Source organism: Andrographis paniculata, unplaced genomic scaffold, assembly GCF_009805555.1.
Source record: "Andrographis paniculata isolate CXL003 unplaced genomic scaffold, ASM980555v1 Contig57END, whole genome shotgun sequence".
Classification (NCBI taxonomy): domain Eukaryota; kingdom Viridiplantae; phylum Streptophyta; class Magnoliopsida; order Lamiales; family Acanthaceae; genus Andrographis; species Andrographis paniculata.
Window position 1 is genome coordinate 2,360,467 of NW_026137592.1, and position 143,192 is coordinate 2,503,658.

General features: G+C 30.6%; 20 protein-coding genes, 1 non-coding gene and 1 pseudogene across 28 annotated transcripts in view; 13 read left to right on the forward strand and 9 right to left on the reverse strand.

The window, feature by feature from the left end:
• Positions 1 to 9,857: 9,857 nt before the first annotated feature.
• LOC127257474 (putative pentatricopeptide repeat-containing protein At1g19290) lies at positions 9,858 to 14,386 on the reverse strand. 2 transcript variants are annotated; one of them, XR_007839986.1, is made up of 4 exons: positions 11,670 to 14,386; positions 11,511 to 11,579; positions 10,633 to 10,722; positions 9,858 to 10,259 (listed from the first exon to the last, which is right to left on the reverse strand). XR_007839986.1 is itself a non-coding variant. In XM_051283918.1 (2 exons), the coding sequence occupies exons 1-2, from the start codon at positions 14,260 to 14,262 to the stop codon at positions 11,560 to 11,562; spliced, it is 2,613 nt and encodes an 870-aa protein (XP_051139875.1). In that variant the 5' UTR covers positions 14,263 to 14,386; the 3' UTR covers positions 10,730 to 11,559. The 2 variants fall into 2 exon arrangements, 1 of the variants encoding a protein (XP_051139875.1); XM_051283918.1 differs by lacking the exons at positions 9,858 to 10,259; positions 10,633 to 10,722 and having other exon boundaries at positions 10,730 to 11,579.
• An 11,101-nt stretch (positions 14,387 to 25,487) lies between these two features.
• Positions 25,488 to 28,609, forward strand: LOC127257463 (protein DETOXIFICATION 33). Of its 2 annotated transcripts, XM_051283896.1 has the most exons (10): positions 25,504 to 25,607; positions 25,748 to 26,093; positions 26,228 to 26,423; positions 26,531 to 26,876; positions 26,961 to 27,047; positions 27,298 to 27,354; positions 27,456 to 27,694; positions 27,789 to 27,907; positions 28,009 to 28,095; positions 28,173 to 28,609. In XM_051283896.1, exons 2-10 carry the CDS (start codon positions 25,830 to 25,832, stop codon positions 28,230 to 28,232), a joined length of 1,455 nt encoding a protein of 484 aa, XP_051139853.1. In that variant the 5' UTR covers positions 25,504 to 25,607; positions 25,748 to 25,829; the 3' UTR covers positions 28,233 to 28,609. The 2 variants fall into 2 exon arrangements, with proteins under 2 accessions (XP_051139852.1, XP_051139853.1); XM_051283895.1 differs by having other exon boundaries at positions 25,488 to 26,093.
• Positions 28,610 to 32,962: 4,353 nt separating this feature from the next.
• LOC127257511 (30S ribosomal protein S9, chloroplastic) lies at positions 32,963 to 34,855 on the forward strand. Its single transcript, XM_051283969.1, has 2 exons — positions 32,963 to 33,380; positions 34,424 to 34,855. The coding sequence occupies exons 1-2, from the start codon at positions 33,033 to 33,035 to the stop codon at positions 34,709 to 34,711; spliced, it is 636 nt and encodes a 211-aa protein (XP_051139926.1). The 5' UTR covers positions 32,963 to 33,032; the 3' UTR covers positions 34,712 to 34,855.
• Positions 34,856 to 35,408: 553 nt separating this feature from the next.
• Positions 35,409 to 35,603, forward strand: LOC127257561 (U2 spliceosomal RNA). The gene has a single exon (XR_007840009.1). It is a non-coding gene; the product is annotated as a U2 spliceosomal RNA (small nuclear RNA).
• Positions 35,604 to 36,357: 754 nt separating this feature from the next.
• Positions 36,358 to 53,059, forward strand: LOC127257049 (exocyst complex component SEC3A-like). Of its 3 annotated transcripts, XM_051283319.1 has the most exons (25): positions 36,358 to 36,845; positions 37,539 to 37,609; positions 38,239 to 38,319; positions 38,427 to 38,494; positions 38,606 to 38,708; positions 40,626 to 40,774; positions 41,686 to 41,803; positions 43,279 to 43,383; positions 43,631 to 43,732; positions 43,888 to 44,025; positions 45,134 to 45,262; positions 45,357 to 45,437; positions 45,539 to 45,613; positions 47,205 to 47,378; positions 47,453 to 47,573; positions 47,651 to 47,715; positions 47,821 to 47,991; positions 48,296 to 48,375; positions 49,680 to 49,761; positions 50,604 to 50,701; positions 50,818 to 50,926; positions 51,258 to 51,326; positions 51,966 to 52,031; positions 52,122 to 52,211; positions 52,714 to 53,059. In XM_051283319.1, the coding sequence occupies exons 1-25, from the start codon at positions 36,668 to 36,670 to the stop codon at positions 52,822 to 52,824; spliced, it is 2,634 nt and encodes an 877-aa protein (XP_051139276.1). In that variant the 5' UTR covers positions 36,358 to 36,667; the 3' UTR covers positions 52,825 to 53,059. The 3 variants fall into 3 exon arrangements, with proteins under 3 accessions (XP_051139276.1, XP_051139277.1, XP_051139278.1); XM_051283320.1 differs by lacking the exon at positions 37,539 to 37,609 and having other exon boundaries at positions 36,697 to 36,845; XM_051283321.1 differs by lacking the exons at positions 37,539 to 37,609; positions 38,239 to 38,319 and having other exon boundaries at positions 36,727 to 36,845.
• On the reverse strand, positions 52,520 to 57,285 carry LOC127257050 (uncharacterized). Of its 2 annotated transcripts, XM_051283322.1 has the most exons (7): positions 57,132 to 57,285; positions 56,986 to 57,052; positions 56,567 to 56,881; positions 55,517 to 55,857; positions 54,656 to 55,432; positions 54,437 to 54,513; positions 52,520 to 52,786 (listed from the first exon to the last, which is right to left on the reverse strand). In XM_051283322.1, the coding sequence occupies exons 1-5, from the start codon at positions 57,207 to 57,209 to the stop codon at positions 55,214 to 55,216; spliced, it is 1,020 nt and encodes a 339-aa protein (XP_051139279.1). In that variant the 5' UTR covers positions 57,210 to 57,285; the 3' UTR covers positions 52,520 to 52,786; positions 54,437 to 54,513; positions 54,656 to 55,213. The 2 variants fall into 2 exon arrangements, with proteins under 2 accessions (XP_051139279.1, XP_051139281.1); XM_051283324.1 differs by having other exon boundaries at positions 54,437 to 55,432.
• Positions 54,232 to 55,036, forward strand: LOC127257051 (pentatricopeptide repeat-containing protein DWY1, chloroplastic). Its single transcript, XM_051283325.1, has one exon. It carries the CDS (start codon positions 54,232 to 54,234, stop codon positions 54,925 to 54,927), a length of 696 nt encoding a protein of 231 aa, XP_051139282.1. The 3' UTR covers positions 54,928 to 55,036.
• A 6,077-nt stretch (positions 57,286 to 63,362) lies between the features above and the next one.
• Positions 63,363 to 64,912, forward strand: LOC127257381 (protein JINGUBANG-like). Its single transcript, XM_051283774.1, has one exon. The coding sequence runs from the start codon at positions 63,460 to 63,462 to the stop codon at positions 64,678 to 64,680; it is 1,221 nt and encodes a 406-aa protein (XP_051139731.1). The 5' UTR covers positions 63,363 to 63,459; the 3' UTR covers positions 64,681 to 64,912.
• Positions 64,913 to 66,715: 1,803 nt separating this feature from the next.
• Positions 66,716 to 67,914, forward strand: LOC127257234 (probable carbohydrate esterase At4g34215). The gene is made up of 2 exons (XM_051283620.1): positions 66,716 to 67,312; positions 67,513 to 67,914. Exons 1-2 carry the CDS (start codon positions 66,716 to 66,718, stop codon positions 67,912 to 67,914), a joined length of 999 nt encoding a protein of 332 aa, XP_051139577.1.
• Positions 67,915 to 69,672: 1,758 nt separating this feature from the next.
• Positions 69,673 to 70,974, reverse strand: LOC127257472 (transcription factor MYB44-like). The gene has a single exon (XM_051283915.1). The coding sequence runs from the start codon at positions 70,928 to 70,930 to the stop codon at positions 69,989 to 69,991; it is 942 nt and encodes a 313-aa protein (XP_051139872.1). The 5' UTR covers positions 70,931 to 70,974; the 3' UTR covers positions 69,673 to 69,988.
• Positions 70,975 to 74,836: 3,862 nt separating this feature from the next.
• On the reverse strand, positions 74,837 to 76,318 carry LOC127256847 (uncharacterized). The gene has a single exon (XM_051283065.1). It carries the CDS (start codon positions 76,223 to 76,225, stop codon positions 74,990 to 74,992), a length of 1,236 nt encoding a protein of 411 aa, XP_051139022.1. The 5' UTR covers positions 76,226 to 76,318; the 3' UTR covers positions 74,837 to 74,989.
• A 1,297-nt stretch (positions 76,319 to 77,615) lies between these two features.
• Positions 77,616 to 79,698, reverse strand: LOC127257429 (uncharacterized). Its single transcript, XM_051283848.1, has 2 exons — positions 78,934 to 79,698; positions 77,616 to 78,182 (listed from the first exon to the last, which is right to left on the reverse strand). Exons 1-2 carry the CDS (start codon positions 79,670 to 79,672, stop codon positions 77,698 to 77,700), a joined length of 1,224 nt encoding a protein of 407 aa, XP_051139805.1. The 5' UTR covers positions 79,673 to 79,698; the 3' UTR covers positions 77,616 to 77,697.
• A 1,082-nt stretch (positions 79,699 to 80,780) lies between these two features.
• On the forward strand, positions 80,781 to 83,744 carry LOC127257559 (uncharacterized). Its single transcript, XM_051284029.1, has 2 exons — positions 80,781 to 81,130; positions 83,117 to 83,744. Exons 1-2 carry the CDS (start codon positions 80,978 to 80,980, stop codon positions 83,480 to 83,482), a joined length of 519 nt encoding a protein of 172 aa, XP_051139986.1. The 5' UTR covers positions 80,781 to 80,977; the 3' UTR covers positions 83,483 to 83,744.
• Positions 83,745 to 85,509: 1,765 nt separating this feature from the next.
• Positions 85,510 to 88,060, forward strand: LOC127257311 (uncharacterized protein At4g06744-like). Its single transcript, XM_051283687.1, has 2 exons — positions 85,510 to 86,049; positions 87,257 to 88,060. Exons 1-2 carry the CDS (start codon positions 85,586 to 85,588, stop codon positions 87,957 to 87,959), a joined length of 1,167 nt encoding a protein of 388 aa, XP_051139644.1. The 5' UTR covers positions 85,510 to 85,585; the 3' UTR covers positions 87,960 to 88,060.
• A 2,307-nt stretch (positions 88,061 to 90,367) lies between these two features.
• LOC127256865 (low-temperature-induced cysteine proteinase-like) lies at positions 90,368 to 96,594 on the forward strand. The gene is made up of 4 exons (XM_051283086.1): positions 90,368 to 90,841; positions 94,784 to 95,169; positions 95,679 to 96,197; positions 96,333 to 96,594. The coding sequence occupies exons 1-4, from the start codon at positions 90,382 to 90,384 to the stop codon at positions 96,426 to 96,428; spliced, it is 1,461 nt and encodes a 486-aa protein (XP_051139043.1). The 5' UTR covers positions 90,368 to 90,381; the 3' UTR covers positions 96,429 to 96,594.
• A 1,591-nt stretch (positions 96,595 to 98,185) lies between these two features.
• Positions 98,186 to 102,412, forward strand: LOC127256877 (protein DCL homolog, chloroplastic). The gene is made up of 3 exons (XM_051283099.1): positions 98,186 to 98,564; positions 100,720 to 100,834; positions 102,073 to 102,412. Exons 1-3 carry the CDS (start codon positions 98,248 to 98,250, stop codon positions 102,241 to 102,243), a joined length of 603 nt encoding a protein of 200 aa, XP_051139056.1. The 5' UTR covers positions 98,186 to 98,247; the 3' UTR covers positions 102,244 to 102,412.
• An 823-nt stretch (positions 102,413 to 103,235) lies between these two features.
• On the reverse strand, positions 103,236 to 105,404 carry LOC127257341 (probable carbohydrate esterase At4g34215). Its single transcript, XM_051283719.1, has 2 exons — positions 104,650 to 105,404; positions 103,236 to 103,635 (listed from the first exon to the last, which is right to left on the reverse strand). The coding sequence occupies exons 1-2, from the start codon at positions 105,268 to 105,270 to the stop codon at positions 103,354 to 103,356; spliced, it is 903 nt and encodes a 300-aa protein (XP_051139676.1). The 5' UTR covers positions 105,271 to 105,404; the 3' UTR covers positions 103,236 to 103,353.
• Positions 105,405 to 114,692: 9,288 nt separating this feature from the next.
• Positions 114,693 to 117,059, forward strand: LOC127257296 (WUSCHEL-related homeobox 4). 2 transcript variants are annotated; one of them, XM_051283673.1, is made up of 3 exons: positions 114,693 to 114,994; positions 115,553 to 115,843; positions 116,729 to 117,059. In XM_051283673.1, exons 1-3 carry the CDS (start codon positions 114,776 to 114,778, stop codon positions 116,900 to 116,902), a joined length of 684 nt encoding a protein of 227 aa, XP_051139630.1. In that variant the 5' UTR covers positions 114,693 to 114,775; the 3' UTR covers positions 116,903 to 117,059. The 2 variants fall into 2 exon arrangements, with proteins under 2 accessions (XP_051139630.1, XP_051139629.1); XM_051283672.1 differs by having other exon boundaries at positions 114,694 to 114,994; positions 116,726 to 117,059.
• Positions 117,060 to 119,433: 2,374 nt separating this feature from the next.
• On the reverse strand, positions 119,434 to 123,175 carry LOC127257415 (cytochrome P450 76T24-like). The gene is made up of 2 exons (XM_051283821.1): positions 122,267 to 123,175; positions 119,434 to 120,195 (listed from the first exon to the last, which is right to left on the reverse strand). Exons 1-2 carry the CDS (start codon positions 123,173 to 123,175, stop codon positions 119,578 to 119,580), a joined length of 1,527 nt encoding a protein of 508 aa, XP_051139778.1. The 3' UTR covers positions 119,434 to 119,577.
• A 2,344-nt stretch (positions 123,176 to 125,519) lies between these two features.
• Positions 125,520 to 127,500, reverse strand: LOC127257235 (sugiol synthase-like; annotated as a pseudogene).
• A 1,461-nt stretch (positions 127,501 to 128,961) lies between these two features.
• On the reverse strand, positions 128,962 to 133,126 carry LOC127257425 (protein NRT1/ PTR FAMILY 4.5-like). Of its 2 annotated transcripts, XM_051283845.1 has the most exons (7): positions 133,058 to 133,126; positions 132,903 to 132,966; positions 132,756 to 132,794; positions 132,577 to 132,668; positions 130,353 to 130,793; positions 129,932 to 130,050; positions 128,962 to 129,861 (listed from the first exon to the last, which is right to left on the reverse strand). In XM_051283845.1, exons 1-7 carry the CDS (start codon positions 133,058 to 133,060, stop codon positions 128,994 to 128,996), a joined length of 1,626 nt encoding a protein of 541 aa, XP_051139802.1. In that variant the 5' UTR covers positions 133,061 to 133,126; the 3' UTR covers positions 128,962 to 128,993. The 2 variants fall into 2 exon arrangements, with proteins under 2 accessions (XP_051139802.1, XP_051139801.1); XM_051283844.1 differs by having other exon boundaries at positions 132,577 to 132,794.
• A 9,291-nt stretch (positions 133,127 to 142,417) lies between these two features.
• LOC127256843 (subtilisin-like protease SBT3) overlaps positions 142,418 to 143,192 on the forward strand; it is a 2,530-nt gene continuing 1,755 nt past the window's right edge. The window contains exon 1 of the mRNA XM_051283060.1: positions 142,418 to 143,192. This exon is cut by the window's right edge and continues 1,755 nt beyond it. Within this exon, the coding sequence (XP_051139017.1) occupies positions 142,531 to 143,192 (662 nt within the window). The 5' untranslated portion in view covers positions 142,418 to 142,530.

Sequence of the window (143,192 nt, forward strand, 5' to 3'; positions counted from 1 at the left end):
AATGCAGACTGGTTGCAGACAAAACTCAAATCGGAAGTCGGAGTTGATCACAGACAAAAGACATAGATAAATTACATGTTAAAATATTTTACGTGAAACTCATTAGACTGTATTCTTATTGATTATCAAAATAAGATCCTATATATAAGCACCATGAAACAAATTCGATAGACTTTAAACAAAACAACCCAATTTAGGGATAAAATCAAATTGTAATCTAAACCTATCAAATTTAAAATAAACCAATCAAAATTAGTCTAAACAAATACTTCCTCCGTCCCATATATTTTGAGCCTATTACAAATAGTATAATTAGTAGGTAATTATTAGTAAAAATAATTACTTCCTCCGTTCAAATTCTAATGTCCTAAGTGATATTTATACGCTTTTTTAAGTAATTAATTTTTTGTTGTAAATTGACAAATTTGTCCTTTGTGTATAGAAATAAAAAGGATAAATAAAATAAGGGTATAAAAATAAATTCAATGTATAAAACAGAGAAAAAGGACAATAATTTTTTGACTTTCCTATTAAAGACATTAGTTTGTGGACGAAGAGAGTATTATTTAGTAAAAATAATTGTAGATTAAGATAAGTAAATAGTTTAGTTAAGATTAAAAAAATATATAAAATTTAAAATAAAATGTGATTAAAGTGGATAATCATATTTTTTTTTTTAAAAAAAAAGAAAATGACAAGTTATGTGGGACGTACGAAAATAGAAAATAGAGACAAATTATGTGGGACGGGTGAATATTAAACTAAATCTAAATACAAATTCAAAATATCTCAACATTCCTCCTCAAACTCAAGTAGTGTGGTAGAAACTAACTTGATTTTGCTCGAAAAGAATATGTATCGAAAACGTGCGCAATCAAACACAAATAGGATTCTAATCGATATAAAACACAAATAGATTTCAGAGGCATACACAGACAAAACTCGGACTGTAATTTATTTGGAATGTTTATATAATTATAAGCTTATTGAATTTGATATATATTATTCTTCATGAATTAAATAAGGTAATTCAATTTCATAAAATAATTAATAGAGCATTATAGTTTAAATTATTCGGATAATTGGATAAAAGTCCCCATATGCATAATGAACTTTAGATTCAGTCCCTACATAAATTTGTTTGAACTGCAATCCCTACTTTACATATAATATTTGTTTTAACTCCCTGTTTCTTTTTTTTTACTTTCATCCCCTTCTTCCTCCGCCTAATTACCCTCACACGATTATTCGATTTCTCTCGCTTGATTTTTTGATAGTTTACCATGGTATCAATCAATATTGGCAACCACTTAAATCCTGCATACGCTTCTTTCTTCCATAGAGGCTAGCCGCCGGGAAGTCAAAATTAAGCGATGTCATCGGAACCAAGTAAGCACAACCTTATAGTTGTAGTGATAGATTTTTCCGATATAGAGTTAGAATCAGGAAATCAGACAAGAGCTATGGATGAAATCCTCAAATTTTGAAATAAGATGAGACTCAACGCAATTCCTAACCTTTTTTTTTCAGTTTTTTTTTTCAAAACTAAGACACAGATTGTTGGGATTGTGTCTGGGTTCATAATTTTTTGAGAAATTGGAGATTCGATCGAATATTAAATTGGGCAATGTGTTGATCAATATATACTCGAAATATGGCTGCATTTGTGCTGCTGAGAAGATGTTCGACGAAATGCCTGAACGAGATATAATAACACGGAACGCTATGATCTCCAGGCTTGCAACAAATGTTGCAGGAAAAAAAGGATGTCAATTTGTTTTTGAGGATGGAGGACTCGGGAATTCACCTCGATCGGGTGACGTTTACTTTTTCTCTCGTGGCATGTGTATATTTGGATATGGCGATTAAAGGATTGGATTTGGTGAGGACTTTGCGAGATGTGTATGGCGTTGTGCCCAGGATCGAGCATTTTGAATGCATTGTCAATTTTTTTAAGCCGGGTAGGGCTTGTCAGATAGGGAACAAAATTGATTCAAAGGATGCCATTGAGGTCGGAAGAGGCGGCGAGTTGGAGGGCATTGATGTGCGGGTGTTGTGGCGACAGGGAGGTGGTGGCGGAGCGGGTGTTGTGACATTGGAACGGAATAATGAGACGTATGTGTTATCTTCCTAATGTTTATGCAGCGGTGGGGAGACACGGTTAGGCGCAGAGAGTTTGAAAGGCGATGAGTTGGCAGAATGTTGAGAAGACATCGAGATGTAGCTTGACAGAGTTATTCATGATTTTGTTTCCAAGGAGAAGACTTATTGTAATGTGAATTGAAGAACTGCTGCTATGACTCGCAGCAAAAAAAATAGTCACGAAAATATGGACGTTGTGGTTGTCTCGGGCACGACAAAAGAAATTGTAAAGCAGCGGTACTGTAGGCCTTTAGAAGTGTAATTTTTGTTCTTAATCTAAACGTCCTTTTTGGTGTGTAATTACATTTGGCATAATTGATAAAAATGTAATGTGGAAGGTAAATATACAATAGCAAGATTCAAATTGTATAGAACTGTTGTTATAATTTGGATATTCTGATGGTATATGAACATGAACAACGGGTATGTGATAGTTCTCCTTTGTGTATGATAATTCAATGACACATGTTTCAAATAAATGAATAGAGACACACGAATTATCTGGGGGAGTATTTAGTTGATCTATCGAAGCACATCTGGTGGTAGCGTATTACTGTCCCAACAATATCAGTGTGGTCTTGATAATTAATAATCACAGTGATAAAGTACACGAACATACTGTGTTGATCATGTCACATCCGTTAGAAACATACAAATGAGGATTAAGTCTTAATCTGTTTCGGAATCTATGAAGGTTATATGCTAAATCCTTACATGCATTAAATGGAGCCATGAAGGTACACAATTCGAAAACCTTGCCATAAGATTACGTTGTTCAGTTACACGTTAGACTACATAAGGTACACAATTACTAGGATTTTGTACACCATGCGAGTTTGGGGTATGGCAGACCCGCTTGGAGCATTTGCCTATCCAGTTGAGTCATGCGCTATGCAAGTATGCTCCTCACCAAATACTGTTGTGTATGAAACAATGTGAATTAATCGTAATAAGTCTAATGAATTTCAATTTATAACATCAGTCATTTATACTAACAACCAACATAATTTAATTTACTTACTCATGACTTGTTTAGTCATTTACAAGTGAAGGTTGAAATATTATCATACAAATTAACTAATTATTTATGATTTGCTTAACCATTAATAGTAAATATGTATTTGTTTATCTGTCCATACACTTTGGAGTGTTACGAGAAATACTACCATGGTTGAATTCATTCATGGTTACTGTCATTTAGTGAATATTTTAAGCAAAAATGCATGTTCTCCCGTTATAGGTTACCAGAGCATATGTAATCGTAACTGAAGTATATTTGATTGTTATTGTAGGTACGTAATATCTTATATAGGGTACCTACACCGGTATGTAACCATGTGAGCCGAGTATAAACCTCAATATAAGAGATATAAATAATGATTTCATAGGCATTAGATTTGTAGTACCAGGTATCTTCAAATGTAGTTTATTTTAGTCAATCGCATGCATAGGGTCCAATGCACGAACTCGGTGAGAGTACTTCCTCTCTCTACCTTTGTAGACCAAAGATTGTTTTGTGTGCTACGGTGTGTATTACTGAGTAATAGGTCTAAATAACCAATCAATCCATGGGAATAGTGGTATATGAGTAACAATCAACATAACTTACCATAGTCACTCATTACTTGTTTAACAATCTATAGTAAATATGTGTTGATTACCGTTTCATATACTTCGGGCATTCATTTAAAGTATGCAGGTACACAATTACCCACCTATGTCATAATGTTATATTTTTTATTTACATGAAAGCAGAGCCCGGGTGCATAGTTTGATAAGAATTGGTTCATTAAAATCAATAGGGGGTACATCGGAGCCATGCTGAAGTACTTACCAGTTCAACCAAGTTATACTTTTTTGAAATGTTTCTGGCTAATTGATATTGAGTTTATAAGTGTGCAGTAGTTTGGATTATTATGTCATGGGTCAAAATATTTTAGACAAGATGTGTTTGTCCTATTACGCAAAAAACACTTGAAGTCCTAATAGTAGATTACGACTAGCGTGTTCACTTGAATATTGTTGTGTGTGCTACGATGTAGATTACTATGTAATGAGTCTAAAGATTTTCAATTCGTGACAGAAATTATGTATTCTAACAACTAATGTAAATTAACTTAGTCATTTATAACTTGTTTAGCCATCTACAAGTGAAGGTTAGAGTATAATTCTACATATATCATACTATATAATTAAGTCATTTTTTTTTACTTGTTTAGTCATCTATAGTAAATATGTTGTTTATCTCTTTATATAATTCAAAGTGTTAGGAAATACTATTACAATGAATTCATCCCTGATTACCGACAATAAGTGAATATTTTGAACCGAAAATGGTTGGTTACCTAAGCACAAGTTACCAGGGTATATATACCTGATATTGAAGCATGTGATACCAACTTTATCGGTACGTAAGATCTGCGCTAGGGCATTTCGGTATTTGATGCAGGTATGTTAGTATGTGCTCCGGATACAAACACCGACATTTAAGGTATAAATAATGGTTGCTTAGGTATTATCTGTGTAGTAGCAAGTATCCATGAATGTGTTTGATTGCAGTTGATCCTCTTATGGAAGGGCCAATTCACGAATTCGGTGTGAGTACTTGTTCTCCCAACCCCGATGGAAAAATTTGGGCATAGTATGTTTACATTCGACAGCACATGCCCACACTTTTCAATGGCAAGACAATAAAGCATGTACAAGTAACAACCAACATAGTTTAACTAAGTCCTTTATGACTTGTTCAGTCATCTACAGTAAATATGTATTGTTTATTCATTACGTAGATTTTTGGGATTCACGGGAATACTATAATGATACATTCATCCCTGATTACCGACAATAATTGAATGTTTCAAACAAAGAACGGTCGGTTTCTGAAACACAAGTTATCAGAGCATATATACTTGGTGGAAAGGTTTGGGCATGATACATTTACATTCAACAGCTTATGCCATATTTTTCAATAGCGTGATTACAAAGCATGTAACGTTATTCAATGGGTGTAATATAATTACTTTATGCGTCAATAGGACATAACCGGTTGGATCTGCTGGTATATTTTATTGTAGTAAGTGGTATGTAACTCTATTACACAAGTATATAATGAAATAGTAGAGGTTTGTAACTATATTCTGCAGGTATATTAATAATGTACTGAGGTATTTGATGATGCAACTCTGTAAGAACGAATGATAAATATAATATCATGTTATTTCCATGGTATTTGAATTCTATTATTGGGTAATCATTTGGAATCCTAATAGCTGATTAAAACCCGTTGTTGTTGCTAAGTATAACCATTACCTATATAGCACAACTAAACACCAAATTTCCACATCCCACACAACTACATTGCTATTATAAAGTTATATACGTTAATATTACATGTATATATTGTATTCTGCAAGCATGTTAGTAATGGAATGAGCTATCTGGTGATGCTAACATGTGGGAACAAATGGTAAAAATAATATCATGTTGTTTCCATAATGTCACCTCCGATGTTGAATGACATGGGCTCCAGGCTAAAGTTATTAATCAAGGCAAGCAGGCGGTGCCACTACAACCATATCTTTGGGCAGTCCAGAAAATGGCCGAATTGAGTCATTTTGATGGCTCTAATATGTTCATCCAATATGCATTTCTTCATTTTCTCCACCTCGTTATGAAAACATGGTACTGCAAATCGGATGATAACCTATTTGTATTTTCTCCCCGGTTTGTAAATAAATACCACCAGTTCACATTACTCAAACAATAAAAAAAAACTAAAATATGCAACTTCGAGTAACTAAACAAAATGTACATCTACAAAATTAACAAAAATCACAAATTAAATAAATAAAATAATCCAAAATTGGTGCCAAAATAAAACACTCAACTCGGTGTATCTGGGCAAATATATGAACGATTTCAAATCCGATTAACAAATAAAACTACATCGATCACTTAGGGCTTCTCAACACCAAACCAATGCATACAAACACGGGACTAAGACTTACACCTCAAATAATCGAACAAACTACGGTATAATATCAAGGTCAACAAATCCAAACTTCTCAACAGATCTTACTTCTTCGAGCTTGTCTTGAGGGATGGGAGCGGTCAGCTGGTTTCTTCACATTTTTGCACCGAATCGGTTGTTACTTAATTGCCGGAGGTTCGAGAGCATCGGTTTGCCTACAGATTGAAGAAAAAGGGTTTAAAATCGGTGTGAGGGGAGTTATGAGAGGTTTCATGCCTTTACCCTTATTAAATCGTGAATTAATTATTTTTTTTTAAATTCACAAAAAGAAAAGGTACGCGATTTCTAACTAGAAGTATATAAGATTACAATAGAGGTAGAGCGGGAAGTAATATAGGTATATATTACAAAATTTGAAGTATTGATCAACCTATTTCGAGTACATGTTGCGTATATAACGGTGATTGAGGGAAAAATACACATTGGGGAGTTATAACAAACCTAATTCATAAAGTAGGGACTGCAGACTAACTAATTTCTAATAGGGACTGAATTGCAAGTATATTTGTCTGACAGGGATTTTAATCAAAGTTTCCCTAAATTATTTCTTCGTATAATATAATCACATTCGATTTCGACTATATCTACACGTCACCATCTATTACCGTCGCCTTCATTTTATGTCCTGAATAGACCAATGAGTCTTTGAATATCTCTTAATTTAAGTACTAGATTTTATTTAAAAAATTTGTATTATTCGATATATATATTTAAATAATGTGTGAAAATAATTTATGAAAATTGAAAAATTGCATTACGTTGATCATCAAAATAAAAGATCAGCAACATAAACAGATTCAATAGACTCAAATTTAAATAAGATAGATAACATCTAAATCTACTAAATATAAAATATTTCAACATCCCCTCAAATTATTTGATAAGAAAGTTGCATACATATGCAAAAACGCAAATAAAAATAGCAAATAAAAATAACAGTTGCTTGCTTGCCGCTGCTCCACCTTCTCAAAGGCAGAAACAATTCTTTTAACTGAATTAGAGAGTCGAAAACAACTAGACTCTGAAGAAACATGACAGACGGATCGCATACGCAGATAGAACTCTAAGTCTAAATGCAGATGAAAACCAAGACTCTAAACATAAAAATAACGACAAAATCTCAACAATAAAAAAATTGAAGACCTCCGGTACATTTCAGGATGAATGTACCAGAGAAACGTGGATTGATATACCAAATGAAAATATTTTACGAAAATTGAGATTATCAAAATAAGAAATCTATTATATATATAGGCAACATAAAACACTCAATAGATTCAAATCTAAATAAAATAATAAACCTAAATTTAAATATAAAACTAAATATCTCAACAATTTGTACTTAAAACTATTAAGTTACATATTCATACTTATTTCTATACATTTGTTTGCCAAAGAAAATTTAAGTTGATGTCGATCCAAACGGTTTTAATAATTTATCATTTTCTTTTACAACAATAATATTTATTCTTTTGATTTTATTTTTTTAAAAAATATATTATTATGGAAATTATTTATGAAAATATACTATTTATATTATTTGAATGTCACATCCAATCTGTTATTCAAATTTAAAATTAAAATTAAAAAAATAGATATTATTATAATATTATCTAAATCAATTAATGCTCCAAATGGCAAGTGCAATTTCGAATTAGAATGCTTTTTATTTTTATTTTTATTTTTTGTAAAATCCACCAATTATGCATGCCCACATCTTATTTTATTTAATTTTATTTTTTGGTTAAAGTTTCTTTTTTATGATGATAAAAAGTAAAATAAAACGTGTTTCTTTATATGTTTGGCCCCACTCACGTGCAACTGTTTAATTTCATTGGGATTTGATGTTTATGAATAATATAGAAAAATAAATAAATAAATCAAACAGTTATTATTTGGAGTGAGTATTCGGATTTTCGGTTCGAATTTTGTCAAATTCAAAATTCGAACCAATCGAAAAATTCGAAATTTTTTAAAAAATCAATTCGAACCGAATCGAAATAATCGAAATTCGAAATCCGAAAATTCGTAATCCGAACTAAAAAAATCCGAACCAAACTTAAAAATTCGAAATTCTAAATATTTTTATTATTATTTTTTAAAATTTTAAATTTCTTTTATATTTTATTATTATTTTATACTATTAAATATATATAATATATTAAAATTAAATATATTAAAATATAATAAATAAATTTGAGTTTTTTATATTAAAATATAATATTTTCTAATAAAATATTAAATATGTATAATAAAAAAATATATTAAAATGTTATATTCCGGATTTCGGATTGGTTCAGATTTTAAGTATACCGATCCGATCCGTTTCGAAAATCCGAAATTTATTAAAAATTCAATCCGATTCAGTCCGAAAATCCGAACCAAATTTTAAATTTCGATTTGATTCGGATTAGATTTTCGGATTTCGGATATTTTGCTCACTCCTGATTATTATTAGTAAGACAAATGGGAAGTTGTTATGCAAACCATGGTCACTCAAATGATTCGATAAGAACAATAATCAACGACTTCTTATGGGGAAATAATAATAAATTATTACTACTAATTTTGTAATGATCATAGAATTCGAAAGATTCTTTTGACTTGGTTAATTAATTAATTATTATATTTACTTCAATGCTCTATTAAATAGTCCTTTTATTTTCTTTGGTTCACATTGCTTTCATTAACTTTGCCAAATGGTTCTTTTTCTTTATATCGTATTTATTTAAGGTTTGGATATGATTCTATATTGTTTGTCACTTATTTTATATCAAAATTATCAAACTAAATATTTATTTTTTATTTAATATATTGTATTACAAACGGACAAATGGAGTGTATTTTATTGAGGGTGTGTTTCTTCATGAGATTTTGGGGAAATTTGAGTTTGAGTTTGGTTTTTATTTGAATTTTTATGTTTCTTTTGGGTTTGGGTTTGGGTTGGATTGGAGTTTGAGAAGTTTTGATGTGTATTGATTTGATAGGTATGAATATAATAATATAAATGTATAGTAATTTGTATAATTGAATTATAAATTTATATTATATTTATATATATTTTTTAAAATTTTTATTTATTTTTATTATAAAAAATTTTACTCTCTACAAAATGATATATATATATTGTATATATTTTATTAAATTATAATTATTATAATTTTTTTTATATTTATAATTTTTTTAAGAAAAAAAAAATCTGTCTCCCAAACCCCTTCCAGCCCAAAAGTGAGCTCGAGAAACAGACCATGAGTATTTAAAATATACTGTTTAAATAAAGAATGATGGATAGGGAAACATTTTAAGTAGTGACATTCTAAAGTCTTCGTGCATATACATAGACTATATTATACATTACAAATATCTTCAAATTTATATAAATTTACATCAATATCATTATATTAATTAACATGTCAAGAATAAAATATTTTTTAAGTATATATATTTATGGTTGTATAAATACTTTTAAAACAGATTGATGCAATAACTTTTAAATGGTATGGTTTGATTTAGCCTCCCATCAATTCCTAAAACATCACATCCAAGCCAAAATTTCATAAACAAACACATGTTCTAGATAAAATATTTATAATAAATAAGAAATATTGAAGTTGATACATATATATATATATATATGATTGTATATAAGACCAAAACTATATATTTTCATAGTTTGTCAGGTAAATTAAGAACATGATGTGTGTATCACAAACTTACAAAGAAAACAACCAATTTACAAAAGATGGATGCTCTAAGAAAATTAATTTAACCAAGAACAGTGACCCCAAATATACAGATGCAAAAATAATGAAATACAAACTTCCAAACCAAGTACTATGAATTGCAAGATGCATACATTCTTGCACAACTTACATATAGTTATGCAAAGAGACAATTTTATTTCTCTCTTTGTAGGAACCATCATATGATCATTAGAAACCGCGAAAATTTTCTTACAAACACCAGGTAAAGACAATGTCAATCTGAACCTGGATTTGGATTCGAAGCCTAGATCATAATCAAATCTTCATTGATCCTTCAATTGATATTTGATGGAAATAAATCGACAATATGGGACGAGACTAATCTGCCAAATGTAAAGTAGATAAGAGATAACTTTCACAAAAGAAATAATTTGAATGTAAATAATGAGCTGTCAATTCAAACGCCATGAATCCCTCGAATACCAAAGAACAGCGGCGACCATAAGTAACGCATAATTTTGAGGTTTCAATTCTTAAACAGAGGTTGTAACAATTTTTTATGAGACTTAATTTACTTCAGAGATGTTAAAAATTGCAATATTGAAAGAGTTTTTGACACAATGTTAGGCAAGGATATTAAGTCATTACTGGCGGTTGCTGCGATTCAAAGTGAAGCAATCTCATACTATGAATTTGAAGTTACCCAAAACAATAAGAAAAGAACTAAAAAAGAAAATGACATTAAAGAAAACGAACCAGTGGTCTTCTAACAGCTCCCCAGCATCGTCCTGACATTCCTCGCGTATAATATGCACAGCTGGAGCTTTACTAACCAGGGAAACATCCCTGTCCATGGTAGGTTCAGATTTGGTTTCATACATTCGGTAGGTTTGATTAAGACATGAATGAGAAGCAATAAGAAGAACCAAAAGGAATAGATATTGGGAAAATTGAAAATAGATGAAAATTTGTAATAGTGAAGTTATGAAAGAGAAAAATTAAAAGAAGAGAGGAGAAATGCTAATATCGAAATTTGTAAATAGATAGGCTCTGATTATCAAACCATTTGGATAAAGAAGAAGCTAACGACTCCTATACACGAATAAGGTTTTTATTTTTCATGCAAATTTTATTAAACAAAGTTTTTGAACTATACAAAGCTAGGATGATTCCCAAACGAACAAAGAATTGTTAACCGACTGGATGCTGAATATCCTTAATCCTTACATCCAAAAATGTATTTAGAAACAAAGGAGTGAATGGCTCTAAACTCAAACTATTCTTACAAAGTTCTAATGTAAGATGTTCAGCATCGATCCGCTACATCGACTTTAGAATGTTATAAACTTGTGGCGCAATGGCCAAGTCGCCATGCTCAGGGATTTTACATGTGATTAAAACCACGTAAAGCATGGACCCGCACCATGCTTTACCCGCACCATTAACCAAAGACAACTCAATATTCACCTCAAATTTGATGCATACCCACAAAATCTCCTAAAAGAAAGAGATGTAACCGATAGCCAAACATATCATAATCTATTGAAATAATGTTTCTAAGAGTGAATAATTCAAGCTGGCAGGTTCACAATAATGGCGAACACCAAAAAGCACAAGCATGTCGACAAACAAACCTCCTTTTAGACCAAAGCAATTGGGCGTACGGTATCACACAAGCATTTGTCACACGCCAACAGCTTCAACTGCAAATTCACAAATCATTCATATGAGAGTTTACAAGAAGGAACATACAATTTGATGAAAACATAAGGTAACTTATGAATTGGTATTACCTTCAAATGGTCTGCAATCTCCAACTGAGCAAGTATTGTGGCCCGAATTGCACATTTCCTCGAAAAGTTTCTGGTATTCTTCTAGATTGCCTTTCCTAGAAAGACAGCTGAGAAAAGCACTATAGGTTCTGGCCGAAGGAACAATTCCTGTTTTCGTCATTCTTCCCATGAGTTTAAAGGCTTCATTAGTCCTATCACTCTTACAGCATCCTTCAATCAAAGAGTTATAAGTGATGACGTTTGGAACTAAATCTTTGGAATGAAGTTTATGGAAAAGCCTCAGCGCACGTTCAAGGTTTCCGGATTTGCATAATCCATCTATAAGAGCATTATATGTCACTATATTTGGAATAAGACCCTTCATCACCATCTCATCCCTCAAGAGAAATGCTTCATTAACAGCCCCAGAAATGGCGACACTATGGATGAGGGCAGTGTAGGTGAACTCATCTGCAATGAAGCCTCTTTCTGACAGATCATTTATAATCTGTCTCGCATCACTGGTCTTCCCACATTTGCATAATACGGCGATAAATACATTATACAAAACATTGTTGGGAATGATAGACCCCTGAGTACTTCCATTTATGGAATCAGCAATTTTCTGTGTCTCAGTGCTGACTGCATTGAAGTTAAAACAATCGTAAAACTGTTTAAGATTTGGGACAATATCGAAATCCACCATTTTCTGCAACAGCATTTTTGCGTCGTCATTTTGTCCAAGCCTGTTTAGTCCACTGACAATGGTGCTGCATATATACACATTCGGAGCTATTCCTTTCTCTCTCATTTCAAAATACGCATCGAATGCTTTCTTTAGGTTTCCTTCTTTGAACCAACCATTAATAAGAGCTCCAAATGTGACAATATTTGGAGTTAGTCCTTTTGTATGAACCTCCGAGAGCACAGCAGAAATATCGCATGATTTTTCTGCTCTAAATAGTCCACTTATAAGTGAATTATACACTTCAATGGAAGCAGGAAACCCTTTTGCATCCATGAAAGCTTTAATTTCAAAAACTCTTTGAACATCACCAGCTCTACAGTACCCATCAATCAAGATCTTGTTAGTCACTTCATCAGTTGAAACACCTAATTCTTTCATCTTGTCGACAATTTTATCCCCTTCAATCATGTTCCCCATTTTACAAAACCCGTCGAGCATCGTGTTAAATAGTATTGTACTTTTCGTGTAGCCTTTTGCTAAAACATGTTTCCACAACGTCTTGGCTTTGTCAAACCTTCCCTTACTAAATAGGCCGTGCAAAAGCGTACTGAATCCAATCTCATTCGGAACCAAACCTCTCTTGAGCATCGACTGCCAAAGGCACAAAGCTTCATCTATATCACCATACTCACATAAACCTTTTAAAAGTATATTATACGTAATATTTGTCCGGGGCACACCATCCCTGCTCATTCGACTGCATAGTTTCATTGCATCATCCAACAATCCTGTTTTGCAATAACCATCCAACAATGTATTGTAGCTGTAACCATCCGGCTTAAAACCCCCTTCAATCATTCCCATCATAACTTGCTCAGCCTCACACAGCATCCCGATTTTGCAATAACCATTAATCAAAGAATTGAAAAAAAATTCATTCATCCTGAACCCGGAATTCAACATCTCATGCTGATATTTCACTGCATCATCCATCCTTCCAGCGCGACAAAACCCATCAATCAACACGCCGAACACCTTCTCATCCAAAATTATTTTGTCCCCTTTCTCTTCCTTTATCTGTCTAAATACTCTTTCCGCTCGATCCATGTCCCCAATCTTACAATATCCCTTGATCAACAATGTCCAAGTTACCACATTTTTCGAAACTCCTTGTACCCTCATTAAATCCAAAATTCGATCTACACCTTCCATATCCTCCATCCTCACATAACCATTGATCAAACTATTATACCCCACGACATTCAACTCCAACCCCAATCCCTCCATCCCTTCCACAAACTCCACCGCTCTAGCAACTTTGCCATCCTTACAGTATGCATCAACCATTATTGCACAAGTATGCACATCAGGAGCAACCCCAATTCTGATCATCTGATCATACACACAACCAATCGTATGATAATCCTTAATCTTCACTAAACTACTCAACAAAGCATTACAAGAACGCAAGCTCGGCAATCGACCGCACTCGTGCATTTTGTCGAACACGTACAGGGCATTCTTCACCAAACCCCTTTCTATATAAGCCTTCAAAATTATGTCGAAGACAGTACTGGAAAACCTAAATTCTCTATAAACACTAACCAATTCATCGTAAATCGACGAGACTGGGAGGTGATTGCTCTCGGAGAGCTCCACGAGAGCGCGCACGTGCGACCTTGTTTCTTCGAACATACGAGCATTGGATAAAATGTGAATGAGCTTGATGTGCGATTTAAAACCCGGTCTGAAGTAGTTCTGCGTGGAAGCTAGGTCGAAGAAATGAATAGCGGAGTTGGGGTGGAGCTTGAGATGCTTGAGGACGGCGTCGAGAAGGGTGTCGGAGAAGGCGAAGCGGAGGCTCTTGAGAGCTTCGAAGCGGCGGAGGATTAGGAGGCGACTGATCTGGGCGGCGAGATTCAGCATATGGCCTCCCTGCGACGGAGGGCATTTGAGGCGGCGGCGGAATCAACGTTCACGGCGGAGACAGAATTGGCGCGGGCGACGGCGGGGACTATAGATTTTTACAAAATTTGTGTCAATAATTAGAAATTTTTGCGCTTTTTTTTTCAAAATTAAAAATGAATATTTTATATATATTTTATGATATTTAATACTTTTAATTATATATTTACTTTAATTATTCAATATTTTTAATAAAATAATTTATTATTAAAAAAATATAAATATACATTTGATTTTTTTTAAATAGATAATATATACATTATATTAATATATACATTTATATTATTTTTAATAATATTTATAGTGAGTTATTATATTAAAAAATATTTAGTGAATATGCACCTCATTAAAAAAACAAAAATCAGTCAAATTTGTTATAAAGTTTATATAAATTTATTGACTTTTTAAAAATTAAAATAATAAATAAATAAAGTCATTGTTAGTTTAATATTTTAATTTAAAATTTTTATTTTGATTGTAAATAATAAAAAATTATGTGAATTATATAAAAAATAATATTTTATATTGAATAATATTTATAAAAAGAGGATACCAAAATCCACAGAAAGCCTCGTGAGAAGCCCATAGAATGTAAAGGACAATCCAACCCACTGAAAGTCAGATTATTTTTTTCATGCAATTATTTCTCTTAAAATAAAAAAAAAAAAAAAAAAAAAAAAAAAAAAAAAATCTACAATTTGTAGTTTTTATTAAATTTCAATATTAATTTTGAGCATTCCGATTATATCAATTAATATTATTATTCTTTCTCTCTTGCACAACTCAATTTCTTAAAATCTACTTATAGATGTGACATAGACTTACATAATAAAAAATAATCTAAGAATAAATAAAAATCTTGTAGACTCCGACAATAACTAAAATATTTGAACATTCCTTCGAAGTAAAAGAGTGTCGTATAAACAATTTAAATTTGTAAAGAGGGATTGATAATTTGGTATACCGAAATTTTTAGTATACGTCAAAATATTCAATTTACATATTGTTACCGTACGAAAAAAATATTTGATACGGTATCATACCGTCTTGAAATTTTGATATTTTTGATATTTTTTTATACGGTATTTCGGTATTTCTTTCTCACCGATAATCTAAAGAGCCCATATTTAAGATGTATTTTGTTTGTTTTTTAAACATAAATTATTACTCTATTTGTCTCAAACACCTTCCAATATTTCTTTTTTTTTTGTCCAAAACTTACCGTAACATTTTCAAATTTAGAAATAATTAATTATATTTTTATATATAAATATACACTTCACTTTATTTCATCGCATAAGTCAAAAAAAAATAAAAATATATATTTTCCTCTCCAATCACATCATCTAATCTCCAAATTATTTTAAATTATTCTGCTTATTACTATCCATCTAAATTTCTGTGCCAAACTCATATATTGCAAAATATATGGAACGGAGAAAATACTATTTATCATGCATGTTAATAATAAAAATACACTGCTATATCACATAAAATACTACATCAAAAATACTATCTAAACCAAAATTCAAATGAAAACCTCGACTTCAAGTCAAAACAGAACAAATCCTTAATACTGCATCCGTCCCATTGAAAGATTATCATTTTTCATTTTCGTCCGTCCCAAAACAAGGTTACAATTTCTTAATTTAGTAATTGTATTATCTGCATAACATAATAAATATCCTTCAAACTTACACTATATTAAACAAATGTCATTACTTTTATATTACACAATACTAACAGGGGTATTTTCATTTTTTTCACTATAACCCATTATAAAAATCGATAACAATTTGTCTCAAAAAAACTATAAAATGAATTATTAATCAATTATTTATTTATTTATTTATTTTATTCAGAAAAAATAATTAAAATATTTTACGTTTTTTATTTGTATAAAACTTGCGTAATTTAGGTCTTTATTTAGAATTAAATATCAGTTTTGGTCAATGAGGGGGGTTTCGTACAAACTTTACAATAACATAAGGGGGTTTCACGCAATAAATAGAACACAAGGTGTTTTGTCCATTTTTACTAAAACACAATAGAGTTATATAATTTACCCTATTTTCAATATCAATTACTCACTCCGTCCCATAACAAAGTATACATTTTTTTCATTTTAATCCGTCTTATAACAAAGTATCTATTTCCTTTTTTAGTAACTGTACTATCTACTTAACATTACAAATACCCTTACAACTTACAATATATTACACAAATGTCATTACCTTTATACCACACCATACTAATAAGATTATTTTAGTCATTTCTACTTTATTTCTACTACATCTCAATATAATACTAATATTTTTAAAATTACGTGTAAAAAGCAAATGAATATCAAGTTATGGGACGGAGAGAGTATTATTATTCTCAAAATATTCCAAATCAAATCTAGAATAGAAACAAATGGTGTGTTTGTTTTTGGGAGTTTGAATTTTAAGTTGGGATTTGAATAGTAAAAATTTTGAATTTGAATAGTTGTATGATGTGATATAAATAGGTGATGATACGATGTTTTGAATGTAAAATTAATTTTAGTATAATATAAAAAATAAAAAATAGGTATTTGATTTGATGTTTTTAGAAGAAAATTTTTGGATGAACAGTGGGATTTTGTCCAAATCCATAAATATGAGAAAATCGTAAAAAAGTGAAACTCAGATGAATCTACAAATAATTTGCACAATTGCATTGCAGTAGTCCATCTTCCATTGAATTTAATAAATTTCCCAAACTGTTATGACCTAAGCTTTCACGTAATTATATAATATAATATGATTAATTAAGAATGAAAGAAAAAAGCACCAGAAATTCTAGATAGATATGTTAGGTAGAAATTAAATGAAGGGTAGATGAATTATCTAGATATTATTTTTTTTAATCTTCAATAATTTTTTTTTGTCGGATATCAGAATTGAAATTTTATATAAATGCTAGTTAGTAGATAGGATGGGCTAGGTGTTAGCATATATAAAAAAAATAAAAATAAAAATAAAAATAAATAAATAAATAAAATGACTTCGTTCACTTAAGGGTGTGTTCGTTTGATGGATTTGGATAAAATTCTACTATTCATCCAAAATTTTCTCCTCAAAAACATCAAATCAAACACCTATTTTTTATTTTTTATATTATACTAAAAATCGATTTTACATTCAAAACATCACATCATCACCTATTTATATCACATCATACAACTATTCAAATTCAAAAGTTTTACTATTCAAGTCCCAACTCAAAATCCAAACCCCCAAACAAACCTATTTAAGGTTTGAAATTGATTTTAAAAAAATACTTATTTATTTAAATTTATGTATAAATAGCATTTTGCCGTAATGTTTTGTGAAAATAAAAAATATATATTTATATATGCAAAAAAATTATAGAATAAATAATACTAATTTTGACTTGAAAAAATAAAAAAAAACAAATTATATGTTTTCATTTAAAATGTTGTTGTTAAATCATACTTATAAGATGTATTCTATATATAAATATATACTTTCTCCGTCTAACTTATATTGTCTTAAGTATATTTGCACAGTTTTTTAAGGTGATCGTCTTTTTATTATGAATTGACAAATTTGTCCTTAATTGTATGGTATAGATTAAAAGTAATAAATGAATTAAGGGTAAAAATATAAAATTCGTGTTTAAAAAAAAAATAGGACGATAGTTATTGGACATCCCAAATAAGAAAATAGGGCATTAGTTCATGGACGGCGGGAGTATCTTTTTAATGAAATTAATCATAATATATGTTGTAAAGACTATTATATATATTTATGTGCTTTGTTTATATTATACTAATACAAACATTGTGGTGTTAATTCTGTTCAATATATCGTCAATACGATACTGAATAAATGTATCCATATCACTAGTAATCTCTCTTGAAATTTAGGGTGTGTTTCTTTTGATGAATTTGGATAGTGTTTGATATGATATTTTGTGAGAAAAAAAAAAAATCGAAGAAAACACACAAAGTCCAAATAATAAAATTTGAAAAAAATTTGCTAGAGAAACATACCTTAATTGTTACAATAGTTCCAAATCTATAACTATTACTTTTAAATAGACAACATATTATAATTAGACTCAACATATAAGGTATATAAAAATGAAACAACTTTAAAATGTAAATTGATATTCCATCTGTCATGTAAATGTGTGCTCATTGGATTGGACACGGGTTTTAACAAAAGTGAGTAATATTTGTTATTTTTTCTCTTTTATAGTAAAAAATATACAAAAGTGTAATAATTTTTTAGTTAAAAAAAAACGAGAATATTTTTTTATGACAACCGAAAAAGAAAAGTGCATATAGGTTTGAATGACAATGAGTACATTAAGAATAATCATTTTAAATTTTAAACATATATTGTATTCTTTCAAAGTTATATGCTGAAAGTCTATATTTTATATGTTGTTAGCACAATATTAATTAATTTAAATCATCACCCCGTATTATTTAGGTAGGTCCTTGTATATATTGCGATGTATGCTCATAGAAATATATAATACTTATTCTGTCTGTTTTTTAAAGTCATATTTACCTTTTGTGTTATTGTAATTAATATTAAAAATATCATTATATTTATATATATATATTTTTGTACAAATGTTCTTATATTGGTATTAGAATATACTAATTGAAGTATTTTTGCAATTTTTTTTTAATTTGTATTACGTTTTGATATAATAATTAATATTTAAATATCAATACGCAAAAAATAAATGGAATCCTTAGAGCCGGACAGAGATAATATTATTTTCCTTAATTATATCACCATTCAAAATTGTAGTGTACCCTATGCAATATATATTCTCGTATGTTCCAATCTTAGAATAGATAAATAAATAGGGAAAATTCAGCACCGCAACATCCGTAATATATAGAAACAGTACAAAGTTTTATTATATACAATACATGTTGTTTATAATAATAGCAGGTGATGTTGCTTTATAATTATAGCGTGTTGTATAACGGTATGTGGTGTGCTGAAATTAATTAGTATTTGTGTTGTATAAAACTATAGCATGCGTTGTCAGTTCATGTGTTGTATGTTCATAATACAAGTGTGCGGTATAACAGTACATGGTGGTGTGCTGAAATCAAGTATTGATTATGCTGTATAAAACTATAGCATGTGTTGTTAGTTCATATGTTGTTGATAGTAATACCGTGTGCTGTTTAACAGTATAACGTGTGCTGCAGTATATTGTCCGGTGCTGAATTTTTAAAATTCAACAAAATTCAGCACGATAGCTGCCGCAAAATAAATAAATATGTATTTTTTATTTATTCGGAAATGAAATCTTACTCGAATTGTCCATATCCAATTTAATCACTCACTCTTTGACACTTCTTTTTTGTTTTTTTCTTTGGTATGAAATACTAACTAATATAGCATATGCAACATTCTGGCTTTTCTTAAAGTTGTTAGAACTAATAAAGAAACTGTTGAAATGACTGGTTGGTCATGGTAGAGTAGAAAGTATATATATACTTACAAAGTATATATATAATACTTACTGGTCGAAATAATTTATGTTCACTTTCTTTTTTAGATTATTGTAAAAAAGTATTTTTATTTTATTTTTAAGTAAATAATCATTATATTTTTGTATTTTTTTTATAATAAAAGAAAAAAATAATAATTATTACTTATTTTTATTAAAATTCGTTTCTGATCAGATGAACACACATTTGCATGACGGAGAGAGTATTATTAATGATAAATTATACTCCCTTCGTCCAAGCAAGAATTTTACATTTACTTTTAGCACGGAGTTTAAGAAATAATAGTATTTTAATTATAGTGGTAGGTAAAAATAGTGTAATGACATTTTTGCCCTTATTATTTTTTTTTTTTTTTTGTATAAAAGTAATTATGTGATGTAAAGTAGATGTATTTGCAGAAAAAAAATGAGGTATTTAATAAATGGTTACTTTGTAATTGAACATCCCAAAATAGAAATATGTATATTTTCTAGCTGGACGGAGAGAGTATAATATTTCTTTGTACTTTTGTAAAAATACGTAAAATATTTTGTATTTTTTTATTGCGTAATTTTTTTTTTTATATTTTCTCCGTCTTTTAACAATCTATTCATTTTTCTATTTTGGTATGTCACATAACAAAGTATTTATTTCATTTTTTTTTAGTAATTGTACTTTCCACTAACATTAAAAATACCCTTACAATTTACAATATATTACACAAATGTCATTATCTGTATATCATATAATACTAATAACGTTATTTTATTTTAGTATTTTTTACTTTATTCATACCACATTATAATATAGTACTAATATTTTTAAAACTTCGTTCAAAAAGCAAACCGTAGATAAAATAAGGGACAAAGGGAGTATGAAATTAAAGTATACATAAATTACTCTTTTCGCCCAAATCTAATGTTTAATCGTAAATGTACACTTAAATATGCGAAATTTATGTATAAAAATGATAAAATATTTTACATAGTATTTTTTAAAAAAGGAAATATATTAAATGAATAATATTAAATTTTTAAAAAGTACTATATCAGGGGTGTTAATTTTTATTTTTGGATAGTGTTGGTGTCAGGTTGAGTTATGGGTGTAACAAAAAAAAAAAAAACTATCAATCCGAAGCCGAAACCCTAGAGCCGAATACAACATGAATTTTTTCGGGTTGGATTCAGGTCAACTTGATTTAGTTACAAATTACCGAAAATCCGACATGAACCAGATTAAAAAATTTAAAAAATTTTAAATTTATCTAAAAATATATTTTTTTATTTTAACTTTTAATATTTATTATAGTATAAATATTAAAAATTAAAATAAAAAATAACTTTAGATCAACCTGAAATTTGAAACTCAACCTAATTTTATATTTCGAGTTATCAGGTCAACTTGAAATTCAACTCAAAGACAACACAAATTTTTTTCGCTTCGGATTCAAATTGGCCCATTTCTTTTACAAATCCAAAACATCTAAACCCGAATCTAAAAATTTTCGGATAAAACGAATTCGGTTTCTCGGATCGGACACCCCAAACTATATGTAAGTAAGCAAATCTTGTTAACAAAGTTGTCTATCTTCCCAACTACCCGACCCGTTACAATCATTAATTTTGTATGCTTTCGAAATTGCAATCAAATTTGACTGCTGCTCTGAAATACGTGACATCAGCCAATACCAATGGGGTATCTTTTCAAATTTTTTATTGGTGTGTGTGTTTTTTTTTTTTATTCAAATTTTTATTATTATCCATTTGATTCAAAATATTGCAATATTTAGGACAACTTCAACTCGTTACTTCAAAAATACATGGTTGTCATTTTATTTTGACTATAAATTTCAATTTTACTAAAAAAAAAATATATATTTTCTATATATTCTTTTTTATACTATATTATACAATTTTTTTATATTTATAAATTACATTTAATTTTAATTTTTTATTACTTTATATTTCTTTCGAAAATAAAATTATACTTCGTATATCACTATCTAAGAAATAAAATTATATTACTTTTTAAAAAATAAAATTATATCTTATGTTTAAAAAATAAAAATACACATTATCATTCCTAATATTCGATAATTTTGTCTTAAATAAAATATAGCAATTTCATATACTCATCTCGTCACATAACAAAGTATTAATTTTTTTCATTTTAGTCCGTCTCATAACAAAGTATTCATTTTCTTTTATAGTAATTGTACTATCTACCTAACATTACAAATACCCTTACAACTTACAATATATTACACAAATGTCATTACTTTTATATCACACAATACTAATAAGGTTATTTTAGTCATTTCTACTTTATTCCTACTACATTCCAATGTAATACCAATATTTTTAAAACTACTTGCAAAAAGTAAATAAATTTCTAGTTATGGGACATATGAAGTATAAAATATTACATTCATTCATTATTTCACTGAATAATAAAAATCAAAACCTACAAATGAAAATATAAACCTAACACACAAATTATTTATTTCATTTATTGAAACAGTTAGATATTTAAATATCTACAATCAAAATATTATTTAAATAAAAAATTCAAATCAATAACTTATTGAAATTAATTTCAAACAATAACCAAACATACCTTTATGTCCGATTTCTACTAATAAAAATATAGTTTATATATAATATCTTGAATTGAAAATGAATATTGACCTAAAACATAAAATATACTCTGTTCCTTGTCAATTTATCTTTTTTTATTTTTATTTTTGTTTATCCCATAACAAAGTATCAATTTTTTTAGTAATTGTATTATCTACTTAACATTACAAATATCCTTTCAATTTATAATATATTGCACAAATATCATTACATTTATATCATACAATACTAATAACGATAACTTAATCTTTTTATCTTTATTTTTACTATATCCTAATATAATACTAATATTTCTAAAAGATAAATAGATATGGAACGGAGAGAGTATATAATGCAATAAAAAAAATATATATATATATATTATTCGCATAATTTGAAAATAAATATCATTTCACTAATCAAACAACCAACGATCTGTCAATAAATAGATGTGGAGATGTTTAAATTTTGCCAAAGTGACTCAAAAACTAGTTGATATGGATTCTAGCATTATCTGAAAAATAAAAACAATAATAATAATGATATTTCTTTCACTAATGTAATTATTTTATTATTTCAATATATCCAACTCAATATTTTTATTTCATTTCATTATTAAAAGTATCTTTTACTTTAACAAAAAAAAATATTTTACATTTTACACAATATTATAAAAAAAAATAATTATAAAAATAAATTAAGAGCAAAACTATTTTTTTTTATATATTTCTATTATACTATTAACTATATAATACTAAGTATACTAAAATTTATGTAAAAAATTAAATAATTATATTTGCCTCGGACGGAGGAAAATAAAATAATAATAATAATAATAATAATAATAATAATAATAGGGGTTTGTAGCCAATCAAAATAAATTAGCATCTCGTTAATTTAAATTTAGTATCACGAGAGATCATTTCATATTATATCATACAATCCTATATGAAATTCAATATTTTTTAAAATGTGTGAGTATGTGACAGTATATAATTAGTGTGTTAGTCTAATACTCCCTCCGTCCCATATCTATATATTCATTTGTTTTTTGCATGGAGTTTTATAAATATTAATATTATATTTGTATAAAGTAGAAATAAATGTAAAAAGACTAAATTAACCCTATTAGTATTGTATGATATACAAGTAATAATATTTGTGTAATATATTGTAAATTAGAAGAGTATTTGTAATGTTAAATAGATAATATAATTTCTAAAAAAAAAATTGATACTTTGTTATCTAACGGACAAAATGGAAAAGTTGATAGATTATTAAGGGACAGATAAATTATGATTTTTTTTTGGCTTGCGGCCTACTCTGTAAGCTATTAAATTTGACCGTAAATTTATTGAAAACTTATTCGAAAAATAACTTTTGCAGATTTTTACATTCTTAAAATAATAATAATAATAATAAAATTAGTGACTGCCGCCTTAATTAAAACATCCTAAGCATTATTTAGTAAGTTAATTCCTATTCCAAATTCCAAACCTAATGAAATAAAGTTGAATTATTAAAATTATTGTGGCAAGCTAATCAATACAATATTGATTGGTCATAAATTCTTAAATTATTTATTAACTATATAATCGGCGTTAGAAATTTTATTTTATTACCATAACTAAAAAAAATTAGTGACATATATAGAAATAATTTATAATTACTTTTTTTTTATCAATAATATATAATACCACTTACTATGTTCATTAAATTTATATTTATTTTTTTTTATTTGTAGAAAAATAAGAGTGTAGTACTTTGTGTTAGTATTATATATTTTTACTAAAATATAAGAAGGTGTTATATAATTTATTATTTTTTTATAATAATAATAATAATAATTATTATTATTATTATTATTATTATTATTATTATTTTGCAATTACTTTGAGTCTAGAGTCTATATATAGATAACACCTTGACTAATTCCTTCCTTATCTCTTGAGTGTCAACGTGGTGAAAATATTTCCACATATTCAGCATGCGTTTATTTAATTTTACCATAATATTAGGCTGTTCTCTTGTACACATTTTAGATTATTTTTAATAATACTATTTTTATCTTTTTATAGAAAATAAAAATACAAAAAGAATAAATTCGTAATATTAGTTGTTGTTTTTTTCTACACTATTTATTCATATCAAATATTACACGTACGTAATAAAAATAAATTATAAAATCCAGCTAAAAAATACATCCTAATAATGTTTATTTGTTTCGTCTCGGATAAATTATTCATATTATCGTAGTAGATACGAAAATTTAAATAGAGCATAATTACTAAGTAATTAATAAATATACTTTGTAAAGATAATTATAAATTAAAATAACTAAATAATTTATTTAAAATTATAAAATTTAAAATGTGATTAAAATATATAATTATATTTAAAAGGAAAAAAAATAAATTATGTGAGATAGAGCTAAATAAAAAATACACAGTGGTTTAGTGAAGAGATATAAATAAAGAGATATTGAATACCTAATGTATGATTTTATATATTATAAATTTAATTAAATTAATTTATATATATTAAGTATGTATTAAATTAATAAATTTTACTAAATTATTTGTTACGAGACTAAAATAAAAATAATGTTATTTGTTATGGAACGAATAAAATATTTTTTTATAAAATTAATTTATGTTATTTATAAATAAATAAATAAATAATTTTGTTTATTTATATTATATATTTTATTAAAATATAATATTTAAAATATATATTATAGAAAATTTTAGTTATATATAGTAATTTTTCTTTATAAATAAAAAAATAATAAATATTACTATAATCTATTATTATAAAAGTAAAATGTCAAAACTTTTAACACACTTGCATCAACTAATAAAATATTATTATTTATTAATTTACTCCAAAACTTCAAACAATTCTTTTGAACATGAACGGAAATATAATTTATTATTAATATAACTTTAATTTATTATTAATAATTTATTAAAAAAAAATAAAAAAATAAAAAAATGGTTACTGGGACGGGAGGGAGAAGCAATTTACTCCATAGACTGATAGACATTTTCAATTATTATTATTATTTGCGACATCAAGGCCGCGGGCCCACAAGGGTGAACGAACGCCGCCGTGTCCCGGCCGGAGTGTGGGCGGGACCCTTGGATTCCGGCGGGTTCCGCCATGCACGAGCAGCTTCCGTACGGAACTTGAACACCATTGGTTACTTGCATTAATTCGCCTCCTTTCTCTGTCTCTCTCTCTCTAAGTATTTTCCTCATCAAACACACGATACTCATCGACAATTAATTTCTTTAAATTGGCTAACGAGTTTCCGCAGACCTCTCACCTGAACAGTTAGTTCCATTGATTTTCCAAGCTTCGTATCGATTTTCGTTTTCTGCCGGAGCTTTTCGGGAGGCATGGAAGGCGACGGCGCGACGGAGACTCTTCTGGGGAAGAGGGGTAGTGGTTCAGGGGGGATTAGAGAGCTGAGTTTCGTGAAGGAATTTGGCCAGGAATCGAAGTCGCTATGGGCGCTCTCCGGGCCGGCGATATTTACCTACATCTTTCAGTACTCGCTTGGTGCCTTGACGCAGACATTCGCCGGACAGATCGGGGCGTTGGAGCTGGCGGCTGTATCGGTGGAGAATTCCGTCATCGCCGGACTTGCGTTTGGGGTTATGGTAACTTCTAGCGCCGTCTCCTAATTTCTTCGCTTCGTATTTCCCCCCTATTGTCTCCCTATGGATTCACAACCTTCAATTGTTTTCCTGATTCGTCTGTGGAAAATACCTAATGGATTCGATTCCTGCTGCAGCTCGGAATGGGGAGTGCGTTGGAGACGCTGTGCGGGCAAGCCTTCGGCGCCGGACAGATCAGAATGTTGGGAGTGTATATGCAGAGGTCATGGATCATATTGCTGGTCACAGCCTGTGTGTTGCTGCCGATTTACATCTTCGCTCCTCCAATTCTCTCCTTCTTCGGCGAATCTGACGATATTTCTCGCGCTGCAGGTGATTGATTCACAGTTTTACTCCACAGCCATGGCCGCACACAAGCACAATTTAGAAGTAATCTTAGTTCACTGAGTATAGATTATCCGTGATTTGTGGTTCTCTAGGAAAATTTGCTCTGTGGATGATCCCGCAGCTGTTTGCATACGCTGTGAATTTTCCAATCCAGAAGTTCCTGCAGTCTCAGCGGAAGCTCATGGCCATGGCTTGGATATCCCTGGCAGTGCTGATTCTGCACATTATCATCAGCTGGTTGCTGATGTTCACCCTGGGATGGGGCCTTGTTGGAGCAGCTGTTAGTCTAAACACCTCATGGTGGCTCATTGTCACTCTCCAATTGGTTTACATCTTCTACACGAAATCAGATGGTGCTTGGAGTGGATTTTCATGGCTGGCATTTCGAGATTTGTATGGTTTTGTCAAGCTTTCATTGGCCTCTGCTGTAATGTTATGGTAAGATCTTTTCCTTCTTCTTGGTGTTGCTGACAATTTCCTTTCATGTTCTTCAATTTAACTCCGCGGAATTGTCGATTGCAGCTTGGAGTTTTGGTACTTGATGACATTAGTGGTCATAGCAGGTCGCCTGGATAACCCTGTTATTCCAGTTGATGCCATGTCGATATGGTACGCCATTTTTTGAATTATCTGTTTTGTCATTTATTGTCAAGAACAAATCATTTTCTGGGCATTGAAAACAACTGTCTTTGCAATCATTTTATGATCCATGGTGAAGCTGAAAGTGTGTTATAAGTGCTCACAAAAGTAATGTTGATAATAGAAAGTGTTGGAAATTCCCATTTCTTGTTACTAATTCAAGATCCAGAAAGTGATTTTCTTCATTTACAAATTGGGTTGAGACATATGCTCTTTGCAGCATGAACATCCAAGGATGGAGTGCAATGATTTCGATCGGATTTAATGCCGCCATTAGGTGAATTTTACAGCAATACTTCAATTCCCTTATAAATTTCTAACTTGATTCAGTGATGTTTTGTCTTTTTATGTTATTTTCATTTATTGTTTCGAATCCAGCGTGAGAGTGTCGAATGAACTCGGCGCCGGGAATGCAAGAGCCGCGAAATTCTCAGTGGTTGTGGTCTCCATCACAACCATAACAATTGGGATCATTCTCATGGCAGTAGTTCTAGCCACAAGAGAGGACTTCCCATGGCTGTTCACCAACAACGCAGCCGTGGCCAAAGAGACCACTAGAATGGCGATCCTACTCGCGCTCACTTGTCTATTAAACGGCCTCCAGCCGGTTTTATCAGGTAATTCATGCATGCATTCCTACAATGCTCGATTCATGCAAATAAAACTTTACACCAACGTATGTACTAACAAGATTTACATTCAATTCTTTAGGTGTCGCCGTTGGAGCCGGATGGCAATCCATCGTAGCCTACATAAACATCGGGTGCTATTACATTGTCGGAATCCCACTCGGCATTCTCTTAGGATTCACATTTAACTTCGGAGCAATGGTAAATTAGACTTTCCCCCAAACATAAAGTATCGACTTTTTATACCATATTGGTTTTCTTGCCACAATTCATTGTTTGTCTCACAAGTATCGACTTTTCAGGGAATCTGGGGTGGGATGATGGGAGGGATATGTCTACAGACGCTTATACTAATACTCATTACTTCAACTCGAAACTGGGACAAAGAAGTGAGTGATTAGATCGATGATTTTGAAAATTATGTTCAAGAATGAATGTTTATATATATATGGTTGTGATTTTGCAGGCCAGTGAAGCTGAAAGCAGAGTGATGAAATGGGGAGGAGCCACTGCAAATGACGGCTAGCTAATAAAAAAGTTTTGGGGCATTATTTGGTAAGAAAATATGTTTGATTTTGAGTCAAGAATATGCATAATTTGGATCGTGATTTGTGACTAGAGGAGTTCTTTCAATCATGACTTATCTTGTTTTATATTTGTCAGCAATATTTATATATGATTTTGTGGATGAAAGTGTGGGATCTTGTCTCGAGGGGGGCAGACACTGGTTGGGTGGGTAGGTGGCTGGGTAGGTGGGTTTAGTGTGTAATAGATTGGCAGGGCTCAAGAGCTCTGTGTGAGTGGTCAGTTATTGTCATCGTCAGCTTGCCATTCAATTTCGGTACTTTATCTTATCTTAATGCTTTGTTTACCCAATGAATTTTAAAGTTTTGGCATTGTTTTCTTCTAGGAAAAATATTTTACTTCCTTTCGTAAGAAAGAAATAAATATATTATTAGTGTTTTTTTTTTTTTTTTTTTTTTGTTACATTATATTTAACGTTATAAATATTTTTATATTTATATATTTTATTTGTATTATAAAAGATATATATATATATAATTCTTTTGTATAAACAAAGGTTTAGTCTCTCGGTGTCATGAATCACGTGATTGTTTGTGCCAGCTAACTGTTAATTTTTTTATTGTGCTTGGGCCAACCACTGTGATTTTGATACGATATTATATATATATATATATATATATATTTTATTATAATTATCAATTTTGATTTCATTAAAAAAATTTTTTATCAATTTTGCACTCGTTCAAATTAAAATTTTATCAATTTTGATCTCGTGATGATTGACAGAGACTGAACTAGTGGCTTGAACATGATCGTGTTAGATATTGAGAAAGGTGCTATGTTTTATGCCCCTGTTCACAATATCTTCTGAACACAATCATTTTGTGATCTCAACACAACAATCTTTCTGTTCATATTCACATCTTGTTCTTAACAAAGTATATTACTACCCATATAATAGTAATAATCATTTTTAAATATATAATTATATATATAGGGCAGTTTTAGTTAGTTGATTCAATTATTTATTTGTATAAAGTATTTGGTAAAATAATGGTTTGACATTAATTGTTTATACGTAAAATTACAACTAAAAACATTTATATGATATTTTTTTTAAGAAAAAATAATTTTATTCATTTTAATTTAAAATTTTTGAGAAATTTTGTTATTAATTATTGAAAATATAAAAATATTATAAAATATTTATTTTTATTTTTAAATTTGAGAAAATTATTTTTATTAAAAAATAATAATAAATTTTTATTAAAAAAATAAAATAATAAATCTTTCATATATATTTTTTTATTATATTAATTATTGTTTATTAATTTATTATATTTTATTTATTTTTAATGTAAATTTTATAATAAAAAATTAATAATATTTGTCTTTTCTATTTGATTTAATCTTAATAGATTTATATATTTTACAAATAAAATAATTTATACATAATTATTTTATATTTTAAAAATAAAATTATAATTAGTAAATAAAATATATTAAAAATAATTAATAAATACTACAATAAAAATATATTTATATGTATAAAATAAATAATTATTTTTAAAGGTAAATAAGTAATAAATAAAATTAGAATGAATAAACTTATTGTAAAATGCTGGGTAATTAGTTTTTTTATAAATCAGCTTTTTGAGTCAAAAAGCTCATCTAAAAAGCTAATTTATTATTAATTTTTTTACTGGTCAAACAACGGAAAAATATTTAATAAATTAAAAACTCTTTAAAAAACTATTTCCCAAACATTCTTATAATTTTTAAATATAGTAATATATATTATTTTTTAAATAATTTTTATTTTAATTAAAATATTTATAATCATTCATTAATAATATCATTTTTTTTATATTGGTTTCAAAACTTTCTAGTTAAAATATTATTCCACCATCCCACTTAATTTGTCCACTTTAGCTTAGACACAGAGTTTTAGATATTGTGTAATTAGTAAGTAATTAAAAAATATAATAGTAAAAATAATTATAATTTAAAAAATAATTATAGATTAAGATTAAGATAACTAGATAATTTAGTTAAAATAAAAAATATATATATATATAAAGTAAGAATTTTTCAATATGATTAAAGTGAATAATTTTTTTAAAAAAATGAAAAATTATGTGGGATGAACCAAAGTAGAAGGAGTTGGCAAATTATGTGGGACAAATGAAAATAGAAATAGTGATTATATCGGACGAACGAAAATATAAAGAGTGGACAAATTATGTGAGATGGAGGGAGTATAGTTTTATAAATAATACTTACTTATTTTTATTTTTGGACATTCAATTATAAAGTAAACATTTAATTAAATACCTCACCTTTTTTTCATAAATACCCTTAATTTACATTACATCATTACTTTTACATCAAAAAGTAAATGCAAAAATATCATTACACTATTTTTAACTACATAATATAATTAAAATACTATTATTTCTTAAATACCGCATCAAAAATAAATATTTACTTTGTATATGGACGGAAGAAGTATATATATTTTTAATATTTTAAATTATAAATTAAAATATTCTAAAAACTTATTATAAGTTTTGAAAATATATACCGTATTAAAAAATTATATTGATTTTATTATCTTTATACATTTCTTTTCAAGTATATCGTAAAATATTAAATTTTGATATTTTTATATATTTAAATAATAAAAAAAAATATTTTTGTGAAATTATAAGTATATATCATAGGATTTGAACAAAGAAGTCAATGTGATGATGAATATGACTTAACATATGGTCATATTAAAAATATGGTTATGAATATAAGTAAATATTATGTTTAGAATAAAGTCGTGAACAAAGCCGTAACATGCTTGTGCTGAGAACACAAGTACAAATTCATAACATAATAAATCAATTATATATCAATATTAAACAAAATTTATTATTGTTAGGTATTAAAATATTTTAGGGTTTATTGGGCTTATAGATGGACTTAAACACTTGGGCCACAGACAAATCCAAAAAAGGGGGTGGGCTTCTCACACGTTAATTAAGGAAATCAATCAACGAGTCGGTAGTCTGTCTGGTCGGTTGGTAGCATCAGAACAATCAGTAAAGATGGTTGCAATCGTAAGACGGTTCCTCAGGTGGTTGCAACTGCAAGACGGTTCCTCAAGGCGGTTGCAACCGACTGATAATCCGGCGCATATGATCTAATAACGGACTTGAAAGGTATATAATGGGCACGTCGCACCCTGCAACATTAATTTCAGAAAAAATTTGCGTGGGGATCATCATTTTTATCTTTCTTTGTTTTTATTTTAATCATATTCTGTACGGTATTTAAGAATTTACAATTCCAGATATTATTGTAGTCAAATTCGAAATTAGTTTTCGAATTTTACTTTTTATTGTTGAAAACAATATCAACAATTATATTTATATTTTTAATTATCATAATTTTCAACTATTTTGATATAATTTTTTTCGTAATTGTCTCTAAACATAAAAAATAGTGTTTGGATTTAACAATTCCAGATATTATTGTAGTCAAATTTTATTTTTTATTGTTGAAAACAACATCAACAATTATATTTATATTTTTAATTATCATAATTTTCAACTATTTTGATATAATTTTTTTTGTAATTGTCTCTAAACATACAAAATAGTGTTTGGATTTAATTAGGTTTGTTTAACAATTGATTGTTTAATTGGTTAAATATAATTTTAAAAATTTAAATTCGGAATTTAGACGGGTGATGAATCAAATTAGTTAGATTAATTTTGATGAAATAAATAAATATTTTGGATATGATACTTTTGCTAATATTTTGGGTATTTTGCATGTCCCCGACAAACGAACGACCAAATTAAACTCAGGTATATGATCTAATGATTATTTGGATAAAATCTTATTAGAGGGATACATTTATTATAATTTCAAACGAAAATTTGAAATTATAATAAATTACAATTGTTCTAAATAAAAGATTTTTAAAATTAGAATAAATTACAACCCGCGGTATAATAATTAACTTATAATTATGATCTTAATTAATCCCTTATCATTTTGGTTGGAAACAACTATATAAACAATTTTCCATTTATTTAAAACACACAAAAAATATTCAGTATACACTTTCGAGTAGCGCCGTAAGTTCCCACGTTATAAAATTTATTTATTTATTTATTTTTATATAAAATCGGTTTTATATAATGGAACATTATAAAGACTTCACATTCTAAATTCAAGCATAAACTCACACCATAGTCTATACTCTGTCGTTGTAATTTTAGCTTTTTAAATAAAATTTATATAAAAGTAATGAAACCCTAAATCCATTCAGTCTCTTATAATAAGTCTTGACACGATGAATATAACAATTTCCAACACAAAAAGCTTTTAGTAATTACTAATTAAATACTTATAAGATTATTTTGTAACATATATGCATTTATTATTACTACCTCAGTTCGATTTTATGGGTTATATTTTTTTTTTTGTGTTTATTTTAAAATATTAATTATTATATTAAAAATATAGTATAAATTAAAAAAATATAAAATATAATAAAAATTTCTATAAAATAATATTATACAAATAAAAAAAAAAAAATTATATAAATATAATGATAATTTTAATATTAATATACAAAAATAAATGAGATGGCGGTAGAAGGAGTATTTATTATTATTATTATTATTCTAAAAAAAACAAATGGGATGAGGGTATTTTTGGAATATTAAATTGCATTATCCTTTCTGCGATAGAAGCTGAAGCTCCTCCTGCTCGTCGTCCACCCGATAGCGGAACTTCATCGATGGCTATGGCGGCCTCCGTCGCTGCTCTCACCTCATCCCTATCTTCCCTCTCATTCTCCTCCCAAATTTCTCCGAAATCCGCCTTCCAATCTCTCTCGTTTTCCTTGCCCAAGCCAATTTCTATCAAATCCTCCGGTGTTAAGTACCCCACTCTCATTGTTTCCGCCGCCGCAGTAGCAGACCAAGACGTGGAAACTGTGGACTTGAAGAAGCTGGTGAAGTCTAGACTTATCGGTGGATTCGCCGCGCAGAATATAATCGGCACGGGCCGGAGGAAATGCGCCATTGCTAGGGTTGTTCTTCAGGAAGGTTCCGGTAAAATTATCATCAATTACCGAGATGCCAAGGTATTCTCCATTTCCTTTTCTTCAAAGCGTTCTAGCACTACTCTTCCGCACCTGTTAATCATGGATTTTGTGCTGATTTGCTACAACGAATTGGCATTTGACTATGCATCTACTATATTGTAATCTGTATTCCATTCCTATTGCTTACATCATTTCCGTTGCCTCGAAATTCGTCTTCTTCAATTGTGTGTAGAAGTAATGTTTGTTGCTTCAGAACTAAGAAGACATTTAGAATCTGAAAATGTTTACCTTAAACAGCTCACTGTGCAAAATGATATATGAAGAAGATGGTAACAAACTCATTGAAGATGATAACAAACTAAACTAATGTCGAGTAAATGTACCCTAAATAGTGCCCGCTAACGATCTTGTGGCACCGGTGGTGTGGTGCAGAGAACAGACAATGGATGAGAGTAATGGAGGAAGACAATGAAAATGGAGATGAGTTCAAATAGTGAGGTTTATAAATCAATTTGCCCGATGTGTTTGAGGGGTTTTTTGGAAGGGAGTAGCAGATGTAGGCAAGTTAGGGATGGCGATTCCATTGATTAGATATCTGCGATTTGGATGGAGTTTGTGAGTCGATTATTAGTTTACTCTTATCAATAATGTACATATTTCTTTTCGTGAAATCACCAAAAGATTTAGAGGTGCAAGCAAGTGAGGACAAAGTGCGGAAGCATAATATTTTGGTATATTTGATTGACATTTCTGATTTGATCAAAACTCTGATTTTACAAATTCGGAATAAGAAACACAATGTTGCTTCTAAGGATATATTTTACTTACTTGCATTTCTTTTTATGCTGCTAAAACCTACATTGAACTGATAGTAATAAATTAGCAAGATTCGAAAACCCGAAATGATAAGGGCAAGCAGAGCAACATTAGGACCCGAGATTGTTTATCTTATGTTTTCACATTTGAACATAATCTTTAGTCATCAGTGTCTTGATTTCCAGTTAGTACTTTTACAAATAAATTCTAAATCGAACATTGACTTTAGAATTATTACAAAAGAACAGCTATAATGATTCTTGCAGGAATATCTTCAAGGCAATCCATTGTGGCTGCAGTACGTAAAAACTCCGCTGATTACATTAGGCTACGAAAGTAGCTATGATGTATTTGTGAAAGCACACGGCGGGGGCCTAGCCGGGCAGGCTCAAGCGATTTCTCTGGGCATTGCTCGGGCGCTGCTGAAGGTGAGCGACAGCCACCGGTCACCTTTGAAGCAGGAAGGCCTCCTGACAAGGGACTCGAGGGTAGTCGAGAGGAAGAAGGCGGGGTTGAGGAAAGCGAGGAAGCGTCCTCAATATTCGAAGCGTTGAATGAAGGTTAGTAAGGCTTGTTTGTTTGTTTGTGTTGATATTTGAAATTGGGAAGAACAGTGTGGATTCTGTGATGAATTGTTGTGTAGTTTCTGTCTTCTGATTCAATACAATTGATGTGGAAAGCAGACCTGAATTTGAGAACCTGGTTGCAATTTTTATTGGAGAGTTGGATGTTTTCTTTTTTTTTTTTTTTTCTTTCTATTTTACAAGATTTTTAACTATTCATTTTTTTTAAAAAAATATTAAATTAAATAATTTATTTTTTTATATTATATTACAAATTAATTTTATATTCAAAATATTAAATAAATATATATTTATAATATCACATCTAACAACAACTATTAGATTTAAATATTTTACTATTAAAAAATTCAAATTTACAAACAATTTAAAAAAAAAATTATTTACAATATAGAAAATTGTATTAAAAATATAAAAAATAATATTTTATATTAAATATTAAAATTTAAAAATATATTGTGGGCGTTTAAAAAAGAATTATAGACAAACAAGCTCTTTCCCTTTATGTTTTTTTTTTTTTTTTAAAAAATTTATTTAGATGATAGGTTACTGATACGAACTCAAAAGTGAAGACAAAGGTGCGTGGATGTTTCTGTCCCACATCGGTTTGTGAACAGATAAAGGCAGTGCTGTGTACTATAAATTGGGCGACCCTTGCGTTGATTAACTCATACCTTTCTCGGCCTTTTGGCTAAGATCAAGTGTAGTATCTGTTCTTATCAGTTTAATATCTGATACGTGGGCCATCGGCCCACATGATATTAAATTTATTTTTTTAGGGGGAAAGCCCATTAAAGTAGCTTGCTACTTGGGCTTCGAGTGTCGTCCAAACGTTGCACTACAGTTTGGGCCAGGCACACCCCACCAAGTCTCAGTTTCATAATTATTATATTTTTTCATTTATAAGTTGCCCCACTTTAAAGACTCAACTGCTTGCCCCAATCGATCGATGCAGGCAGGCTTTTTTATTTTTTTAATGAATTTTTACATAATCAAACGAATAATAAAAATTATAATATTAATAATTTTATTTTTACTTATTATTTTCTAATTATTACTATAATAATAAAAAATAGAATCAATTTATATATTAGGAGTTATAGTTAAAATTATATAAATATAAGAATGGAGGAAGTAATTCTTTTTGTCTTCTATATATTAGAAAAAAAAGTACAAAATGATATATATTAAAAAATAAAATTATGATCATAAAAAAAGATGAGTAAAGATGTGAACAGCCGAAATAAATAGGATCTTGCTTTCGTCCCAAAATAGTTAAAACTTATTTTTTTATTTTCGTTTTTTTTTACAATTATTCTTAATTATTGCTTTTGAAAATTCTTTAAAAAAAAATAAAAAAAAATAATTTATACTTTATATTACATTCAATTAAATACTATTATTTTTTTTACTTTTGTGCCAAATAAAAAATAAATATTTATAAAAAGATTAATAAATAATAAATTTATGATAAAATCCCATAAAAGAGTAGTTTGTTTATCCTTTTTTTTTTAATAAAATTTTTAATATATATTTTTATTATTTTACATAAATTAAAATTTAATATAAAATATCATTTTATATTAACCATTCTATATCTTATGTTAAAAGAAACAATTTAGCAATGTGATCCACAGAGATAGCCAGCCACGTGTTCAGCACTATACATCCCTGGCCACGTCAGCCGTCTCCATCGACGACCACGAGAGGAGGCGCCACCACATATCATTGCTCGTACGCAGACGCAGTTCCACTAATCCTATCCCGGCGACTTCGCAACTGCACGCCGCTCCCTCCAATTCCGTTCCCAATCTCCACAGACCTGTTCAATTCGACCTCACAAACGGACCGCATTGCCGATTTCATCACTCTAACCTCATTGTTTTTGCAGAATTCCAATCCGCATAATTTTCGAGCTAGAGAACAACAATGGCGAAATCCAGCGCCGACGATGAGGAGCTACGCCGGGCGTGCCAGATGGCTATGGACAATCCCAAGCAGAAAATCGTGTTGTCTATGAGGGTGGCTAAGAGCCGCGGCATGTGGGGCAAATCCGGAAAATTGGGGCGGGGAGGAATGGCGAAGCCTCGTGTTCTCGCCATTTCAAGTATGTCAATATCCGATTTATTTTCTCACCACATGCATCCTTGGTTATGCTAATAAATGATGCTTTCATGTTCGATCGCATGATTTCCAAGGACCTAATTTAATACTATTATAAGTTCTGTAGCTACCTCGTGAGATTAATGTTTCGGAATTTGGGACTATGTCAATGTCTCTATTACTTTACAATGATGGATTGGTTACATTGTGAAATTCATATGCGTTTTCTCAAGTGATTGCAATCTGAATTTACTCGAGATGGCTCAAGTTATTCTTGTTGTTCGGAGTTTTGATTTGGCTTATTTGTTTTTTCTGCTTTCTTGATTTCACTAATTCTGTGGGAAGTAACGCAGATAATTTGTAGATGTATTGTTGAATATGATAGTACAAAGGATTGTCACACTTCTCCTTATTAGCCCGAACATCACAAGCTACGAAAAAACCTATGTAGGATTGCCTGTTGTCATCAGGACTTTATCATTATGAGTTATTTACGTAGCCCTCTTGAAACCAGGTGGTGATACCTGGCAGTAAATGACTTTCTTTGTTTTGACTTGAGTGCTGCCGAGAGTTTTAGGAAGTGACTTTCATATATGAATTGACTCTTAGCTACTTCATGTGTGTCTAGAATGAAACATGGTGTTGGTTTCATCAACCATCGATTATTTAGCTACTAACATCACATGATTGCTTACAGTTAAGGAAAAAGGCAATAGGGTTAAAGCTTTTCTCAGAGTCTTCAAATATTCCTCTGGTGGTGTTCTTGAAGTAAGTTCCAATGCAATGTTGTGGTTCTCTTTTGACCATGACTTTATGAACATATAGTTACCGAATTACCGAAAATTAATATAAAATATAGTGAAATTGCAAACATATTTAGAGGTTCTCAAAATTCTCCAAAATCCATGAGAACTTTGAATCTTTCTCAATAAGAGCATTTTATTATGTTAAAGGTTTGAAGAGTAAGTTTTACTACGTGACCCAATAAAAGGAAACCTTTTTATTCTCAAACTGAAGAGTATTACAAATGTGTTCCATACATACCCAAGAATATGTCCAACTCTTCTTATCTTCACATGACTGCTTGCCTTCTTCTCTTGCTGTCTTTGAAGCAACTTGTGAGTAGGTTGCCAAACACCTAGTGGCTTTTAGAACCAAGCAACTTATGAGCAGGCGAGCTTGCTATAATGTATGATGCAGCCATTTTTTTTGCTAATCATTCTTTCTTTGAAAAAAGAAGATTAGACAAACTTCCAGGCACTAGATTCAAAACAAAATGAAGTCATGACAATGAATTGTAGTGCAAAAAAATGTGTTATGCTACATATATTGTGATATTTTATGGTTTGATTGCAGTGTCTATACTTAAAGATAATTATCTGTTTCTTCTCTCGTAGCCTGCAAAAATATACAAGTTGAAGCATCTTTCAAAAATGGAAATTGCAACTAATGATCCTAGTGGATGTACATTTATGCTGGTAGTGCTCATTCTGGCTTTACATTTTTTATTCTCACTATATGTTAATACAGAATATACAATTTATATATGCATATGAGCTGATTGGTAATGATCTGATTCATGAAGGGTTTTGATAACCTTAGAAATCATACTGTTGCCCCACCTCAGTGGACAATGCGCAACGTCGATGACAGGTACACTTTAACCCCCCATATGTGAACCAGAGTTATTTTTTAACTAAACTCTTGTTCTACCTTCTTCCTTTTTTGTGTCTGTTTTGTGAAGATGATGATCTTATCTTGTAGGAATCGTGTTTTATTTTTCATCTTAAACATCTGCAAGGATATGTTGGATCAAATTCCTAAAGTTGTTGGAATTGATGTGGTGGAGATGGCTCTTTGGGCTAAGGTGAATGATCAGATGATCCAATTACCCTCATGCTTTATGCTTTGCATTCGGATAAAGTTGCATGGATGTACACAATTTTCTGGTTTTTATCAATAAATTCTTGTATTGATTCAATGATTATAATTATACAGAAGTTATTTAATTTAGTTATTTGTGCTGTTCTTTAGAACCTTGTCACATTAATAATGATAAAATATACTATTATTTACTAAGACATTTACCGTTATCTTTTCTTATTCTTTTTACTCAAATCATTTGGATTATGGAGTGTTTATATATATATATATTCATGAATTTTTTTTTAAGAAAAGATAGATTGGACATATTTGTATATATATATATGTCTGTGTGTGTGTTTTTATTTGTGTAAATATATATTGTATAATAATCTTCTGTTTGAATTTTATGCCCTTATTTATTTTGGACCGAGTAATATTAACCAATGTTTCCTGAATTAATATGATCCTTTTGTTTAGAAAGTTAGGGTGAATTTGGCTGCAAAATGGGAGGTGTAGTTGAAAGTTGAGTTATGATATAATATATATTTTATTAAAAAATATATTTTAAATATTTGAAAAGTTATATTTCAACAAAGTATATTCAATATAGAGTTTATTTTGTAGAAAATAAAGGGTTTGTTCATTTTGTGTTTTTTATGTATGTTTTTTTTTTCTTTTTTTTTTTAATTTTATTTATGTTAGGTACTATAGGTAATATAGAAAATAATATTTTATGTTGAATGATTGACTTTTTGTGAATTAATAAGTATATATATATTATATATATTGTGGTAATGTATGTATATTGTATTTTTTTATATTGTTTATGAGAAATCGGCCAACCTAGAAAAACTAAACAAACAAACCCAAAATTGTTATATATTACAATTAAATAAATAAAAGTATATATTTTAATACATAATTAATATGAATTAGTTTATAAAATACAGGGAAATTTAAGGGTGTTTATGTTTAGTGTTTTCAATCTAAGGTGTTTTTTGGTATTAGGTACAAGGAAGCGTGTCGGAAATATTAAATGAAGTTTAGTGTTGAATTTTTGACTTTCTTTTTTGATTTGTGTTGAGCTATTGACTTTGTTTTGTTTTGTGCGTGTATATATTGTAATTTTTTAGATAATGTTATTCGGGAAGCATGTTTGAATTTTTTATGCTTGGTGAACAGAGCTTTAATGTTTATAAATATCAGGTGCCTTTGTGGTGCTTTTGGATGAATGTGTGTTTTTTATGTTAGTACGAGGAATTGTATTGTTAATATAAAAAATAATATTTTTATTAAATTATTACTTTTTGTGAGTGGATATAGCATATATGTTTATATATTGTGTATAATTATGTATGTATAATTATGTATATATATTGTACTTTTTAATAATATTTATAGAGAATTGTGTCAATAAAAAATAGTTAGGTGAACACACTCATCTTTTATTTATTTTGGAGAGAGATAGAAATAGGAGAAAATTGGGTTCACCTTTAAAAAGAATTGGAGAAATAGTTGAGATGAAAAAAAGATGTCAACCTCCACTCAACTGTGAAACAAGCGGACCCATAATTATTTGTATCTTTGGGTTTGTTTGGTTTGTAGCCCAAGCCTGTCTTTTTTACCATGCAATCCGCATGGTTCTCAATAAAAAATAAAGTATTTTCTCTTACAAAATATCAAAGACTATTTAAACAGAAGTTCAAATCAAAAGCTCAAACCCAAACACAAACCAAACATAAATTTCTGTTGATATGAGTTTAGGTTTCTGTTTTTTTTATTAACTAACTCTGTTCTGAGTGAATCTTATCTACTTAATTGGTTAGTTGTTGATGATTCTATTTAATTTTTCCCTGTTTCTTAATATCTTCTGTGCTAATAATTGTTAACATTGATTTGTGTTTCATGTATTATGCAGGACAACACACAAGCAATTAGTAAACAGCAGGCAGATGTTCCATTTGGGCCTGATACAATTCCAGGGATGGAGGCTGAAGTGCAAGTGGCAGTTGAAAAGGATCTTGTGTCACAAGAAGAAGAAGAAGACATGGAGGCACTTCTAGGCACGTATGTATGCCAATTTTGAGTTGTGATTAGAAAGAAGATTTGACATTGAGTTATGAGTTATATGACATACAAGAGGAAATTGTAAACTTGAAACGTAGGTAAGTGCATCCTCTTCACAGAAGGCTGCTTAAAGATAATTCATTAGGTGAGGTTGATCTAGGTGGATAAGTTGGAGAGTGATTGAATATGGGCACTTAGAGGTAGAACTGCTGCCATCTATGTATGTGATAAGATAATACTGTTGCTCTTCAGATCTTGTCTACCATTTATATGATTCCTACAAGTCAGCATGCTTCAGTTTTCTCCATATTATGCTTAGGAACATGCTTAACTTATAATCATATACCCTAATAACCATAAATTAAGATCAAGACATGAGAGTTTCATTTAAGGAGGAGCTCAAATTTGAGTATGATGTTCCAGAACCAAGTAGCTGTCCTGAAAACCCTGATTTTAAGGACCCATTTAAATAACCATAATCAGTTTCTAAGTTAAGATTTAAATATTTCAAATAAATGATATTAGTTGCAGCATATTTTAGTATATTTTTCTATGAATTATTCCAAGGTTGTTATATCATACCCTAAAGCATAGCCATAATCAAAGAAAATTTAGACGTAAGCATTTGTTTTTGCTATGTTTCTCTCTTCAAGAATCGCAAAGCTATAGTGGATGTGAGATTCAACTCATTGCATTTGGATAAAGTAATCTTACATGTAATGGAGTTATAAGTAACACTTCAAGTTGGAATATCCTCCAGTTATATGCATGTAAATTCATCTGTCCTCTATTAATATTCTCTTCCTTATGTTGTGGCTATAAAGTATGAGGAAGTTTAAAATTTCCTAAATCACTACACATCCCACATTACTTGAATTTATAGCTGACTCATTAAGTTACACTGCATGCAGTTATGTCATGGGCATTGGTGAAGCGGAAGCCTTTTCTGAGCGTTTAAGGCGTGAGCTTCAAGCATTAGAAGCTGCAAATGTCCATTCAATATTGGAGAATGAGCCTTTGATACAGGAGGTACTAAGATTTCCATTTTTTTGGAAGATGAGTAGAGTAATTTTATGTATGCATAGATAGAATAATAGAATATGAAGGAATCGGAAAGAGAGGAAGCATCTACAGCCAAACAGAAAAATCAAAGATATATTTCCTACTACAGTGTTTGCACATATAGGTCTTTTGCTATTTTCATGTGCTTCATATATTGACCTTTTACCTTATTAGTTTACCCCTTAAAATATAAATAAATAAATGATGCGTATCCCTACAAACTTAGCTTCTAGGTGAGACGTCATTTACATCATCTAACATACTTGTCAAAAGAACTTAATAAGTCGCCAACGGTCTGTATATTTTGTTTCAACATTTTGCAGCACTAGGTGATGTCAGTCTTCTGAGAGTTACGGAACAACTATAAAGATTAAAGAGGCTTGTCTTTTTTGATAAGGTCTCCCTTTATATATTTCTTCAGTCATGTGAAGCAACGTATTTAAGGTGGACGTGAAAACTGCCTGAATAACCACTGATATGTATAATGGAGGCTCTGAGATAAAAAGATTAGTAGAACATAATAGAAAACTGCCTTATATTAAGTATTATTAGTTTGGTAATTATACATGAAGAATCGAATTTTACCATAAGTCTAAGATGGATCAATCAATGCAATCAAATCCTGATTCTTTTGATATAAATATATTTCCAGATATCCTAACATTCTAATTCTTTTCTTTTGAAGGACACAGGTTTTTAAGGACTTCCAAACAAATAAGTAAAATATACACTACCTTTTATGTTTATCATCATTGTGCTTATGTGGGACTGCATGAACTATAAATATAAAGAGAGACAATAGACAGTCCTTTGCAATAGAAACTAGCAATCAACTATCAAATGCACCAAAAAAAAAAAAAAAAATGAAAAAAAAAGAAGCAAATTGATAGATCTTGGAGAGCTACAAGTTTAGTGATTACATCAATTTTCCTTAAATTGTACAATATTTGGACTGACTCTGCTTTGAAAGAGGCGGACATATTGTTGGTCCAGACAATCTGTGAATGTGGATAGTTTGTGGTAGAAGAAATTCTTGGAGAAACTTATTATCCAAAGCTACTGCACCATGTTAGAGTTAGAGATGATGTGTTTTCATTAAATTATTTATCAAGTTAATTGTTGTATGGAATAGATGTAAACATAATATGAAATTAGTATGGTTCTAAAAGTGTTAAGTAGGAAACAATAGATGTGTTCAAGTCTATAATTTTGATTGATCACATTATGAAAAAGTTACATTTACGTCCTACTATTTTAACAAAATCTGTGGTGATGTAAAAACCCAAGGAAATTTATATGGAAATATTGAGGATGCATCCTGATAATGAGATGATCATTCAGGGGGTGATCCTAATTGACCAAGATTTGTTTCTTTCACCTTTAGAGCTTTGTTTGTAATCCTGTTTGGATTAAGCTACAGTTTTAGTTTCTTCCTTTTGCAGGTATTACAGGGAATTGAGATGGCTGCTAATTGTGTTGAAGACATGGATGAATGGTTAAGCATTTTTAATGTTAAACTGCGGCACATGAGAGAAGATATAGAGTCGGTACTGATTTTCTGAAATTTCTACTTTTCAAGGTGCATTGTGTGCTGGAGTGATTTTCCATATAAGCTCTTGTTTTTTTTTTTTTTTTTTACTTATACTTTCTGCATTCGTTTGCTTCCATTTTCTTGAATTATTGCTACATGAATTGAATATGTTCCATATATTTTTATATGATTGAAAGCATAATGTTGAGATTATGCTGGTGCTTTTGTTGCATCCTGTTGGTTTATTCTGTTTCCATATGCAGATTGAAACGGGGAACAATAAGTTGGAGACAGAGTCTGCAAACAACAAAGCATTAATTGAGGAACTTGACAAGCTTCTTGAGAAACTACGAATACCATCTGAGGTGTTTCCATATGGTTTTATGGGGGATTGTTCTGATAGACACTGCGTATATTTGTTTTCTGCAACATGGTCTTCAAAACTGGCATTTTAATCAAACAAAAGCCTCTATACTCACCATTTTGGGTTTTAAAATATATGTTTGATTCTTTAATGCAGTATATAGCGTGTTTGAGTGGGGGATCATTTGATGAGGGTAATATGCATGAGAATATTGACGCCTGTGAGTGGCTAGCCAGTGCTTTACGAGAACTTAAAGTGCCCAAGTTGGATCGGATCTATGCGAATATGAGATCCGTATGTATGCCATTCATTTGAATTTACTTTTGTTACTTTATTGCGGACATTTTATTATTGTTATTATGGATCTTATTCATATTGTAGGATGAGTTAAATTAACAATCTCTTTAAGCATATTGTGTACAATAGTTTCCTTTATTGACATGTCTTCAGATAGATGGTTATGTGTCGATCGATATCTCGAGGTTAGGAATTGTGAATTATTAGAATGCTTTGATTTGTTTACCAAGATGTTGGAAGTTAATTTTGTTTTGTTATGGTTTTTTTTTTTCATCCTATTTTCTTTTGCAGACCTATACATGTTGTCTTGGTGCTCCAAATGAATACACGATTATTTATCTTGGTCAAGTAGAGTCGTTAAGGAAAACTAATAATATAATTTAGGCCATATGTTTGTGGAAACCTGCTCTATATGACATGAATTTCCTATTCCTGTGGAATTCGATTGAAGTAGAACGGTTAATTATAAATAGGTAGACGCCCTAGACTTAATGGAAATGATTTCTTGGCGTGAATTCATGTGAACGTTAAAACTATGAAAATTGAAATCTTGAGCAAAATCCTATTTTCTTGAAACAAAGGTTACTAAGAGAGAGAGAGAGAGAGAGAAAGGTGTAGAAGAGACTCAGAGATGGGAACTAGTAGTGGAGGTATCTTTCCATTAAACATATGAAGGATAAGAATATCGATTCATACTATATGGACTGATCAAATGACCACATCTCTATCTTCTCTTTTCTTTTTTCTTTTTTGGCATAAAAAAGTGGAAAAAATGATGTGAAAAGAGTTGAATATTCATTTATTAAATATTTTGCTTGGTGTTTCATAGATCTTTCAAAGCATGGCTGATTGCATAAGAACAGATCTAGTCCTATTCCCTGTTAATGTGGAAAAAGAAAAAGAAAAAAAAATCATAGTAAGAGGCGAATTGTTGACTTTAAAAACTTCAAGGGTTCAAGTTCCTCTATGTCTAGGAAACTTATTACTGAGCGATACAGTTGTGACATGTCCAACAGCTGCAGACATGCATTTATTCTTCCTTTGTTCTTCAAGAGAAAAAGATTGAAAAGGCATTCAATTTCTCCCTATCTTGAAAATGATTCAGGTTACAGAGAAGCAATCTGAGCTCGATAGGCTGAAGTCCACTTTTGTTAGAAAAGCAACTGAGTTTCTTGGGAATTATTTTGCTAGTTTGGTGGATTTTATGTTAAATGATAAGAGCTATTTCTCTCAGGTATTGTGATTTTAAATGGTTTCCAGCAGATAGTATTCTCAGCTAAGGATATTGTACTATTTTATCTTGTTATTTGCTTGGAGTATTGTAACAGCGTGGACAATTGAAGAGGCCTGATCACGCAGACCTTCGTTACAAGTGCAGGATATATGCTCGTTTATTGCAACACTTGAAGGTAAAATGAAGAGTTGGCTTTATAACATGGCCGTTTGATATGATTGTCTGTTTTTTTTCCAGTACTTGAGATATGCTTCTCTCTTTTTATTTTACTTGCAGAATCTTGATAAGAATTGCTTGACCCCTTTAAGGAAGGCTTACTGCAGTTCTATGAATTTGCTTTTACGTCGGGAGGTAAGGGAATTGGTGTCATCCTGCAAAAACCCATTGCTAATTTCCCAGCTCATCGTTTTTTCTTTTTACCTAAAGAAGATAGATATTGTCTTCAAATTATGTTTGTTTTGGTGATAATACTGCTAGATGAAAATGATTGTGCCAATACGAACAAGTTTTGGGTTTCAAGAGTGAGATCAGAAATGCCAGTTTCAAACAAGTTTTGGCAAATGTAATGCTGAGGAAAAAACTTTTTGATCAGTATAGTGTGAAGAGTTCTTATAATGCATTACCCGGTTAATTTCCTTTTTTTTTTTTTTTGTATCCCTTAGACTGAGCACAAGTAATGTTGAATATGCCCCATAAATATTTATTATGAAAACTTGTTGAAAGGTAATGTTATTACTTCAAAATTTATTTTCATACTAACAAATTTGTAGTAAGTAGGTTGCGTAGAAAAATATTAGTGGTAGAGGGATCACTTATATGAGAAGAAACATGATAATTTTTTGGAAGGGAAAATATACTTAGATTAGAAACTAGAATTATCGAATTTAGATCCCAGGAAATGGATAAAATTTATGGGGCTGCAGAAACACGATAATAAATAGAATGATAGAAACTTATTTTCGTAAGAACGAAGGAATCATCTGGTGGATAATTATTTCCTCCCCCCCAATTACAAATGGTATTAGCGTCGTCCATTTACTTTTTATTGCAAGTGTATATGAATTATTTAACATAATGCTTCTTGTTATTATACTTCAGTTTTTAATTTAAGCATTGAAAAATGAATCGCAGATCTCTTTTAATGAGCACCTTAAAATATTAAATATTCTGAGTAACAAACAAAAAGAAAATGGATAATTGGATATAATGAATATGAAAAATAGTTTTATCCAATATTTAGAAGCTAAGCTAAATTATTCTGACTATCTAGACTTTTAAGACAACCATTTTATCTAGAGTGGAGTAACATAAATGACTGTTGACAAACTAGAATAAACTTGAAATCTTTGTAGCTATGTTTTACCCCTGAATAAATCAGAAAATATTTGAAAAAGTTAGTCAACAAGCCCATAAAATCTTTATGCAACTATCTTAGAAAGATACTCTTAAATCAACACAAGGAGAAATAAAAGGTACGATAATTGGATGGAGTAGAAGTGAGAAAACAATATTGATTTCACGAAATTTTCCCTTTATCCTGATATGAATGAATTGGAATTCTAAAGATTTCTAAACATTTTGTTTCGTTAAGTAATTTCATTTGCACAATCATGTGCTTTCCCTATGTCTTATGCTGCAAGAGTGACATCCTTAAGGCTCATTCAGCTTGATATTTGGTGTATAGAATGTGGGGTTGCTATGTTCGGAACATAATCATATATGTGTATATGTGTTGTAAATGAGATCATCTACTCATACACGCATATTATTTGTTGCACTCTGTATTCTAGATATGGTTGTTTTTTGTCTCTAAAGTGAACAGTTGGGTAATGTTCAATGCATGCAGGTTGGCGATTAATCTGTTTCATTAGTTTCATATGCTTTTATATACTATTAGTACATGACATTAAAACTCTTGAAAATTTATTTTCATTTCATGCAGGCTCGTGAGTTTGCAAATGAACTCCGTACTAGTACAAAAACACCTAGAAATCCAATCGTATGGTTTGATGGTTCTGCTGGATCTAGTCAGAAAGAAACCAATATAGATACTTCTGCTCTTTCTGAGGCATATGGACAAATGCTAACAGTCTTTATTCCGCTCCTTGTGGATGAGGTGAGATTAATTGGACATTTGAATCTTCTACATTAATATTTCTTTATACAAGCATTACTTTTCATGAACTGCAGAGTTCATTTTTTGCACACTTCATGTGCTTTGACGTTCCATCTCTTGATCCTTCTGGAGGCCTTCCTAGTGGAAACAAATCTGATGATGATGACGATTTAGGCATCATGAAAATTGATCAAGGTGATTGCTCTTCATAGTTTTACAACACTCCCTTTTGGCTGCTTGGATGACATTAATATGCTTCCTTGTAATGGTAGGTAAAGGAACTGGGGATCTGGCGGCATTGAATGATTCTCTTCAGGATTTACTTGATGGAATACAAGTATGTTGGATTCAAAACTTCCTGCTACTATTTATTTTTTGCAACTAGACATATATTGGTACTGATTTTTATTTTTTTTCCTTTTCATTCTCTTGCGGCTGTTAGGAAGATTTCTATTCTGTGGTTGATTGGGCCTGCAAGATTGACCCTCTGCGTTGTATATCAATGCATGGAATTACTGATCGATATATCTCTGGTCAAAAAGCTGATGCAGCAGGGTTTGTGCGTATTTTGCTTGATGACCTGGTTAACAGAGTTTCTTCGCAATTCGGTCGTGTAAGTTATAATACTCTAGGATGATAAAACTATTCTTAGTGAACATTAGGAAGTTTGGTTCCCTAGACAGATGGAATTGAATGTTGAAAAACTGCTTGGGTTGGTGAATTTTTTGCTGTATTAACTAAAATGAAATCTTACTAGTTCATAGTTGTTCAATTGAAAGAAAATTTGTAGAAAGTATGGTAATAAGTTTGCAGATGAAATTGACGTGATGTGCACATCTATGCAAGCATAAATTATTTCCTTATCTGTTGAGTGAGTATGCTATTCACATAAACTATTTAATCTAAATGTTATGCAGTTTGTTGATGAAGCTTGCCACCAAATTGTAAGAAATGAGCGGAACGTTCGGCAGGTGGGGGTCTTGGCTTATATCCCGAGGTAACAGGCTTGAAATGCTTATATTGTCTCTATAATATTGGCTATATCTTGTTTGGATGTACTGTCAACTTCAGTGAAAAATTAGTAATTATTTATCACTGTTTATTTGCTTAAAGTAAGAAATATCCGTCCCAGCATTAATACCAAGCAGAAAATGTTGTTTAAAGGTTCTTTGAATTTTGCATTTGCCTAGGTGATTGGTAATGTATATTTTGCCTGTCTTTTCGTTTGCTAAATATTGTGTGGTTGGTTAATGACTATTTCTGTTTTTCGTATCGTATAAGATGTAAAGCTTCTGTTGGAATGGATGAATGAACACTATCACATGCAAGGGGCTAGGAGTGTTCATCTTGCCTTAACCTTGTACAGAGAATTTTTTTTTTATTGACAGTTGAGATTCAACATGGGATCTCTGTGCTTTGCATATTAGAGTACTCACATATCACCTAATCAAATAGCTATACTCTATCAACCTCAATCATCTATTTCATGAGAAAATTAATTTGATTTCTTGTTTGTCTAGAGAGATTCTATGCATCTTGGGACATCACATTTGATATCATTCCCTTGATGTTACACCAAGCCACGCACATTGCTATACTCTCAGGATGTTTTTGGTTTTAGCCATGATGATGTTACTTTCTTTAAAATTGGAGATCATAGAATAACAAATCATGGTGATGCCACAAGTTCTTTCTGTGCAATTTGTAAAAAAATACGTGCTCCCTCATCTGGAGAGTATTTGCATTGAATTGCTTCTTACAATCTGCAAACCTTGTAGAATTGTGTTAGAAAGGTTTTCTATATTTCTAAGATTTACCATTGTAGCCAACTCTTTTGAGTAAGATATATAATTCAAAAGTTATTGAAAATATTTCTTATAAGAACCAAACTTAAATATGAGAAGTGGCGGAAGCTATACAAAGTTTTGAGAACTATTACCCCAAGTACTCCATCATTTCAATGCTTCTAAAAGATTTGAATCACGTCTCACACTCCTCACCATAGTTTTATGAGTTTATTCAGAATTTTGGAGTTAATCACTATGTACTAGTCTGTGGTAATGGATATAACAAAATAGGGATGGGTCAGTTAAGCTTGAGTTTTCAACCTAGAACGGCTGACTCTCTTGATTTCAGACTTATCATGTAAAGAAAAATTTTTAGAATGCAGCTCAGTTCACATATTGACTTTGTAAAGGCATCATGCTCATTTACTAATTAGTCTTATAAATGAACTGCAACTACTATTTACTTGGTGCTTTTTCTCTGTTATTGCACCTAATGAATTTACCTTCTGGATAGATTTGCTATTCTTGCAACCCGTATGGAGCAGTACATACAAGGGCAGTCGAGGGAATTGGTTGATCAGGCTTACACAAAATTAGTGAGTGAAAATTTAACACTTGAGCATGCTTGTATTGGTAAAACGTTTTTATCTGAACTTGATTTGATTGTTCTTCTCATTAATATTGCATTTTAACTATGTAAGCTGCATTATGATGTCATGTTTACTGTCCTGACTAAAAACCATGCTGAGTCTAGCTGTATATATATATATATATATATATATAGCAGTATCACATAAATGGCTTAGCATGATTAAAAAGACTAAAGTTCTTGAATGTCAATCCCTCCTTCAGATTCAGTGTTAGCTGGAAATTTTTTATTTGGTTACTGAAACTTATTGCATGGATAATGGCTCTGTAGAAAATCAGTTTGGGTTGTGATATAAATTATGGTATCAGTTTAGGTAACTTTTATCTAAATTTTTAATATAACTGTTGGATACACTCGCCTCTATGTGAAAAAACCGAACAGCTTTGTTCTCTTTGAATATATATATATATATTTTTCAGTAACCTTACTTTGTAATCTCACAGTTTTCAATGAAAGCATACCATTTTTCCATACAAATCACTGGATCTAACAGTTATTTTACAAAAAAACCAAAATACAGACACAAAAACAAACCCAAGGTTTGACTCAGTAATGGTTTCATGTATGATATGTGGTTTGATTTTGATGTGTTTGTGGATGTGCTAGCATCTACCTGCTTCTGGACCTCCAAAATGGCATGTTACCTAAATAATTATATATATATATATATGTGTGTGTGTGTGCATATATATTTATAAGATTGTTATTCATGGTTTATATATGGTTATATATACTTGGTAGTTGAGATGTGATGATATTTCTGAAAAACTTGAAACCCCAATATCGCAGGTGACTATAATGTTCATGACATTGGACAAAATCGCTCAAGGAGACATGAAATATGTCGATATTATGCTATTTGAAAATTATGCAGCATTTCAGAACAGGTATTACCACCTTTATATATATATAAAATGCTGGTATATGTTATATTTGGCTAATATTCATTTTAGTATCATCTGTTCTCCTAATTACTATATTCACAAGGTCGATTAATTTGCAGTCTATATGAACTGGCCAATGTTGTACCTACTCTAGCGAAATTTTATCATCAAGCAAGTGAAGCTTATGATCAAGCATGCACACGATATATAAATACAGTTATTTACTTTGTAAGTACCTATTTTCAGATTTTAGCTATGCTTCTTCAATCTTTTACATTACTATAAACAAAAAAATTAATAAATAAAATCCTATGCTATCAGCCCCTTCTTTGAAATTGCCCTGGATGCACAGATCTAACTGGAAATCTTTAAATATAAGTATGGGAATATATGATATATGTATTACTGTACACCACACTTCTCTCTATCAACCCCCCTTCAAGCCTATGACAAGAATAGGCTTGTCATAGTGATTTTTGAGGACACATCATTGCACCTTCAAAATGATCTATTTCTGACGTGTTAATTTTATTTTTTTTCCTTTTTTATTGACTTGCAGCAATTTGAACGGCTATTCCAGTTTGCTCGCAAGATAGAGGATTTGATGACCACCATGAATGCTGAAGAGGTTAGACACTAATGATATTGTATATACATCTTCATTCTTTTCCTAACTATGAGAAAGGAAGTCTAGAATAAAGTTTTATATGGGGGCTCTATGTATTTCAGCTGCTTGTCCGATGCATTCAATGTTTTTCTAGTATTGAAGTAAAGAGCATTTCCTAACAAGCACAATTTCCTCATAGATTTCCATGACAACCAAACAACACCCAAAAATCACATGAATGCTTTAGACTAATTTTCAAATCTTGTACCCATAATTATGATTTCATTCACCTCTCTGGTAATTCCTTGCCCTTCTTTTGACTGAGAGAACTCGAATTCCTGTATGAGTTTACAAAGGAATTGCCCTCACTATATTGGAAAGAGTATTCGAGCTACTAAGGTAAATTCTCTTATGCTGTTCCGAAACAGTGAACAAACAGAACCACAGGAACTGTAACAAAATATGTGAAAATGCAATTGTCAGAATAAGCTGCATTTAGAAATGTCAGTTTGATGTATACACCTTTATGCTTGTAAAACCTAAGCTGGATTACCATCTTGTTGTTTAACCGATTCCATGTTGATGTCTGATGTTTATTTTTCTCCCGAGATTTATGTTTAACTAACATGGAAGTAAGAATGTAGCATGGAAAATTTGCAGATCCCTTTCCAGATTGGAATGTCAAAATCAGATCTCCGGAAGGTTGTAAAATCAAGTTTATCTGGGGTATGACAAGTTACTGACTATGGGTAATTTGTATTTGCTTGAGTTCATTATTTTTGCTGAAAATAAATAAATAAATGTCGATGTTTGTAGGTTGACAAATCTATTACCTTGATGTACAAGAAAATCCAGAGAAATTTGACCTCCGAGGAACTGCTGCCTTCTCTATGGGACAAGTGCAAGGTAATCATTTAATCGTCAACATTATCTTGCACTCAAATAATTACTTACATACTACAGAGAATTAAGTGCTTAAGTGGGGTACATAAATTGAATATGTTAAGATGAACATCTTGGAAACAGGATCCAATTATATTGGTCCTAAACTCACCTCTGAACACACAAATAATTCCTTCGTAGACTAATTTCTAATGATCTTTCAAGTTCGAAGAAAATATATATATACCTTTTGAACTAATTCAATTCCTTATCATGGTGCGGCCTTAATCCATTAGTTTTCTTTGCATTAAGAAAAATAGTATCACTTCAGATGACAAAACACTTGGGACTATAGATAGGACATTGCAAGTAGTTTTGTTCCTCCATACATGCTACCTTGTGTTGTTTGAACTATATATATATATATATATAGAGAGAGAGAGAGAGAGAGGCTGTTGGTCTGGTGTCTTATACTCTCTTTCTCTCTTGTGTGCCTGAATATCTATCTCTGTCCTGATTTCGGCAGAAGGATTTTCTTGAAAAATATGACGTGTTTACTCAACTGGTAGCGAAAGTTTATCCAGCGGAGACCATCCCGGCTGTAACGGAAATGAGAGATATATTAGCTAAAATGTAGAGAGAGAGAGAGAGGACAGTGAAGCAAGCCATTCATCATCCATTCATGTTTAGTTTTTGGTCTGTTTTTTTTGAGGTGGTTGGTGCGACTCTATTACCATTCTCAATCCAATTTAATTTGTTCTTTTATCTTTAGGTCAGTGAAGAAGCCATTTTGATGGCATGAATGAATTTGCTTATATTTTGGATCATTGTTAAACTTACTGTTTAAGTTGAAAGCAAATTTGGGTCTGCTATCTTTACTGTTTAGGTTTTCTTCATCTATTTATTTTATTTTTAAGATGGGATTGGAATATTTGAGAGTATTTTGATAGATATTATATACTCATAATTCTAATCAATGTAATGCTTGCTTTGCTGTTAAATATAAGGTAAAATCACTCATGCAGAAGGAATTAAATATTCTTTATTGTGTTATTAGTATGACGAGCTTTGATTAATTTCTTCTTTAATCAATCAAAGTAATTATATTTCCAATGCAATAGACTCTTTGTGGAATAGTACTTTCTTTTAACGATTTCTTTCTATCTATTTACTATGCAATTTTTACATTAAGTAGAAATATATAATATTATTTCAAATTACTATGCAAACTACATATCAAATATAAATTTAATCGTTCAAAAAAAATAAATGATCATATAAACAAATAATAAAAACAATTTTTTAGAGAAAAGAAAAAATAAAGAAGATATTTAGCTTGAAATTGGAACACTTCAATTTCAATGGGTCTAGATATATTATTTGATAAAAAAAAAAATGTGTTTGTATTTTTTACAAAAAGAACACAATTCTCATCTCCTCATTTTTCTTGGAAAAATATTACAAATTTTAATCATAATTTAAATTTCTTTTTTAAATAAAATTAAATAAATATTATAATTTATAATTATTTATATTATACTGCAATTATTTTTACTAATATAATTTTTTTAATAATTTTACTAGTGACTGAGTATATAAGAATTAATAAGTGTCTTTACTTTATATTTTTAGTTTAAAATGCTTTTCTACACTAAGTATAAGCAAAATGTTAAAACTCTTATTTGGTGAACACACCAAACATATTTTTATAGTGAATATAATATTTTCTCAATAACTTGACAATTTATCAATTTTTCTATTTTAGTCCCATAAAAAATATTTATTTATTATTATTTTTAGTAACTTTATACCATCGCCTAACAAATTAAGGATTTCCCAATGGTTCAAAATCAATTATAAATTAACTAATTAATTAAGTCTGTTTTATTTATTCACAACAAAACAACAGTTTTATAATGGTGCCTCCTGGGATATTTTTATTTTATCCACTGCCTCCCTAGATAAGGTAGGTAGGGGTAGGGTATCCACACCACATAGCCCATCCCACAATACTTACTTCTCTCTCTTTCTCACATTAGCAACAATGGCCATGGCACCTCCTACTTCATCTAATTTCTTCCCCCATCTAATAATGCCCTCATCTCTTCTTCCTCCCACCCCCAACCTCCTCTTACCCCCCACCCCCACCCCTACCCGGGCTTCCAAATCCCCTCATCATCAAACCACAACACACCACAACACACATTCTACACATCCAATAAATCAATCGAATACAAGAACAAACATACCTGAAACAGGTTGCAAAAAAATGCCCTGTGAGCCGATCCCCGAATCCCTGCCAAGAACTCAACTTACAGAGCAGCAGCTGAAACCAAAACAGGACATGATGAAGAACAAGAAGAAGGCAATTAACAACAAGAGAGTAGCCGACGAGAAGAAACCTACGAGCATGGCGTATCAGAAGCTTAGGTCATTGAGCAAAGAGGCCAAGGAAGCTGGATATGTACCTGATACGCGCTACGTGCTCCATGATCTCGACCAGGAGGCCAAAGAGAAAGCCCTGCTTTATCACAGCGAGAGATTAGCTATAGCTTACGGCCTCATCAGCACACCTCCAGGCACCACATTGCGCGTCATAAAGAACCTCAGAATCTGCGGGGACTGCCACAATTTCATCAAGATCTTATCCAGCTTTGAGAAACGAGAATTCATCGTAAGAGATAATAAGAGATTCCATCATTTCAAGGATGGCAAGTGCTCCTGTAGAGACTTTTGGTAGAGAATTGTTACTTACTCTAACTTACCAGTGGCGTTGTGGCAAGAAATGTAAATCCTACTGTGGAAATATTGATTCGCATATGTATAAAACTGAGCCATATTCTGTCTAAGTCAAAAACACCAAAAGCAACAGCTGATCAAGAAAATTGATGTATTTTGCCATAACACCAGTTGTTTTTCCCTGATTAAAGAATATTTTTTAAAATGAAAGAATTCGGGGGTTCTCAAGAAATATGATCACTACAATGCCTTGCTAGATGTATGTATCAGAATTATGTATATATGTGTCAATAGTTCTCGGAAACAGGCCTGGATGGAAAAAGCCTCAGTAAAAATGTTAGTAAGGACCAGAGACAAACAACACCGAGGACGCGGAAAACCACGATCAAGGAAAGCAACGCTTGCCTCCTGTTCAAAACTGCATTTGTAACAGTAGCATTCCTCATCCCAAATAATAATGTCTCCATATAACTGGTAGCCCTTGTCAACTGATATATCCTGTAGATCTGAGGAGATATACCGATCTCTTAGAATGTACTGGCATTTAAAGGAGGAAAACACAAATATCAACTTAAAGTAGCTTCTATTACCTCAAACATGATCGGTACTAGAGGCCAGCAGGCTGATCCATTGTGTTCAACTATTCTCTCAAAAGCAAATTGTGCTAATATACCAAGCATGAAAGGACCCACTGCCACTAGTGATGATAATCCAACTGCTGGCCAAGTAACATAAAGAGCAAACAAGGGGAAGATGAACTTAATGCCTGTAGTGAAAAATGTAGATGCCAAATATCCCTGTAGGCCTGTGATAAGACTCCATCTCTTTTGGCTAAACTGGAGATATGGCTTTTGAACACGATCGGTCACATGCAGGAAAATAGTAAGCCCAACATAAAAGATGGCCTCAGTTGAAAAGGATGAAAGAATTTCTGCACCAACAGAAACCAGTGAAACTAAAGTTGTGATGTTTGATATCAGTAAAGAGATGATCTAGAGAACAAGACCCAATCATAAAATGTCCTTGTATATACAACATACTCCATAACACATAACAGAAATCAACTCAAACTAGTTTTGATTATTCTCCTAAATATATAGGATAAGGAAATAACAAAATTATAACAATAGCGATATAACTAATGAACAGAACATTAATGTAAGAGCTTGACAAGTTAAGAAAAAATACTAATCTTATTTCTTAAATTCTGTTAAAATAGAGTTCAATGTTCTTTTGGAGATTTTTCAAAACTTCTTAATTATGCAATGTTAAGATTCGCAATAAAAATCATTTACTCTCGTAAAACATAACATCCAACTACTATTTGAATAAAAAAAGCAAACACAAATGCAAACTAACTGCACCCTAAATGTGCACCAATTTTCATATCGTGCAGTGAATTTTCTCAATAAGTTTTCTATACCTAATGGTCCTGACATGTTTCCATAACTAATGGTTTAGGTATGATGTTTTGGGAGAAAACTAAAGTATATTTATACTCATAAAGAAACTAAAAAATCTCAAAGAAAGCAGAGCTCAAATGTCGCGCATCCAGATTTATTTAAAGAACACGAAGATATAGTATATCTTTTTTACCGTCAAGAAGATTTACAACCATTTAAAATATAGAAGAATCTTACCTGCAAAGGTCTCATTCCTGAAAGTTTCGTAGATAGCAGGAGCAACGAAGAATGGGGGACCAACCACAGCCGAAACAAGAGCAAGAGGTGCCAGTATCCAAAGTAGAGAGCCAGTATTTTCCTTGAACGGCGATGAAACAAGTTTATCTTCCTCGATCGACTCGTGACTCAATCCCCCGAAGGAAACAGAGCCCGATTTCCCACGATATGGTTCGTCGGACCGATTTCTCGCATCAACACGAAAATTCAATCGCCTTGATGAATTCAAGCTAGCAGGGCGTAACAAAATTCCACTCCTCAAAGATTGCGAAAGAGCTGGAAAATATATATATATATATATATATATAATTCGCATTAACTTAAAAAGGTGAAGATTATCCAAACAGCGAAATAAATGCGAGAGAAGGAAAGGAACTTACATTCGAGGTGAACTTGAAGTCTGGGAATCTGCTGGAACAAGGCGCAAGGATTTGGACGATGTTTGACCTAAAGACGAAAAACATTTCCATTAGTCAATCACACAGCAATTCAACAAGACAGTCGGAAATCTAGGAAGGAAAACTACCTGAAGAAATTGCAAGTTCCGTAAACGGGGAGGCGGAGACTGATTCAGAGCGAAAACAGTGGCGGATTGCAGCTCCATTTTCGCGGAGGTGGAGTGAGAGAGAGTGAGATAGCACAAATAGTTGGTTAGGGTTTTGAACGGTCCACTTAAACCCTTCCATTGCCGCCCTCCGCCCTCACTATTTCTTTAAATGCAATTAACCCTTATTCATTTATTGAAAATTAGCTAAAATAATTAATTGAAATTTTAAAAAATTATAATAATAAATAAATACTAATAAATAGATATATATATATATATATTTAAGGTGTGTTTGGTTGGGAGTATGGATTTTGAGTTGGAATTTGAACAGTAAAAATTTTGAATTTAAATAGTTGTATAATGTGATATAAATAGGCGTTGACGTGATGTTTTGAATGTAAAATTGATTTTTAGTATAATATAAAAAATAAAAAATAGGTGTTTGATTTGATGTTTTTGAAAAAAAAAATTGGATGAATAGTATAAATTCAATCCAATCCCCCAAACAAATTAATATTTCTTCTAACTTATTGTAATTTATTTTTCAAAATATCACAATTAATTAATATAATAAGCGTATTTATTAAAATTACGTTAAATTTAAATTAATACATATTTTATGAATAGAGTAAATTATTGAAGATTATTTTTAAATCTATGTAAACATACTAAATAATGCTCCGTTTATATAAATTGCACAAAATCTGAAATTGCGGTCAAATCCCTTATAGTTGTAAAACTGTTTTAAACTCATTTAAAAAATTATGTGTCTAACCCTTGCGGTCCTTATTTAAGTATTTGTCCTTATGAATAAATTTTAAAATTTCAATTTCTAAACCCCTAATACCATTATATTCATTTTCCTTATATTTAGCCTAAAAAAAATAGTAAATATACTCAAAATAGTTATTTTTTTAGGTTTTAAAAGTTTATTTTAAGAAAAATAAATATATTTATAATTTTAGAGGTTTAGATATTAAAATTTTAAAATTTATTCGTAATTTGGACGCATTTAGATCGTTAAATAAAGACCGCCGAAAAAGTTAGACGTATAGTTTACGAAATCACGAGAAAATTTGACACAATTTTATAAATATAAGACATTTGGTGCAATTTCGTGAAACTACCGATGAATTTTGTGTAATTTAGTTTTTTAAATACAAAATTTAAATCAAATACAAACTCAAAGAAACAGAAACCCTGAGCAAAAACATTTTGAACATTATTGTCAGTTCCACTGCAATATTGCATATTTATTACTCTCTCCATCAGTATGTCACTTTTTTTTCTTTTTAAATATTACACACTTTAATCTCATTTTAAATTTTTTAATTTTATTTTTAATTAAATTAATTAGTTATTTTTATAATTATTTATATTAATACATTCTTAATTATCTACAAATTACACCCCTCTTAAAATACCGTGTCTACAGTGTATAGTACGGAGGGAGTAGTTTTTTATTTTTATATTTTAAAAAGTTAATATATATTTTTAATAAAATAATAACATCTTCTACACTTTGTTAAAAATAAAGATCATTTGTGTAGGCCCCATAATGTTGGGCCTGAATTGTTTGTTAACAGGCCTCGCCAATTTGGCTATTAACGTATTGTACAACATATATTTAATTTTGTATTATTTAAAATCGATAACAGTCGAGCTAAAAAATATATATTTATTTTTTTGCGCAAAATTTAAAAAATAATAAGTGTAAAGATAATTTAGCTCTTTGTTTTTTTGTTTTTTTTTTTTTTTATGTAAAAGCAATAATACGATGGTAAAGTAGAATTATTGCAAATATTTTTAAAATAATTACTTTGTAATTTAACAATTTAAAATAAAAATATGTACATTTTGTGTGTGGACGGAGATAGTACTAATTTTTTTTAAGAAGAAAGTTTCACTCAAAAATCATTAACATTATACCACTCTCATGTTTATATGTTATATCCAAATATTTATGGTGTGCTTCTTTCGATGTATTTGAAAAAAAAATAATTTGAATTTGATATGAAATTTGAGTTTGATATGAAAATAATGTTTAATGGGATATTTTGTGAAAAAGAAAATATATATATTTTTTAAAACGCAGAGTTTAAATAGTAAAATTTGGAAAAATTATGCTAAACAAACATACCCTTCATATCCATGGGCTAATTTTTTTTTTTTTCATTTTCATAAATAATGCAATAAATTCAAAATATTTTAAAACCCTACTCATTAATTAATTACCATATTGGATCACAAACTCCTCTTTCATTTCATCTATGTGAATTTTACACTAGTTCATTCAAAGTTTTTTTTTTTTTTTTCTATTATTATTATTTTGAATTAATTTTTTAATATTCACCATAGAATTTTTTTCTAGTTCATTATTAACAAATAGTAACGAATTTGTCATTAATTTTTTCACTTATCCTATTATTTTATTATTAACTATTCAATAAATTTCCTATAATATACTCATTTTACTTTTTTACCGTAAAATATTATTACTCATTCCGTAGTTTGATTATATACTCAAATATTTGCACACGAATTTCAATAAAAGTGTCTAATAATTATTATTTTTTATTGTAAAAAAAAAAAACAAATGTACTGTTTTGCTAAAAAAATAAGAGTATTTTTTTATGATAGTCTAAAAAAGTTAAACATAAGTTTAGATGATAAAAAAGCAATTTCTTAATCTACATTATGGCAGACGGAAATAATATATTTAAAATTAAAAAATGAAAAAATAAATAAAAATCACACCCCAAGTAAGTTTGAGGATTCCAATTAGAGCTGTTAAACAAGCCGAGTCATTCGTGAACTCGGCTCAGTTAAAACTCGTTCGTGAACGTTAACGAGTTGAGCCAAACGAATCTGAGCTTTGTTCACGAACGTTCGTTAAAATAATATATTTATTATAAAAATTATATATACATATAAAATTATAATTTATAAATAAATAAAATATCAATTTAAAATAAATAAATAAAATAATTTTAAAATTACTTTTCAATTTATATATAAATTTAAAAAGTGAGACAAACGAGTTTGAACGAACTCGAACGAGTTTAATCAAGTCTAAACAAATTGAACACGAGCTCAAACAATAACGAGCCGAGCTCAAACACTACGAACAAGCTTAAAAACTTGATGAACGAACATGACCCTTATTCGCAAATATTAACAAACGAATACCAATACTTAAAATTCGATTCGAGTCAACTCGTGAACGGCTCTAATTCCAATATACTTTTGGACTTTCAAGATTTGTTTGGCTGGGAGCACTAATAAAAGCCTAGCCGTTGGATGCAGTTTGAAGCTACGACAATGATCTTCAGGTGTGTTTGTTCGGGGGTTTGTATTTTAAGTTAGGATTTAAATAGTAAAAATTTTGAATTTGAATAGTTGTATGATATGATATGATATAAACAGGTGTTGATTTGATATTTTGAATGTAAAATTAATTTTTAATTTAATATAAAAAATAAAAAATAAGTGTTTAATTTGATATTTAAAAAAAAAAAAAAAAAAAAAAAAGATGAAAAGTAGATTTAAAATCCAAATCTCCCAAACAATCAGGTACCTGTAACACTAACACACACAACGGATGAACCCACTAATAAATTAATAAAAATAAAAATAAAAATAAAATAAGGGACAAAAATATGTATGCAAAACTGCAGAAGCAATAACCGTGAAACCAATTTAGCTCAAAATGGAAGAAGACGACAGTTGTCAGGTCCAGTGGGCCCTACTACTAGCAGTGATGAGGGGCCCATGGAAGCTATGGGTAGGGGTCTATAAATAGATACATGTACATAAATAGAAAGCCTTTTGTAAAAATAATTTTCCTAGATTTTACAGACGGTTCATTTGTTGACAGCGAATAGAGATTTGAGAGTGTCTGAATCAACGAGATTTGGTTGTACCTTAAACTTTTTTCTCACATGGCTCCACGAACCTTTTCCACGTGCCTGCATTTCACTACACTAAACACAACATTTATTTATTTTGATTGGAATGTATTTATATCTATTTTTGGAATTAGGTCAGGTGCTGATTATAGTTACTTTGTTCGATTAATTTTTAATTTTATTGTCATAATTAATTGTAAAAATCAGCAAATTTTAAATTACAAGAAAACAAAGTCTAAACACTATCGATCTTTTAAAATTTTTTAGGGAAAATAATGTGACTTATTTTATTATAATCAAAATAAGAAGTTTTACAAAATTAACTCTATAAACTCAAATATAAGTAATCTAATTTATAAATAAGATCAAATCTAAATACAAATCTACTAAATTTAAAACCGAATATATAAATTATCTTAACATCCCCTCAAACTCAAGTGGTATAACAAAAATCAACTTGAGTTTGATAAAAAAGTTGAATATAGACGCCAAAAAAAAAAAAAAAACGCAAATAAAAATAACAATTGACTTTACATCGGAGCCGAAAACGAGATGATTCCACCGGAGGCGAAAACGAGATGACTCCACCAGAGCCGAAAACCACATGACTCCACCGGAGCCGAAAACGAGATGACTCAACCGGAGTCGAAAACGAGATGACTCCACCGGAGAAAAAAAAAGACATGATTCCATTGGAGCCGAAAACGACATGACTCAACGGAGCAAAAAACAACATGATTCCATTGCAGCTGAAAACAACATGACTCTACCGGAGTAAAAAATGAGATGACTCTCCATCTGAGCAAGAAACATTTGACTCTCCACCGGAGCAAAAAAGGACATGACTCCACTGGAGTCGAAAACAAATAAATTGCAAACACCAAACAGATCGCAGACAAGCAACAAACAAATTACAGATCGCAGACAGGTTTCATATCGTATGCAGGCAATAGGCAAACAATGGACAAATGGCAAATCGCAGACATGTTTCATATCGCACGCAAACAACAGGCAGACTTCATATCGTACAAAGACAACAGACAAACTTCATATCGCATGCATACAACAAAAAAGAAGCAGACAAATAACAGATTACAGACAGGTTTCAGATAGTACCGCAGACAACAGATATTATGAATACACATGTTAATTTATCTTGATCAATACAAAATTCAAGGGACATTATTATATGCTCTTAGTTCATAGATTATATTTTTATAATATAAATATATATGATATTGTTATATCGACAACATTGTATTGATTAATACTTTTTTGTTTCAATTAAAAATACTATTTTTATCTGTTTGTCACATTCAAGTATCAATTTTTTTAATATCATAATAAAATTAATCACACTAATATTGGTAAGAACTTAATTTTAACATAAATTATAAATATATTATTATATAGATATATATATAAGTTACCAAAAAAAAGTATATATATATATCTAAATTATTTTATATATTTTTATTAATCAATAAAATACAACAATTTGAAGGTAGATTTACGACCTTGAAGTCATGGGTTCAAACTTTCGACGCCTCTAAGTCATATGTGATATATGATTCGCCTAATGTGACTTATTTGTAGGCCCTAATTTGCAGAGTATTAGATTCGGCCGGAGTTTACCGGTACACATTTTCAGATAGCGACTGCGGATTCTCACGTTATATAAAGAAAAAATAATAATTATAAAATACAATAATTTGTTTGGGGATTGAATTTTAAATCCACTGTTCATCCTATTTTTCCCCAAAACATCAAATCAAAGGTTTATTTTTCATTTTTTATATTATACTAAAAATTTATTTTACATTCAAAACATCACGTCAACACCTATTTATATTATATCATACAACTATTCAAATTTAAAATTTTTACCATTCAAATTCCAATTCAAAATTCAAAGCCCGAAACAAACACACCCTTAATCTACTTCAAAAACTAAAATATATATTTTGTTCCGGAACAGGAGTGGAGAGATCATAATTTTCCATAAATTCACAAAATTTGTACAATAATAATAATAATAAAAGATTAAAATAGTAGTACCAAAAAAAACGAAGCCTAACCAACTAAACACCGCTGATTGTATGAATAGGAGCTGAATGTGGAGAGCATCGAATCCACACCCCCAAACCATCCAAAAAATAAAAAATAAAATAAATAAATCTATAGTTCCATTCGTCGTCTTCTTCCTCTTCCTCCTCCTCCGCCATTAAAATCACTCCGACAAACCCTCCCCTCCACGCTTTCCCTCTCCTTTACCCGCTCTCCTCCATCTCCAATCCAATCCAATCACAACAACAACAACAACCAGCAGCAGGCCGACTCCGACGACCGACGCCCGCCTGAGATTCCATAATTCCGTCCGTCCGTACATCACGGCAGCCATGGATCCCAGCCTCTCCTCCTCCAGCTACGCCTCCGACGACGACTTCAACAACAGCTTCTCCGGCTACGAGCCCAACCGCCTCAGCACCGACAGCTCCCCAATGATGATGTCCCCCTGGAACCAGCCCGTCCCCTTCCTCCCCGACTCCTCCGCCGCCGCCTCCTCCGGCGACATCTTCCATAGCCGCCCCCAGAACAGCCTCATCGGCTCCATCGTCCGCGAAGAAGGCCACATCTACTCCCTCGCCGCCAAAGACGACCTCCTCTACACCGGCTCCGACAGCAAGAACATCCGCGTCTGGAAAAAGCTCGACGAATTCTCCGCCTTCAAGTCCAACAGCGGCCTCGTCAAGGCCATCATCATCTCCGGCGACAAGATCTTCACCGGCCACCAGGACGGCAAGATCCGCGTCTGGAAGGTCAGCTCCAAGGACCCCTCCGTCCACAAACGCTCCAGCACCATGCCCCTCTTCTTCGACATTTTTAAAGCTTCCATGAAACCCAGCAACTACATCGAGGTCAAGCGCAACCGCACCGCCGTCTGGATCAAGCACGCCGACGCCATTTCCTGCCTCAGCATCAACCAGGAGAAAGGATTGCTGTACTCAGCCTCATGGGACAAGACGTTCAAGGTTTGGCGGACGGAGACGTCGAAATGCATCGAATCGGTGAAGGCCCACGACGACGCCGTCAATTCGGTGGTCGCCGGCGGCGGGTCGGCGACGGTGTACACGGCGTCGGCGGACGGGACGGTGAAGGCGTGGACGAGGGAGCAGAAGGGGAAGGCGGTGAAGCACACGCTCCTGCAGACGCTGCTCAGCCAGGAAGCCGCCGTGACGGCGCTGGTGATCAACGCCGCCGGGACGGTGGTGTACTCCGGGTCTTCTGACGGCGTCGTGAACTTCTGGGAGGTGGAGAATCAGCTGGCGCACGGCGGCGTTCTCAAGGGCCACAAGCTGGCCGTGCTCTGCCTGGCGGCGGCCGGCGGCTTGGTGTTCAGCGGCTCGGCTGATAAGACGATCTGTGTGTGGAGGAGGGACGGCTCGGCGCACAACTGCATCTCGGTGCTGACGGGGCACACCGGACCGGTGAAGTGCCTGGCGGTGGAGAAGGACAAGGACGGCGGCGGCGAGGAAAGCAAGAAGTGGGTTCTATACAGCGGGAGTCTCGACAAGTCGGTCAAGGTGTGGAGCGTTTCCGAAATGGCATCTGACCTGTAATTATATTATATATATATATAGATATATAGTAGTTATTGCAGAGCCGCCGCGCCGCCGCCGCCGTCCGCCGGCGATGGATGGAAGAAGACATGACTAGTCTGGAGTTGTGGTCCCGGGACCTTTTGGAGAAATCCTGGATCACGATAAATATATGTTCTTGGCTCTGGTTAGCTAGTTAGTATACATGTTTAAGTTTTATAGTAGTATATGATATGATATTGATCTGTGTAGACAAGGGCTTCTTTTGGTTTATAGTTTTGTGTATTTTATGTTTTGAGTTTATTGTATATGGGACTGCAAAATTTGTGTAAATTATACTTTCTCCGTCCAATTACTACTGTTATAAAGTATATTTGCACGGTTTTTTAGGTGATCGTCTTTTTGTTATGAATAAACAAATTTGTCTTAGATAAAAATATAAATTTTATATTTAAAAAAATATATATAAAAATAATTATTAAACATCCCAAATAAAAAAATATAATATTAGTCAGTGAATTGAGGGAGTATAATACTCAGTTATTATAATGTAAAGAATCTACATTGTTCATGTAATGGGGCACAGGGAACTTTAAGCACGTACGTTTGATTGAAGATAGAATTTAAAAGAATTTAATCTCCAGGCTCTTCTTTTGGTGGTTCAAATTATTAACAATTGCCAATTTTATTTTATTTTATTTTTTCCTCTAGTTTGCCATAGGTGCTAGTAAACCTTCTAGGTTTATAAACTAAAATATAAACATGATGTTTCGATTTAGAAATACAAAATGAGACTTGTTGTTAAAACTATATGCAATGCGGAGATATTGGGTGTTTTTACTCGTGAGATTTGACTTTCAATTTTACTATCTTAATTTTTTTTTTTTCATTCCAAAAATATTAATTGAATTACCTATTTTTTATTTATTATATTACACTAAATTAATTTTTACATTCAAAATATTACACAATACATATTTATATCGTATCAAACTTGCAATTTAAAATTTTTACTATTTAAAACTAAAGTTTACAATCAAAATCTTACTAGTAAACACACCCATTGATTTCGAACAAAATTTTTCTCTTCAATATTACAATTTAATTTGGAGTTTGAATTTGAGATGACTAATTTTGGAAGATTGAGCTAATTTGGGGGATTGTAGATTGTACAATGTGAGGCTGAAATTCTCATGATTCAAAAACATATATATATATATATATAATTTTGATGAACATATGGTGTGTATAATATATATTCTATACTATTATTTATTCAATTAAACACAAACAATTGTATCGATTGAAAAGGTGTGTATTGAATTGTATTAAAATTTGCGAATGTTGTTATTGTAACTTTAGTAATTATTGGTGTTTGAGTTGTTTCTATAGATTTGTATAAATACTAGTTTATTTATAATCAAATACCAAATTCTTTCGTCCCGCAAGGATGGCTCGGTGGTGTTGGAGTGTATTTGTGATCGAGAAGTCATAGGTTTATACTCCGTCTGATTGTAAATGTCTCATTTACCTTTATATTTAATATTAAAAATATACAAAATAATCTTTGCATTAGTATAATTTGCAGATTTTTTAACAGTAGTATTATAATAGGTTGCAGTGAAAAAGACAAAATTACTCCTATTAGTATTGTGTAATATAATGTAAGTTAAAAAGGTATTTATTATGTTAGGTATGTAGTATAATTAATGAAATTGTAACCATGTTTTGAGACGGACGAAAATGAAAAATGATAACCTTTCAATGGACGGAGGAAGTACTATTATTTTACATTGGCTCATCTTCTCTTCCCAAATTAAGTTAATGGCTATCAACTCTCACACCACAAACATGGCGGAATCATCGCCAGATCGAACATCCTTATATAGTAACACCACAAAAACATCTACATACATATATATATATATATATGTATGCCATAAAGGGAATACCCAAGTGCTTATTTCCTCTGTGTGTATGCACGTATAGATACACAAATACATACACATATACATACACGTATCTTGTGTATACACACAGAGACACAGCAGTAGCCATGGCTGCCCTTCTATGGCTGCTGCTGCCCTTAGCCTTCTCAATTATCGCCGCCGCGCCGCCGAACTCCGGCATCGCCTCGACGCCGAAAAGCATATTCCTGCTGGCGGGGCAGAGCAACATGGCCGGCCGGGGCGGCCTCCTGTTCGGCAAATGGGACGGTTACATCCCGCCGGAGTGCGCGCCGAATCCGCAGATCCGACGGCTCGGCGCCAGCCTGAAATGGGAAGAGGCCCACGAGCCTCTCCACATCGACATCGACGTCGAAAGAGTGTGCGGGATCGGGCCTGGGATGCCGTTTGCTAACTCGGTCCTGCGGCGGGACGAGGAGATCGGGGTGATCGGGTTGGTGCCGTGCGCGGTCGGAGGGTCGAACATCAGCCAGTGGAGTCGGGGGAACCCGCTTTACAATCAGCTGATCGCGCGCGCTCGCGCCGCCTTGCACGGAGGAGGCGGCGAAATTAAGGCCATGCTTTGGTACCAAGGGGAAGCCGATACCGTGTCGCTTACCGACGCTACCAGGTACATGACGATGGTCGAGAAGTTCTTTGCCAACGTGAGGACGGATTTGAAGATGCCGATGCTTCCGATTTTTCAGGTACATCGAGGTTTCGATTCAAAACAAGTCGAGCAAATCAAGTTAGCCATTCCCCAACCAGTCAGCCTATCTTGACAGCTCTGATCATAAAAAAATTCCTTTCCCGATAACATAAATCCCAAATACTTCATAAAAAAACGATCTTCTAACTTCAATACTACGAAAAAATAACTAACATTTTCATATGCAAACCGAGGCAGGTCGCGCTGGCATCGGGGATGAATTCGACTGGCCTCAATCTCATAAGAAAAGCTCAACTAGCCGTAAACCTACCAAATGTAGTAACCGTTGACGCCAGGGGGCTTCCCCTCCAAACCGACGGGCTACATCTTCATAGAGACGGCGATCTCCGGCTAGGCCAAATGCTGGCTGATGCCTATCTCCACTTCATCGGTCTTCCGATCCCCGGCAGGATGGCCGTCGAATTTGATACAATAGCTATGGCTCCGGCTTCGGCTTCAGCTTCGGCTCCAGCTGCGCCGATCACACTCTTGGCGGCTACGACCGACTCGACGCCGCCGGCGTGCAATAACCAGCAGAGATATATTCCACAATTTCTACTTGAATTGTTGTTGGGAAGGCTAATGTGCAACCAATATTGATTTTATTTAATATATAGATATATATATATGTATATGTAAGAGGTTTGGGACTCTTACGTTTTAATAATATATCGTGTATACAAAATCAAACAAACTTTAGTAACATTTTGTCCATTCAATTTTGCCACTCTTTTCTAAGGTTTATGTTTTTTTTTTTTTTTTTTTTTTAAAAAAAGAGTATATCAATACATAAATAAATTAATTACATTACTTTATTAAATTTTTTTTTTTCGAATATTAGACTATTTTCATCTTTAAAATATTGAAATAATCAATTGTGTTTATCAATATTTGTTTTTGATTACTTTTAATATAAAATACTCCCTCCGTCCCAGATACCATGTCTACATTGCCGTTTATGTCCATCCCACGTACTATGTCACTTTCATTTTTTGAAAAATGATTATACACTTTAATCTCATTTTAAATTTTTTTAATTTTATTGTTTTCTAATTTTAATTAAACTAATTAGTTATCTTTTAATCTTAATTTATAATTATTTATATTATAGGATAATTATTTTTTACTGATACATTCTTAGTTATCTACTAATTACACCCCTCCTAAAATACTACCGTATCTACAGTGTAGCAGACATGGTATTTGAGACGAAGGAGATAGTATTTTTCGGGACATCCTATTTTATTTTTATTATTTGTTTTTTTGGACTTTCTTAAAAAAATTAGGACGAGAAAGGTTTATATATTAGCTTAAATGAGCCAAGCCCATCGTAGCAAGTGTGCGCCGAGCCCACCTTAAACACCAGGTTCCAAGTGTGAAAAGTAGACCTGTCAAAACGGTTTAGTGGGACGGATTGACCCACAATCCACCATAATCGGCAAATAAGCGAGTTGTTTGCGGGCCAACCCGCAACGGAGTGGATCAAAATTTCATCAGCCCAACCCAACCCATCGGCGGGTGGCGAGCTAAGCGGGCTAGCCCACGGGCTTTTTAAAAATATTAAAAGAATATTAATATTATAAATATTTTCGTAACTAATATTTAAAAATAGCTAAAAATAGTTTTATTGTAGAATTTAGATAAATATTTTAAAATAAATAATAAATATAAAAATTCTCAATTCTAAATATTATTAATTGGTGTATTTAAAAAAATTAATAATAAGAAATACTTCATTTTAAAAATAAATCATAATTAATTTTATGAATTTGTAAAATTATAAAATAATAAAATGGAAGACGAACAAAACAAACGATGAAAAATCAAAACAAAAAATAATATCATGAATAACATAGTTAGAGAAGAAAAACAACGAGCTAATGATAATATAAATTTTATTTTATTCGCATAACTTATTTATAATGGTATGTTTGTAATTTATAAAAAAATAAAATATATTTTTATATTAATATTTAATTAGTTTTATTATAATTTTTTAATATAACACTACAAAATGGTAAAAAAATACATAAGTGAGTACTAATTATTATATTTACTTGACCGACAGCTAACGGGCCAACCAGACAGGCTCAATTCATTTTAAAGGTTTTAGTGAAAAGCATTAGAAGTTTATTATAGTATTTAAAATAAAATTCAAATAATGTTACACAATCTCAAAGTAATAATGATAGTTGAACAGTAGAAAATTCAAATAATTGTTTTTAATATAAATATGTTTTTTTTTCTTGCTGGAAAAATTAAAAATTATAAATAACTCCTTTTGAATTTTTTTGAAAATTTAATGTCCATTTAAAAGAAACATAGAGAAACATAAGCAATCCCACCCAAAAAAACCCAAAAAGGAAAATCCTAATTGATTTAAAAATGTCTTGTTTTTTTTTTTTTCTCCAAACACAAATCATAATTCCCAAAATCATATCCCCATCTCCCCTCCCCTGTACACTGTCACATCGAAAAATCTGCAAATTTCAACTCTAAGGGGATATGAATATTCGATGATAATATCCACCAATGATCGTCAAAAAGGTGTCTCCTTTCATGGCTGCCATTGAGGTCTGTAAATCAAAATTCATTTTCCCATCATCAATTCATCACCATCGTCATCGTCATCAACAATTTAAGCAAGCAGTGAAGTCAATATGATGATCGATTATCAATCGATCTTGCTTATCCCCATCCTCTTCACCACTGCATTCCTTATCGCTTCTTCCCTCTCCTGCCCGATTTGATCATTCTCCTCCATCAAATAATTCCTCACCTCCTTCTTCACCTCTTCCCTCACCATCTCCAGCATCACCGCCAGAAATTCCGGCTTGAAAAACTCCTGATTCTCCGCAACCGTGCCGCCAGAAAACAGCTGCGGCTGCGGCGCCGGCGCCGGAGGAAGATGATAATTAGGGTTTGCCTGATGCCCACGCTCCGGCGGTTCGAATTTCTTACCCGGGTCTGGGTTATTAGGGATTAGGTCCGATCCGGACCCGGGAAGAGAAAGGCTGAGCGACGTAACCGGCTCGGTTTGTAAACCGGGAGTTGAAAGCGAACCGGTTCTGGAAATGGGCATGGACCGGTAGAGAAGATGACCCGAATGACTCGAATCGCTCATATCCGATCCGGTCGGGCTGCCCGGATTCAAATAAAACCCTGAAACGGAAGCGTACTCCGCGCCACCGCCGGGGCCGACGCTGGCCGATCGTTTCAGCGGCGGCTGCGGCGGCGCGTCCGGATCGAAGTTCTTAAACTCCTCAGACATGGAGAGGCACTTGCGCTTGAGCGTTGAGTTCCAGTGGTTCTTAACTGCGTTATCCGTCCGTCCAGACAGAAGCCGCGCGATTGTCGCCCATTTGTTCCCCAGCCTGGCGTGCGCCTGGACGATCGTCTCATCTTCCTCCGCCGTGAACGCGCGGTGCTCCACCTCCGGCGACAGCTGGTTGCACCACCGGAGCCGGCAGGACTTCCCCGACCGGCCGGGGATCGCCTTGCTAATCAGCGACCAGTTCCTCGGTCCGTGCCTCTCCACCAATCTCCGCAGCGATTCGTCTTCCTCCGGACTCCACGGACCCTTGATCCGCTCCCTCTCCGCCGTCGCCGTCGCCATCGCCGCCGCGCCGATCGAGGGTTTTTTTTTTTTTTTGGCTTGCAGGAAAATGGCGGATTTATTTATATATCTATAGCAGAGAGTTTGGATAGGGATGACCGGCTGAGGCGGTGGGGGGTGACCGGCTGGGGAGGCAGTTACTGATAGATGCGTAGCTGGCAGGGGACACGCGTCGGTTGATGGTGGAAGTGAAGGGGGGCAGTTAGATAAATAGGGATTTTGGGGGGTGTCCCTTAATGAGGGATTAAAGTGCAAAAATGAAAATTAATTTGAAATAAGCGACCGTTTTGGAAGTTAATAGTTATAGAGAGGTGGGCGGAAAAGGAGGATTGACTTTTGACTAGGCGCAGGCTGGCGAGCATTAACGGAATTGGGGGAAGACGACAAAAGTATGGAAGGACGAACGGCAGATGACAGGCTGGACACTCTGACACTTCCTAACGGCCGTTGGATTCATGTCCACGTCTCACTCATGCAAATTTTGGGTTGGTTATTTGCCTGCCCGCCTGCCTGCCTGCCTTTCCCCGTTTTTATTTTTTTTTTTATTTATTTATTTACTTTTTCCATCTCGGCTATTATGTTTTTTAATACTAAAATTATGAATAGTATAATTAATAAATAATTAAAAATATATTATTCTCTTCAGTCCCAACAAAATATTCATTTGTTTTTTGTTCGTAATTTTAAAAATATTAATATTATATTAAGATATAATAAAAATAAAGTAAAAATAACTAAAATAACCTTGTTAGTATGTGTGATACAAAGGTAATGACATTTGTGTAATATATTGTAAATTGTAAGGGTATTTGTAATGCTAGGTAGATAGTACATTTAGTAAAAAGAAAAATGGATACTTTGTTATGGACGGACTAAAATGAAAAAATAGATACTTTGTTATGGGACGGAAGGAGTAATAAAAATAATTATGATATAACAAAAATAATTTTAAATTAATATTAAAATAATTTATTAATTTGATTAAAATTAGAAAATTTATAAATTAAGAAATTTAAAATAAAATTAAATGTATAGTTTTTTTCAAAAAATTAAAAAATAACTGAATAAATGGACTGACGAAAATATAAGTGGGACGGAGGAATTATTTATTTATTTATTGCAGTGGTAATTAATAGACACAACTCCGATAGTAAATCCAACGGAAATGGAGTAGTATTTAATATATACGGTTAAATAGTAACTGACTGCAGTAAATAAGGTCGCACTCACCCCAATAAAAAAATAGCAGTTCTAAGCGTTTTTCGAATTTTTTGAATTTTGAATTTTTTAAAAAAGTTTACATTAAATTTTATTGGAAAAAAAATTAATATAATTTTTAAAAAATATATATTTATTATATTCTAATTCAAAATATATTTTTGATATTTTTATGTGTTTTATTCAAAAATATCATTTTTTTTAGTAAAATAATCATACACTAAAAATAAAAGATCATTACCTTTTTATATAAATTACAAATACTCTCTCAGTCTCACATCTATTTATCCATTTATTTTTTGAACGGAGTTTTTGAAATATTAGTATTATATTGGAATATAGTAGAAACAAGGTAAAAAAACTAAGCTAACCTTATTAGTATTATATGATATAAAGGTAATGACATTTGTGTAATATATTATAAATTAGAATGACATTTATAATGTTATGTAAATAGTACAATTACTAAAAAAAGATACTTATTATAAGACAGACCAAAATAAAAAAATAAATATATTATTAAGGGACGAAGGGAGTGAGTATAAAGGACAAAAATGTCCCATTTCAAAAAGAACAAATGGAGTATGTATATTTGATTAATAACCTTAGAAATTTCAAAAGTATCTATATAAACTGTATCTGATTTGTTTAGTTAAAAATTTTGGAAATCTTTGGATAGGAATATATGACATTAATATATGTTCTATAAATATTTTTAATTAATAGAAAATAGTTTGATATAGTAATATTTTAAATAAATTGTAAATGTTAAATCATAAATAAGTTGAATTAAATATGAAAAATTAGATTCAATTCAACTTGTTAGGTAATCTATATGTAAGAGATTAACGGTCGATCGGAATAGCCTACAAATCTGGCGAACCATTTGTTACAAACCGCATGATCATTTTGGCATTATTAATTAGATTAGTTGTTAATATTTTTAACCTCGCTGTCAATGTGAATTTTTCGAAGATAATAAGTCCTCTTATTTTGTTGAATTTAAGATACTCCTATCGTGTAATGTATCTTTCATCTTTTTTAAATATTTTTTTTAATAACGTGAGAATTCGTAGCCGCTATTCGAAAGTGCACACCGGATAAACTTCGACCGAACCTAATATCCTACAAATTAGATCCGACAGATCTTTTTAAAGTATATTAAAAACAAGTGCAATGGTTCAGTAAAAAAAATGTTTCCATAATCTACGTGTCTCTTGACACATTCTACTTCATACATTAGAATATGAATTAATATATTTTTATTTTATTTTTTGCTTTTACAATTAATTTGTTGTTTTATTTAGATTTGCTCACTTTATTTTTTTAGTGACATAATTTTTTATATACTCTCTCAGTTGCAATTTAGTTGACATTTTTTTATAAGAAATTAACTATTTAAGAAAATAATATTTAATTAGTTAATAATAATGGTGAATTATAATAGTTATTTAATTGTCAAAATAAAATAAATATTGGATCAATTTTAGTTGTTCGGTAAAATTTCATCTTTATTAGAGCTGTTAGATTAATTTTACTGACATTATTCTCGCACAATTTAAATATTTTTTTTTTATTCATTTATCTAAATAAATAACCTGTAAATCATAAAACATTTTCTTTAAATAATAAAAATTCTTGAATAATAATTAACTATCCAATATTATTTTATTTAATTATTGTTTAACTTTTAAATTAAATTTTAAATAATAAATAACTGTTTATTTATATTATAAACATATTATTAAATCACAATAAAGAATTACATAATTAATAGTAAGTGTAAATTGTAAATATAAAAAATTATTTAAAATAATATATAAAATAGAATATTTAAGAAATATTTTTTTATAGAAAACTTTTAGAAAATAAAAAAAAAAATTGTGTTAGAAGTGAAAATACTATAAAAACTTAGGATGTATTTGTTCGCGGATTTTAGTTTTTGTGTTTGAATTTTTAAATAGTAAACAGTTGAATTTGAATAGTTGTTTGATTTGATATAATATAGGTTGATGTGATGTTTTGAATAGAAAATAAATTTGTAATACTACCTTCGTCCGACTCAAAGGATCCATTTACTTTTTCGTGTTGATCTTTAAATATTAATTATTATATGAAAATATAGTTACAAATCAAGGGAAGTAATAAAAATACTTCTATTAGTGTCTTATACTACTATTATAATGATATTTGTGTAAAAAACTATAAATATACAAACATATTTTTAATGTTAAATACAATGACAGATGAGAGTCTTAGAGCCGGGACAGAAGAATCATAATATAAAAAAATAATAAAATAATATTTTGATTTGATATTTTTTGAAAGAAAAAAAAAAATCTCAATAATAAAAATATGTGATAAAATTCACAAAAGAACACAACCTAAGGGTTTGTTTGTTCAGTGTTTTAATTTAAATTTTTTATGTGAGATATAAAAAATTATGTTGTAATATAAATATAATATTTTACATTTAATGTTGATTTTTTTGTAAAATGATCAAATATATATTAAAAACCGCATCGAAATTTTTTTGTAAGCAAACAAACCCTTAATTTTTTAGTTGAAACTTTAAATAAATAAAATTCATGAGTCGAAGCCCAATCCGAAAAGTGCAAAACTTAAAAACTTATTATTAGGGACGAGCTTCTTCATGTGCTATGCTAATTTGACCCGATCAATCGCGCTTTTGCCTTTGGTATTTATGGGACAAAGATTTTATATGCAAATCATATGTGAATAATGCATTTTCAGTATTCAATGTAACAAATTGACAAATTGTATGGACAAATCCCCAATTCCATTATAACTCCCAAAAACCAATCTTGATTCAATTTGCTTTCAAAAGTATACATCATTCTCGTCATCTTCATTTTCATCACCGTAATCTTGAACTTCATCAAGATCGCTATCCTCGCCCTCCCCTTCCGAGAATGTCGACGATACTCGAAACCCATTCAACCCGACGGCGCCAATCGAGCCCCCGTCGTCATCGGCAAAACTTTCCACCTCAAACTCACCGCCAAATTCACTAACACTAAATGCACCACCATATCCATATCCATAGCCATTGCCATTGCCATTTTCTTCTGCATCATCATCATCAAATTCCCTCCTCTTCAACTCCAAATCATCCTCTTTAATCTCCCCATTCTCGACTCCGGTCCACGGCACCCAAACGTCGGCGTGGCGGCCCAAAACCCCGTCGCGATCCCCGACCACCACCGTCCCCAAATTCGCCGACCGCGCCTTCCTTAACATCTCCAAAAAATCGGAATCATCGGACACCAGGACAATCCAATCCACGCCGCGGCTCATCGAATGAGCCATCTGCCTCTTCAGCGCCCAATCCGCCGCCTGCGGCTTGTCCTCCACCGTCTTCACGTAAACTCCGGCGCGCCGGAGTTCCTGCGCCAGCCCGTACCCGACTTTGGGGGTCAGCAATCTCCGGGCAGCCTCGTTGTACCTTTCGTTGCCGTCAATGTACCTTTCCTTAAAACGCTGTCGTTTCTTGCCCTTTAGGCTCCGCATCCTGCCCAGCTTCTTCTGCCGCTCCCGCTCGTGCAGCTGCCGGAAGTGCTTTTTCAGATCCACGTGGGTTTTGCACTTCCTGCCGCAGACGGAGCAGACGTACGGCGCCGGCGCCGGCGGCGCCAGGCCGCGGCGTTCGAGGGCGTCGAGATGGCGGCGCTCGCGGCGCTCCTCGACGACCCACTGGGGGAGGTGGACGAAGGCGTGGCGATTGGCGTAGGCTGAGATGTCGATGACGTCGCCGAAGCGCTGCGCCACCGATTTGAGGGCTTGCGCCGCCTCGTACGGCGGCCCGCGCGGCGGCTTGTTGTCGAGGTCCCACAGGACGACGACTTTCTTGGGCTTGGCGGCGTAGGAGCCTTCCTTGGTTCGGACCATGTCGATTTCCTGGTTCGAAACGCAGCAGCATCGTATGGCAATTAGGGGACGGTAGAAATTGAGATTGAAATTGAAATTGAGGTTGAAGGGGGGGAGTTTAGGGTTTACTGAAAATGGGGATTTGGGTTTGAAGGAGAGGAATTGGATGGGAGTGATGATGGTGGACATGGAGATTTAGGGATTGGGTTTGGAGGTTAAGAAGATTGGAGAAAGGGGGCTTGAATTGTTCTTCCATATCTTTTGAGGGTTTTGAGATATTAATTTTTAGACCTTCATGATAGTGTTGTGCTTTATCGGCAACTCCAGGATATTTTTACGGTCTTTTAATTCAAAATATATATATTTTTTTATCATTTACTATTCAAAATTATTCATTTTGTAAACATAATCAATAGATAAATATTTTTTAAATATTTTTCTTTTTTTAATTTTACAAAAATATTTTTTTGTTTATAAAATAAAAAATATTAAAATCATCTAAATCAATAAAATACTCATTTCTTAATATATTACTATGGAGTATTTTTTTTTTTTTTAAAAAAAACAAAAGAATATGTATACTCATCTTCTCTTAATGTGTTTATTGTTATGAGTAGGAAATTATATTTTTTACATTTTTTTTACCATAAAAAATTAAAAACAATAACAAAAAAAAAATACATTTTTTTATTAAAATTTAGGTCCATAAATATGAACACTTTTTTATTTTTTTTAAACTTAAGGAATATAATGATACAAACTTTAAAGATAATATATTCAATGTATTGATTCCGTTTAAATAGAAATTTTTTGAAGTCTTAAATGTTTAAAATTGTTAAAATAATACAAAATTATATTTAATGTAATATTTTGTAAAATAAAATATATTTAATGTGATATTTTTATAAAATCAAATAGTGTAAAATTTTACAAAATTACTATGTATTTATTTATTTTATTTTATCACGATCACAAATTAGTATTTATGAAAGTTTTAGGAAGAAAATAAAAATAAGATAAAAATATTAGACCTTGCTTATATAAATTTAAATCTTAAAATATTTATTGTACAATTCTCACAATTGTTTTTATAAAAATATACTCCATCCATCTCAAATACCTTGTCCGAACATTCTACAGTATTTTCTTTTTGTCTGCTTCAAATATCCGAAAATATTTCTAAAATAAAAAATAATTAAATATATTCAATTTCTACCTCACAAGTTATCTCATCTCATCACTCAAATAAGTATACACTTTTCTCTTTCATCATATCACTCATTTCTAAATTATCTTATTTAATATTATCCACATAAATTTATGTGTTGAAAACAAATCTTCCAACATGTTTGGAACAGAGATAATACTATATACTACCTCCGTCCGGCTCTAAGGGTTCAATTTATTTTTTGCGCGTTGATATTTGAATATTAATTTTTTTATCAAAATGTAATACAAATTAAGAAAAAATTCCAAAAATATTTTCATTAATGTCTTATAATACTAATAGAAAGACATTTGTAAAAAAATTATACAAATATAAGAATATTTTCAATGTTAAATATAATGAGGCATAAGGTAAATGTGACCCTTAGAAGCGGACGAATGAAATATATATTTAAAAAAACCTCATTAAAACTAATTAATCAAAAGTACTTTCTTCAAAACTCTTCAATTTTGGGGACATGAGATCTCCCCAAGCTCTCCAACACAATTTCGAACAGATCGCCATCCGACTCGTGGTCGAATTGCAGGTCTCTTAAGCTGCTCACGGTGTTGTTATTGCTTCTCGTCGCACTCCTTTGCAATTGCCACCTTGAGTCGATCCTTCCCAACGAAAAAAGGTCCTTGCTATCTTCATACGGCGAGTTATGGCCAATGAAGCAAGGATTCGGCGTCCTATATGAATTTGCCGGCGAGAATTCAAATGGACTTTGGCCAAGATTTACCAAAACTGTAGTATCAACATTGGCTGTTAGGATAGGGTAGAGTGGCCAAGCAAACTCCTCGGTCTTGCAATCGATTTCGTGGACTAGTTGAGAATTAAGCGTGAAGAGAACCTTCTTCTCCCTCGGATTGTATCCACACCCGACTACGCTATTCGGCATTCCCCATTCTTCGCGCGATCCGTCCGCTACTTTGGTTCCTAAGGATGGATAGAGGAAGACCGTTATTCATTTAGCATTGTGCTGACAATATACAAATTATTACAGACAGTTTGTTAAGTATAATACAAATACAATACAATATAGCATATAAATTACAATACAATGGATCCATACTTATTTTATAATAAAAATAAAAATTTATGTTTAAACTATTAAAAATGATCAAATTAATATTTTTAGGGTAAAATCATTTTTTTGTCACGTAATTTGACTCATTTATCATTTTAGTCTCGTAATTGGAGCATGTCGTAAACTAGTTTCTTAAGTGGAAATTTTTTGCATTTTTAACCTTCAGGCGCGGGAAATGTCTACGTGACACCCGCATGGCTCGCCGGAGGATACGTGTTCGCCAGATTAGCGACACGACGGACATGTAGAATTTAAAAAAAATAAAAAAAAAAAATTTAATTTATGTATTTTGTATTTGGTCCAATTGAAGTAAATAGCAGAAACATAAAAAGGATTAAAAAATTTCAAAAAAAAATATTCACGCCATCCATCGGATATCGCTGATCTGGCGGAACACAAGTCATCCGGCAAGTCACGCGGGTGTTACATAGGCATAAAAGTGCTAAATATTTTCACTTACGAAACTAAAATACGACAAGTCCAATTACATAACTAGAATAATAAAAAAGTCAAATTACGATATTAAAAATCAATTTACCCATATTAAAAAAATAAATAAATAAAATAAAAGAGAGAGAGAAAAGAGGGCAAGAAGCTGACCATCTAAATAAACAGAACCATTTGAAGTGAATCCAACAGATCTTCGATAACTCCCTGCCACTTGTAATCTCACATCCTCTTCTCCATTCACTGTCACTCCCAAACTCAAAACAATCTCTCCATTACCGCCTCTTCCATGGCTTCCCACCTTCACTCCTTCACCTAATTTTCCAATCTTAACTACCTCTAAATCTCCCCTCTTTCTTTCATACCCATCTTCTCCAAGCCCGCCTTTCTCCGCGCCCGATTGCGACATAACTGTGATTTCAAAATACGCCTCCGGCGGGAACGACGAGTTCCCCAAATCCGGCCCCGGCAGAGGCAGCGCCATCCTAACGGCCGCGATCTTTTTTGCGGTCGGGATTAGTCGAACACGCTGCATGAAGTCATCCGATCCTCGACGCACCTCCCGACCGAGCTCGACGACTCTAGGGGCGATCCCGCCGTCGCGACATGCGGCAAGAACGGACGTGGAGGATTTGGCGGGAGGCGCGACGAATGAGAATCTCGACCATCCATTTTCCGCGGCCTCCGTGACGAGGGATGGATGGTCGAGCCAACGGAACGGCGGCGGGTGGATTATTTGGTCGGCGATGAATCGTTGAATCACGGTGGTGACTCTGGCATCGGAAACATCGGGACTCTTAGGAAGAAACAGACGTTTGATGATTGTCAGAAGGACGACGAGAAGAATAGCGACGGAAATAGAGACGAGAGTTATATGTAACCAGTGGATCATTTGTTAGGATTCAAAGAAAAGATTTGGGGATTTTGAGGATGTTGTTGAAGAAGAGTTGAGGAATATGTAATGTAATGTAATCGTAGGCGTGGACTTGGGACTCATTCAAGAGTGACGACATGAAACAAGTAGTACATATTGACATTGCATTTTTTTATTTTATTCATCTCAACTATTTATATATATATATATTTTTATGTGTCACGACGATATATATATTTCTTATAGATTTTATTACAATTATTATAAATATTTTTAAATTTATATTGATTTATATCAATATCATTATATCAAATTAAAATACAGAAGCAAATAGAGTTTCTACACAAAAGTTATTATAACTATCATTTAAATACTATTTCTTTAGTCCGAGCTAATTATGTTATTTTGTTCTATCACAAAAATTAAAAAATAATAATATTTTCATGTAAAGGTATAGTAAGTAAAAGATAATGTGAGAATTATAGAAAATTTATTAAAAAATAATAAAAAAGTAATGTGAGAAGTAAAAAAAAAAAAGAAATTGAATATTATTGGTTAAAATAAATATGATAATATTATGGATGAATAAAATTATTCAACGGATAATTGAAAAAAAAAAAAAACTGACATAATTATAGCAAACATAGAAAATATTATTTTTAAATTTTTATGTAAAATATATATATGTTACACAGAGAGAAGTATATTTATATACATTTAAAATGATCTATTTTCATAAATAATTTGTGATAATTATGTATAAATATAAAATTTTATTTATTTTCTATAAAATAATATTTATTTTAAATATAATAGTTTTTAAAACATTCAAAATATAACTAAAATATATTCTAATTTTTTAGTATTTTGTTTGAAATATATATTTTTTATGTATGAGATTTGAATAATCTTATCAATAATAAAAATAGTAAAATAAATCTTTTTTCTTATGAAAAAAAAAAAAAGAAAAGGGTAACGTTTGGATAAGAGAAGTAGTATGTTTAAAAGAAAAAAAACAAAAAAAAGAATTGTCTGAAGTAGCAAACAATTGTTAGACCGTTCCTGGGGGCTCTGCAATACTTTCTGCAGGCAATGAAAATAAATTCTCAGCCCTAAAATTGTCTGAATCCAATCCAATAATTGTACATATTCAACCGGCCCAATTTCCAATTGCGTTAAAGCGGAAAAAACTTTTGAAAATCTATCAAGAATAGTTCCAGAATTTGCTGGAATCGTCTATCTGGGTTCCATCATATACATACAATCGGAATCGGGGGCAGAAGTGGCAGGCAGGAGGGAAAAAGGGAAACTCCGTTGAATGCCATGAGCCGCGGAGACGACGAGATGATGGACGCGGAGGGTTCAGCTCCGCCGCAGACGGCGGGGTCGAGTTCTGGCCCTGACGACGTCAGGAGTTTGCTCGAGAAGGCACGCCGACTCATTGATCAAGGGAGGCCATCTCAGGCTCTCCAAGCGGTACCCTTCTCTCCCAATTTTCTCTAATTCACTTGTTCGTGACGGTTGATTTCGATAATTGGATGAGTTGTATGTGCGATCAGTTTTTTACTATTGCCCCCTTGCCTTGTCCCGAGCATCATCTTTGATTTGCCTCTGGATTATCTGCCCTATGGATTGAAAATCGTTTTTCGTTTCCTATTTTGGCATTTAGGAGTTTTTGAGGTTGAATTTTGCATATCTGGATTGTTTGGATTGGTTTAGAGATTTTTAGATTCTATTGACTAGAGGTGTGGAATTTTTTTGACTGGTTTTGGTACTTTAGGATCAATGGTTTCTTTTATTTTAGTGAAATCAGTGTGTGTTTTCGGTGTTTCCTCATGTGTAATAACTATCTGTAATCATTCACAGATGGATTAGATTAAGTTATGAGCTCTTCATTGGGAGTTTTTGTGCAATTTTATGATTTTTCTGATTCTGTGTATGTTTCCTTAAAGAATGTTAGATGAATGTGGCTTTGGCAATGCAAAGTTGATGATTTTTTTGGAGTTTTTAAGTTAACTAGCAATTCAAATTAAGCATTTTTTTATTGTGTTTCTAGTGTAACAAATAGCATTAATTGTTCGAGTATAGATAGTGTTCGGAACTGTGATTATGCCTGAAATTTTGGAGTTTTTAAGTGAACTTTGAGTTACACGTGGCTTCTGTGGTTATATTGTGTTTCTAGTGTAACAAATAGCATTAATTGTTCAAATACAGATAGTGTTCGGGACTGATTATGTCTAAATTTCCGGAGTTTTTAAGTTAACTAGCAATTCATATTACACGTGGCTTTGGTGGTTTTGTTGTGTTTCTAGTGTAACAAATAGCATTAATTGTTTGAGCATAGATAGTTTTTGGAATTGATCATGTCTGAAATTTCGGAGATTTTAAGTTAACTAGAAAGTCGAATTACATGTGGCTTCTGCGGTTGTATTGTGTTTCTAGTTTAGCAAATAGCTTTAATTGTTCGAGTATAGGTAGTTTCAGAATTAATTGTGTCTGAATTTTTTTTGGAGCTTTTAACTAGCAACTCGAATTACACGTGGCTTCTGTGGTTTTGTTGTGTTTCTAGTGTAGCAAATAGCTTTAATTGTTTGAGCATAGATGGTGTTCAGAATTAATTCATCTGAATTTTTTTGGAGCTTTTAACTAGCAATTCAAATTACATGTGGCTTCCGCGGTTTTATCGTGTTTCTAGTGTAACAAACAGCCTTAATTGTTGAGTATAGATAGTGTTCGGAATTGAATATGTCTGAATAATGGAATAATCTAATTTAATGTTTATCCTAGCAGTGTTTTAAAATTTAAATGGCGCCCTTTACAACTTTGTATCCTATGTTAATGTCTGCGGCCATTGCTTAATGTGTTTTATTTGCATTCTAGTGGATGTACCTTTCCCCAGAGCCATTTTGATTGTTTACGTGAGTGTCATACTTGTCAAACATGACGGATATATGTGATCTGCTTCATTTTGTAGATTTCCTGATTAAAAGAAAAAAGAGAGAAGAGGGTTTCCAATTGTGGTGTGAATTTTAAATCCAATTAGATATCCATGGAAGAACATTGGATTTACATTTAGAGACTACTGGTTTTAAGTTAAATATCAGGAAGCTCCAAAAAATTGAGGTAGTAATGGAATTATGCTGTGTATAGACATCCATGTTAACGACTTTGTTCTCTTGACATTTAATGCGGAAACAACTTCCTCTAGAAATTGGAATTTAAAAAATTGTATTGTGTTGTTGTCAGAAGTTAACGAAAATCAACTTGAATGGATACAAATGCGCCTTAATGACAGCTTTGTTCTTTTTTTTTTTTTTTCGAGTCAATGTTTGTCCCGTCAATTAGCAGCAGTTCTATAATAACTTGGCAGTTCACCTTTGCTGATTCAGAACTTTATTTTTATCCTGGCAAAAAATCTTGCAAGAATTCATCAAATTAATATTAACACTTTACTATCAAAAGGTGATTATGGCAATGCAAATGCAAGGCGGGGATGAATCCGTGGTGCGGCGTCTGAGTTCTGCCGGCGAGAATTACAGAATAAGAGCTCAAGAATGTGCGGCTGCGGACGAGTTAGCTTCATTATTTGCAGAATGCGCGATTGCAGAGGTGAATCCTCAGCAACCTGGATTTTTGCAGCAAAAGAAAGACCAAAACTTAGCCCTACCAGATCCTGATGGGAATTCGATCCTCGCGGAGACCGGGAGGACGCAGATCATGCTCGATGCATTCTCGGATGGGAGCAGCTTTATCTGTTTACGGTGTGGAGGTCTTGTCAGCAACCATCGTAGGGATGAACATGAAAAGTTCTGGTGTTGTAAAATTTGAAGCCTGTTTGCATAGCCTTCGAAGTGGCTGAAATATGGATCGAGGATCGCTCTGAATCGAACATCGGCGGGCGATTAGAATGAATGTTTGGCTACCAACAGCAGGCATAGAATGATTAAGAATAATACCGATGGTGATGGGAACTGAACCAATTTTTTGGCTTCTTACAGCCTTGCCATTGCCTTGCCTTGTTGTATAAACGATGTTGTGCTTGTTACAGAATTTCATTCCGCCGCCGTATTGATGGTGAAATTTTCTTCGACATACAGGTTTGTTGTCTAAATTGTTTGGTAATTTTTAGTGTATCGACTTATGATAAAGTTGAGGAATGATTTAAGGCTACGTATAATACAAGGTAAAGTTGACCTATAATACAACATAGGTGGTTCTTGGTATACGTTTGTATGTCCTATAATATAAGGTAAAGTTGACCTTATAATACAATATAGGTGGTTTTTAGTATACCTTTGTATGATCTATAATACAAACTAAATCCAACAAAATAAAGTAAAATTAAAAAACAATAGACTTTTGAATTTGATGAGTTGGCTTGAGATCATATGTGAATTCTAAACGCTATAATTGCTAAAAACAAAACTTCGAAATATAAACAAAAAATGAAAAAAAAAAAAAAAAAAACGTTTAAAGGAAACTATGATCTCCATTTTTTTTGGATTTTTTTTTCTTATGTCCTTATTTTACCTCATGTTTTCATTCTTATCCGGCTCATATGTGCTGATTCCGAACGGTTGGATTCGATTACCTGATTACGAGGTAACTGTTGACTGTTATCTCTGAGACTGTTATCCCTGAATCTCCAATAACCTAAATTGGTTACTTCAAAGGATGCGCTTCTCCAGCTTTTGGATACCCCAACCATCCAATCGGTGTTTTCTGGCTCCGCAATCATTCGGTCCGAAACGAACGATCTATTGACCCATCGCCCCTAAATGCTAGCCTTGCTGAATTGCACTACCAGACTTTTCTATACCTAATTGGACTCTTCTGGCCCATTTTGTTTTAATAGGCCAGTTGGGCGAAACCTTAGACACTATTTTCGTAACTCAACAAATATATATTTTTTTTTATAAAATATTATATTAAATCATCATTCAGAAAAAAGAAAAACCAAAAAAACAGAGCTCCAAAATAACATCAACTATGTGCCATGATTGGTTCAAATACATGTATTCTTAAGTGCACTTATAAATGGTTTCATTAGTTCTACCCCACCAGTCCACCACACAATCACAAACTCAAATTACACTAAACACACCACCCATTACAACCAAAACGAGTCATTTCCTAGTCGGGTGGTGTAGGGGTTCGTAGTCGGGTGGTGTAGGGGTGAACTCGTAATTCAAATATTATGGGTTAAAATAATTATTCTTTTTGCATCTAATTTACTACAAATAAATTATATATAAATTTAATGGACAAAAAAAAAACTAAATATAATATAATTATAAGAGATGAAAAGAGTATTTAAATAAAATTCAAAAAAATAAATAAAAAATAAATAAAATTCAAATTCAAATACAAATCAAACATACCTAAACTTTTATAATATATACAACTCTCATAAAAAAAGAATTGTCTTATTTTCATTTTCTTCTTTTATTTAGTAATAATAGTCCCCACTTTACAACAACATTATTCCTATTTTTTCACAATCTCCAACCTACTCTTTAAAATTTTTTAAAAAACAAAGGTAATATAATTATTACTTAAAGTTAGTTTTTAAATTCTTTAAAAAAACAAGGATAAATTAGTCTTTTATATTTTATTTTATACTCATATTCAATTAAATATTATTATTCATTAATTGTCGTGCCAACTCTTCCGGAAATATCTTTTATGAAGGGAGGGGTATTAATTTCAATAAACACTTCAATTATTATTCAAAATTAAAATATAAAATCAAACCGCATTAATAAACCCAAATCTTGAAATAATAAAATAGGAAGAAAAAAACTTTCATTATTAAGCCACCATCCTACCTACCACACTCCATCCATAGTGTGAAAGTATGTGACCATATTTTAAACTACAAAAGGACTTATTCTAGATTCCTCAACTCAATGCTATTACACCTCACAAACCATGACCAAGAAACAATGTCCTATTCTAACCACCACTCAAATTCTGATACTGGCCGCCGCCGCCGCCGCCGCCGCCGCCATATCTCGGCCACTAGCACCACCTCCGGCGAGCGACGACCTCGTTTTCGCCGATCAACGGCTGGCGATAGTTTATCCGGTAATCCAACGGTTCAAGGCTCTCATAACCTCCGATCCCTTCAACGTCACCGCCTCATGGATCGGCTCGGACATTTGCAACTACAAAGGATTCTACTGCGAAAGCCCTCCCGACAACGGATCAGCTCTCGCCCTCGCATCCATCGATTTCAATGGCTTCCGCCTCTCGGCCCCGACTCTAGATGAATTTCTTGATCAACTCCCGGACATCGCCCTATTCCACGCCAATTCCAACGATTTCTCCGGGACAATCTCCCCCGACATAGCCAACTTGCCGTACCTCTACGAACTCGACATCAGCAACAACAGGTATATATGTCGGGTATGAATTATATTTAAAACTTATGAATCGAGTAAAATTTGGACTAATCGAGTTTTTTTTATACAATCAAATACTTCATCTGTACCAATTTTGTCAAAATATTTTCTTAGCATACTAAAGAAAAATAATACTCCATTCGTCCCAACTAAATTGTCCATTTTAGTTTAGGTACAAAATTTTAGGTATTGTGTAATTAGTAAGTAATTAAAAAATATATTAATAAAATAATTATAGATTAAGATTAAAATAACTAAATAGTTTAATTTTAAAAAAAATTATAAATTAAAAATTTTAAAATATAATTAAAAGTATAATTATATTTTTACAAAAATAACAAATTTAGTGAAATAGACAAAAATTAAAAAAATAAATAAATTAAGTGGGACGAAAAGAGTATTATATTAGCAAGTAAATTTGTGTAATATTGAAAAGTCTAAAATACCATTAGATTTAATGAAGAGGAATAGTGAAATATGAAATAATAGTGGTAAAAGTAAAGCTAAATTAATAATTGAGTAAGATAATAAAGACTATAAATGATAATAAATTGTTATGTGAGAAAATCTTATTGAAAAGTATGAATATTTAAATGGGATGGAAAGAGTGAAGTTATGTCTAAAGTTGAAAATAATACAAATTTCAATAACATTAATTATTTATTGATAGTATGTCATATTTAATTCATATGTTAGTTTTAATGTCATAAATATATATATATATATATATCTTCTTTCATTGTCAATTCAAAATATCCTTTTATCATTTTTCTTTGTTTACTTCAAAGTATTTATTTTGTTTTTTTTAAAAAAATAATTATATATTAATATCAAAATATCTTTTAATTTTTATTTAAATTACAAATATACTATTATATATACAATTATTTTATACATAAAATCATAATAAAAATATCAAAATTTTTTACACATTTTCACTGATTAAATAAAATACTACTATTATTTTTTAATTTACTACGTGATGCCCCTTTAATCACGGACAGAGGGAGAGAGTATATATTTGATTTAATGTCATAAAAAAAATTAATGAACAAAAATATCAATTTATGAAATTAGTTTGTTTAGCTATGTTTTTAAATAATTTTATATTTTGAAAATAATTAAAATATAAAAAAATAAAAAAGATGTATTTAACATAATATTTATATGTTCAACTAAATCAATAATTCTCCGTCAGGCTGTCGGGTCCATTCCCGCCGGCGATTCTCGCCATGGACGGCCTATCCTTCCTCGACCTACGCTTCAACGCCTTCTCCGGCTCCGTTCCTCCCGAGCTCTTCACCCGAGCCTCCCTCGACGCACTCTTCCTCAACAACAACCATTTCACGGCGGCGCTGCCCGACTGCTCCGGCGCCAGCGCCGGCGACAATCACATAATATACCTCACACTAGCCAACAACAAATTCTCCGGCGACATCCCCGGCGCCGCCCTGTCGCGCAACCTGTCGGAACTTCTGCTCCTCAACAACATGTTCAGCGGATGTCTGCCTCACGACATCGGAAAACTCGAAAGCGCGGTGGTCATCGACGCCGGAAACAACCGGCTGACGGGGCACCTGCCGTACAGCCTGGGGTGCCTGCGGCGGCTGGAGATTTTGAATTTGGCGGGGAATCTTCTGTACGGACGTGTCCCGGAGAGGGTTTGCCGGCTGGAGAATCTTGCGAACCTGTCGCTGTCGGATAATTATCTGACGGGATTCGGACAGGCGTGCTGGCGGCTGATCAAGAACGGCGTTCTGGATTTGACGGGGAATTGTGTTCCCGGATTGCCGTTGCAGAGGCCGGTGGATGAGTGCGTGGAGTTCTTCACGGATTTTCCGTTACGGCGCCGTTGTTGGAATATTCCGGCGCACGCATCATTTCCATGTTGGTTTCTGTAATTATTTCTGCTGTTGTTTGTTTACTGTTGATTTTTATATGAAGAAATTAAAGTGATGTTTTTATGTTAGAAAAAAGTTGCTGTCGGCAATAATAAAAGTGCGTTGGGTTTTTTTTTTTTATTTTTTATATACTATATTATATTTTTTAATTTTACTTTTTTTATTGAATTATAAGAATTTGAATATGATATTTTTAGAATTGCATTTTATACTTCTTGCTTTGTGTTTCATTTATTTCCTCCTCAATTTCATTTTTTTAAATTTCTTTCTTCTTCACACTTTTTGAAAATACTTAAATAAATGAGTTCTCTAAATTATTTTTTTGTTTCAAAATAGACTTTTCGGACTTCTACATACTTTTTTATTATGTTTGAAATAAATAATCGAATTTGGTGAAAAATTAACTATTTATCTATAATTTTTCTCTCGAAAATATTATATCAAACACTTATTTTTTATTTTCTATATTATACTAAAAATTAATTTTATATTCAAAATATCACATCAATATATATTTATATCATATAATACAATTATTTCAAATCAAAATTTAATTCAAAATTCAAACCCCAAACAAACGCACATTACAAAATTCATGTTTCTTTCCAATCTTTGGCGTTCAAACTCAATTTGGCTTCTAAGATACTACTCCCTCCGTCCCACATAGTTTGTCCCTATTTTTTATTTTCGTCCGTCCCACATAACTTGTCTTTTCTATTGTTGGAAATATAATTATGCACTTTAATCGCATTTTAAATTTTATAATTTTCTTAATTTTAATTAAACTATTTACTTATCTTAATCTTAATCTATAATTATTTTTACTAAATAATAATTATTTTTACTAATATACTTCTTAATTACTTACTAATTATATTTTACCTAAATTCTTGTATCTATAATAATAATCCTGACTGAGGGAGTATTTTGAATTTGAAGGGAGTTTATGCATCTGTTTATTGTTATTGTTAATATATTCTATAGATTATATAATTATTAATTTCTTAATCTAATTTGATGACTACCCACAGTACGTTTACTGCAAATAGTATTGCAATATCATTTTTAATAATACATAGAGTTTCTCCCAAAATTAAATACTACTGTAATTGTTAATTGAAAAATCTCATTACCCATAAACAACAATATTTGATCCAACTGTGCAGTCACATCAAGTTGTATTTATTTGTCTTTCATAAGATGGTGTTTTCTAAAGACAAAATGGACACTTTGAGTTTGTTCTATTATGATCAGAAGTGTATAGAAATACACCATTCCTTTTTTTGTACCAACGGAATTAATTGCATGTAAATTCCATGCTTGCTACGGCTGCCTTACTCAGCTCGAGATGGTTGGAAGGGTGAAGTAGTGCGGTGGTTTTGAAAGTGTGTGTAGTGAGAGAAAAAGTATAACAATCCTCTCAACTTCAACTCTTCCCATCTCTATGTATTGAGTGAGTGATATACACTACTATCTCGCCAGAGAGTTTGTCGATCGGAGGGAAATCGGAGTTCCGATTAGGGGAACATTCAGAATCTGAGCAACCCAACTATTTGTTAGTTGTCAGTACGCGTTTGTGACAACGTATGTCTATGGAGGGATTTTCCTAGGTAATCAGCATTGTAGTTTGAGTTGAAGGACTTTTGGGTTTTCTGTTCTTAATCAGCACTGATTAGTGAACCTCTCATCGATTGGAACCCGAATGTAGGTTGATTATAACCGAACCGGATTACCAAATATCTTGTCATTTATTGTTTTGATCACTTTATTTATTTCGTTAACAAGATGCCGTTATAACTGTGATATAACTACGTTTTGAAAATTGACCATTGAATAAGTGTCTGAAAGTATTTTTGGTACATCACTTGTTCTCCCAATACTAATATTTAACAATCTAATTTTTATTAGCAAATAAGAATTCACAATAAATTAAAATATCCAAAAACACGTGCGAATTCTGCCTAGATTCTCATTCTAATTTTGGGATTGCCTTGATATGTGCACACGTCGTGGGCACTAAATATTATCATGATTAACATATAAAATTCTCTTTTTAATTCGATCCGTTATATATTTATTTTTTAAAAATATAATTATACATCTCAATCATATTTTAAAAATTTATTATTTATAATTTTTGTATAATTTATATAAATTTTTTTTTGTATAAATATCGTTATATTAGTATTATAAATACACTAATAGAAATATTTTTGTCATTTTTTTTTAATTTGTACTTTAATATAATAATTAATATTTAAACATCAACCGCAAAAATTAAATATGATCCTTTGAATCTGACGAAGGTAATATATAATATTTTTCACTAATAACAAAATTCTGATAAAAAAAAAAAAAAAAACAGTCTTGTTGTCTATATAAAAAACTATAGTGTGTTAGTATTTCTTGCAGCAGCTCAAATATGGCTACAACAATTACGTCATATTTCCTCTTCCTCGTCCTTCTCCTCTATCCGTTCACCTTAAGGGCGCTCCCGTCGGACATATCCATCGGGTCCGACTGCGACAACGCTGTAATAACTTTGGCCATGTTCGAGGCGTGGATGGCCGAGCACGGCAAAGTGTACAATTCCGCGGAGGAGAAGGACAAGAGCTTCCGGATTTTTAAAGATAATTTATGCTACATTGAAGAGCGCAATGCGATCCTCGCATTGGGCTACAGGCTCGGGGTTAATAGTTTTGCGGATTTGACATATGATGAGTACCGGAAAATTTATTTAGGCGGAGATAGTAATCGGAGATTGGATGATCGGAGGGTCTTGAATAATAAGGTTCCGGATGTCGGCCACGGCGAGCTGCCGGAATCTGTCGACTGGAGACGGACAGGCGCCGTCGCGCCGGTCAAGAATCAAGGAGCATGTGGTAAGATTTTTATAAGTTTCATTAATTTTTTACATTTCGTATCTACTCATTCAATAAAAACACATAGTCTGTTCCTCCACAAATCCCCAAAAAATTTTATATTTTTTGGGAATGAGGGAGTATAATTTATTTCACATACATATAAATATATTTTCTATTGCAATAATTATAAATTATTTTAATATATTATTCATTAAATTATAATTATAATTTTATAAATTTAAATTAATTAATTTTTATATATAATTGATTTTATTTGTAAACTGTAATTATGTTTTTATTATTATTATAATTTTCTATTAAGTTATAATTTTATTTTTTATAAATTTAATTAATTAATTTTTATATATAGTTATTTTTATTTGTAAACTATAATTATGTTTTATTATTATTTTATTTTTATATTAAAATTAAATAAAATAGAATAAATTTATTAAAAATTATAAATATAATAAATTAATAAATTAATTAATAATTAATATAATAAATATATAATATATTTTTTTTATTATTTTATATATTACATCATTTTTAATAAAAAAATATTCATATTTCTTAATAAAAATATATACTATTATTTTTTTCACATCTAAATTTAATAAAAAAAATATTTTATAATACATTCGTAATTTCAAATAACTAATACTCCCTCCGTCCCGCATTGGATATATGGGTCACTGTAGACAAGAGAATTTATGATAAGTATAATTAGTAGATAATTAAAAATGTATTAGTGAAAATAATTATAAATTAAGATTAAGATAACTAATTACTTTAATTAAAAATTTTAAAAAAAATTAAATTAAAACGTTTAAAATAAGATTAAAGTGTGTAATCATTTTCCAAAAAAGGAAAGTGACATGGGATGTGGAACGGACAAAAACGACAATGTGGACATGGTATGTAGGACGAGGGGAGTAACAAAAATTTTAAAATTTTTAAAACTAAAAAGACACAATTAATAAAATTTAAAAGTTAAAATATAAATGTCTTCAACTGTCATTTTACATATAAACATCTAATATCAAACAATTTTTTACCAAACACTTTAATCCAAACAACTAATTGAATTAGCTAGTCAAACAAGGTAATTGAATCAACTAAACGCTAACAGCTAATTGAATCAGCTAACAGCTGATTGCCACACACCCTTAAAATTTAATTTATAATTTTTTAAATTTTAATTATATTAATAAGTTATTAATTTTAATTTATAATTATTTTTATTATATGATAATTATTTTTACTAATACTTTTTTAATTATATACTAATTATATTCCTCCTAAATTTCCGTGTCTACAGTAAAACAGACAAAATATCCGGAACAAATGGAGTATTATTTATACAATTTTCTATACATCACCAAAAAAATACTCCATCCGTCCAATTTGTCCACTATTTCCATATCCGTGCGTCTCATATCAATTGTTTATTTCTTTTTATTTTATGTAAATATAATTATACAATTAATCACATTTTAAAATTTATAATTTGTATTTTTTTATTTTAATTAAACTATTTAGTCATCTTAATCTTAATCTCAATATATAATTATTTTTATTATATCATAATTATTTTTACTATTATATTTTTTTAATTATTTACTAATTAAATAATACTTAAAACTCTTTGTCCCAACTAAAACGGACAAATTAACTGGGATGAAAAAAAAAATATATTTTTATACAATTTCACTAAACAAACACAATACTTTAGAGGAAACGTATTGGAACGTTGATTAGCATATATGTTAGTAATACATGCTTACAATTTATATAATATATATATATATATGTAAATATAAATTGTTAGCATATGTTGTCTCCATGATTTTAAAGGTGTGTTCGTTTGAATGTTTAAATTTTTTTGTTGAAATTTAAATAGTAAATTTTTAAAATTAGAACAATTGTTTCTATAACGTAATATAATGATGATGTGATATTTTTAATATAAAATTATTTTTTATTATAATATAAAAAATAAAAAAATAATATTTAATTTGATATTTTTAGAATTTCTTTTTTTAGTGAATAATAAAATTTTGGAAAAACTTGATAAAAGAATACACACTACGGATGCGTTTGACAATTAGTTGATAGCTTTTAGTTGTTAGCTGATTCAATTAGCTGGTTTGACTAGCTGATTCAATTACCGGTTTGTATTAAAGTGTTTGGTAAAACAACTGTTTAACATTAATTGTTTATACATAAAATAACTATTAAGGACATTGATACGATATTTTTTAATATATTTATTATGAGAATTTTTGTTATTAATTATTAAAAATTATAAAAATATTATAAAATATTTATTTTTATTTTATTATTTAGATATGAGAAAATTATTTTTACTAAAAAAATAATATTTTTTATTGAAATTATGTGAAATATAAAATAATAAATCTTTCGTATATATATTTTTATTATATTAATTATTATTTTAATATATATAAATAAATTAATAATCTTTGTTTTTTCGATTTGATTTAGTTTTTAAAAATTTATATATTTTACAAATAAAATAATTTATATCTAATAATTAATAATAGTAATTATTTTAAATTTATAAAAATAAAAATACAATTTAATAAATTAAATATATTAAAAATAATTAATAAATACTGCTATAAAAATATATTTATATGTAAAAAATAAATAATTAGATTTTTTTAAGGGTAAATAAGGAATAATCAAAATTAAAATGAAAAACTCTTAAAAAAGTTGTGTAGACAAGCTTTTTAAAAATTAGCTTTTTGTAAGTTCTTCAAAATACTGTTTCCCAAACACCCCCTACATGTATTGTGTTAATATATTTTATAATAAAATTTATTATAATATATATTATATGAATTACTGTAAATTCATATGTTGAAATAATAAGGGTGTGTTTGTTTGAGGGATTTGTTTGGATTTTCACTATTCATCCTATTTTTTTTCCCCAAAAAATATTAAATCAAACACATATTTTTTATTTTTTATATTATACTAAAAATCAATTTTACATTCAAAACATCACATCAACACCTATTTATATCACATCATACAACTATTCAAATTCAAAATTTTTACTATTCAAATCCCAACTCAAAATCCAAACCTCCAAACAAGCACAGACTAACACACTCCAAGGGTATGTTTATATATATTCTTCTTCAATTTTATCATTTCGACTATATATTTTTAAATTAAATATCGCAATTTAAGAAGATAATAATAGTAGAATATAATATCATTATAGGCATAAATATGCATGGCTGCCCATAAACCTGTCATAGTTTGCCAGATTTATGGGTAATTGGGTAAATCAATTATTGGACCCAATTGGCCAATTTAATGTCTATATTAATCAATTCAGATTTATTACATTATTTCCATTTAAATTAATTAAAAATGAACTTTTGAGTTCAGAGAAATATTCCATGCAATTAATTCCATAATGAACTTTTTTTTCTTTTTTTTTTTTAAATTTAAATAATAATTTGATTCTAATATTTGATGAGAACAATATATTTTTATAAAAAATTATAAAAATTAAATTAATTTATCATGCATTCTTATTTAATTTTATCAACTAACAAATAAAAATTAAATAATAATATGTAGTAAACATAATACTCAGGAGCTAGTCAATTGTCCTAAAACATACTTCCCCGGTTCCACTCTAAAGATTTTTTTCGGAGTTTTGTAATAAATTTAAGAAATAATAGTATTTTATTAAAATCTGCAAAAGATTTTAACACATTTATCATTTGATTGTATCTATAAATTAATTGTATAAATAATGATATATTTGTAATTAATATATAATTACTTTTATTAAAATAAAAAATACTTTGGATTGAGATATATAAAAATAATAAAAATGATACTTTCAATTAAGACATATATAGTATATATAATCATAATTTATCATGTTATTAACAATTTGTTCGGTCACTAAAGGGAGTGGTTGGGCCTTTTCGGCAATATCTTCTACGGAAAGTGCGAACCAGATCCTCACGGGGAACATGGTTCGACTTTCCGAGCAACAGTTGCTAGACTGCGACGTCGCCGGCTTAAATCACGGCTGCGAAGGGGGCCGAGCCAGCCAAGCCTTCGACTTTATCGTTCAAAATGGGGGTGTCGTTGCCGAGGAAGATTATGGATATCTAGCCACAAGGGGACAATGTCGACTAACCACGAAACCCGACGCCCTCCGTGTAGTAAGTTTGGACTCGTACCATGATGTCCCGGCATTTAATGAGTCGGAACTGGCCCGAGCAGTCGCCCGTCAGCCGGTGAGCGTAGTAGTCTCATTTGGCTCAAGGGACTTCCAATTTTATAAATCGGTAAGTCTCAATTACGCGCTTCTATATTCCAATTTTTGCTTGAACGATTCTTTTAGAGCACGTGGGAGTGATTCTTGTTGAAACTTATTATAAATTACATCCTAAGTTTATGATATGTTGTGTTAAAATAATTGAGATAAAAAATAAAAATTAGTAAATTTAACTTGATTTCGTTAGCGCTGTTGGATTCAAATCTACACATGAATGAAAGGTTTTGTATTCTTCAAGCCTATGATGCAATCCCTTCCGAAAAAACCACTAGAGTTTCTAGTGCTACTCTATATCAAAAGTAATAGTTGTTAGATTTAGGTCTGAGATTACAACCCTAATATATATCATTTATTACTAATTGGTTTCATCAGTAAATTACCGAATTTTTGCACATAGGAGCGAGCACTTACTAAATATATTTAAACTTAATATATTTATAGATTACTTAATAGTATAAGTTTAATTTGAATTTTTAATCCAACAATTCTTACCACTAATTAACATTTGTGTAAGTTTAGGGCATATTCAACGGGGATTGCGGCGAGGATCTAGGACACGATGTTAATGCCGTCGGGTATGGTAGCGAAGACAACTCCGACTATTGGATTGTCCGAAACTCGTTTGGATTGGATTGGGGTGAGGATGGCTACATTAGGCTCAAGCGCAATGTCGAAAAGTCAGAAGGCCAATGTGGGATCGCGAAAACGGCATTTTACCCAAATGTTAATTTATTAGCGCCATTTTCTTCACCATCGCCATTGCCATCGCCATCACTGTCGCCAGAACCATTGCCGGTCCCTCCGCCATCTTCACCACCACCACCGCCACCGCCGCCTATTTTGCCGCCGCCACCACCACGACCATCCGGTTGCAATTGCCCCGCCGGAACCACGTGCTGTTGTGGCTACAAAGTTATCGGATTTTGCATGAGCTGGAATTGCTGCCCGTCGGAAGGCGCCGTATGCTGCGCCGATCGCGTCACTTGCTGCCCACCGGATTTTCCGGTGTGCAATGTCCGCGATCACACTTGCTCCATCGTAAGTACTCTTCTTACATCGTATTTTTTCTTTATTCTTTTTTTTTTTCTTATATTACGTTAATTATTCAAAGTAAACACACCTTAATGTGAATCCGATTGTTTGTAACATATGTTGTTGTTCGTAAAATTGTAGAGCCACAAGAGTCGGCTCGGTGTGAAGCCGATGAAACGCATCCCGGCCGGAATATTCGCCGCCCAAGAAGAGGGTGAAGTTTTAGCGGTAGCTTGAAGCCATCCCTAGTTTGCTACACTTGCCATTTCCTTTCTATCGAATAAAAATGTTGTAGTGATTATGTAATAAAGTCGAAGCTATGAATCATCTTTGTTTGGATGTTTATCTTTCGTTGAAGTTTCTTATAATTGAATGAAACGAAGGCTTCGTTATTTGGAAGGTCGATTTCAGTCTTCTACTTTTAACTTATCAAAAGATTATTTATAAAATATGTGTATATATATTTTCATTAAATACTGTCTCATAAATATAGTCTTAATTAGGTCGGACACGAGATTTATGAAATATTGATATTATATTGATAGTTGGTAAAAAGTATAGATAAATAATGACAATTGTGTAATAAAAATGAAAAAGTAGGAATAATTTTACGGTGATATGATTATTTATGGAAATAATACTATTGTTTTGAATAAAAAAAATAATAAACAAAACTATTGTATTGAAACGGAGTGAGAATTATCCAAACCACTGCAGAATACAACAAATTGAAATAGACCCAAAAAGAACTAAGCTTAGAAAAAGAATACTGCCCCAAGTTAATAGTACATGCCAAGTTTGAATTGTTTTATGTACTTATGGTGTGTTTGTTTGACAAATTTCTTTCAATTTTTATTATTTATCATTTTTTTTTAAAGTCAAATCAAATATATATTTTTTATTTTTATTTTTTTTATATTATACTAAAAATAAATTTTATATCCAAAATATACTATCAATATTGATATTGATAAACTTTAAATCTAATTTGCTATTTCACTGAGATTTTATGGGATTTCGTTGCCCAGTCAGAGAGTCGGGGTCAAGGGTGTGAAGCCCCCCTTGCTTGGCCAGAGTGGCCCCTGGCCGACAGTATGCAATATTGGGTTTTGGAGTTGGTATTGAGAGAGTCCGTCTGATATATAAAGAGACTTAAGGGTACAAAAACCTTGCCGTCATGAATAAATTTATTTTCCATCTCTACTTGTGAATGTAGCCAACAAGTTGATGCTAAACGACGTAAATGTGTATTGTTTTTATATTTTCTATTTGTCATTCGATCATTAACTCTAATATGTTAGAATACAATATTTATTTATATCACATCGTACCACTAGAATTTTTATTATTTAAATTTTAATTCAAAATTCAATTTTCGAACAAATACAGTTCATCAATAGGAGTATATATTATATTTTTTTATAATATTTATAAAAATAGTGTAAAACAAGAAAACATATTGACAAATGACATATTGAGGGAGGGAACAAACCAAAAATTTTATGTATTTATGATTCGTAATTTATATACTCCCTCTGTCCCATAATAAAGTATTCATTTTTCCATTTTAGTCCGTTCATGACAAAGAATCAATTGTTTTTTTTTTTTTTTTTTTTTTTTTTATAACTGTACTATCTACCTAACGTTACAAATACCCTTACAACTTACAATATATTACACAAATGCCATTACCTTTATATCACACATATTAATAAGGTTATTTTAGTTCGTTTCTACTTTATTTTTACTATATCCCAATATAATATTAATATTTCTAAAACTATATGCAAATGGATATTTAGTTCCGATACGAGAGGAGTATTAATTAGTATTCTTCTTTAATATAAATTGTTATATGCCTTGTTATTTTTAATTTTGAACTTATTTAAACGAGAATTAATGTAAAATTTATAAAATAATAATAGTTTATTTTGATTTTTATTATTCAAAACTATTTTGTCAAATAAACCATCAGACATTCATTAGTAGCTTTCATTGAATAGGTTTTGATGGTTAAGGCCGAGCCGCTAAACACACGGCCGCAAATTTTCACTCCATGGCCGCTCCACCGCTCCTCAGAGCTCTGCCTCTCCTCCGCCGCCGCCTCTTCTACCACCACAATTATTTACGTCTCACAAATGCCTCGGTAGTTCGTAGATCCTTTTGCGGCGCGGCCGCCGATTCAACTGCGGATGACCAGAAAACTCCATCTCCTGCTCAGAGTACATCCACAAAAACAAACGAAGACACGCCTTATTTTCGGAGATGGGAGGACAATCCAGATTTTCGGAAATGGAAGGACAAAGAAGCTGAGATACTTGAAGATATTGACCCGATTATTTGCCTTACGAAGGAAATTCTTCATTCTGATAGGTGCCCCCAATTCCATCCACTCTCTGCTTTTTAAATTTGCTATTACTGTTTGTTGCATTTCTTGCTTGATTTTGAGCTTCGTTTTTATAGTTGATCCGATGCGAAATTTAGGCGGTGCTCAACATGTTTACTGAATTTTTTGTTAGCCAGCAATTCCTACATGGATGAACGGCGAAAGCTTTTCCCTTTAGTTTTTAACGTGTAATTTGTTACTGTTATGCTTATATAAACGAATGCCATTTTTGCTAGTGAGAAGTAGGTTATGAGATATTGATACAATATAAGAGCGTGTTGAGAATTGGAGAGATTCAAAACATGAAATGTGAGGAAGAAAACATGAATACAATGATCACTTTTATCTCCAACACAAATGTCCTGTTTTAGTTTTTGTATGCTTCAATTTTTTATTAGCTTTATTTATGCTTTATATTTGAAAAGCAACAAATTTTCTTTCTTACACCATAACCACCTGCTGTCTGGATCAAGGATTTCTTTGATACCTAGATTCAGTGGCATAACCAGCTCCCGAATTCTGAGGGGCTGATCGCCAATTTACTACTACCTATCCGACACCGTCTCCTTCGATTCTCTTTGATACAATAGCATCCGGTGAAAATAAGAAAATAGAAGTAGAATAGGATGATAAATTTATAATTAGTTGACAATTGAACATAATGATATAAAAAAGAACATATATTTTTTAAATTAAAAATAAATAAGTAAATAGGGCCGCCAGGGACCATCTTGAATAAGTGTGAATTTAGTTGATACACAGCAAAGGTATAGGATAAGGGGACTTGAAGTTCTTCATGGACCTTTAGTTGATGCATATCACATGGTTGGTATGTTAGGCTGATCAGAGACTTGACCTTTTGGGATCTAGAACATGCAGCTGGCCTGGTATATATTGTCATGTGTATGTTTGTGATCGTGGAGCTAGGAGAGAATGATTAATTTTTTTTATTCACTCCACTTTCTTGTAAGTTGTATCTACTATCTACAAGCTCATGCATGCATATATATAGGTTAAATATACTTAGGAGTTAAGCATGCAAGCTCCCCTATTCATAGCTAAAAATTAACCACAAATTATACCAATGCTTTGATGACATTTTCTAGACACTAATGGCAACCGTATAATGTATATGTATCTATATACATGTATAACACTCTTCTTTGGAATCTAAACCTTAAGCAAAAACTGTGTGAATATTATTTCTAGGAAAGTATAAAAGTACATCGTTTCTAAGTTAATTTGCTACCTCTGTTTTGGACTTCGTGGTAGATTTTGTAGCTGGCTCATTCTTATGTCATCTATCAATTTGTTGAATGATGTAGTTGGTAAATGCTTGATTAATAAGCTTGCAAGATTGTTTAGTCGATTCCGTTGGGCGTTGATTCAACAATTCTTTTGAAGGCTATAGGTTAAAAAGAAGTTTCCTGAAATATATCTTATTCTATCTCATTTGAATATCATTTTTTCAATTGAATTGTGCAAGCAGCATTGTATTTGTATAAGATTTTTGGAGGATTTTCAATTTTATAAATTAATCCTTGACTTTTTTTAGATATGATGAGTCATCAATTTCAGCCAATCACATTCTCAAATCTCAACTGGCTTCATAAATTTCTACATTCATGATTGGATGATAAGAAAATACTGTCCCGTTATATGTAAATATATATCTGGTTTATTAATGAAGTTTTCTACTTAGATTTGCCATATGTAATTCTGCAGAAGTGAGTGGCCCCTGACCTTCCTATTTCTGCAGTATCCTTTATAATGACCCTCATCTAATGCTCCTGTTCAATGATTTCACAGAGAATTCAATAGTTCAAAGTTATAAATGTAATGACTAGATTATTCCTGGTTAAAGGCGATCAATTCAGAGTACAGATGGGTTAAATCAGAAGTTCGTTAAAATAGAACAATTACTTAGATTGAACTGTCTCCTAAATAATTAACCATTTTTTTTCCTTGTTACTTCTCCATCCTTAAAATAACAGGAAAATTTTGTCTTGTTTACGTACATGTTCTTTGAACTTTGATCTAATAATGATTCAACGATGTTGAAAAAAAACTCCAATTGGAAGTTTTCCTGTGTTCTAAATGGATGGCTTCTGGCTCCCCATCTTATTATTTGCATTCTTCCAGATACAAGAATGGAGAACGTCTTACCCCTGATGATGAGAAAGTTGTGGTGGATCAGCTTCTTGCATATCACCCTCATTCTGAAGATAAGATTGGATGCGGACTAGATTCAATTATGGTCAGTTTAATTTCTCTAATGTCTTAAATCTGCTATTAATTAGTAAATACTGTAACAAATAAGCCTCGTGCATTTTTTATTAATCTTACATTTGTTTTTCATGTTGCTTGCATCAATATGTACCTTTCTACTGGTTTCATTTTCATAAAATCGATGTCAATCCCTTTTCAGTTTTGGATGTGGAGTTATAGGCATATATTTTAGGTGATATCAGATTTGGTTACATTTCACTACTTTTGCATTGACGTTTCCACATGAAGTTGCCCACTCAAAAGGCATCATTGTTGCTTCTTAATGGAAAGTGACACTATTGATTAGAAGAATCTAGTGATAATATCTTTTTGGCATGATTTTAATCCAAGACAGTCCTGTGAGTTACATTCTCAATGCGAACACTTTCATATTTAAAAAAACAGCTATTCAGTTCGATGTTAGCCACTATGGTGCAATTTAGAGTCTGAACTCTTGTTTGATTTTGTCACACATAGCTTGTTGTCCATTTTTCCACAACAAAGCTGATAATTATACGTTGAAACAAACTTGCAGTACACATACACAAATATAAAGTATTTGTACTTTATGTAGTTCATTTAAGCACTGATCAAGTGTGAACTTATTACATAATTCCAGCTGCTTCATGTATTTCATTAATCCACCACCAAGAGTAGATCCTTATTTGTTGGATTTTATAAATAAGGATAACAAATTTGAGAATTAATATAGAGAAACTTGGATAATTGAATTGGATAGTGTTATAAACACTTTCCAAAGATTATAGTTCGCCCTACTGTCGGATTACTGAGAACCTTTGGGATAATCTACACTAAATATTCAAACATTTTGACAGAAAAGAGCAGTCAAAACTTGAGTATTTGTCGCTTGTTATGTTCTGCAGCAAACCAAGGGCAAATATTTTTTATAGAGAAGTTGGTGAAAAGGGTACAACCTTTCGTGCATGGTTGTACCAATTGGTGAAAATACATTTCCATTCAGAAGTATATATTTTCATGGGTGAGTCCCCCACCCCCTTAATCTGTGCCAAATAGCGTGTTTGATTTCATTAAGACTCGTTAGCTATGACACCCAATATTTTCGGTCCTTGATTAAATTTCAATTACGCTAAAATCAACATTATTCTTCACTATGGTGTGGATTAAATACTTTTGACACTTATTTTAGATGCTTTGGAATTTATAATACTCAATTATCCCAATGTAATGTAATTTGCTTTTTTGAAGGTGGACAGGCATCCTCAATTCAGCAAATCAAGGTGCCTTTTTGTCGTAAGAACAGATGGGGGATGGATAGACTTTTCTTACCAGAAGTGTCTTCGGGCCTACATCCGAGCTAAGTATCCTTCTCATGCTGAAAGATTTATAAAAGAACATTTTAAGCGAGGCAGTAGTTGAATTGATATCATACATGAGCCTCATGAGACGCCTATCGTTGATTTGGGCTAATCTAATATGAAATTTAAGTCGAAAGTAAGTCGAGTAACAAATTTTGTCGTGCCTGTGGCCTGTGGGTGGATAGATTTCATGTTTGCCAATGGAATATATAGAAGTGTACGCAGTATTAGATTTAAATTTTTGTTTAAATAGTATTTTTTAATGATATTTTAGCTCAAATACATTATACGCTATGTCAATATACATATTTGTAAAACTTTTGATATTATTTATTAACTTTTTTTTTTAATATCATATCATATGTCTATTTTTATCTCATAAAATATAATATTATATACATATTTAACTTTTTACTATTCTACAAAATTTTTCTAAAAATTCAAAAATTTCTAATAAACGTGAGAAAGTACTGTAACTCTTTTATCCTACTCCAAGGAATCTCTGTATACATCCTTTAATAAATATGCTCTGATGGTTTCCTTTGCTTTGAAGCAATTTCTCACACATATGTAGCCTTTATTTCAAATTAATTTTCGATACTTCATTTGTTTTAAATATAACTGGTAGTATATTGAAAATGAAGACATTTGTGTACGCAAGGATGACTTGCTGGTGTAGGGTTGAATTTGTGACCGGCCGCACACAAATAGTAAATATTTGTGGTAAAATTCAGAAAAGACCATAACCTATGTGTTTTTGAGTTTGGTTCAAGAATATTTTATTTAGATTTTGTATTTAAATAATATTTTATGGAATATTTTGGAAACAAAAATATAAATAATAATTTATTTTTTTTAAAAAAAATGTGTTAAAAGAAACACACTCTAGCTTGGTTGGTGGACTCATTGCAACAACTCTACCACTAATTTTGGTACACTATCACCTAACGAATTAAAACTAACCGAAAAAACAAAATAAAAATTGGCAATATTTGTAATGAAAAAATAAAATAAAATAAAATCTAAATCTAAACTTTTCATCTTTCTCCAAAGAATTATATGTTGTCACATGAACTTCAATAATCAATATGATAATTTTGCAAAAGTTAAATACCTCATGAATACTTCACATCATTATATAATATTTCCGCTATAAATTATAACAGAAATATTATACAATCATACAAAGTAAATATTTTAAACACCCGAGAAAAGAAATAGCCGGAAGTCTTGTGACTGCCGAGCTCTGAGCTGACAGAGGCGCCGAAAACCGCAGGAAGGCATCGGCCAACTTCCGGCCAAGCCTAACTTGCGATGCCGTCGTGAGATGCAAGGCGTCGGGATCCAGCTCTAGCCCCATTGCATCGACCGATCGGACATTCGGAAGATCAATATCTTGCTGAGCTTTTCTTACAATATCTACATAAAGCCCTTCTCCCGACGCCAATAAAACCTATGTATATCATTACATAATATATATATATATATATTCGAATTGTTATTATGCTAATTGTAATTAATCATCATAGTGCTAAAGTACACACAATATATACCGACAATATATGAAATATAGATTTAAAACAATACATGAGCAATATATAATCCACACAACACATCTATATTGATACAAGACATATGAAATAGAATATACAATATATACTAACTCCAATCAACATCATAGTTATTCTTTTATTTATTTATTTTTTGTGTAGAAAATTATACTAAACTACATTTAATTACTATGTTGGCTAAAAAAAAACAAAGCATAAATACAGAAATAAAAAAGAATAATAAAAAAAAAATAATAATTCCATAACAACATACTATAAGTTAAAAAAAAAAGAAAAGAAAAAATTACAAGTAATTCATTAATTAATATTCTCTAGTTTATTTCTTTTATTCGTTATTTTTATTTTCATTAGTTTCATTTTAATTTTTTTAAATATAATTATATACTTTATTTACATTTTAAATTTTATGATTTTTTTAAATTTTAATTATATTATTTAGTTATTTTAATCTTAATTTATAATTAATTTTATTATACAATATTATACAATAATTATTTATAGTAATATACTTCATAAGTCCGCCTCTTAAGGGTCATATTTATATTTTGGGTTATTTGGTTATTGTACTTAACATTAAAAATTCTTATATTTGTATAATTTTTTTTTTTACAAATATCATTCTATTAGTATTATAAGACACTAATGAAATGAAAGTATAAATTTTTTCTTAATTTTTACTATATTTTGATATAATAATTAATATTTAAAGATAGAAAAAATAAAACTCTTAAAGTCGGACGAAAATAATATTTCTTAATTACTTACTAATTATATATTATCTAAATTTTTCGTATCTACACTGAATCGAACACAAAAACTGAGACAGAGGGAGTAATAACTAATCCATGGACGGACAGGATCAAATCCAGGAAAATATCTACGATGGATCGCGGTACCTGAACGAACGGCAGCGATGGAGATCCAAGATCCGATCTGACGGCGGAGATGAACGTTTCCAATCTCCCTTTGTAAAGCACGGCGTCCTGAAAGCTCTTGGTATCACTCTCTCCTTGGTACCAAAGTATCCCTTTAATCAGGCCGTGTTGGGTCCCGTGTTGAGCACCCTCCGCCCGTGTTAAGCAATCATCGTAAATCCGGCGGCCGCGCCGCCACTCAGCGACGCTCGTCCCGCCGACGGCGCAGGGGACGAGCCCAATTCTCCCGATCCCCTTATCCTTCTTCAGCAAGTAATGGGCGAACGCCATTCCAGGCCCGATCCCGCAGGTCTTGTTCAAATCTATGTCGCGGTGGAGAGGCTCCCGGGCCTCCTCCCACCGGCCGGCGGCGCTCAGCCGGAGGATCCGGCGGTCCGGCCGGCATTGGGCCGGAGTTACGCCGTCCCAATTGCCGCCGGCGACGCCGCCTCGGCCGGCCATGTTGCTCTGTCCGGCGAGTATGAATATGGAGATGAATTGTTGAAATGAGCCATCGTCGTTTCCCGATAGGGTTAGGGCTGACGTGGCGCTGCAAATTGTTATTGCAGCCATTAACAAGATCATGAAGAACAGTGCAGCCATTCCCAAGTCTGAATTCAAGATCTTTGATTTAGGGTCTTTTATTATTATATTTTAAAAGACCCTAAAAATTGAATCTTGACTGTAATGTTGAAGAAAATTGAAAGATTCCATGGGACTAATTTGAACATGTTATTGTTGCTGGTGATGGGCAGACAGGTGTGGACATTTGGTAGTATTAATTAATTTAGTTCCCACCTGAAAGAAATTAAGACTTAAAATGGAAATATAATTAATTAATTAAGGTTCGATTTGGGGGAATAATGTGATGTTTAAACGACAAGGGTCTTGGGTTGCATTGCACTACACACTAAAGGAATCAAGAAATTAAATATTAATAAAAATGTGTCTTGGTTGGGTAGGTGGTCACGAGTTTTGTTGAATAAAAAAAATAAAAAATAGAAAATAAAATCCTTATAAGATGTAACAAATTAATTGATTGAGAAGAAGGCTGGTTTTATTGATTTTGTTAATAGATTTAACAATTTTATTTTAGTTTATGCATTGATCTAAAATTACCTTACGTGCTTTTATTCAGCAATTTGTTTCGATTTAAGTCATCGATATCAATCCAGATGCTTTCTTAAGTAGGCCGAGGAATCCATTCAGGGAGACAAATAATCACGGCATGAAAAAAATAATGCTGGCCCGGCCCTATTTTTGAAAGTAATATTTAAAATTTAATAAATATATATATTAAATTTTGAAATAAAGATAAAAATTAAAACATAATTTGACGGCAAATTTTTTGATTTGTATATGTTTGGTTGTGGCTTTTTAATTCTCTATTTTTACTATTTAACTGTATTTTGTTTTAAATTAATTCAAAGCAAAAAATATAAACAAAATAATTTTAATATAATAAAAAAGAGAAAGTGTTCCGGCATGGCATGATCCGATCTCAAACTAGGTCATGCTCGGGCCGGCCTTTCCAAGCGTGATTTTCAATCGGGCCGTTCTGGTCCAACACCGTTTAGCATCGGGTCGAACTGGCCCGAATTGCCGCTCCTAAATCCATCACAATGACTTGTCAACCGACCATTGAAGTTGAAATCTTGAGCGACTACACAACACTCTTTTAGGGTGTATTTGTTCGGGGGTTTGAATTTTGAGTTGAGATTTGAATAGTAAAAATTTTGAATTTGAATAGTTGTATGATGTGATATAAATAGGTGTTGATGTGATGTTTTGAATGTAAAATTGATTTTTAGTATAATATAAAAAATAAAAAATAGGTGTTTTATTTGATATTTTTTTAGAGAAAAAATTGGATGAATAGTGTAAATTCAATCCAATCCCCCAAACAAACACACCCCTTGGGTTGTTTCTTTTGACATCAAACCTCAAATTATTACTATTTGATTATGAGTTTTTTTTTTTTAAAAAAAAAATACACTTTTTTTTTTTTTTTTACAAATATCCCATCACACAAAATTTTAATACAAAATCCAAATCAATTTTTTTTCTAAACAAATAAAAAAAAACACACCCTAAATAACTCCGTCTACTTATATTTTGAATTTTATTTTCGCATAATTCACTATTTTGCCCCTAGAAAACATAAAGTCAATCACTCAAATTTCATTTAAAATAATATATAATTTTTTTTTTTATTTCCTATTCAGAATATTTCATAAAACAGCTTAGATACTTTTTTGTTTAAATTTTTATTATGTCCTAAAACAATTCAAAATACTTACGTTGTGTTCTCTTGTAGTTTTAACACATACTTTTACTATTCAAATTCTCTTTTTCCTACAAAAATATTAAATCAAATAATTTTTTTTCTATATTATACTATAAATTTATTTTACGTTCAAAACATCACATCAACATCTATTTATATCACATCAAACAACTATTCAAATTCAACTTTTTACTATTCATAAATCCAAACTCAAAACTCCAAACCCACAAACAAACACATTGTTAAATACTTTTGAAATTATTGATTTTATTTATTTATTTATTATTTTTTTTTTGTAATTTCAAACTTAATTAATACTATTTTCAATAAAAATATATTTTTACTTTCATAAAATATTAAAATATTATTTAAACAAAAATTCAAATCAATACCTCAAATTTCAATCAAGAACCAAACAACTATATAAATAAAGAAACATACTCTATATGTCCCTTAATAATCTATTCAATTTTTTTTTTTTTTTTTATTTTGATCCGTTTCATAACAAAATATTCACCGTACTATCTACCTAACATTACAAATACCCTTCAAATTTACAATATATTACACAAATATCATTACATTTATATCATACAATACTAATAGGATTAATTTAGTCTTTTTACTTTTATTTCTATTTTATCTCAATATAATACTAATATTTCTAAAATTCCATGCAAAAAGCAAATGAATATATAAATATGAGACAAAAAATGTATCATAAATTTTATGATTGATAAATGGAAGTTTGAGGTGAAAAAGAGAGGTGAAAAGCATATGTAAATAATGAATGGGATGGCATAATGAAAGGAGTTGGGATTGGACTTGGCAACCACACGCATGCATATATATTTTGCTCACACACACATTCACTTTATTTATTTATTTATTTATTATTAAACTTATAGTAATAACAACACTCTATCAAGAAAATAAATATTGACACATTAAAAACAATAAACGACACAAATATTTATTGATCGAGTTCTGTTATAAATTAATCTACATTGAGTAAATTCATTATAATTAATATTGAATGTAATACAAAACAACCATAAACTTCTTCAACTTATTTTTTCACAATGGTTAACTTTGTAATACCTGTGCACAAGTGCTGATTGTCTTAAACTCGCACTGACACTAATGTTTACAACAACCACGTAGTATTGCAGCTCAAGGCTCGTTACCAACTCCGGATCTCCATTATTATTATGATTATTATTAGGAGGGTAAATTGTTTTTTTAAGTTCCGTAATTGGACTCCTTTATCATTTTAGTTCCGTAAATGGAGGATGTCACAAACTAGTCTCATAAGTGAAAAATTTTCGTTGGTTTAGTCCTCCGGTGCCGGAGACGCCCACATGGCTCGCTGGAGGCCACGTGTCCGCCAGGTCAGCGACACCCGACGGATACGTGGGTTTTATTTTTTTTCTCATTTTTTTTAATTTATTTTTTAATTTATTTTTAATTTTAATTATCTTTTTTAATTTTTTTATTTGGTCCAATTAAAAAAATAAAAAAAATAAAAAAAATAAAATAAAATCCACGTGTCTGCCAGGTGTCGCTGACCTGGCGGACACGTGGCCTCCGGCGAGCCACGCGGGCGTCTCTGACTCTGGAGGACTAAAACAACGAAAATTTTCTACTTATAGGACTAATTTGCGACAGGCTCCACGAGATTAAAATGATAATAGTGTCCGTTAAGAGACTTAAAAAAACAATTTACCTTTATTATTATTATTATTATTATTATTATTATCACATAATCATACATTATATTCCTTTTTAGTTTGATTTTAATTTTATGTGTATTTTTAATTTGAATAATAACTTAATTATAATACTTTATGAAAGATAAATAATATATTTTTATAAAATACTATTGTATAATATATATCACTACTAGAAAAAAAGTTGATAATTGCGAAAATTTATTGCAAATTTTAATTGGTGACAAATAAAAAGTTACGGAAAATAATTTCGTGACAAATTTATATCAACTTTTTGCTTTGACTATTTTGTAAGTAATATTTGCAGAAAAAGCTACAAACAACTTTCCGTAATTATTTAAAGTAACAACTTATGTAACGAAAATGTCCAAGATATTTCTATTCCGTGTCTTTTGACTATTTCGTCATAAAAATTGTTACGAAATTTTTTCTTGACTATTTTAAGCTGCGGCAAAAATAACCAAAATATTTGCAACATGTTAAATCATTACAGATATTATCATAGTATAATTTTCGTGACTTTTTAAAATCAAATGTCACAACATAAGTAACGAAAACAACTATAGATTTTTCTTATTATCGTTTGTAGCTATTCAAAGTAATAACAAAATAATAAAATCATCATCAATATCTTTATTTAATATCGTTCGTAGCTATTTAATTTTTTGTTAAAAATTCATGATTATATATTAAATAAATATGTATATATTGTTAAAAGATAAATTTATAATCAATAATATTTATATAGTTAAAATATAATAACAAACAAAAATTAGTACTTTAGAGTAGATAGCTAAGTTGGTATGATAAGTCGTGCAAGTCTTTAATAACTAATAAGGTCACTAGTTCTATAAGATCATTGGTTGAAAAATAGTGTGGTACGGAGTAATTTGGAAAAAAAAAATAATCGTGTAGTTGCATTGAACAAAAATGATAATATAATTATATATTTTTTTTCAAAAATATAAAGTCACGGAATTATTACAACTTTCGTTAATATAAAGTCACAGAGGTGTAATACTATTATTTTGTAACTTATTGTAAAGAAAATGTCACAATTATAAAATATTCACGAAATTTTGTTGTAGCTTCTGTTACTATATAAAGTCGCAGACATGTCATGGTATTATTTAATAACTTATTGGCACAAAAATGTCACAACTTAAGAAAAATTACCGGTAAAATTCCACGGAAATAGTTCCGTATGTTTTTCCATGACTTTTTAGTAAAAAGTCACCGATTTGTATTAAAATCGTGACACATTTTACCGTGACTATAGCTTAATTTTACAGTAGTATATATATATATATATATTTAAAAAGATCATATATATATATATATATATATATATATAGACACTGGCTTTGATGATGGGTTTTTGTTTTTCTTCACCTAAAAGAGGACCAAAAGTTAAAGAAAAAGGTTCCACTCTATATTTTTTGTAATTATTAACTACTCCTTTATTTATTGTAGTTAGAGTGGGGTTCGATTTTTCTTTTTAAATTTTTCATTTTTCTTTTTTATTATAATATTTTGGTGGTCGTGCATAATTTTATTTGAAATAGTACAATTGAAATCATGGTTGATAGGTATATTATGGACTCATTCATACTTTATTTTATTTAATCTTTTTTATTTACTACGAATAACTAATTAATAGATAACAAAATTCAAAAAGTTAAAGTTAATACTAATTAATTTATTTTCTTTTTAATAATTGTAATTCCCACAAAAATAAAAAATCAACATTACATTCTAATCTATATATATTATGTATTTGACATCAGCCCTTAATTCCTTCGTTCTAAGACATTTTGTTTGAGCACGGGAATTTAGGTAGTATAAATTAGTTATTTAAATAGTGAAGATTAGTTATTTAATAATTAAAAAAATGTGAAATATGTGTTTAAATATTTTATATATTATATTTCAATAAAATATGATATTATTTTGTAGAGAATAAAATTTTATATAATATAAATAAATAATTATTTATTCATTTATTTATCATTAGCATAAATTAGTTTTATAAATTTGTAGAGTGTAAGGTATATAATTACTTTTGGAGCTAAGTTTAAAAAATATAATATTTTAATTATAATTAGTAGTTAAAAGTAGTGTAAAAATTATTTTGTCCTTACTTTTTAATGTAAAAATAATAATGTGATGATAGGGTAGGGTATGTCATTCCAAAAATTCATAAATACATATTTTTTTAAAAAAATTAATATATTACACATATTTATTATTTTTTATATTACTTACATAATTTCATTTACCTCAAATAAAAAAATAAATCTATTCAAACAATTTTACTAAACAAATATATCCGATGTATTTGTAAAAAAAAATGAAATATATAATTACTAAATATATATATATATATATACACACACGTTAATGTAGAACAAATGAAATACATATACTCCCTCCGTCCCATTGAAATATTACTATTTTCGTCCGTCCCAAAACAAGGTTACAATTTCTTAATTTAGTAATTGTACTACCTACTTAACATAATAAATACCATTTCAACTTACACTATATTACACAAATGCCATTACTTTTATATTACACCATACTAATAGGGGTATTTTTGTCTTTTTTTACTATAATCCAATATAATACTCCCTCGTCCCAGACACCGTGTCTGCTACACTGTACACACGGTATTTTAGGAGGGGTGTAATTAGTAGATAATTAAGAATGTATTAGTAAAAATAATTATCCTATAATATAAATAATTATAAATTAAGATTAATATAACTAGTTAGTTTAATTAAAATTAAAAAAAATTAAAAAATTTAAAATGAGATTTAAGTGTATAATCATTTTTAAAAAAAGGAAAGTGACATGATATGTGGGACGGACAGAAACGGCAACGTGGACATGGTATCTGGGACGAATGGAGTACTAATATTCAAAAATCTATGTGCAACAAGCAAACGCCACACTTCCAACGGACGGAGGGAGTATTTTAATTAAAATTTATGTTTATGTTTATTTATTTATTTTTAGATTGAGAGTTGAAAAAACTAAAAGCAAACACAACCCATATGAAAAAACCACATTAAAAAGTGAAAATGATATATACTAACATTTCAGCACTCTTTTCTTTAAAGAATAAAAGGCTTTCGATAAACACAACTTTTACATGCTAGTAAGTGTGCATTGTTTTTTTATATTAAAAAAAATAAATTAAATAGAACACATAATTTTTAATAAAAAAAAAATAGGAAAAAAAAAAAAAAAAAAACAAATCGAAGGCCAGAAAACATACCAAACAATTCAAGACACAAAATCGATCTCTTTTTAATGTTGTCATATAAAATTTTGACTATTCTTTTGTTATTTTCTATAATGATTTGGAATCAAACTGTCACAATGTTCATTGTGACTTTATATACATGTAATTTTTTCAGTTCATTGAGAATTTTAAGTGAAATATAAAAAGTTTAATTTGCTAGCTGTGTTAATATATATATTCTTTAAAAAATTGACATAATTTAGTAAAAATAAAAAATATATATTTACAAAATGTAACACCAAATATATATATATGTTTATAGAGAATTTAATTAAAATTTTGATTGTGCATAATCCTACTAAAATTAGAAAAAAATAAAATAAATTGAGGTAGATGATATCTCCAATTTATGCAAATTTAGCATCATGCTCGTTGGCCACTTACTATTATTGGAATGGTTGAAAAATAAGTTGGATATTCTAGGCACGCCACGTCATCATCCAATATTCCATAGATCAGATTCTCGAACGCACCAAATCAATTTAATAATAATAAAAATATACATTATATATATATATGTGTGCAAAAATATCCTAGTTCTTTTATTATTATTATTATTATTTTATTTTATTTTTTTTTATTTCACGTTAAACCTATGAAAGAAGTCCTAAAACTTTCACTCAAATTGCATGACAAAGGTTTTTATACCAATAACACAAAAAACACATAAAATTAGAACAATAGTCTCATTTTCATAAACAATCATATCACTATAAAATTATCATTACTTTTTCATTATTATTACACAATTGCGCTACTACTTTTTACACGAATACACTCACGAAGGCAAAAAAGTTTTTTACCCTACTTTTTACCCACTACCAATATAATATCAATATTGTTTAAATCTCGTGCCAAACACAACCCAGACTATAGTTCTGGGACGGAGGGAGTATATTTTTTAAAGTAAATACTTCTTCCGTCCCGACTCAAAGTACTCATTTTGCCATTTTTATTTGTACCACTCTAAAGTATCAATTTTCTATTTTAGTAAAAGTAATAATAAACTAATATCAAAATACTTTTAATTTTTACCTAAATTATAAATATATCATTACACATATAATTACTTTATATATAAAAATAAAAGGAAAAAATATCAAAATTTCTTACACACTTCTCATAACCAATAAAATACTATTATTTTTTAATTTACTACAAAATTCCAAAAAATCTATTTGGAGTGGGACAAAGAGAGTACTTGGTTTGATATTTTAGGCATGTCAATATTATGCTTGAAAGTGCTAAAATTAAAATGTATATATTTTTTTAGTAGACATGTTCTATTGTACTTGATCTTGCTAGACACATATGCAAGAATCCAACAATAGAAGATATTTTCTGTAACAATGTCTGAATTAAATACATAGCCAATTTTAAAAGCTAAAGTGATGAAGAAACATTACATCTGAGAGTGTGTTTGTTTGGGGGTTTCGATTTTGAGTTGAGATTTAAATAGTAAAAATTTTGAATTTTATTAGTTGTATGATGTGATATAAATAGGTGTTGATGTGATATTTTGAATGTAATATTAATTTTTAATATAATATAAAAAAAAATAAGTGTCTGATTTGATATTTTTTTGGGAAAAAAATTGGGATGAATAGTGAAAATAAAATCCAATACCCCAAACAAACACACCCTTAGGGTACCGATTATGGGACTGATTGAAATAATATAGTGCTTATTAACCCTAGTAATTACACTATAATGATATACACTACATATGGTTATTGTCGAAATAGTATGTGTTATTTGTATAATTAGCATGTGCTGTAATTGAATACGGTCATTCTTATATATTTTTACTAATCAATAAATATTATTATTTTTTTAATTTATTACAAAATTTCAAATGACCTATTTGGAGTAGGACGGAGAGAGTATTATACTCCATCCGTCCCATAACTAGGTATTCGTTTGCTTTTTGCATGGAGTTTTAGAAATATTAGTATTATATTGAGATTTAGTAGGAATAAAGTAGAAATTACTAAAATAACCTTATTAGTATTGTGTGATATAAAGGTAATGATATTTGTGTAATATATTGTAAGTTGTAAGGGTATTTGTAATGTTAGGGAGATAATACAGTTACTAAAAAAGGAAATTAATATTTTATTATGAGACGGACTAAAATGAAAAAATGAATAGTTTGTTATGAGACGGAATGAGTATATTACTATAACATATGATATATGCTGAGATTAGTGGTGATATATAAATTATGTGAAGTATTGTCATATGCTGTCACTTCATATACTTTGTTTTATTAATAAAAAAAAAAATTTTTTACGACAATAAAAAAAAATAGTATAAATTTAAATGAAGGAGTATAAAATATAATTATATTTGAAATATTGTCAACATTATATTAAATATATTAATTCAGCATTATAACCGCAACCATTATATCTATATATATATATATATATACTTTATCTCTCTTTGTATATACAAAGAGTGATATTTTATGGGGCTAACATTTCCACACCCAACATGACTTATCACATAGGGAATAGATATAAATAATTTTTTGATTTATCTCCCATCAAACCCCGATTCATACTTTAATAAATTATGTGTCTTTTTTTTTTTTCTTAAAAAAAAAAAAAACGTGTGATGGTCAACGATATCTCATGATTTGGTCTTAGTTAATAATAATCCACCCATCACTTCCAACCTCAATTTGTTGCCTCTTAATTTCAATTCCCATAATCATATTTCTTTATATATTTATATGTATATGTATATAAACACTAGAGTTTGTCTGTCATCCACTCCTCCATGGGAATTCATACAATGAAGGTACATCAATCACTGACACGTGGACGATTCTGGGATCACCACCCCTCCCCCCTCCACTGCAACCGCCTCCGACCGATCCCTGCCACCGCCACCGCCGCCGCCGCCGCCGCCACCTTCGACCTCAAGAGCTTCATCAGACCTGAGAGTGGTCCTCGAATAACCCTATCCTCGGATTCTCAGAACAAAGAATCAGCTCAGGTATCATATATATATATAGTATCGTACACATTATTACAACATCTGTTAGTTTCCTGTGCATGGTATATACATATATATATATATATATAAATATTTGTCTCATAACATTTATATTAGGATTAATTAATTCATTTTGAATGAGAATCTCTATGGGTGTGTTTCGCTTGTGTTTAATATTTTATAAGACAGAAATAACTAGTTTTTATTTTAGCATATAAAATTATACAATAATTTTTATTTTTATCTTTTAAAAAAAAACCTCGAAAAGAATCTATTAAACAACAATAATTTAAGCATAAATATACAAATAAATCCCGCTTCCCTACATTTTAAGATACAAATTCAAGTTCATCGCATATTCACTTTTTACTATTTCTAGTGATACATAATTTTTTCTCACAAAATATTGTATAAAACTAAAGTTTAAGTAACTCAAAATTCAAATCCAAATATAAGGAGAACACAGACATTAAAAACAAACATATTAATAAATTTCTAGGAAATTTTTTGATCCTACAAAATAGTCGATCGCGCACATAATCATACACACTTGTGTAGGTGGAAGGAGGCGGGACAAGATGGAACCCGACCCCGGAACAAATTGCACTACTAGAAATGTTGTACAGACGAGGAATGCGCACACCAAATGCCGAACAAATCGAGCAAGTCGCGGCTCAACTCAGCAAATACGGCAAGATCCAAGCCAAGAATGTCTTCTATTGGTTCCAAAACCACAAAGCGCGCGAGAGGCAGAAGCGCAAGCGCAATACCCTCGGCCTCGGCCTCGCGACCTCGCCGGCTTTCTCAAATTCCTTCACTTCTGCTTCTCTTCTCTTGTCTACTCTCAAGGTATTGTATTTATACATATATATATATATATATATATGTGCATTTTAAATTGCTTTTGTTATTTTCTTTATATACAATGTAGGAATAATTTAAGTTCCCTAAATTGACATAGAAACTGCCGAAATAAAGTGTTACGAGTCATTTTCTATGATTGTTTTGAATAAGGGGTCTTTACAAAAGTATTTTGTATTTCATAGAGATTAAATAGTTATTGTTATTTATATTTTATTTTTTAAAGGAGAGAGAAGTATGTTATTTTTAGGTTTGATGTTAGAAATTGCTTAAAATATTATTTATTTTCATAAAATATCTACCTACTATTCAAGGCAAAAATAAAATAGAAAATAAAACTAAACTAAAAGACACGCACACCCTTTATTTTATTTTATTTTTTTATTGAAATAATGATAAAAGCTAAGGTAGATAAAACGATAAAGAGCTATTCAAAAGAAAACTAATGAGATGATTTTGGGTGTGTGTGTGTGTGTTTCAATGCAATTATGTGAAGCTTAATAGGATTTTATTCACTACACGTATAATATTTTTACATTAGATAACGATCGATGGTGAATGATTAAGTTAAAAAGAACCCTATTAAACAATTATTCTTTCCTTTTTTACAACAATGGATCAAGAAAATAGTTTCAAGAATATATTTTTATTGGAAATGACAAAATTGTGTAGCAACCAAGAAAACCTAAAAAAACACATCCTTTCAATAGGTCCACATTTAGAATATATTGTCTAGTCAAGGGCTTTCATCAATAATTCAAATGGATTGTTCAAATCAACCTATCCATCGATCCTTTACCAAATAATTAAATGCATATACTTTTCAAAGTTATTACATTTTTCTGTATATATATATATATATGAATGCAGCAGGGAGGAGACATAGACGAGGGATCATTCGACAGCAAGAGGAAGTGCAGATCACAGACATGCTTTGAAGAAGACAGCAGATCAGAAGATCAAGAATGGCGTAAGGAAGACGATGGACATGAGAATTTAAAGACCCTCCAACTCTTCCCTTTGCACCCTGAAGGGAGAAAACCCTAATCAAATCAATCGATTAATTAATTAAATAAATCATTCTGAAATGTTTGTATTTTGTTGTTAGACTGCATTGGGTTCTGGTTTGATCATTTTTCTTTTGCTGTTCCTTTGTCCTTTTCTTCCAGAAGGAATATATAAAAGTCACTTTGTTGTATCGGTCCACGCATGCTTTAGTTTTCTTCTGTCGTAATAATAATTATAAATAACATGTGTTCCTAGCTCCAAACCAAACTAATATATATATATATAAAAGTATGTGGAGCCAAAGTGCCTTTAGGCCACTTTGATTTAATTTCCTATCTTTTCACTACAGCAACTTGATGCAAATTAAACCACCCTTTCACCTTCTAACTTTTGGTTTAAAGTTAGAGGAAACTAAAAACAATGCCACTCATGATTGTCTACCCATCTCTTACAATAATATTCTTCATCCTCATGACACACACACATACACACACATATATATACATATATATATATATAACACCTAACAAAAATTTCACAAAATACGACACAAAATAATATTTCATCCATTGTCGTCCAAATATGTACTCAAACTTTTAGGCATAAGTTTTAATGTAAGGCTATCTCTAACACATCAACTCTATTTATCCAGTTTTATCTCCAAATATGCAGTTGCTACAGTAATTTTATTTCAACAATAACTCCATTTTTCACTATTATTCTTCAAATATTCAATTTTTTCTATTATTTTAAACAACTTTTTGTTTTTATAATTTTAAATGAAATTTTTAAAATTTTAAAAAATAAAAATTAAATTTAAAAGTAAAATTTATAATTTTAAAAATTAAAAAAATTTTAAAAAATAAAATAAAACAAACACACCATAAATGACATTTGCTACATTGTACTGTAGCAAACACAAAAAATGGTGTTACAATTGACGTCCGATTGAAGACCGTCAGCGGCATAAATGAGGTTACAACGTCAAAATTGACGTTGCATTGGATATGCATTAAATGTGTTTTTTTTTTCTTTTATAGTTACATTTTTTTTTTCATGATAACTAAGAAATAAAAGTGAGTATAATTTGGAGGATATGGGGAGTAATATTTAGATTTGTTTGGTTAACGGTTGAGATTATAGTTGGAATAATTTTATTATTTGGAATGAGATGTTTAATTGATGATTGAGCTATGTAATACTCCCTCCCGCAATAAAAAAAATATACTTATATAAGTTGGATACGAGTTTTAAAAAATATAATATTATATTAATTGATTGTGACATAAAGTAAAGATTTTGAAAAGTATATGAATTAGTTAACGATGTGAGTGAAAAATTTAGATAAATTGAGTGTGTAGGTATTGGTGAAATATGTGTTAATAAGTATAATATTGTCCTGTAACGTATGACTTGGTAGGGCGGGGTGAACTCGTGACCGTGAGGTCATGAGTTCAAACATTTTCGGGTCTTATCCGACACATACAATTCATTTAGTATAACTTGTCTTTTACTTAAAGCACACTCGAAAAGTAACAACTTGAAAAATTTACATTTTTTTTATGGACAAACAAAAAAAGCATACATAAAACAACCTCATCATTAGCTATATAAAGCAATTGGAAAAATGTTGACACTCAATTATTCAAGCTCGTCCGGTAGAAGAGATCGAGCCCGCAAGTAGACAAGAAATTAAGTCGAGGGTAGGCAAAGGTGGCCTCGGAAATTCGAAGGCAATAAGCAAAGTTGAAGGTGATGCAGCAGTGGTTTTCTACTTGTATGGCTCAATAAAAATGATTTGCTCGTCGATCATCCAGCCGGCCATACGGCTCAAAATCATACGATCGCGATCAATGGCCAACCAAAGAATATGAAAGAAGCCCTAATAGCTTGGGTTATCCTATTTCTGAAATTGGAAGTTAGTATTAATGAAAAAATTAAGGACATTTTTCTTTCGAGGGAGTTTGAGAAAATTGAATTTGAATTTAAATTAAATTTAAATTTGTGTATATATTTTATTAAATTATAATTATTAAAATAATTAAATAATTAAATAGTTGTTGAGCCCAATCCGGCCCATTTCCCTTCTTAGTCTTTTCAATTTTATACCTTAAAATCTTGAGTTGTTTAATTATCAATAAAATATAAAGAAGTATTGGATATATATATATATATATTTAATTTTGCTAATAGATAATTAAAAATACAAAGAATTTTGAATTATGAAAAAATAAAAATAAAACACAAATAAATGTAAAAAAATGCCTATATGGCCTTAAAAAAAGATGCGAGAAAATTTCTTCAACCAAAACTAACAAAGATTGCATTAGAACAAAGACCACAAAGATTGAATTGTCACTTGAATATCAAACTTCTAATATTCTTTTAGACTATAGATTTTGTGCCGATCTGGCCAAGTCAGTATAGGTTTATTTGACCGGATCAACATATGACCAACATATTTATGCATATCTCAACGTATATTATATTATAAAATAACATATGTTAAGTTATAATAAAATAAATGTTGTATTAAATATGCTAAGATATGTATAAATACACGTTGATCATCTCTATAACATACGTTTATTTAGTCAAATCAGCACTATGCTGACTTGATTGAATCAACAGTTGATCCATACCCATTCTTTTACGACTAAACATTATGTCAATAACGACAAAGACCATCCATCCATCTACCATAATACAAATCTTTATCTAATATGCAAAGGTATAGCCCTAAGAGGCAAATCCTTTTGTAATGAAAGTCCAAAATTTTCACTAATATCGACATCTTCCGGCTCGATCCCACCCTCGAGTTCCCAATCAAAATTATGAATCAAAGAAGCAACCATTAAGTGGATCATCCTATAAGCCAATGCCATCCCCGGACAGATTCTTCTCCCGGCGCCAAAAGGTATCAACTCAAAATTCTGCCCTTTGACATCAATTATTTTTCCATGTAAGAATCTTTCGGGATCGAACATATTAGGGTTTGACCACACAATGGGGTCTCTTCCAACTGCCCATATGTTGATGAAGATCAAAGCATTTTTAGGTATTGTATAATTTTTTATTTCGATATGATCGTCCCTACCCTTTGTACGTACCAAAAATGGCCCCGGGGGATGGTATCGAAAAGATTCTTTGATTATTGCTTGTAAGTATGGTAGCTTTGGGATGTCTGATTCTTCGATGAATCTCTTTTCTTGTCCTATAATTGTTTGGATTTCCAGTTTAGCTTTGCACATTATGTTGGGATTCCTTAATAGCTCTGTCATTGTCCATTCTACTGTACTTGATGATGTATCTGTTCCTGCTACAAATAAATCCTGAAAAATAACTTGTTAGTATGTATATCATTAAATTACAATATTTATCCTCCCAAGTAAAAACTATTTGAAAATTTTGTAATTTTTGTTACACACTATCAAAATTGTAATTTAATCAATACTACTTAGATTTCAAATAATTGTCCATTAGCAATTGTGTGTATATATATATATATATATATTTTTTTTTTTCTGGCACGGGTCTGTTTTTTTTTTTTTTTTTTTTTTTCGAACTAAAATAAATATTTATTTTCACATAATTTTAAATAAAAATATATTAATAATTTTTTAAACACTCAATTTTAAATTAATTTTAAACTACAGCCAAATAATAACAAACTAAGTAGTCTAACCTCAATAAATTTATCTAATTGAAAGAAGAAGAGTATTCAAGTGAACTCATAAAAGTCAAAGTTTGACTTATAAGTATAGATTATTAGGCAAGCAAAGACACGTTATAAATATTTATAGATAGCTTAAGCTATGTTTGGTTTATATATAGTCCCTCGGTTCCACATAATTTATTTTTATTTTTTATTTTCGTCCGTCTCACATATCTTGTCTTTTTTTATTTTTGAAAATATAATTATGCACTTTAATCGCATTTTAAATTTTATAATTTTTTTAATTTTAATTAAATTATTTACTTATCTTAATCTTAATCTATAATTATTTTTACTAAATAATAATTATTTTTACTAATACACTTCTTAATTACTTACTAATTATACTTTACCTAAATTCCCGTGGCTACAGTAATACACCCATATTACATGGGACGGAGGGAGTAATTTTTTACTATTTATTATTTTCTTTTAAAAAAATAAAAAATTAAATCATTAATTTTTATTTTTTATATTATAGTAAAAGTTAATTTTACATTTTAAAAATATTATATCAATACTTACTTATATAAAATCAAATAACTATTTAACAATTTCATTATTCAAAATCAAAACTCGAAAGAAATATCACGACAAAAACATTTTGGTAGGGACACATTATTTAAATTAGAGAAAATCAATGACCCTTGATGGTGTGTTTGTTTGAGATTTGGATTTTGAGTTGGGATTTGAATAGTAAAAATTTTGAATTTGAATAGTTGTATGATGCGGTATAAACAGGTGTTGATGCTATGTTTTGAATGTAAAATTGATTTTTAGTATAATATAAAAAATAAAAAATAAATGTTTAATTTGACGTTTTTTGAGGGAAAAATAGGATGAACAGTAGATTTAAAATCGAATCCCCAAACAAAATAATCAATTATCTATAATAACCATTTAATGGTCTATCAAAAAATGGTTTTGACAACTAATCAATTATCATACCTATATATTATTTTTTTTTTATGAATTGATTCCATAGCAGATCTCGAATTTGGCACAATGTCTAAAACTAGAAGATATAATCTAGGAGTTTATATTTATTAAATATTTCTAATTAAATTAAGTGGTTTTGGATGTACGTGTGCCTTAATTTTATTTAAAGGATATTTTATTTTAAATAATTTAAATATTATATCTTAATAAAATATGTATAATATAAATATTATTTTGTAAATGATAAAATTATATATAATAAAAATATAAAAATGAGGAAGTTTAAGTATTAATAAAAATATTTTTTTTTTTAGTGAAGAAAGATATAGAAATTAAAGAATTTGAAGGAAATCTCATTAAATACGTTTAAAATAACTAAATTTATTAAAAATTGTAAAAATAATATGTTTTACACGACAGACAAAAAAATGACGGGATAGAGGAAGTATATAAAACTAAGAATTACTTAGTTATCTATAGAGGTGGATATTACTGATACATTGAATACTAAAATATCAAAATAAAATATGACAATACTAAAATATTGAAATACCAAAATATATCTAATATATCAATTTATATTTCGTTACTATCTCGAAAAAATTCGATACACTGTATCAAAATTTTCAGGTACTTTTCGGTATAATATATATGGTATTTCGATTTAAAAAAGAAAATAGAAGATTCAAATAATTCACTATCTAATTTCTTGAATAACAGAAAAATAAAATAAAATAAAAAGTACTAACCAGAAGAAGATGTTTAATGTCATCACGACTTAAATGATCATCAGCTTCATCGTTCTTCTGATCTTCTTCATTGATTTGCAGCAGAGCTTCCAACATATCGTCCATGGCTTCTCCTCTTTCCGAATTCCTCCTCATCTCCAGCCGTCGATCAATGATTCCATCGAATATTCCCAACAGTTTGCCAACATAAAACTCCGATTCCCTTTTGATTCCCTGCAGATCAAACGTCCTCAAAATCGTGAAAAAATCCGCCACATTAGGTTTCCCCAAAACCCTCATTAACCCACGGATCGATTCGGCGAATTCCTGGCTCGAATCGGATCCATAGTCGGCGAAATCCATGGAGAAGAGGGTGTTGGATATCAGATTCAGCGCCGTCACGAACGCGGCCGTTCCGACGTCCATAACCAATTTTTTCCGGCAGCAGTCGCGGCCGTGGTCCACCAGCTTCCGCAGCTTCTCCTGGCGGAGCAACCGGCCGGAATCCAGGCGTTGGGCGGAGAACATTCGTTCTTGGCAGATCCGGCGGAGGCTCCGCCACTTTGCGCCGACGGGCAGACAGGCGAGGGATTTGGTGTGGTGGCGGAGGGCTCGGGCGGCGGCGCCGATGCGGCGTTCCGGGAAGGCGCCGTCGTGCCTGAGAAGTATTTCTTTGGCGATCTCCGGCGATGAGACGACGATGGTGTCGACGCTGCCGAGGCGGAGATGCATGAGAGGGCCGTAAGTTTTGGAGAGTTTGGCGAGGGATTGGTGAGGGTTTTTGCCGAGCTGGTGGAAGTTTCCGATGGCTATAAGTGGATAGGGCCCCGGCGGAAGGCGGCACCGCCGCCGCCGGAAATTGGAGTTGGAGAGGAGATTGAAAGTCAAAAGGAGGATTAGAAGGAGTAGAACAAAAGTTGTGAAATCCATGGCAGCTTTCGTCTCAACTCTCTCTTTGATGGGAATATATATAGAATGTGTCATTTTAAAGTAGTTTGTTTAGATACAGTTTTTTTCTTTTTTTTTTTTTTTTGAGATTTTTAAAATTTTGAAAATTTAAATGTATTTCATTTGATGATATGTAATAAAAAAATATATTTAATGCGATATTTTTTTTAAAAAATACTCCTTCCGTCCACGGATAAAGTATACATTTACTTTTGGCGCGAAGTTTAAAAAATAATAGTATTTTAATTATAGTGGGTAGGTAAAAGTAGTGTAACGACATTTTTGCATTTACTTTTTGGTATAAAAGTAATGATGTGATCTAAAATAAGAGTATTTGTAGAAAAAAATGAGGTATTTATTGACATGGTTACTTTGTAATTGGATGTTCCAAAATAGAAATAAGTATGCTTTATAGCTGGACGGAGGGAGTAAATAATATCAAATAAATAAATAAAAGTGTGTAAGGTAAACAAAAAAATTTGTATATATATTTTTATCTCGAATTCTTATTTAATTACTCTTCATATATATATATATATATATATCTTTTTAATTTTTATTTTTATAAAAAAATTTTAGTCTCTACCATGTGAAAAGTACTATAATACTTATTGTTAGGAATACGTGTACTAAGTATATCATTGAATGCTTATTACTTTTTGTTCTGGCTATTATGTTCGGGTTATTGTAGATATAAAAATATAAAGTATAATTAGTAAATAATAAGAATGTATTAATAAAAATAATTATAGATTAAGATGATTAATTAATATAATTAAATTAAATTAAAAAAATTTAAAATTAAAATGTGTAATTATTTTTTTAAAAAATAAAAATGATAAAAAATATAGAACGAACAAAAATTGCAATGTAGACAAGATAACGGGACGGAGGAAATATTTAACTTTGAAGGTTTCTATATTTATCAATATGGATAAGGAATATGTAAATGGAATACAATATTTCATATATATACTTATCTTGAAATAATATACTATTTTCATTCGATTTTAAAGATTTATTTATTTTTTTGTGTGTTGATCTTTAAAAATTAATTATTATATTAAAATATAGTATTGCAAAAGTACTTCATTAGTATTTTATAATACTAATAGAAGGGTATCTGTACAAACAAGTTATACAAATATAAGAATATTTTTAATGTTAAATACAATGACATAAAAAATAAATATGACCTTAAAGGCGGACAAATTGAGTATATTAATAATAATAATAGCCAAACACACATATATATACATTCTACTTACATACATCTATATATATCTATAATATATTTTATATAACAGAAGAATCTTTCGGGATCAAACATATTAGGGTTTGTCCACACGGTGGGGTCTCTTCCAATTGCCAATCCGCCGATGATGATCAAAGCATTTTTAGGTATGGTATAATTTCTGAGGATGTGAGGATGGTATCTAAATGATTCTTTGATAATTGATTGCAAGAATGGTAGTTTTGGGATGTCTGATTCTTCGATGAATGCCTTGTCCTGTCCAATAGTTGTCTGGAGCTCCACTTTAGCTTTGTGCATTATATTGGGATTTCTTAAGAGCTCTAACATTGCTGAAACTAGTAACTTGTATGCCCAAATAAAATTATGCAACCAACCATACACACACTATAAAAAAATTGCAGTTTTATCAAATTTTATGCTCTATTTTGTTTTTTTTTTTTTTTTTTTTTTTTTTTTTTTTACAAAAGTCCATAATAATACTCAATTTTAAAAAATTTGCAATTTTATCAATAATACTCAAATTCAATATATATTATTTTATGCTCTATTTTTTTTTTACAAAAGTTTATAATATATTATCTTTTATATAACCGACATAATTTTTCCGACTTCATATGAAAAAATACTTCAAACTAAAATATTAAACCAAACGTATTATTTAAATTTGAAAAAACAATGACCCTTAATTGATGCATCAAATACACTTATCTATACTAATCATTTAGGGTGTGTTTACTTGTAAAATTATGATTTTTTTTTTTTTTTTTTGTTTTGAATAACAAAATTTTGAATTGAAATAATTGTTTGATGTGATATAAAAATGTATTAATTTTTGTTTTGAATGTAAAATTAAATTTTTAGTGTAGTAAAATAAATAAAAAATGAGTTTTTGATTTGATATTTTTTTTAGAGAAAAAAAAATTAGAATAGTAAAATAAGGATAAAATCATTCATGACGTCATAGTCACATGTCCAACCGCCACACACACGGGAGTATCCTGACAATGTATTCCTTTTTTTAATGGACAATTATTGGATTACCAGCAAGAAAACTATACACAAAACTTTTGCTTATTTATGCGTCTATAGATTCACATTAAAAGAAATAATAAAAGTTAAAACACTATCTATTTTGATGATTTTTTTTTTTAATAAAAACTTACTACAGTATATAATTTTCAAGATTCCTTATAGAAAGTCAAAACATATCAATATATAATACTCTCTCCTTCCACAAATTAATATCCTATTTTTCTAATTGGGACCAACAACTATTGTCCTATTTTCTTTTTTTTTTAAACATAAATTTTACATTTTTACCTTTCATTCATTTATTACTTTTAATTTCTACCGTACAGGCAAATTTGTCAATTTATAACAAAAAGATAATAACCTATAAAAATTCGTGTAAATATACTTTAGGACAATAAAAATTGGACGGAGAAAGTATATTCTATCATTGTATACTTTTAAATAATTTTTTATTTTTATTTTTAGTTACATTATTTTTTACTTAGTCAGAGTGTTTGATAACAATTTTTTAAAATCACATCTGTATTCCTACAATTTGATATTTATTTGGAGCTTATTTGAAAATAAGAAGTCATAAGTTGGGTTGCCTGTTTATTTTATATTTTCAAACTTGCATTATTTAAAAATTATATATATATATATTTATGCTCTACCAAATATTAATTTTGTATAAAAAATATTAATAAAAAATTTATTCTTTATTTAAAACATCATGTTTAATACTATATTGAAAGCATAAACAATCATAACCTTTTGGTTGTTTTTGTTTTCTGAATTTTGGTTTTAAATTTTAATTTTAAATAGTAAAATTTTAAATTGAAATAATTTTTTTTTTTTTTGCATGATATAAATATAATGATATGATAAATAAAAATTATTATTTAATTTTATATTTTAAATATTGTTTAAAAAAATTAATAATAAAATCAACTAAAAATCTTAGGAACAAACACACCCTTATATTTTGAGAAGAAAAATTATACATATATATATATATATGTATATTTACCAAAGAATACTACCAAATTAATGAAGATCTCACAAATGGCAAAATAATTTTACCTAAATGACTCAATATTTCTTCAATAACTGAAAAAAAAAAAAAATCTAACCAGAAGGAGATGTTTAATGTCATCACGAGTGAACTGATCAGCGTCATCATTCCTCTCTTCTTCACTGATTTGCAGAAGAGCTTCCAACATATCGTCCATGGCTTCTCCTCTCTCCGAATTCCTCCTCATCTCCAGCCGTCGATCGATGATTTCATCGAATATTCCCAACAGTTTCCCAACATACATCTCCGATTCCCTTTTGATTCCCTGCGGATCAAACCTCCTCAAAATCGTGAAAAAATCCGCCACATTAGGTTTCCCCGAAACCCTCATTAACCCACGGATCGATTCCGCGAATTCCTGACTCGAATCGGATCCATAATCGGCGAAATCCATGGAGAAGAGGGAATTGGATATCAGATGCAGCGCCGTCACGAACGCCGCCGCTCCGACGTCCATAACCAATTTTTTCCGGCAGCAGTCGCGGCCGTGGTCCACCAGCTTCCGCAGCTTCTCCTGGCGGAGCAACCGGCCGGAATCCAGGCGGTGGGCTGAGAACATCCGTTCTTGGCATATCCGGCGGAGGCGCCGCCACTTAGCTCCGATGGGGAGACAGGCTAGGCTATGGATTTGGTGTGGTGGCGGAGTGCTTGAGCGGCGGCGCTGTGGCGGCGTTCTAGGAAGGCGTTTTCCTGCTTGAGAAATATTTCTTTGGCGATCTCCGGCGACGATACGACGATGGTGTCGATGCTGCCGAGGCGGAGATGCATTAGAGGGCCGTAAGTTTAGGAGAGTTTGGCGAGGGAATGGTAAGGGTTTTTTCCGAGTTGGTGGAAGTTTCCGATGACGATAAATGGATAGGGTCCCGGAGGGAGGCGGCGCCGTCGCCGCCGGAAATCGGAGCTGAGGAAGAAATTGAAAGTCAAAATGAGGAATAGAAGGAGTAGAGCAAAAGTTGTGAAATCCATGGGAACCTATGATGTGATCAACTCTTCATGAACTATGTCATATATTTGCCTATTTATATATTATTGGAATTTGGCGGCGGTTAGAGTACTGATTTGGTGAAATCATTATATGCGGATAGCATATTGTCAAGTTAGAGATCGATTAGTTAGTTAGGGTGCTGTTTTTGAAAATTCGGTAGCATTCGTAATATATATAGATAAAATACATTTTTATTATACACAACACATGTTGTATAGTAAAGACATGTGTTGTTGGTTTATAATTATAAGTGTATTGTATCTCAGTATGTGGTGTGCTGAAATCAACTATTATTTATGTTGTATAAGACTATAACATGTCTTGTTAGTTAATATATTGTATTTGTTTGGTTGGGTCATAATTACAAGTGTGATGTATGGCAGTGGTGTCCTGAAATCAACTATTGTTAGCGTGTGTTGTTAATTTATGTGTTGTATTTATATTATATGAATGCATACGGTGTACTGTCTGATAGCACACAGTGTGCTGTAATTGGCAAATTTGTCACATATTTTATAATGTATTGTACTCTCTCTGTCCCTTTTGAAATGGGCTTTAGCGTTTTGTAGTAAATTAAAAAATAATAGTATTTTATTCATTAGTAAGAATGTGTGTTAGAAATTTTGACATTTTTACCATTTGACTTTCTGTATAAATTAAAGTAATTGTATATGTAATGGTATATTTTGTAATTTAAATAAAATTAAAGGTATTTTGATATTAGTATATGATTGATTTTACTAAAATAAAATAATATGTACTTTTAAGTGAGACGGACGAAAATAATAAAAATAGTACTTTGAATAATGACAGAAAAAATATATTATATTAATATTTGCTACTTTTTTTATACCGCTAAACTCATAATATAGTTTGTTTAAATTATAATATATTTTTCTCCGTATAATTTTATAATGTGCTATTCAAATATATACAATTTTTTTATATATAGCATTTGCAAACTGAAGTTATTGTATTTATATTATCTGTTACTATATTATATGATGTTTATTTATTATAAGGATGCTGTCAGTACAATCCATGTGCAAATCTATTACGAATAAAGTGTGTAGAAATAATAATATAATAATAAAATATGAATATTTTATATTTATGTGGAATATTATTTTACTAAAAAATTAAAAAAATTGGAATAAATATAGTAAAATAGAAAAATAAAAAAAATTTGAGTTGACAGATGAAATATTAATGAATCAATAAAGCATAAGTGTTAATTTCATTTTCTACCATTTTGTGTAGTACTAAATTTTAATAATTGAATCATTCACTCAATTTAGCAAAATAATTTTATTCTCTTTGAACAATGAAAAAAAAAAAAAATCTCAAGATCGAACACATACAACTTTAAATATACTTAGGCATTTCTCACATATTTGATTTCTCAATTTCTTCACAAATTTGTCAAATATTACATTCGCCACACACATAAAATAAAAAATAGGCATCGTGGTTTTTATCCTTCGACCGAAGTATTCTTACCAATACTCACATCAATTTTCTTTTCTATACAATCCTCGCTTTTCTCTTCGACTCTCTTGTACTTATACCACGAAGCACACAACAAATACACTGCAAAATTTACGACGCTCATCCCGGCGAGTAGCCAATAAAAGTACTCGAGCCGGTCCCTATTCAAATTATTGCTCGACAACCATCCCCCGCTCGCCTTATTCACCACATTCACAACGACCGAGCTAGTGTAGTACCCGAACGCCAACGAGCACCACGAGATCGCCGTCCCCAACGACTTCATCCCCGACGAGCTCTCGGCGTAGAAAAATTCCAGCAGCCCCACGAGCGTAAACATGTCCGCGATTCCAAAGATACCGTATTGGATCCCTAGCCAGAACACGCTCATTGGCAAGGGATCGGTGGAGTCGACCAAGCCGTGATTTATCGCGACTTTTTTTCTATGTGTTTCGACGACTCCGCTTATGGCCATGGAAAGCGTCGAAAGGACCAGCCCCACGGCGACCCGTTGCAGAGTCGTGATTCCGGTGGGAATTCCGGTGATCTTCCGCGCCACCGGGACGAAGAACCTGTCGTAAATCGGGATAAGTATGAACATGAATAACAGGGGAATTACGGGAATCGAAGGCCCCGGCATTTCGAAGCTCCCGATTTTCCTCGTCATCGTCGTGCTCTGCTGAATCGAGAATGTCTGGAGCTGCGCCAAGCACGTGTTCATGAACACGGTGCTTAGGATGATCGGGAGCATCCGGACGAGGATCTTCGCCTCCTCGACTTGAGTCACGGTGCAAAGCTTCCACGATCCGGAGGGATCTTCCGAGTTCCTCTTCATCGCCGCACGATCCAAGAACCTAAAAAGGTTTGTGAGTTTGAAAAAAACCAAAAAAAAAAAAAATCATTGAATGTAATAGGGAACTATACTTGAATTGATCCGTCCTTTGAAGCGTCTCGTCGTGTCCTGTTTCTTTGTCGTGAATCTCGTGCATCTCGTGACCCTCGGATGCGCGAAGCTTCCTGTTTCGAACGGCTACGACGAACACCTGTTCAATTCATCGCCTAATTTAGAAAAAAAAAAAAAAGAAAGATCGAAAGAATCTGTCGGATACAGAATGACCGTCTCACCTAAAAGCTCGAACTGCTATGGAAGCGCAGTCATTAATCATAAGCATGTACAAGTTTCACAGACCCCACTTGCACATGAGGGAGCGTGTTGGGGATTCTCGTTTGCGGATATATGATTAATGGATGCATTTCCCTAACAGTTCGAGCTTTTAGGTGAAACGGTCATTCAGTATTCGACAAAATCAATATCAATACACGACGAATCTTACGATAAATCCACCTGAATAATTCCGATCAAAGCGCTTCGCTTAGGGACATTAGTCCGGTAAGTGGAGTGGCCGATGGCGAGGCAAAAAATGCCCATTGCGACGATCATTGCACAAATACCGAATGCCCAATCCCATCCGAGGTTGGAGCTTATCCAAACTAGAAAAGTTACGCCGATGATCGCTCCGAGGGTGTAGGAGAACATGAGCCAGTTGAAGTAGCTGGAAAGGGAAGCGGCTTCTTCAGGGTCGCGATCGTCGAACTGATCAGCCCCGAGCGACGGCAGTGCCGCCTTGACACCGCCGGTGCCGAGAGCCACCAAGTAAAGGCCTGAGAAGAGTATAGCCTGTTGGGCTGTGGTTGCAGCCTCACAATGCTGGTCCATGTTCATGCCTTTGCAGGGTTGAGGTCTGAGGTGCGTAAGATGTGCTTGTGTTGCTAGGATAAGGTAACCCTAATATATGTATATATATAGTCCTAGGTTAGAATGCTGATCAGGTCAAATCGGTACATAAGGGATCAACTAACGATACATATATATATATTAATAGTTCGAGCATACTCTTTTCGGTTGGGTACAAGAATTAAAGAATAATAGTATTATATTTACAGTGATTGTAAAATTATTTCTATAAGACTAAAATATTTTTATTTTATGTTATTATTGTATAAAAGTGGGAATAGTTTTGTAAAAATGTGATGAACTAATTACCAAAAATGAAAATGAAACTATTGTTTTGGAACAAAAAAAAATGATAAAATAAAATTTGTTTTTTTGGGACGGAGATAAGTTATAATTGATTTTAACAGAAGTGTATGTTAACATAGAGTAAATGCATAGTATTAGTTGATGACATATGGGTGACTTATCGGCACAACACATGCTGATTTAATTTTAATCTTGCACTTAGATTTAGGTGTCGCTGATCTGGCGGGACACTTGGTGAACACATCATTTCCGGCGAGCCACGCGGGCGTCTCCGGCGCCGGAGGACTAAAACAGCGAAAATTTTTTATTTATTGGACTAGTTTACGACAGACTCCACTTACGAACTAAAATGATAAAGGGTCCCGTTATGGGACTGAAAAAACAGTTTACCTTTTTTTTAATGTGAATTTTTAAAGATATATATATATATATATATATATGAAAATAAATAAATTATATGTATCATTTAAAAGCAAGATCCCAATATGCATGTTAAATATTCAAATAAACATGATAACTCACACTTTGATTTCACTAAAATTGTAGATACATTAGAGATCATGTTTATTAAAAAGAACATTAATAATAGTTGTGGCAGAATATAATATTTACAATGTTTTTTCATAATGGATAATTGAGTAGTGCATGATTTGAGCACCATCTGATTTTTCTACCAAACATATCTATAACTAATGCATTTTAATAAATTTAATTTATTGCTTCTTTTTTGTAGTTCATATTTGGGATTATTTATTAGCAATTTTTTTAGTTGTGTGTGTGTTTGGATTTTGGATTGGGATTTGAATAGTAAAAATTTTGAATTTGAATAGTTGTATGATGTGATATAAATAGGGTTTGATGTGATGTTTTGAATGTAAAATTGATTTTTAGTATAATATAAAAAATGAAAAATAGGTGTTTGATTTGATGTTTTTGGGGGAAAAAAATGGGATGAATAGTGGAAATCCTCCAAAATCCTTCAAACAAACACACTATATTAGTGTGTTTGTATATAATAAAATTATATACAAAAGATGCAACAAAACATACCCCTATTTTTCTTCAAAAAAAATGATAATAATGAAATAAAATAACAAGTTGGATCATTGAAAGTGATAGGTCCCCAAAACCACATCAAGAGAGGTCATTGAAGCATGTTTCAACAAGTTTTTTTAATGAAAAACTAAAAATTTAATATATATATATATATATATACACGGAAATTAATATCACATATAATAGATTATATGATGCGAAAAATATTTTTTAAAAACACTTTTTACGATTACAAACTTCGTATATAACATCAAGACTACTTTTGATTCACCGGATTCATTACTAAGATCTTATAACACTACAAAAAAATAATATTTTTGTAACGAAATCTTTTTGTTCTAAATTCTCTTTTTTTTTTTCCGTTACTAACTAACAGAATTGTGGATAAAATTAGGTTAACTATGTGAATTTTTGAGACATAATTTTGTTACAAATATATTATTTTTTCGTAATGTAAGTTAAGAAGGCATACCACAATCTCTAAGCAGCCGAAGGCGACGCAAGTTTTGAACCTCGAAAAGTAGGAATCGGAGATGAATCCTCCAAACAATGTAAGAAGAAATGCTGTCCCCATAAAGTTTGTAAGAGCTGTGGCTGCTTTGGTCAAGCTCATGTTCATATCCCCATAGAAGTATGTAACTAAACTCATACCATTTGAAATGAAAGCCATTGTATCCAATGCTCCCATGGCTGAAAAAACCCGAAAAAAAATAAATAAATAACAAGAAAGAAATTAAATGTCTATAGAAAGTAGATGATCAAAAACCCTAGTTAATGATCTTTTTTTCAGAAAATTACCAAACACAAATAGTGTAGCCCTACTTCCTCCAAGACTTTGTGGCTGTTTACTTTGAAATTTACCCTGGAATTCGAAAAACCCTTCAGTAATTAATTGTCTGAATTTTAAAATAGAATTGAAATAAAGTGGGAGAAACATGAATTTGCATAAGTACCATGTTCTTGGCAGTGTTGGATTTCTTCTGCAAGAAAATTTGATTCTACAAAGTGGATTGAGGATTCTTTACATCTTCTAAAATGAGGATATATATAGAGGCCATATATAGATTCTTTATGATTCTGTTATTTAATTGGTGGTGTATTAGTCCATTAATAATCTTTTCGTTTATTTTTTACAGACGAATTTAGGTATTTTATTGAAGTATAGTACAAATTATATGTGTAAAGATAATTTTGTGTTTATTTTTCGTGTAAAAATAATAATATGATGATAAAGTAGACGTATTTTGTATTTATTTGGAATGTAATTTTATTAAAAAGAAATGAAAAAAAAAGTGGACTAAGAGATTATATATATATATTAAGATTATATATATTCGAACAGTTAGGAAAGTAATGAATTGTAGTTAAAAATTGATAGGGATTTTAATAAAAATCTATTATTTTTTATATAAATTAAATTAAATTAAATTAAATTACCATTTAAATTAGTTTTAGAAAAGCCTATATATACTTTAAAAAATGGTGAAAGTGATTGAAGCCAATGAGGAGGAGGAATCTTGGTTATATAATTAATAATGTCACGTTGATGCCCAAGTTTTACCTTTTTTTCATAATAAAAATATTATTATTATTATTATTATTATTATTATTTATTTTTATTTTTTTATGACTATTATTATTATTATTGATGGTCTGAGAAAGATTCGAATCATAATATTATTCGTTGTTTTCTTGCGAAAAGGTTTCAAATTGGTTAGATGCTTTCCCAGATTCAACTTTTAGAGCATTAATTAAGCACGTGATAATTATATATATACATATATATATATATATTAAATTTTTTTCTAGTTTAAATATATTTGTCTCTAGTTATTAAAAGATTTAACAAACTCTCAATGTTTTACGTTACTTGCCACCTATGGTTCACCTAATGTGACTTGTCTTATCGAGCCTAATTTACAGGGTATTAGATTCAATCGAGGGTTTATCCAGTGTACACTTTCGGGTAACGACTGAGGGTTCTCACGTCATAAAAAATAATAATAATAATAATAATTATTATTAATATAAAATAAGTATATGATGTAATTTGATGCAATGTTTTGCATAAAGAATAAATTTTCTATATAATTTATATTTAAATAAGAAATAAATATTTGATTTGGTACATTTTTTACATATATGTTCTGTTCTTTTTGTATTTTCTTTTATGTTTTTTTATTATTTATCTTAATATTTTTTAATTAAAATGTATTATTTTTTATAAAATATTATGTTAAATTATTATTTAAATAAAAAAATACGAAACACAGACATAATTATTGATAAATACTCCTATACATAATTAATGACAAAACTAACCAGTAGTATTCATTATACTTTTTTTTTTTTTGTGACCGATCCGCAATTAATAAAGTTGTATAGCATATATTATACACATCATATATTTGTTATAATATAACATATATTGTACTATATAAAAATATGTATTGTATTATTTTTTATGAGTAAACTTTCCCGTAACTAAACCCCTTTATCATTTTAGTTCTGTAAGTGAAGTCTGTCGCAAACTAGTCCCATAAGTGAAAAATTTTCGTTGTTTTAGTCCTCCAGCGTTGGAGACGCCCGTGTGGCTCGCCGGAAGCCACGTGACCGCCAGGTATCCCGCCAGGTTAGCGTGGATTTTTTTATTTTTAAAATTTTTTTAAATTTTTTTTCAATTGGACCAAATGAAAAAAATTAAAAAATACAAATAAAATTAAAAATAAATATAAAATCAATTTTTAAAAAATAAAAAAATAAAAAATAAAATCCATGTGACCGCCAGGTGTCGCTGCTTGGCGGACACGTAGCATCCGGCGAACCACGCGGGCGTCTCCGGCGCCGGAGGACTAATTTTCACTTATGAGACTAGTTTGCGACAGACTCCACTTACAGAACTAAAATGATAAGGGGGTCGGGATTAAACATATAGCTTACCCTATTTTTATTATACCATATTGATTTGATTCAATCATCAAATATTTTTCTTCAAATTAAATTATACACCTCCCATTAGTTTGAGCATGTGATATTTGGATTTGTTATTCAACAAGTATTCCCATTGACCCTATTAAAAATCACTTCTTATTTTTATTTTTGCAAATATGTGTATATATTTGAGTTTTAATTTTTTTTTTTTTAACAGTAGTTTAAACGTAATATTTTATTACAAAAAATAATAATTTTTAAATAAAAAATACAATAATCGTATAGTAAAAAAATTGAAAAGAAACTTCAAGCGCCCTAATTCTTAAACGACCCCTAAAATTGATGTATCCGAAACAAACAAGGGTTAAATACAAAATTACACTTCAAGGAATCATTAACAAAAACCTAAAGAGTACAAAATCATTTTTAAATAGATTTTGACTTAATGAATGATATTTTTAGTGCATAAAAACGATGTTTCTAATAACAATATATTATAAATTAATTAAAAGTCAATGTTGTTTGTTTAATTTAGGTCATAATTAAGAGTTGGTAAGACATGCTTTCATGTTTATGTATGTGTCTTAATAATTAGTATATAAATGCAACCCATTACATCACTACTTAACCACGCCCTTTGAACCCTTTATTTGTGTCTCACGGATTCTGTCCATTTCGGTGTTTCTGGACGTCTCATGTTTCATATCTTATGTCATTTTAAAAAAAAAAAAAAAAATTACATATTTTGAATTTATAAATTTTTAAAATTTTATTTAAACTAATTAATTAATTAAATTTTAATTTATAATTATTTACTGATTATTATACTCCTTAATTCTTGTATTTACCGTATTAGTGACGTTGTAGGTGGAATGGGGAGAGTATGTATTTGTTACAGTATATATTTGCATGTATTATTATAGTACCATTTATAACTAAGAGATTTAAATTTTAATAGTGAATTAATTTGTCCAACCAAAACATGAAATTTAATTTTCGATATATACTATAAAATAACACAATATATGTACACAACAAAATGAAAATATTAACAGTTTCATAAAAAATACTATCCCTGTTCGGCTTAAGAGTCTCATTTAGTTTTTGTGTGATGCTCTTTAAATATTAATTATTATATCAAAACGTAGTACAAATTAAGAAAATATTGCAAAAATATTTCCATTAGTATCTTATAATACTAATAGAAGGAATTTGGACAAAAAATCATACATATATAAGGATATTTCTAATGTTAAGTACAATGACGCAAAATGTAAATATGACCCTTAGAGTCGCACGGAGGGAATATTATTTTTATATTCTTCACACATTTCTCGATACTTCACATAAAAAATAACTACAACTAGACAAATACACCCTTATTCTATACTTAAGGTGTGTTTGTTTTGTGAGATAATTTGATGGAGAATTTTTTTACGTAAGTTATGAAAAATTATGTATAAAATATAAAAATAATGAATATATGTAATATATTAATTTTATTTTTGGAAAATACGTGCGTGCTTTTTTGGTTATAAGAACACACGCTTATTCTATCTACTGACAATTTATTTCAATGTTTTTATTATGCAACATTCACAAATAAAAATGCAATATCTTTTGGCTATAAAGATGTACTCCCTTTGTCCACCGTCAATATATTTATTTACCTTTTATACGTAAATTTTATAATATTAATATTTTATAGATAATAGTACAATAGAAGAAGGATAAAAAGATATTTTTCTTCTTAAAGCCAATTGTTTTTTAATGATTTTTTTGTAATATTGTGTAAAGTGTATGGATATTTCTTTATTTAAGAAATAAATACAATTACTTAAAAAAAATAAAATTTAGAAAGAATACAAAATCATGACAGACATATCAAAATGGTACAATGACTACATTGAGAATGGACGAAGAGAATACTATTGCTTCATGAATGAATTCTTAAAATCTTCCCTTTTTTTTATCCTTTTCAAATTAATTAAAAAAACTCAAAAGACTTTCAAAATAAATTTAAATATAGGGTATTTTTTTTATACAAAGTTCTTATAATTAACTCTACTGCAATAGGGTCATTCACCGCAAAAAAATATATATATATATATATCAATTTTATAACAAGATTTTTTCGTTTTTAAATCCAATTTTTTTCGTTACTAATGATATTAGAGACGGAATTAGGGATGAAATTACGTTAGCTACTTGAACTTTAGGAACGGAATTCCATTACAAATATACTATTTTTTTTGTAGTGATTTTTTGTAGTATTCACTACAAAAAATATAGTATATTTGTAACGAAATTTCGTTCCTAAAGTTTACGTGACTAACGTAATTTTATCCGCAATTCCGTCACTAATAGCATTAGTAACGGAAAAATTGGATTTAAGAACGAAAAAATATCGTTACAAAATTGATATTTTCTTGTAGTGATTATGAAAATAAATATAGCATGTAATTTTAAAAAATAATAATAATAATCTATAATTTACGTAGTTCATGCAAAATGGTTTGGAAAACACAAACAGCAAACCCTAATTGTTTCAAATTTGTGCACTATATTATTATTATTATTATTATTATTATTATTATTATTCTTAAGTAATAATGCATCATGCATGAAATGAGATGAGATACTCTGAGTTGTCAATATTATTTATTTTAATTTTATTTTTATTTTATTTCATTTTATCATTATTTGATCAATTATGTGGTACGTGCTGCCGATACTGATGATAATGAAAGTTGGTAAGGATTAATTATAATTCACAACACATGTGAATATCCATGTTTTATTATAAATATATATATATATATATGTGTGTTTGTTTTAATAAATATATATATATACACAATACATACACGTACATATATATATATATATAATTTATGTACAAATAAATAACTCTATGTATCATTTAACCTATTGGCGAATCTGAACTTGACGAAAGGGGGGCTGATTTTTAAAATTTTTGAAATAACACAATCTTATTTATTGTCAGATAATTTTATTATTCGAAATGTCATATTTTAAAAATCTTACAAAATAATAAACTACAAAAACATCAACTACATTAATATTCATTTCGATATTATTTGAAATCCATAAATATGTTTTATTAGAAAAAAATTCACTTGAAAAAATTATTGAAATTTTTTTTTGTTTCGTTAGGACATTTTTAATATGTTTTACTTTTACTAAAAATTAATTTTGTATTCAAAAATATCACAAAAACATTTATTCATATCACATAAAAAATATATATATTTTCAACCGCATATGTAAATTATAAAAGAATGGGGTAGGTTAAGGGGGGCGCAATCTCCCACTCTGATATTATGTCAACCTTTTCAGTGAGATGATTATTTAACGTAATATCACATCATCATTAATAATTATTTATATAGTTTTTTTTTTTTTTTAACACATCGCCACTACAAAAAAATAATATATTTGTAACAGAATTCCGTCCCTAACGTTCATGTAGCTAATGTAATTTCATTCCTATTTTCGTCTCTAATGTTATTAGTAACGGAAAAAATAAATTTAGAGACAAAAAATTTTATTACAAAAATAATTTTTTCTTGTAGTGATCCTCTGATGCAAGTACGAGATGAATTAGGAATATGTATTATTACATAATCTTCCAACGTAAGATAAATTCTAAATAAGATGTTTTATGCAAAATATAGATATGGTAATCATAATTTTGAACATGTACAATGGTTTGCACAAAAAGAATGTCTATGTTGTTCTATGTATCAATCGACACAATTTAATTTAAAAAATAATAAATACGTAACGGTTTTACAAATATTCACATGACTCTCACAGCTTAAGAGTTATATGGCCTGCACCGGGCGACTTAATTCGATGTTAGAGACAATTTTTTACCTCTAAATATTAATTATTGTATTTTTTTTCTTTTAAAAGAAAATTCTCAATAATAATTATTGGTCCTCTATTTATATCTTATACTGCCTCTGTCCATTGAAAATGTTACCATTTTCTATTTCCGTCCGTCCCAAAACAAGGTTACCATTTCCTAATTTAGTAATTTTATTACCTACTTCACATAATAAATACCCTTTCAACTTACAATATATTGCACAAATGCCATTACTTTTATATTACACTATACTAATAGGGGTATTTTTGTCTTTTTTTACTATAATCCAATATAATACTAATATTCAAAAATCTATGTGTAAAAAACAAACGCCACCCCTTGTTGCGGGACGGAGGGAGTATTATTATTTCTTATTACGATATTTTAGTGTGTAATATTGAAGGGGGGGGGGGGGGGGATCACAAATTACATGACTACTAAGAACAAAAATAATTTTGTAAATTTTTTATAGTAAATTAAAGATTTAAAAAAAGAAAAAGAAAAAGAAAAATTGTGTGTAAATTGCAAAAAGATGGGTTGAATGCTCATTGGACTTAGTGATACCTTATTGGGCTGCTTAGACTTGTAACACCCAACTTAGACTTTGATACAAGATCTAAGTTTTTTTGTTTTCTTCTTCTTTTTTTTTTTTTTTTTAAATTAATTAGGATTTTACATCCATTACAGTGTGTTTTGAGTAAATTCCTGACTGAATTTAATACAATGCAAGTTAGATTCCATAAGACAAGTACCATGTGTGGCAAGTGAAACCTGGAGGTTTCAGTAACTTAAACACATGACTTCACGGCGATAAGATCATTTTGTACATGTTGGTATTATGTTTTTAATTTTAATAATTTTTCTAAATTTTTAAAATTAAAATTTATTTTTTATCTTTTATTTATATATTTCTCTAAATAAATATATATTTAATATTTCTTATTTTTAAAATTAATTTGTATTGAATATATTTTATTAGATTATAGTTTTAAAAATATTCATTATTTATTTTTAACTTAATATATAATACATTATAATTCAACTTACAATCAACCTATCATATCATTTCTCTACCATTAATAAAATCAAACTTTCAATTACACTTTCTAAGTTAAATTGCTACTGAAATGCACCTTAGTTGTTTTGTTTTCATGAACTTAATTTTAACTTATATTAATTATATAATTCTAATTTTTTTTCTAGGAAAATATAAATATCATTATATCTAACATTATTCGAATTAAAATACAAAATAAATAAATATCTAAAATTGGATTATTATATATATATATATATAAGGTTTATTTTCTCCCGAAATGTTGCAGAATTATTGGGAGAATTCGAGCAATTAATTGTGTCAATTACTTATTTTCAAAGTTTATTTTAATTGAATTCCATTTACATTACAAGATCATCATTTTGTTCTTTGAGGACATATAAATTATGAAAATGAACATCTAATTTTAATATAAATTGCATATTTTTTTTCAATGGTCACAATAGAGAAATAACTAAATGAAGATATATCAATTACAAATAAATAAAATATAGATGAAGGTTCATATACTCAATTAGAGTATATAAAATAATACTCCCTCCGTCCCAATATAATAGTCTTATTTACTATTTTTGTTCGTCCCAAAACAATAGTTTCATTTTCATAAATAATTATATCACTTTAAAACTACTCTTATTTTTTTCATTAGTATTACACAATTGTTATTACTTTTTACACTAATACACTCATAAGGGCAAAAAAATCTTTTATCCATACTTTTTATCCACAACTAATATAATATTAATATTCTTTAAATCTCGTATCAAACACAACCTAAACTATAGTTTTGGAACGGAGGGAGTATTTATTATAATAATATCTAAATGACCTTTGTTATTATTAAAAAACTAAACATATACTCCCTCCGTCCACAAACTAATGTCCTACTTTTCTATTTGGGACGTCTAACAACTATGGTCCTATTTTCTTTTTTAAACACAAATTTTACATTTTTACCCTTCATTCATTTATTACTTTTAATCTCTACTATACAATTAAGGACAAATTTGTCAATTCATAACAAAAAGATAATCACCTAAAAAATCATGCAAATATACTTTAGAACAATAGAAATTGGACGGAGGAATTGGACGGAGGAAGTATAATATATATATATATATATATTTATATATTAAATACACTTAAACCCTACAAGAATTGACAATATGATGGTTGCAAATGAATTAGCAAGTTGGGATAAGATATCTTCCCACCAATAATTGATGATGCCAATTTGTTGATTCGACGTAAAGATTGCATTAGATATTTTTTAACTTTTAGCATTTTATGTATAATAGTAATTTTTTACCAAAAAAAAAATGTTCATAAAATATTATATCAAATATTCAATATTTTATTATTTATAATTTTTTTAAAATTAGAAAATGTTTTATCTATGCGGGCCAAGTATTTAAATTAGTTTTTATTTTTTAAAAAAAATAAAGATATATATTAAATTAAAAAATTTAAAATGATAAAAATACTATATGATATCAAGTAAAAAAAATAAAATAGGTATTCAAATTAGAGAAGTTCAATCTTATTACTTAAATAAGATATTCTTTAGTTTATATTTATGTTAACACTATATAATTTTATTAAAAAATATATTTTAAATATATATCAAAATATTTTTAAAATTATACAATATTTTAATTTATACATATGTTATTTGATAAATAATAAATTAAATATATATTTATAAGATATTACTATAAATTAAATTTATAAAAAAATAAATCAAATTTATACAAATCTATATGGAAGAAAATTGTAAAACAAATATTTTTTAAAAATGATGAAAATGAATTTACTTAAAGTTTGAATTTTGTTTATTTTTTTTATTATTAGTATACTATAATCATAAGTTGTGTTTGCTCTCTGGTTTTGGTTTGAATTTGAGCTTTGATTTTTGGAGAATTTTTAAATGAATTTTTTTTAAAGCTGTGTTTGGCTTAGTATTTTGGCTTTATAGTATTATATTAGAAAATATTTTTAAGTTTCGATTTGATTTGATTTGATGTGTGCAACCTACTGTTCATAATTATTTTTGTCCCTTCTGAATCGAGTAGGGATGTGTTTTTTTTTATGAATTTGGAAAAAAAATTATTTGAATTTGCTTCGAAAATGAGATATTTTTGTTAGAAAAAAATATCAAGAAACATCAGAATTTAAATAATAAAATTTAAAAAAATTCGAATAAAGAAACATATCATTTGTCAAACATATTTTTTTAACACGATTTTACAATAATTGTTGGGCCTCTCTTTGTATTTTATTATATATATATATATATATACCCTCTAACAAAATATACCTTTAAATTATTAATTAAAAAATAATATAAAAAATCAAAAACTCAAACCAAACACGTGCTAGTAAAAATAAATAATTTTATTTTCTTTACATTCAAGATTTTGTTAAAAATAAAAAATCAAAACCCAGCCCCTTTCCCCTTTCGACTCCACACATGTCTGGAGCCTTTTCTGTTTAAAGTAGAAATTAATTAGATCCAATTGCAGATCTACGTAGTCTCTGCTGCAATGTCGAGAAAATTTATGAAGATGAAGATTCAATTGGTTCCTCTGATTCTGTTCTTCCTACAAATGGATAATCTTTTGTGTTCAGAAGAAAGATCGACTTACATTATCCATATGGATAAGTCCTTTATGCCAATGGCATTTTCCAGTCATCACCATTGGTACTCTTCGATGCTCCAATCTGTCAACTCTCAGACATCCCCAAAGCTCCTCTACTCCTACGACAATGCCTTCCATGGATTCAGCGCCGTCGTGTCGGAAACCGACCTCGAAACCCTAAAAAACTCGCCGGGATTCCTTACAGCCTACGCCGACGGCCCTGTCTTCCCCGACACCACTCATTCTTACAAGTTCCTGTCGCTGAACACCGCCGCCGGATTATGGCCGGCGTCGCAGTACGGACAAGACGCGATCATCGGCGTCGTGGATTCCGGTATATTGCCGGAGAGCCTGAGCTTCAGAGACGACGGAATGACGAATATTCCGGCACGGTGGCGCGGAATATGCCAGGAAGGGGAGCAATTCAACTCTTCTTTATGTAATAAGAAACTGATCGGAGCTCGGTACTTCAACGGCGGCGTTAAGGCGGCGAATCCAGGGGTTACCATTACAATGAACTCCGCCAGGGACGAATCCGGCCACGGCACCCACGTGGCGGCCACCGC

Excerpts from the sequence above, each read along its gene's own strand:
- LOC127256865 (XM_051283086.1), top strand. The coding sequence starts at position 90,382 with ATGGCTACAACAATTACGTCATATTTCCTCTTCCTCGTCCTTCTCCTC. Across the intron at positions 90,842-94,783 it reads CAAGAATCAAGGAGCATGTG|GGAGTGGTTGGGCCTTTTCG; the intron begins GTAAGATTTTTA and ends CGGTCACTAAAG. Across the intron at positions 96,198-96,332 it reads GCGATCACACTTGCTCCATC|AGCCACAAGAGTCGGCTCGG; the intron begins GTAAGTACTCTT and ends GTAAAATTGTAG.
- LOC127256847 (XM_051283065.1), bottom strand. The coding sequence starts at position 76,225 with ATGTCCACCATCATCACTCCCATCCAATTCCTCTCCTTCAAACCCAAA.
- LOC127257050 (XM_051283322.1), bottom strand. The coding sequence starts at position 57,209 with ATGGAGCTGCAATCCGCCACTGTTTTCGCTCTGAATCAGTCTCCGCCT. Across the intron at positions 56,882-56,985 it reads ACTTCAAGTTCACCTCGAAT|CTCTTTCGCAATCTTTGAGG; the intron begins GTAAGTTCCTTT and ends TATATTTTCCAG. Across the intron at positions 55,858-56,566 it reads CAGGAATGAGACCTTTGCAG|AAATTCTTTCATCCTTTTCA; the intron begins GTAAGATTCTTC and ends CTGTTGGTGCAG.
- LOC127257463 (XM_051283895.1), top strand. The coding sequence starts at position 25,830 with ATGGAAGGCGACGGCGCGACGGAGACTCTTCTGGGGAAGAGGGGTAGT. Across the intron at positions 26,424-26,530 it reads CGATATTTCTCGCGCTGCAG|GAAAATTTGCTCTGTGGATG; the intron begins GTGATTGATTCA and ends GTGGTTCTCTAG. Across the intron at positions 27,908-28,008 it reads CATTTAACTTCGGAGCAATG|GGAATCTGGGGTGGGATGAT; the intron begins GTAAATTAGACT and ends TCGACTTTTCAG.
- LOC127257559 (XM_051284029.1), top strand. The coding sequence starts at position 80,978 with ATGAGCCGCGGAGACGACGAGATGATGGACGCGGAGGGTTCAGCTCCG. Across the intron at positions 81,131-83,116 it reads CATCTCAGGCTCTCCAAGCG|GTGATTATGGCAATGCAAAT; the intron begins GTACCCTTCTCT and ends TACTATCAAAAG.
- LOC127257474 (XM_051283918.1), bottom strand. The coding sequence starts at position 14,262 with ATGCTGAATCTCGCCGCCCAGATCAGTCGCCTCCTAATCCTCCGCCGC. Across the intron at positions 11,580-11,669 it reads AGATTGCAGACCATTTGAAG|TTGAAGCTGTTGGCGTGTGA; the intron begins GTAATACCAATT and ends GTGAATTTGCAG.
- LOC127257049 (XM_051283319.1), top strand. The coding sequence starts at position 36,668 with ATGGCGAAATCCAGCGCCGACGATGAGGAGCTACGCCGGGCGTGCCAG. Across the intron at positions 40,775-41,685 it reads ATGGAGGCACTTCTAGGCAC|TTATGTCATGGGCATTGGTG; the intron begins GTATGTATGCCA and ends CACTGCATGCAG. Across the intron at positions 51,327-51,965 it reads CCACCATGAATGCTGAAGAG|ATCCCTTTCCAGATTGGAAT; the intron begins GTTAGACACTAA and ends GAAAATTTGCAG.
- LOC127256877 (XM_051283099.1), top strand. The coding sequence starts at position 98,248 with ATGGCCGCTCCACCGCTCCTCAGAGCTCTGCCTCTCCTCCGCCGCCGC. Across the intron at positions 98,565-100,719 it reads GAAATTCTTCATTCTGATAG|ATACAAGAATGGAGAACGTC; the intron begins GTGCCCCCAATT and ends GCATTCTTCCAG. Across the intron at positions 100,835-102,072 it reads GCGGACTAGATTCAATTATG|GTGGACAGGCATCCTCAATT; the intron begins GTCAGTTTAATT and ends GCTTTTTTGAAG.
- LOC127257296 (XM_051283672.1), top strand. The coding sequence starts at position 114,776 with ATGGGAATTCATACAATGAAGGTACATCAATCACTGACACGTGGACGA. Across the intron at positions 114,995-115,552 it reads AGAACAAAGAATCAGCTCAG|GTGGAAGGAGGCGGGACAAG; the intron begins GTATCATATATA and ends ACACTTGTGTAG. Across the intron at positions 115,844-116,725 it reads TTCTCTTGTCTACTCTCAAG|CAGGGAGGAGACATAGACGA; the intron begins GTATTGTATTTA and ends ATATGAATGCAG.
- LOC127257415 (XM_051283821.1), bottom strand. The coding sequence starts at position 123,175 with ATGGATTTCACAACTTTTGTTCTACTCCTTCTAATCCTCCTTTTGACT. Across the intron at positions 120,196-122,266 it reads ACATTAAACATCTTCTTCTG|GATTTATTTGTAGCAGGAAC; the intron begins GTTAGTACTTTT and ends GTTATTTTTCAG.
- LOC127257511 (XM_051283969.1), top strand. The coding sequence starts at position 33,033 with ATGGCTATGGCGGCCTCCGTCGCTGCTCTCACCTCATCCCTATCTTCC. Across the intron at positions 33,381-34,423 it reads TCAATTACCGAGATGCCAAG|GAATATCTTCAAGGCAATCC; the intron begins GTATTCTCCATT and ends TGATTCTTGCAG.
- LOC127257472 (XM_051283915.1), bottom strand. The coding sequence starts at position 70,930 with ATGGCGACGGCGACGGCGGAGAGGGAGCGGATCAAGGGTCCGTGGAGT.
- LOC127257311 (XM_051283687.1), top strand. The coding sequence starts at position 85,586 with ATGACCAAGAAACAATGTCCTATTCTAACCACCACTCAAATTCTGATA. Across the intron at positions 86,050-87,256 it reads CTCGACATCAGCAACAACAG|GCTGTCGGGTCCATTCCCGC; the intron begins GTATATATGTCG and ends ATTCTCCGTCAG.
- LOC127257425 (XM_051283844.1), bottom strand. Across the intron at positions 132,795-132,902 it reads GGCTACACTATTTGTGTTTG|CCATGGGAGCATTGGATACA; the intron begins GTAATTTTCTGA and ends GGGTTTTTTCAG. Across the intron at positions 129,862-129,931 it reads CAAAGGACGGATCAATTCAA|GTTCTTGGATCGTGCGGCGA; the intron begins GTATAGTTCCCT and ends AAACCTTTTTAG.
- LOC127257429 (XM_051283848.1), bottom strand. The coding sequence starts at position 79,672 with ATGATCCACTGGTTACATATAACTCTCGTCTCTATTTCCGTCGCTATT. Across the intron at positions 78,183-78,933 it reads TGGTTCTGTTTATTTAGATG|GAACCAAAGTAGCGGACGGA; the intron begins GTCAGCTTCTTG and ends ATCCATCCTTAG.
- LOC127257051 (XM_051283325.1), top strand. The coding sequence starts at position 54,232 with ATGGCCATGGCACCTCCTACTTCATCTAATTTCTTCCCCCATCTAATA.
- LOC127257341 (XM_051283719.1), bottom strand. The coding sequence starts at position 105,270 with ATGGCTGCACTGTTCTTCATGATCTTGTTAATGGCTGCAATAACAATT. Across the intron at positions 103,636-104,649 it reads CATCGCTGCCGTTCGTTCAG|GTTTTATTGGCGTCGGGAGA; the intron begins GTACCGCGATCC and ends TGATATACATAG.
- LOC127257381 (XM_051283774.1), top strand. The coding sequence starts at position 63,460 with ATGGATCCCAGCCTCTCCTCCTCCAGCTACGCCTCCGACGACGACTTC.
- LOC127257234 (XM_051283620.1), top strand. The coding sequence starts at position 66,716 with ATGGCTGCCCTTCTATGGCTGCTGCTGCCCTTAGCCTTCTCAATTATC. Across the intron at positions 67,313-67,512 it reads CGATGCTTCCGATTTTTCAG|GTCGCGCTGGCATCGGGGAT; the intron begins GTACATCGAGGT and ends AAACCGAGGCAG.